The sequence below is a fragment of the Oenanthe melanoleuca genome, chromosome 27 (assembly GCF_029582105.1).
Source record: "Oenanthe melanoleuca isolate GR-GAL-2019-014 chromosome 27, OMel1.0, whole genome shotgun sequence".
Classification (NCBI taxonomy): Eukaryota; Metazoa; Chordata; class Aves; order Passeriformes; family Muscicapidae; genus Oenanthe; species Oenanthe melanoleuca.
Genome location: NC_079360.1, coordinates 1,021,534 through 1,124,017, shown reverse-complemented (window position 1 = coordinate 1,124,017; position 102,484 = coordinate 1,021,534). Strand labels below are relative to the sequence as shown.

The 102,484-nt window shown below is 59.6% G+C and overlaps 7 protein-coding genes across 10 annotated transcripts; 3 read left to right on the top strand and 4 right to left on the bottom strand.

The window, feature by feature from the left end:
- Nucleotides 1-21,377: 21,377 nt before the first annotated feature.
- Nucleotides 21,378-36,720, top strand: SMARCD2 (SWI/SNF related, matrix associated, actin dependent regulator of chromatin, subfamily d, member 2). The gene is made up of 13 exons (XM_056512224.1): nucleotides 21,378-21,659; nucleotides 28,415-28,602; nucleotides 31,012-31,054; nucleotides 31,504-31,626; nucleotides 31,960-32,079; nucleotides 32,427-32,522; nucleotides 33,247-33,348; nucleotides 33,851-34,012; nucleotides 34,198-34,295; nucleotides 34,788-34,923; nucleotides 35,019-35,141; nucleotides 35,545-35,646; nucleotides 35,733-36,720. The coding sequence occupies exons 1-13, from the start codon at nucleotides 21,504-21,506 to the stop codon at nucleotides 35,784-35,786; spliced, it is 1,503 nt and encodes a 500-aa protein (XP_056368199.1). The 5' UTR covers nucleotides 21,378-21,503; the 3' UTR covers nucleotides 35,787-36,720.
- On the bottom strand, nucleotides 36,243-40,489 carry PSMC5 (proteasome 26S subunit, ATPase 5). 2 transcript variants are annotated; one of them, XM_056512225.1, is made up of 13 exons: nucleotides 40,142-40,242; nucleotides 39,738-39,809; nucleotides 39,159-39,228; nucleotides 38,950-39,047; nucleotides 38,626-38,682; nucleotides 38,316-38,546; nucleotides 38,113-38,239; nucleotides 37,714-37,904; nucleotides 37,540-37,638; nucleotides 37,346-37,456; nucleotides 37,188-37,274; nucleotides 36,873-36,928; nucleotides 36,243-36,340 (listed from the first exon to the last, which is right to left on the bottom strand). In XM_056512225.1, exons 1-12 carry the CDS (start codon nucleotides 40,178-40,180, stop codon nucleotides 36,875-36,877), a joined length of 1,236 nt encoding a protein of 411 aa, XP_056368200.1. In that variant the 5' UTR covers nucleotides 40,181-40,242; the 3' UTR covers nucleotides 36,243-36,340; nucleotides 36,873-36,874. The 2 variants fall into 2 exon arrangements, with proteins under 2 accessions (XP_056368200.1, XP_056368201.1); XM_056512226.1 differs by lacking the exon at nucleotides 36,243-36,340 and having other exon boundaries at nucleotides 36,821-36,928; nucleotides 40,142-40,489.
- Nucleotides 40,490-40,507: 18 nt separating this feature from the next.
- On the top strand, nucleotides 40,508-48,639 carry FTSJ3 (FtsJ RNA 2'-O-methyltransferase 3). 2 transcript variants are annotated; one of them, XM_056512223.1, is made up of 22 exons: nucleotides 40,508-40,579; nucleotides 40,966-41,092; nucleotides 41,777-41,882; nucleotides 42,045-42,091; nucleotides 42,244-42,323; nucleotides 42,407-42,506; nucleotides 42,746-42,940; nucleotides 43,219-43,334; nucleotides 43,839-43,943; nucleotides 44,033-44,133; nucleotides 44,210-44,290; nucleotides 44,373-44,543; nucleotides 44,804-44,939; nucleotides 45,032-45,228; nucleotides 45,316-45,439; nucleotides 45,785-45,878; nucleotides 46,175-46,331; nucleotides 46,420-46,496; nucleotides 46,608-46,704; nucleotides 46,795-46,978; nucleotides 47,477-47,571; nucleotides 47,779-48,639. In XM_056512223.1, the coding sequence occupies exons 2-22, from the start codon at nucleotides 41,026-41,028 to the stop codon at nucleotides 47,966-47,968; spliced, it is 2,520 nt and encodes an 839-aa protein (XP_056368198.1). In that variant the 5' UTR covers nucleotides 40,508-40,579; nucleotides 40,966-41,025; the 3' UTR covers nucleotides 47,969-48,639. The 2 variants fall into 2 exon arrangements, with proteins under 2 accessions (XP_056368198.1, XP_056368197.1); XM_056512222.1 differs by having other exon boundaries at nucleotides 40,512-40,608.
- Nucleotide 48,640: 1 nt separating this feature from the next.
- Nucleotides 48,641-62,508, bottom strand: LOC130264193 (alpha-2-macroglobulin-like protein 1). Its single transcript, XM_056512220.1, has 36 exons — nucleotides 62,263-62,508; nucleotides 60,837-61,026; nucleotides 60,362-60,524; nucleotides 60,051-60,103; nucleotides 59,481-59,501; nucleotides 59,219-59,372; nucleotides 59,010-59,094; nucleotides 58,175-58,283; nucleotides 57,983-58,094; nucleotides 57,261-57,370; nucleotides 56,972-57,136; nucleotides 56,636-56,857; nucleotides 56,268-56,325; nucleotides 55,896-56,041; nucleotides 55,558-55,707; nucleotides 55,286-55,393; nucleotides 54,960-55,059; nucleotides 54,593-54,749; nucleotides 54,224-54,449; nucleotides 53,307-53,433; nucleotides 52,969-53,090; nucleotides 52,751-52,802; nucleotides 52,536-52,610; nucleotides 52,205-52,381; nucleotides 52,002-52,083; nucleotides 51,756-51,912; nucleotides 51,579-51,653; nucleotides 51,258-51,414; nucleotides 50,946-51,163; nucleotides 50,640-50,855; nucleotides 50,443-50,561; nucleotides 50,261-50,351; nucleotides 50,051-50,119; nucleotides 49,859-49,961; nucleotides 49,660-49,701; nucleotides 48,641-49,270 (listed from the first exon to the last, which is right to left on the bottom strand). The coding sequence occupies exons 1-36, from the start codon at nucleotides 62,445-62,447 to the stop codon at nucleotides 49,251-49,253; spliced, it is 4,416 nt and encodes a 1,471-aa protein (XP_056368195.1). The 5' UTR covers nucleotides 62,448-62,508; the 3' UTR covers nucleotides 48,641-49,250.
- Nucleotides 62,509-65,642: 3,134 nt separating this feature from the next.
- AGPAT1 (1-acylglycerol-3-phosphate O-acyltransferase 1) lies at nucleotides 65,643-73,655 on the bottom strand. Its single transcript, XM_056512315.1, has 6 exons — nucleotides 71,716-73,655; nucleotides 68,471-68,604; nucleotides 67,825-68,000; nucleotides 66,894-66,989; nucleotides 66,043-66,115; nucleotides 65,643-65,862 (listed from the first exon to the last, which is right to left on the bottom strand). Exons 1-6 carry the CDS (start codon nucleotides 71,895-71,897, stop codon nucleotides 65,651-65,653), a joined length of 873 nt encoding a protein of 290 aa, XP_056368290.1. The 5' UTR covers nucleotides 71,898-73,655; the 3' UTR covers nucleotides 65,643-65,650.
- Nucleotides 73,656-74,580: 925 nt separating this feature from the next.
- On the bottom strand, nucleotides 74,581-79,935 carry PRR29 (proline rich 29). Of its 2 annotated transcripts, none has more exons than XM_056512127.1 (6): nucleotides 79,779-79,935; nucleotides 78,680-78,794; nucleotides 76,448-76,569; nucleotides 75,813-75,946; nucleotides 75,051-75,118; nucleotides 74,581-74,919 (listed from the first exon to the last, which is right to left on the bottom strand). In XM_056512127.1, exons 1-6 carry the CDS (start codon nucleotides 79,851-79,853, stop codon nucleotides 74,888-74,890), a joined length of 546 nt encoding a protein of 181 aa, XP_056368102.1. In that variant the 5' UTR covers nucleotides 79,854-79,935; the 3' UTR covers nucleotides 74,581-74,887. The 2 variants fall into 2 exon arrangements, with proteins under 2 accessions (XP_056368102.1, XP_056368103.1); XM_056512128.1 differs by having other exon boundaries at nucleotides 74,816-74,919; nucleotides 75,813-75,937.
- Nucleotides 79,936-86,247: 6,312 nt separating this feature from the next.
- Nucleotides 86,248-97,452, top strand: LOC130264104 (vasoactive intestinal polypeptide receptor 1-like). The gene is made up of 13 exons (XM_056512106.1): nucleotides 86,248-86,434; nucleotides 88,828-88,942; nucleotides 91,566-91,673; nucleotides 92,504-92,613; nucleotides 93,781-93,878; nucleotides 94,291-94,423; nucleotides 95,280-95,433; nucleotides 95,884-95,944; nucleotides 96,199-96,265; nucleotides 96,369-96,460; nucleotides 96,620-96,749; nucleotides 97,011-97,052; nucleotides 97,206-97,452. Exons 1-13 carry the CDS (start codon nucleotides 86,315-86,317, stop codon nucleotides 97,296-97,298), a joined length of 1,323 nt encoding a protein of 440 aa, XP_056368081.1. The 5' UTR covers nucleotides 86,248-86,314; the 3' UTR covers nucleotides 97,299-97,452.
- The last annotated feature ends 5,032 nt before the right edge of the window (nucleotides 97,453-102,484 follow it).

Here is a 102,484-nt window from a genome sequence, read left to right as displayed (position 1 = left end):
CAAAAGATCCTTCCTGTCTCTTCTCTTGTCAGCCTTTCTTACATCCCAGTCCCAGTGGGAGCCTCTTCCAGGTCAGAATTCCCTCTGAACAAGGCCAGCCAGGCCTAAAGGATTCCTGTTAGGACATCATTGAGGGAGGTCTGGTGGTTTGGGATGTTTAATGTGGGGGAGTTGTTATCCAGGGCTGCCCAGGAATTCTGTGGGAAGCACCAGTGGGGTTTGTCCCCTGTCTGTGTCCCCTCAGGTCACACCAGGGCTGAGCTCAGCAGCTCTTCTTAATGAATATAATTAGCTTAAGGTGCTAATGAGGGAGTCTTTGCTGGGGACTCACTTCCAAGGCTGATGGGAATCTGGAGAATTCCCAAAGAAAGGAGGGGATGCTCTTCCTGCAGTGGAAACCCACACAAAACCTTCTCCTGGAAATACAAACCTCTGCAGTTCTCATTTCTTCCTGACCCCCAGCACAATTTCCAGGGAAGCAGTAACTGGAATAAGGTGATCCACAGATTATCCTCTGCTGCTTTTCCCATAAAATGCAGCTTAAATTCCACTTCTCCTGTGCTCCTGCTGAAATGAGGCCTCATCCTCAGCTCACAGCTCCCTAAAAACCCTTTCCCACTTATTTTTTACTGCCTTGAACATTTCCCTTGCTTTCCCTCACTTTATGTGATGCCACTAAAAATGCTGGAGAAGCACCCTCAGGGATAATCTCCTCTGCTGGAAAAGGTTGGGATGAATCCAGCAGGAGCTGCCTTGCCCTTCAGCTCTACTGGAATCACACCAGGGAATGGTTTAATCCCAAACTCCCTCCAAATTTAATGGATGAGGTCTCCAGCCCTCAGGCCATGGATGGGCTGGGCTGCAGCAAGCAGAGGATGGGAAAAAACGGCCCCAGGAGCCACAATTCCAGCTTTTCCTTCATGGAAACTTCCAGATCAGAACAGGTTTTCATAAGCTTGGGTTGGAAGAGCCTTAAGGATCATCCCAAAATTTGGGATCATTCCCTTGTGGCTCTCACAGTTCTCAGGAAACCCTGGAGGATGCAATAAAGGAACAACATCTTTCCCTCTGGGATTGTCCAAAAAGTCTGGGAGGAGCCCAGCAGAGATCCTGGGATCCAAAGGAATGGATGGTCCTGGGCTGTGCCCAGTCATGCCCTGGACACTTCCAGGCATGGGGCAGCCACAGCTGCTCTGGAATCTGTGCCAGAGAAATGATCCCACAGGAGGGAGGGACAGCCTGGAGTGGTGAAAGTGGGAGAGTAAAAGGAAGGGGCTGGGATTGGGTGGGATATTGGAAAGGAATTCCTGTCTGGGAGGGTGGGATGGGATGGGATGGGATGGAATTTCCAGAGCAGCTGGGGTTACCCCTGGATCTCTGGATGTGTCCAAGGCCAGGGCTGGGAGCATCCTGGGACACTGGGAGGTGTCTCTGCCCATGGCAGGGGTGGCACTGGATGAGCTTTCAGGTCCCTCCCAGCCCAAATAATTCTGGGATTTTCTGAACCCCATTCCCAGGCAAATTCTGCCTTTTGAGAACATTCCTTCTGTGTTCCAAACCTGCAATCCCACAACCACCACCTTCCACTCCCCACAGGGGGTTGTTCCAACCATCCCTGCAATTACCTTATAATAAAATAAAAACATAAAACATTTTAATCTCCCTCTAAGAACTCCAAGAAAGCTCATTCCAAAACATTCCCACCCCTTTCTTCTCCCTCTTTTTATTGACATGGCAGGAATAAAATCCACACTGGGTTGTTTAATTCGTTTATTATCAAACCAAACACAGAGTTTTTGCTCTTGGATCACTTTTTCCTTCAGGCAGGTTCATGCCAAGAGATAAAATCCTGCCAGCAGCTGCCTGGGATGCATTTTTCCAAGACCAAAGGAATATTAAGATGACAGGAAAGAGAGATTTTCTTTAAAGCAGAGTTGGGGCAGGAAGAGCAGAACCTGGGGTGATGTTCAGAGGCCCCAAACAGAGGAGTTCAAACAGAACCAGGCTGATTTTAAAGAGTTGCATCATTTTCTCTTTTACTTTATAAAGAAGAAAAAAAGCCTCTGCTCCCTTCAAAGGTGCTGCAGAACAGGGAGAGCCTCATTCCCACTTTAATTCCATTTAATTCCATGAATCCCATGTCCAGACTGCCCCAAGACCCAAAGTTCTGCCTCCAGAACTTGCTACAAAGCAGCTTATTCCAGGAATTCCACTGCCCCCTATTTCCTGGAACTGTTTAGGTTGGAAAACTCCTTTAAAGCCAAATCAAACCAGCCCCAGCACTGCCAAGGACACCACTGGTCCCTGTCCCAGGTACCACATGAATATTAAATCCCACCTGGAATGGGGATTCCAGCCCTACCCTGGGCAAGATTTCCCCATTCCATGGAGAAATTGTCCCTGGAATCCACCCTAAACCTGCCCTGGGGAGGTTTCCTCTTGTCCTGTCACTTATTCTGGGGAGAAAGATCCTGATCCACCCTGGATTCCCCTCCCAAAGTTTTATGGATTTGCTCCCAGTGGATGCTCAGCACAAACACGGAGTGTGTTTGGGGCAGAGCAATAAACAGAAGCAGCAGAGGGATAAAAGGCAGGAAAAGAGGAGTGAAAAGCTGGAACAGAGGATAATCTGCCTTCCCAGGATGCAGCTGAACCTGTGGGAATGTTTCTCCTTATCCAGTTCAGGCTTCCCTTGCATCTTCTGTTCAGAGCTGCTGAAATTCCAGGCCCAGAGCTTGGGGGAATTTATCCAACATTAAATACTGATGGGGAAAACGGCTCCTCCCAACCTGAGAAAGGATTTTCTTGGCAGTGGGTGATGGATGAATCCCAGGAGCAGGACAGGGCCAGAATCACTCTGCTCTGCAGGACACCAAAATTCTGGGGATTGGGAAAGAAAGGTCTGAAGAAACAATAAAATTCTCAATTTTTTGAGTCTGATTTCTGTTCTTCGCTTGGAATGGAGGAGAACAAAAGGAAGGAAGAGAAGTCTGTAAAAGATTTAAAAGCCAGCCAGAAGTGGCAACCCAGATTTTCCAGGAATCTTTGATAAAGAGCAGAAAGCTCTTCACAGAACCTTTCAGGAGTTTCTGTGGGAGATGATTCTGGTTCCAGGGAAAGTGATGCCAAGGGCTGAAAATCCTGGCAAAGCAGGGAGAGCTGAGGAGCTGAAAAGAGACAGAGCTGTGGTTCAGAGGTGAATTCAGCACTAGGAACCTGGGCAGGAAACCCAGGGCAGAGTTTGGGATATCCCTGGGTACCCCAAACCACAGCCCAGCATCCTGGGGTTCTCCAGCATTGGGGGGGACTCTGGAGATGGGACATTCCCTCTCCTGCTGCTCCACTTGGCAAAAGCACCTGAACATCCCTGGATCCAAGAGAAATCCTGCCCTGACCCCCCTGGGAGCTTCCTCACCAAGGAGAAAGAATTCCAGGATGGATTGGGTTGGGAAGGACCTTAAACCCACCCAGTGCCACCCCTGCCACGGCAGGGACACCTCCCACTGTCCCAGCTGCTCCCAGCCCTGCCCAGCCTGGCCTGGGACACTGCCAGGGATCCAGGGGCAGGAGCTGCTCTGGGCACCCTGTGCCAGCCCTGCCCACCCTGCCAGGAACAATTCCTGCCCAATATCCCACCCAGCCCTGCCCTGGGCACTGGGAGCCATTCCCTGTGTCCTGTCCCTCCATCCCTGTCCCCAGTCCCTCTCCAGCTCTCCTGGATCCCTTCAGGCCCTGGCAGGGGCTCTGAGCTCTCCCTGGAGCTTTTCTCCAGGTGAGCACCCCCAGCTCTCCCAGCTGTAAATCAGCACCGCAGGGAGCAAAAGGAGCTGGAATGAGCCTCCCCCAGAGCGGGCTGGGATGGCCGAGGCAGGGAAAGGAAGAACAGCGTGTTCACAGGAATGTCCCTCGGGTCACCGCGCTCCGAGCAAACCCTGTTAAATCACAGCCTCAGCAGCATCGGCACGTCCGTCCCTCCCCCGCTGGGGATCCTCCCGGGAATTCCCTCTGGGGATGCTCCTGGCAATTCCCGCAGTGGGATGCTCAGACAATTCCCTCTGGGATGCTCCCGACAATTCCCTCTGGGGATGTTCCCGACAATTCCCTCTGGGATGCTCCCGACAATTCCCTCTGGGATGCTCCCGACAATTCCCTCTGGGGATGTTCCTGACAATTCCCTCTGGGGATGCTCCTGGCAATTCCCGCAGTGGGATGCTCAGACAATTCCCTCTGGGGATGTTCCCGACAATTCCCTCTGGTATGCTCCCGACAATTCCCTCTGGGATGCTCCCGGCCGTTCCCGTGGCTCCTTACCCCCGGGGACAGGAGCGGCCCGGTCCCGCCCCGCTCCATCGGGCTGGCGCTGCGATCTGGCTGCGCTTTCAGCGGGAGCTGATCCCGCCGGAGCGGGAGGAGCGGAGCAGCCGCTCGCCGTGTCCCGCCCAACCCTCGGCTCCCATCCCGGAGGGAGAGCACCGCTGGATCCCTTCTCCCGGTGCTTCCGCCTGCAGGAAGGAGCTAGTCTGGTTTAAAGGGATTTGCAAAGGATTGGAGAGATCCTGGGAAAGGTTTTCTCAACTGATGAAAATAAATGTAGGGAAATAAATGTCCAAACATCCCTTCCCCCTCCAGTGTGCCCAGCTTTCATGCTGGATCCGTTCTGGATCTGTTTCCTGTTGTTTTCCATACAAATTGTCCCTTTGGGGGACAACCGTCTCCCGTTGTCCCCCTTTGGGTGTTTATGCCCCACCAGCCCTCTGTGCTGAATGTGTTCATTTCCTGATTGTTCCCTCATCCCAGGGTTTCACATCCTCACGGGGGGCACAAATCCCAGAATCCCAGAATGGGATGGAAGGGACCTTAAAGCTCACCCACTGCCATGGGCAGGGACAGCTTCCCCTGTCCCAGGGTGCTCCTGGGACACCTTTGGGACACCCCAGCACTGACATCAGCATCAAGAAACTTCCCCCCCTTTCATCCCTGCCATGATCCCACTGTCCCCACGGCCATCCCTGAATCCCTGCAGTGACATTTCCAGGGATTTGCACTTAGCCCAGATGAGCACTTGACTAAAATCAGGATCTATGAACATCTCCAGCCCCTAATTTACAATTCCATCAGAAATGTAATTAAGTTTGTCCAGCCTGATTTATTCCTAATAAATCTGAGTTCTGTTATGCTCCTGCTGCTCAGAGCCGTCAATATTTGCCCAGCAAATTTGCTGGGATTTGAACAAAGATTCCCAGGAAATCTTATCCATTATCTAATTACTAAACAATGCTAATCCAGGAGAGGAGTCAGTGAGCAGTGCTTGGTGTTTGCAGGGATTTCATTCTGCCTCCAATCCCTGCCTCTCCCTCCAGCTCCGTGGGAATGCTGGCAGGGAGGCTCTGGCTTGGTGCCTGAGCCAAGAAGGGAAGGAAAAATGGAAATGGAAATGGAAAAATGGGAAATCCTGAGGTGGAAGTGACCCACAAGGATGATCCAGTGCCTCTCCTGGCCCTGCACAGACACCATAACAATCCCAGCAGAGCATTGTCCAGATGTTCCTGGGCTTGGGTTGTGGCCATTCCCTGGGATCCACATGCCAGAGGCACCTTAGACCAATGTCCCCATGTCCTCGTGTCCCCTGTCCCTGTGTCCCTGTGTCCTCAAGTCCCTGTGTCCCTGTGTCCCCATGTCCCTTTGTCCCTGTATCCCCATGTCCCTTTGTCCCTGTGTCACTGTGTCCCCATGTCACTGTGTCCCCCTGTCCCTGTGTCCTCATGTCCCCCTGTCCCTGTGTCCCTGTGTCCTCATGTCCCCGTATCCCCTGTCCCTGTGTCCCCATGCCCCCCTGTCCCTGTGTCCCTGTGTCCTCATGTCCCCATGTCCCCTGTCCCTGTGTCCCCATGTCCCCCTGTTCCTGCATCCCCATGTCTCCATGTCTCTGTGTCCCCCTGTCCCCATGTCCCCCCCATGTCCCCGTGTCCCCATGGTCCATGGTTTCCTGGGGAATACAAGCAGAGGGGAATGTCCCCAGCTGTCCCCCCTGGCTCCTGCTGTCCCCTGGGGCTGTTGTGCTTTGGGGACATCCCAAGCCACCCTCACACCTTGTCCTGCCCAGGTCCTGCCCTGAGATCCCCTCTCCTGCTTGGACCAGGAGCATTCCTGCTCTTCTCCCTGCTGGATTCCAGCCCCTTTTAATGCTTGTGTTTTCCCTGGAAGGTAATTAACACCTCCCTGGAATTACTAAAGACTTGGGGACTCCAAACAGCCCCGAGCCCTTTTTGGGAGAGCACCAGGAAACCAGATTTCCCGTGGATCTGTGTCTGTTTTCTATCCCATATCCCACACTGGACTTTGATCCCACATCTTGCATTTCCAGGTTTTCTCCTGCACATCCAGAACTTTCAGGTCCCACCCAGAACATCCAGGTCCCTCCATCTCCTCCTCCACAAAGGATTCTCCTTGGGCCCCTCCTGCAACAGCAGAAGGTTCCCAGCTCCTCTGGAGATCGATTTCCCAGGAATTCAGCCCCATGGATGGCTCAAAGGCTTTTGTCCATGCAAACCATGACTCAATAACAGATTAAATAAATGTCACCCACGTCAGCACGTGGTGGGAGAGGAGGTGACAGGAGCCAGCTGCCCCCTTCACCTCTGCACAACCCTGATCACACCTTGGAATATCTCCAGGGAAACACAGGCAGGGATGGCTGGAAACAGAAATCAAGGCAAGGGAGGGTCAAAAATTAGGTTTTTGATGGGAGTTTGGCATTTCAGCAGGAGGAGAACATGCACAGAAACAGCTAAGAATAAGAATAAGAATAAGAATAAGAATAAGAATAAGAATAAGAATAAGAATAAGAATAAGAATAAGAATAAGAATAAGAATAAGAATAAGAATAAGAATAGGAATCCAATAACAAATCCAGGAGAAGGTTGTGATTCTTTGGAAGTTATTTCATTTCCTTTTCCAGATCAAAGCCCAGATTTCCTGGAGAAACCCTCTAGCTCCAGTCTGGTGCTGGCCAGAGGCTCCAGACATTCCAGCCTGGGATGGGAAGGAGATGCTGAGCCCAGCCTGGGATCAGGGGTGGCTCCAGATGGAGGGAACAAGGGACAGTCCCAGAGTCAGCCTGGAGAAGCAGCTCCAGGAGTGGGATTAAGTTGAAATGTTTCCTGTCCATAGAGTTAAATTGTAAAATTGTAATTTCCAAGTAATAAACGCGCAGCATGCCAATTTGAAGACTTGTATTGTTGGAAATCCCATTTGACAGCTCCTGGGTAAGGGAAATATATGTTGGATATTAGGAGAAAGTTTTCAGAGAAAGAATAATAAAGTACTGGAATGGTCTGCCCAGGGAGGTGGTGGATGGTGACTCTGGGTGCCATGGTCTAGTTGAGCTCTTGGGCTGGGTTGGTTGATGATCTTGGAGGTCTCTTCCAACCCAGGGATTCTGTGACAGCTCCAACAGCAAACAAAGATTGGCCCTAACAAACATCAACTCAACCAGCCTAAGCTCGTTAGAGAATACCTGTTATAAGTACATATTATATTATTGGCTTTTAGCAAATATTAAAATGAATGCTATATGTATAATGTTGGAAAACTTTGCTGTATGAATATAGTTTCTTTTAGTTTTGCTATTAACAAAATTTAAAAATAGTGCTATAAATATGTATTTCTTGGACTACAACATGGTGATGTAAAAAGCTTTTGCTCATGTAACCAATCCGGAGAATGGTAAAAAGGAAATCAGGAAATTTTTCACATTCTTGGATTATCCTATCTGGATGATCAGAATTCCAGGGAAAGAATTTATTGATCAAGGGTTGGGCAGCAGAACGGGAATGGCATGGTGCCACAAAAAAAAGTTGATTTACAGGCTGGGGGGAATGACTTTGAATAATGCATTAAAGTCTAAGAATATGCAACAGGTTGATGCATTGAATGAAGTGTTTTCAGAGTTAGGGTGTGCTCTTGGCTGAAGGCCCAGCACCTGGCCATTATAACCTTTTGCTTTATTATTTCTCTCTTATTAAACCTTTATAAATTTACCGGGAAAGTGAACCTGGTTGTCCCCAGCAGGAACCACGTGCCCGGGCACGACGCTGATAGGTCAGATTCAAACCCAAACAGGGCACGGCAGCCAATCCCTTTGAACATGAATGCACGCAGCTCATTGGCCAGTGAGCTGGGCGGGGCTAAGACATCAGCCAATCACGTGTGAGCACGGGGAATGGGGCCCCTATAAAAGGGGGTGCACAGCACTGGAGCTCTGCTGTTGCCGCAGGATCTTCAGAGTGTTTTGTGGAACGTCTGGTTCTGAAACTGGGACAGGATTATCCCACTGAGGGACCTGAGGATCCATCCCGGACAGGGAGGGGCTGAGGGAGCTGGGGGGGCTCAGCCTGCAGAAAAGGAGGCTCAGGGGGAACCTTGTGGCTCTGCACAGCTCCTGACAGGAGGGGCAGTGAGGGGGGTCGGGCTGTGCTCCAGGAACAGGGACAGGAGCAGAGGGAACAGCTCAGGCTGGGCAGGGCAGGCTCAGGGTGGGCACAGCAGGAATGTCCCCATGGAAAGGGTGGGCAGGGATTGGAACTGCCCAGGGAGGTTTGGATCCCATCCCTGGAGGGGGCACTGAGTGCTCTGGGCTGGGGACACGGTGGGGATCAGGCACAGCTTGGTGACCTTGGAGAGCTTTTCCAACCTCAGTGACTCTGGGATTTTGAGCTGCTCCACAAATGGAGCAAAATTCACATATTTTGAGGATCTGCCCCACAGCCCCTTCCTCATCCCCTGGAGCTGGTGATGGAGGATCTGGTCCCTGTCTGTTTTCACTGTTCTCCCCCTCCCATCCCTCCCCACTCCAATGAATTTAAAGGAGCATTTATATCCCAAAGTCCATGTTTACAATTTCTAATTGAGTTCCAATTATGGGCTGGGAAAGCAGCTGGAATTGAGCCTGTCTCCATAATTTATGGGCAGTGCAATCCCAGCCCAACAGATCCCTCTCGGGAAGAACAGGAACATTTGTCTCCAGAGCTCCAGCAGCAATTCCTCATGCTAATAGAGTCTGTGATCCCAGGGAAATAATCCTCCCCAGGGACAGCAGCATCCCAGGGGATACAGAGGACGGGAGCAGAAGACAACAGGCTGCAAAAACTTCTGGGATGCACCAGGATTGGAGCAGGAGGACGAGCAGGGACATCCAGGTCCCACCAGGAGAATGGGGAAAATCCTTGTCCTTCCCATGCTGACAGATCCCTCCTCTTCCTGAGTGCCCACGGAATATCTGAATTTAGGGATTGCTTTGTGTCCCTGTGACATTCCAGTTTTCTCCAGGCTGTCTCTCCAAGAGGAACCAGCCTAGCAGGGACTTGGACATGGGGCCTGGTGGCTTTTAGGACACCCCAAATTCAGATGTTCCCTGGCTGCCCTTTCTGGGCTGGATGAGCCCAGGTCTCCCAGCTCCTCCTGCAGAGTCCCAGGAGAGGAATTCCAAAGCCAGCAGATCTCGGGGACATTTTGGGAGTAGAAACCTTGTCCTGATGTGTCCCTGCACCACACCAATCCATGGCAGTTCCTCTGAGCATTCCCAGGTGAATCATCCCAGAATTCCAGAATGGGACACCAGGTGTCCAGTGCCACCCCTGCCATGGCAGGGACACCTCCCACTGCCCCAGGCTGCTCCAAACTCTGTCCAAGCCTGAACAATCCTGGAGATCCAGGGGCAGCCACAGCTGCTCTGACAACCTGGCCCAGGGCCTCCCCACCCTCAGCAGCCAGGACTATCCCAATATCCCATCTAAACCCTCAGTGTCTCCATTTGAAGGATATAATTTGTATTAAAAATACATTTTTGACTCAATAGGGCCCATGAGGAGCAGGATTCCCAAAAACATCCTCCCCACTCTCCTCCAATCTCTCCCCCCGGGCTGTGGCAGAGCAGCAGTGCTGGGACATCATCTCCATCTCCATCTTGATGACCTTGATTTTGCATGACAAGCTGCATATTAATTAATTAAAGAACAAGCCCAGCATTCCCTGGAAAGAGCCATTCTTTTAATCCTGACAGGTAATTACAGCAGCAGGAATGATAAATCTTCCTGGGCACTGTTTGTCTTTAGGAGAGGCTTTAATTATGGAGGTTTTAAATCTGGAGGAAGCTGGGGATGTGTCAGGGGATGAAGGAAGGCTCAGGACCACCTGGAGTGTGAGTCCCTCCCACTCCCCAAATCCATGGGAGAAATGCTGTGCTGAAGGAAGCAGGAGGGGTGGGAACAGACAAATAAAATCCACTGGAGAAATTCCTAACAGCAGGACTGGAAGTCACTGCCATCATCTGTCTCCTGGCAGGGTCTCAGAAGGGATCTCCCTTTATGGAGATAATGGGAAAATCCATATTTACAGGAAAGAGAAAAAGAAAACAGATATTCGCTGGAATTTCTGTGATATTTCTGTGAAATCACAGCATGATTTCTCATGTACTGCTGTGTCCTTAAAATATCCCACAGGAATTCCAGGTCCTCCCAGTGTCCTCCAGAGGGAGAGGAAACCTCCAGCTCACTCCAAAGTCTTGGACAAGGCGTAAATTTGGGGCTGTTTATCCATCTCCACAAAGCTGGAGGATCTCCACCAGCCCATCGGGGTCTGCAGGATCTCCACCAGCTGTGGATGGGGACCAGGTCCTGCTGTCCTTGCAGCCCACGGGGTCCCAAAATCCCAGGTGATTTTTTAAGCTGCCATGTCCAAGTTTTTCCTTGCTTGTCACATCCCCCTGCTCAGCTCTGAGAGGGGATTCACTCTGGGATAAATCCAAGTCACCAAAGCCCCAGGATCAGCCAGGAAAGGGCTTTGGCTCCGAGCTGGGCTGGGCAGAGCAGCTCCAGTGGGTTTGGGAGGGCTCCTGGTGAGGAGCCAAAGCACCACCAACACACAGAAAACATGGACATGTCCAATTAAAGGCTCATTGGCATTTTCTGATGAATATTTACCTGTCCCATCCCTGGAAGTGTCCAAGGCCAGGTTGGATGGGGCTTGGAGCAGCCTGGGATAGTGGGAGGTGTCCCAGTGGGTGGCACTGGCTGGGCTTTAAGTTCCCTTCCAACCTAAACAATTCCATGGCTCCAAAACCTGTTGAGCATTGCCCCTTCCAGAAAAATGCTAAATCCACAGAGATCCAATTCTCTCTCGTTTTCTTTTCCATCTTTGCAATGATCACACAGCAGGAAACGGGATCCTTCCCTCCGCGTGCTGCTGCGAGGAGGTTCCATGTGCCAGGACTCGCTGGAATTCCGAGCCCACCCCGAATCCAGACGGGAGGGGCTGCAGGATGGAGCAGGAGTCAGAGGATGCAGAAATAGCCCCTGGAAAACACCAGGGCTGTCCCATTCCCGACCTTCCAGGATCGCCAGTCTGGGATAAGCCAAGGCAGCCGGGACAGGAGGAGTCATTAGCAGGGCAATTAGCGCTCGCTCGGCGCTCATTAAGAGCAATCAATCAATCAATCAATCAAAGCCGAGGGGACATCAGAGCCAGGCCTCCCGCGGCGGGAGGCGACAGCCGGGACACTCAATTTAAAATTGGGATTAAACACAAGGATCTGGGGTCAGTGTGTGCCAGGGCCCCGAGTCTCCGGGAAGTGCTGGCGCAGGGATCAGGATCAGCAGCATCCCCGCTCCATCCGCGCTGCCGGGCGGGTTTGTCTCATATGGGGAAAAGCTGCATTCGGCTGCGGGGAAAGCGACTTTCCAGGCTGGCAGCACGTGGAATGGCAGAGTCATGGAATGGTTCGGTTGGAAGGGACATTAAAGATCACCCAGTTCCATGGGCGGGGACACCTTCCAGGGAGAGCCAGGCTGATGGAGTCAGACCCTCTGGAGCCCCTGCCTGGGGCTGGGCTCAGCCCTGCTGTGGATTCCTGCAGCTCGTTCCCACGGAGCGTTCTTCCCTGGTTACAAACCCTGGAAGCTGATTCCTGCTGGGTGCTGATTCCTGCTGGATGCTGATTCCTGCTGGGTTCTGAGCTCCCTCCCCTCCATGTGCTCCGTGGCAGTGAGGATCCCTCCCTTTGCTATCCACAATTTCCTGACACAGCAGTGAGACATCTCAGGAAAATCCGGAATTCCCTGCAGACCCCGGGAGGGTTTCCACATGGCCAAGACGAGCCCATCCTGACGTCCCCTGGGGCCATGTCCTGCCCTCGGATGTTGTCCCACCCAGGATGTGCCAAGGGGAGCATCCCTGGGTATTTCTCCTGAGTGATCCCCCTGGAGTTACTCCAGTGCTCTTGGAACAGAAACAAAGGATAAATCCAAGTTGTGAACCCTTTTAATCCCCCCCTGTCCCCCAGCACAGGGAGGACGGATGGGGTGTCACCATCCACAGGATGTCCCCATGAAACCCAGCTGGGGCTGAGCAAGGGACGAGCCACCAGCCACGGACACCCTGCGCCTTTGTCCCCAGCCTGGTGACCTCACCGAGATCTGAGTTTTCAGGGGGTTGTGGTGCCCATTTCACTGGGGGGTTCCCGAGGAGGAGGGGACAGCGGTGCTCCTGTGCAGGGACATTCCAGGGATATATAAGTACGGGAGTCTGGAGCTGGTGAGACATTGCCATGGAAACAGGAGCTCCAGCACCTGAGCAGCCCCGGAGGGGAACGTGGAGGGAACAGAGAGGGGCAGGAGAAGAGGGGAGATGCTCCAACCTCAGCCAGGAGGAGGAGGAGGGAGGAAAACCGGGAAGAGAGGAAGCAGAGGAGATGGGAGAGGGAGGAGACAGAGACACGGGGCCGCCTGCAGCTCCTGTGTGACTTCATGGCTGGGAAAGCCCCCGGGGCGTGGCTGTCCCTTAGGGAGGTGATGTCCCCACGCCCATCCCTGCAGAGCAGGTCACATCAGCCCAGCAGCACGTCCAGGGAAGGATGGATTGGGATGCAGGGACATCCTGGAGGAAGGTCAGGCCTGTCCCTGCCGTGAGGACAATCACACCAGGCAGACACATCCCAGGGGTTTGCAGTCTCCTGGTTCCCACCTTTCTCCTCATCCCGGGGATGTTCAACCTCAAGACCTTCCCAGCACCACTCCCATAAATCCTGTGGGAATGAAGCAGCTCCCAAACCCCAAGAAATCCCATCTCTTCCTTCAGATATGATGAACCTCTCCCTGCTGGAATCAACTCATTTCTCCCCCTATTCCCTCCCAGACACCTCTCTCCCCTTGCTCCTTATCCCAGTTCAGCTCTTCCAGGGAAGCACCCACTGGAATAAGAACACCTCCCAGTCTTCTTTTTCAGGTGCTGAACAGTTCAAACTCTTTCTTCCCCCCACCAGATCCTTTCTCCTTTCCCCCATCCCTAAAAGTAGAAAATAGAGGGATTTATTCTCCTTCTTCCCAAACTCTGATGCTTAAAAAGTTGTTTTTTATTCCTCACCTGCATGAAATTGTTCCCACAGGTGTTTGAGGGCTTGGAAAAGCAACAGCTTTATCATTTAAGCATTGAAGGATTTCAAATCCCTCAATTATCCCCAATTCTGAGTGGATTGAAGGAGCCAAGGAGCAGCAGCTCCATAACAATCAAGACAAAAGCAGCTTCCAAGTGTCTCTTTTATGTGGTTTTGTTCATGATCATGGCAGGGAGATAAATTCCAAAATTTATTCCCTCTAATCCAGGCAGGCAGCAATTGATGAGTTTTTAGGAGGGTGAAAATGGCCGTGGGATGTTCCAATGTTTATGGGCACTAAATTTGATTTATATGGAATTATCAGCACTGCCATTGGGAAGGGTCCAGGGTGCTTAATATGATTTGCATTGATGAGATTACTATCAATTAAAGCTGCCAGGTTTATGGAGCATAGCTGAGGCCTGGTTCCCACCAGCTCCTGATTCCCACTGGCTCCAGTCCCTGATTCCCACCGGTTCCATTCCCTGATTCCCACCGGTTCCAGTCCCTGATTCCCACCGGTTCCAGTCCCTGATTCCCACCGGTTCCAGTCCCTGATTCCCACCGGTTCCAGCCCCTGATTCCCACCGGTTCCAGTCCCTGATTCCCACCGGTTCCAGCCCCTGATTCCCATCAGTTCCATTCCCTGATTCCCATCAGTTCCATTCCCTGATTCCCACTGGCTCCATTCCCTGATTCCCAATGGCTCCAGTCCCTGATTCCCACTGGCTCCATTCCCTGATTCCCATCAGTTCCATTCCCTGATTCCCACTGGCTCCAGTCCCTGATTCCCACTGGCTCCAGTCCCTGATTCCCACTGGCTCCATTCCCTGATTCCCATCAGTTCCATTCCCTGATTCCCACTGGCTCCAGTCCCTGATTCCTAATGGCTCCATTCCCTGATTCCCACTGGCTCCAGTCCCTGATTCCCAATGGCTCCAGTCCCTGATTCCCAATGGCTCCAGTCCCTGATTCCCATCAGTTCCATTCCCTGATTCCCACTGGCTCCAGTCCCTGATTCCCAATGGCTCCAGTCCCTGATTCCCATCAGTTCCAGTCCCTGATTCCCAATGGCTCCAGTCCCTGATTCCCATCAGTTCCAGTCCCTGATTCCCAATGGCTCCAGTCCCTGATTCCCAATGGCTCCATTCCCTGATTCCCACCGGTTCCAGCCCCTGATTCCCATCAGTTCCATTCCCTGATTCCCATCAGTTCCATTCCCTGATTCCCATCAGTTCCATTCCCTGATTCCCATCAGTTCCAGTCCCTGATTCCCATCAGTTCCAGTCCCTGATTCCCACTGGCTCCAGTCCCTGATTCCCACCGGTTCCATTCCCTGATTCCCACCGGTTCCAGTCCCTGATTCCCACCGGTTCCAGTCCCTGATTCCCACCGGTTCCAGTCCCTGATTCCCACCGGTTCCAGTCCCTGATTCCCACCGGTTCCAGTCCCTGATTCCCACCGGTTCCAGTCCCTGATTCCCACCGGTTCCAGCCCCTGATTCCCATCAGTTCCATTCCCTGATTCCCATCAGTTCCATTCCCTGATTCCCACTGGCTCCATTCCCTGATTCCCAATGGCTCCAGTCCCTGATTCCCACCGGTTCCATTCCCTGATTCCCACCGGTTCCAGCCCCTGATTCCCACTGGCTCCATTCCCTGATTCCCACCGGTTCCAGCCCCTGATTCCCACTGGCTCCATTCGCTGATTCCCACCGGTTCCAGCCCCTGATTCCCACTGGCTCCATTCCCTGATTCCCACCGGTTCCATTCCCTGATTCCCACCGGTTCAATTCCCTGATTCCCATCAGTTCCATTCCCTGATTCCCACTGGCTCCATTCCCTGATTCCCACTGGCTCCACCCCTGGCAGGTGAAGGGGATTTTGCTGTACAGAGGTTTGACCTCAAACCCCACAAATCCTGAAGCGTTTGGATTTTTTCTGCTCCCGGCCCCAGAAGCCCCAGCTGTATTTGTGCTCCCCTCATTTAACGGGATGTAATTCCAGGGAAGGGCCCGGGATGGACACGGGCTCCATGGGGTGGGGCAGGGCAGTCTCGGGATGTGGCTGCTCCGCTCCGAGCCCGGGGAAGGGGCAGAAGGGGCTTTGTAGCTCCTGGTGCTCGTGGTGTTTCAGTGCCCTCTTGTGCCCAGATTTACAGAGGGGCTCAGCCAGGAATGCATCTCGGTGGTTTTGGGGAAAGGAAAGAAGCTTTTCCATCGGGACAGGCCCCCTAGTATGATCCTGAAACTCCTGAAGATATAAAACCCCACAGAAATTCGGTTTAAATGCTTTAAACACTGGGGGCTATGGGCCACGAAGGGTCCCCCATGGCTCGGAGGGAAGGGGGGACTTGGGGTGACTCCCAGTGACAGTCGGGGTGTGGGAGGAAGCAACAGGGCTGGAATTGGTGCCAGGGATGTGCCAGGACACCCCTGGCAGAGCGGGTGCAGCTTCCCGGCACAGGGTACCCAGGATTTGGGGCATTAGCAAGTGATTGAAGGTTCTGCTGCTGCTTCTTTGTCCTTCAAAACCTCTTGGCTCGGTTCTGTCCCGTGGTACAAACGTCACCCACCCTCCAAGCCCTGCTCTGTCCCCTGACCCAGGGGATGGAGGGGACGAGCAGGGGCTGCCCCCACTCTCCAGGCAACACAACCCGTCCCGAGCCCAGCACACACGGATGGACCTGGGGGCTCAGAGCCACCCTGGAGGTTTCTGGTGCCCAAGGACAGCCCTGTGGGGATTCAGGAGATTAATTCCCAACATCCCTTTGACTGTCCCTGACAGGAAAACCTTCCCTGCCCAGGGGAATAATTTAAAACCTGAGTTATCAAAGTTCTATTGTGTGCCTTGTGAGTCCCAGCTTGGACCAGCTGCAGCTGGGATAGACTGGGATAGGCAAGGGCTGGATGGAGATTGTGCAGCAGCCGGGCTGGGGATGGATGAAAAGCAGGGAATTTCATTCCCAAATGAGGAGCACACCAGCCCAGGTGAGGGGAGTGACATGCTCTGAACTTGGAATCTGGAAAATGGAATGGTTTGGGCTGGGAGAGCTTGAAACCCACCCAGTGCCACCCCTGCCATGGCAAGGACACCTCCCACTGTTCCCAGCCCCATCTAACCTGGCCTGGGACACTGCCAGGGATCCACAGCAGCCACTGTTGCTCTGGGAATTCCATCCCAGCCCCTCCCCACCTTCACAGGAATTCCTGCCCAATATCCCACCCAGCCCTGCCCTGGGCACTGGGAGCCATTCCCTGTGTCTGTCCCTCCATCCCTGTCCCCAGTCCCTCTCCTGGTTTCAGCTAAAGCTGCGGAGCCCTGAAATGTCAACGGGCACCACAAAGCCTCTTGTCCCACTGGGAGGGGACACTGTCCCTGGGGATGTCACCCCTCCAGAAGGGAAAACCAGGGGCTTGCCCATGGATTCATGGAGCTGTCCTGGAAGCAACAGAGTGATGGATGGGCAAGATCTCAGTGTGGAATGTCCCTCCCACACAAACTTCTCCACTGCTCAGGACCCAGAGCCATCTCCAGCCCTTTATCCCCCAGAGCCTCTCAATGCTTCTAATGCTTTCCTGGTGTAATGGGTTGGTGTTTGTGCATCACTTAATTAGTGGCTTGTCTGAAGTTTCTTCTGTCTTCACTCAGAGCCAGGATTAAAAAACACAAAGGAGATTAATTTTCTCATGTTCAGACTTGGTTGTTTATTCAATCTTATCTAAAGTACAGAGAGTTCAGCTACACTTCTAGCTAAAAGGGAGTTAAATGGAGGTGAACTTAGCATGTTACAACGTCTTTTAAAGCTAAACAGTCCAATAGAGAAATAACACTTATATTATTTACACTTTTGACCCAATAGCCAAACATCTGTGACCTGCAGTGCAGCACTAACTATCCAACCAGAAACTACTACCTGAAAGCATGAAGAAGAAGGAAAAAGAAGGAACAAAAAGGAGACACCACCCAAAATCCTCCATCTTTTTCCATACCTATCTCTATATTATAAAAACCTCAAATTTAAAATCCTTCATCATGTGAAATCACACATTTCTATTTAACTACACACCCATGATTTAAACTCCATCACTCAAATTTAGAAGCCCTCTCCAAGGCCTCAGGCCAAAAGCAGTGTTCTCCAGGGGGTCAGTGCCAGAAAGCACAGAAAGCTCAAAAACCCAGGTGTCTGGGATCCGGCATCCTGGGAGCCACTGGATCCTGCCAAGGCACTCAGCCCATGGAGAGACATCCAAGGCTTGTGCCCACCCAGCTGCCACGGACCCTGCAGAGCCCAGGCTGTGTGGGGGCTCTGCAGAGCCCTCAGTCCTCCCTCTGGAGCACAGCTCTGTCTGGAATCTCTGCAGCTGCCCTGGCCCACAGCTCAGGGCATCACCAAACAGCAAGATCCTGCTTTCCTCCTCCACCATCCGGGACAGTTTTCCAGCCCCAGGAGAGTTTTTGTGGAATAACCCCCTTCGGGGTGGCCACAGGCATGGATTTGAAATGACCTCAAAAGGGGAGATTTAAATTAAAAATACACACAGGCTGCTCCTGGTTTTCCACCTGGAGGGGAAGATTCCCTGGTCCCTGCAGACAGCCAGGAGCAAGCACCTTCCCAGGGAAGCACTGAGCCTCACCTCTGCTGATTCACAGGGTCTGGTTAATTGGGTTTCAGCCCAATGGTAGAGAAGAAGGCAGAGTAATCACCTTTAACCACCACAGAAATGATCCTTTAATCAGCATCCTCTAGGTGTATCCTGAGCTGGCACCTGATGGATGCTGGGAAAGTTCCTCATTTCCAGAGGAATTCCAGCAAAGCCATTCATTGCTGGGATCTGCACATCTTGGAAAGTGTCCCAGGAGGAGGAGGAGGCTGAAACCAGCACCTGAGGAAGGGGAGAGGCTGGAGCCTGGTGCTGCAGGGAGGGAAGATGGGAAGGAGGCTTTTTCCAAAGTGCCTGATGAGCCCTGGAAGTGGAGTGGAGCAGGGAGGTGCTGCAGGCAACACAGCAAAGACACCCCTGCTGAGGACTGGGAGAACTCCCCGAGGTGTTTTCCTGCTGGGAAAATGGAGCTGTGGTTCTTTGGGAAACTTTGCCCTGGGCAGGGGAATCTCCTGCTGGCAGCAGCGTTTTGGGGCAGGAAAACTGAGGAGAGAGGGAAGGAAGCAACTTCCTGAAGGTCATTCAGCCAAGCAGGGATGCAGGAGGACCAGTGTCCCGTGTCCCCATGGGCTTTCAGTGGGCTCAGGTAAGAAAATAGGAATGACAACAAAGCTGGAAAAGCACTAAAGCCCTAATCCTCCCAATCCCTGCCTGATTTCCCTGGAATCCCATCCCCTCTGCATCCCAGAAGGATGGCTGGGACCTGCCTGGAGAGAGAGAAATCAGGCTCAGCTCAAGCCTTGTCATTGCCCACCTGACTTCCAGTTTATTTTGCTTTGGAAGCATTGCTTCCATCTCCATAAAAGTGGGAAAAGGAGCTCTGGATCCTGGGAAAGGGAAGCAGTGCCCAGCACAGCCCTCTCTGAAGGAAGGAGGAAAATCATCTCAAGTGACTGAGGAGCAGAGCCCTGTGTGTCCTCCACAATATAAACCCTTGTCTCCATTGCTGTCTCACAGAGCCACCAGGAATGAGACTGGGATTGAGGGCTTGAGCCCTGTAAAGGAGGAAGGAGCCTTTTCCAACCTTTAACACGCAGGATTCTGCTCAGGGGGAGGTTTTCAGTGACACCCACCGTGAGGAGGCTCAGCTGTCCGTGCAGCTGGGCTGTGCCTGTGCCCTTTGCCTGGGATGTTGTGGTGAAGCCGCCAGGACTGAGGAACTTAAAGGGAATTTGGGGGATTTCGGGTTCCCCCGCCAGGACTGAGGGATTTAACGGGAATTTGGGGGATTTCGGGGTCCCCGCCAGGACTGAGGGATTTAACGGGAATTTGGGGATTTCGGGGTCCCCGCCAGGACTGAGGGATTTAACGGGAATTTAGGGATTTCGGGGTCCCCGCCAGGACTGAGGGATTTAACGGGAATTTGGGGGATTTCGGGGCTTTTTCTCCGTCTCGACCGTGGAGCGCGTCCTGCAGCGCCCCCTGGCGGCCGTACCGCGGGAGAGCCGGGACTAACGGGACGGCCGGGACTAACGGGAGGGGCGGGATCAACGGGACAGCCGGGACTAACGGGACGGCCGGGATCAACGGGACAGCCGAGATCAACGGGACAGACGGGATTAACGGGACGGCCGGGATTAACGGGACAGACGGGACTAACGGGACAGACGGGATTAACGGGACAGCCGGGACTAACGGGACAGACGGGATTAACGGGACAGACGGGATCAACGGGAGAGCCGGGATTAACGGGACAGCCGGGACCAAGGGGACAGCCGGGACTAACGGGATTCCAGAGACCACCGGAACAGCCGGGACCACCGGCACACCAAAGGCCCCCGGGACAGCCGGGACCAACGGGACAGCCGGGACCAACGGGACAGCCGGGATCAACTGGAGAGCCGGGACTAACGGGATTCCAGAGACCCCAGAGACCCGCCGGGGCTGCCGGGACCAACCGGACCCCTGGAACCATCGCGACCCCCGAGACACTCGCGACCTCCGCACCCACATCTGTGCCACACACAGCCCGTGCCACACACACACATCTGTGTCACTCCCACACCCGTGTCACTCCCACACCTGTGTCACACACACATCTGTGCCGCACACACACCTGTGTCACTCCCACACCCGTGTCACTCCCACACATCGGTGTCACTCCCACACCCGTGTCACTCCCACACCTGTGTCACACACACATCTGTGCCGCACACACACCCGTGTCACTCCCACACATCGGTGTCACTCCCACACCCATGTCACTCCCTCAGGTCACACACACGCCTGTATAAATGCACATGCACACACATCCACACATGTTCACACCTGCACACGCTCTAGAGCTGCACACACACAGGTGTTCACACTCACGCGTTTGTTTGCACACACACACAGGTGTTGATACACACAGACAGATGTTCACATGCACACATACACACGTGTACACACAGACAGGTGTTCACACGCACACAGGTGTACACACACACAGAGGTGTGAACACAAACACACGTGTTCACACACACACACAGGTGTACACATACACAGAGGTGTGAACACAAACACACAGGTGTTCATACACACACAGGTGTTCACACTCACGCGTTTATTTGCACACACACACAGGTGTTGATACACAGACAGGTGTTCACACACACACAGGTGTTCATACACACACACACAGGTTTTCATACACACACAGACAGGTGTTCACACACACACAGGTGTACACAAACACACAGGTGTTCACACACACACAGGTGTTCACACGCACACAGGTGTACACACACACAGAGGTGTGAACACAAACACACGTGTTCACACACACACACAGGTGTACACATACACAGAGGTGTGAACACAAACACACAGCTGTTCATACACACACACACACACACACACAGGTGTTCACACTCACGCGTTTATTTGCACACACACACAGGTGTTGATACACAGACAGGTGTTCACACACACACAGGTGTTCATACACACACACACAGGTTTTCATACACACACGGATGTTCACACACACACATCTGCACAAATGTGCACACACGTGTGCATCACATATACACGTCACACACGCCCGTGTACATCACATGCGTTGACGTCACGCACGCTACACACGCGCTGGGGGCGGAGCTACCAGGTGTATGTGGGACCTGGGCGTGGCACCGAGGGGGCGGGATGGGGGGCGGGGCTCTGTTCGGAGGGCGGAGCTCCATCCGGGGGCGGGGCTCTGTCCCGGGGGGTGGAGCTATCTTCGGGGGGCGGAGCTCTGTCCCGGGGGGCGGAGCTATCTCCGGGGGCGGAGCTCTGTCCCGGGGGCGGGGCTCTCTCCGGGGGGCGGGGCGCTGTCCGGGGGCGGCGGGCGCGGAGCTTTTCCCGTTCCCGTTCCGGCGCTGCCGCTCGGAGCCGCCGCCGGGGCCTGCTCGGCCCGTCCCGTCCGGTCCGGTCCGGTCCGCTGCTCCGGCCATGGCCGGGCGCGGCGCCTTCCCGCTCAGCCCGCTGCCCCCCGCCGCTGCCCCGCCGGCCCCGGGCCCCGGCACCGCCCTGCTGCGCGGCCCCAGCCCCGCGCCCGCCGCCGCCCCGGGCTACCGCGCCATGGGCCCGGCCGCCGCGCAGTACCAGGTGAGGCGCCCGGGGGGCGGGAGGGCGCGGGGGCACCCGGGCCCGGGCTGGGGCCGGCGGGGCCTGCCCGGGGCAGCGCGGCCGGGCCGGGACCCCCGTGGGCCGCTCTGCTGCGCTGTTTACTCGGGACACTTCCCCTTCCCCCGCTCCCACTTTGCGCCCTCAGAGCCCGGTGAAAGTTCGGCCGGGCCGTCCCCTCCCGCAGCGGGGGAGCCGGGCCCGGGCCGTGAGCCCGGTCCGTGTCCGCAGCCACCCCGTCCTTCCCGTCCTTCCCTTCCCCCCCGGGAGCACATCGTGTCCTTGGCAAAGGCGCAGGTAACGCGTGGTGTGCAGGTGTAGCCTCGGTGGAACTCGGAGTGTTCTCGGTGTGTCCTCCGGAAGGACGAGGGCTTGGCTCGTGGTGGGGAGGAGAGCAGGCGCTCGGTAATGTTGGGGAAAGTAAATCAAAACAACGAGCAGCCCTCAAAAAGCTCATGAAATCACTTATTCTTCAGCCTGGCGCCTTTTACAAGTAAATTCAGGAAGTAAGAACTGTGTTTGCACGGGCCTGGAGGGACAGACACAGGGAATGGCTCCCAGTGCCCAGGGCAAGGCTGGGTGGGATATTGGACAGGAATTGTTCCTGTGAGGGTGGGCAGGGCTGGCACAGGGTGCCCAGAGCAGCTCCTGCCCCTGGATCCCTGGCAGTGTCCCAGGCCAGGCTGGACAGGGCTGGGAGCAGCTGGGACAGTGGGAGGTGTCCCTGCCATGGCAGGGGTGGCACTTTTATATCCCTTTCAACCGAAACTATTCCATGTTTCTATGCTGTTCCAGCAGTAAGAAGTATATCCTGACACACATTCTGCTCCCCTTTGCACACCTGGCTTCTCAGTTCACTCCCAAGCTCATGCTGATTATTTTGGGAATGAGTTTTCAGGAGTAAAGCTCAGTTTTCCAGGCCGGCTGGAAATGGAGGAGCCCAGTTGTGCAACACATTCTCCTGGGCCACCACTGCCTCCTCCAGAGCTGTGCCTGATTTGCATGATTTAAAAGTCAGGAACTAAACCAAGCTCAGGGAAATTCTGGCTCCTTCACATAGGAGAAGGAAGTGAGTTCCTCCTGCAGCCTTCAAAATGCCAGAAAATGGTGTTGGAAGCTGAGCTGGCCGAGTGTGAGCCGCTGGTAACTCGAGGCGGCGGCACTGCCTGACCTCCCATGTGCAGGGTGCAAAATGCAGCTGGGAGCTGGAGCCGGAGCCAGCCGGGTAAACAGGCTGGCAGCTGCTGCTTCCCCCACGGCCGGGGCGGCAGGTGTGGGGAGCAGGGGGCCACGTCCGCGCCGTGCTGTGATGTCCCCGCGGTGGTGTGATGTCCCCATGTGATGTGGTGTCCCCACGGTGGTGTGATGTCCCCATGTGATGTCCCTGCAGTGATCTGATGTCTCCCTGTGATGTCCCCATGTGATGTCCCCATGGTGCTGTGATGTTCCCCTGTGATGTCCCCAACACAGCAGAATCCAGGCCCCGAGCTGGTGTTGAGTGGCTTCTCCCTGAGCCTGGGAGTGGAGAGGATCCAGAGGGTCTGCCCTTTGTTTTGCAATTCCCAGGCTGAGGAAAACAGCCCCTCCCATCCCTGCCACGGCCCCAGGGCTTGGTTCTGTCCCAGTTTTAGGAAGACCTTCGTTGTCTGGGCACCAGGAGACAGAAGAGGCCCTGGCCAGGCCAGCAAGGGCTTAGGGGCTCTAATCTCGGGATTATTAAACATATGCTCGTCCTTTGGACATCCTTGTGTGCCTGCTGGGGATTTCCTGGCAGCCCAGGCAGGGAGTCCAGGGGGCTCCTTTGGTGGGAGCTGATGTTTGCAGAGCAGCCAGGGGCCAGTGCCATGGCTGGAGCAGGAAGGAGAGGCCTTTTTCCACGAGCAGGAAGGTCAGGCATGGTGGGAGGTGTGGGCAGATCCCTCTCCCTGCCCCTGGAGCAGCCAGGATGCCCAGGCTGAGCCCCAGCACCATGTTCCATGGAAATTCAGCAGGAAGGAGCCTTCCTGTTTTTTCAGGTGCTGGTTTCCGGTTTAGGAGCTTTTCCCTCGAGTTTTGGGATTAACACCATGGCCTGGAGCAGCATGGATTTGTGTGGGATGAGACCTTGGAGTTAGCACTCTGGCCTTGCAGTTACCACCAGCTGATGCTTCCCTGGTGCAGAATTAGGTCTCCAGTAAGGAGATGTTATTGGGTGATGTTGGGAAGACAGAGCCTGGAGGCTGCTGCAGCCTGAGGACACTCTCACAGCTCTGTGATCCTGTCCCTGGGCAGATGGCAGTGGGAAGTCATGGAGAAATCCATGGAGGCAGCAGGACAGAGGAGCTGCAGAAGTGTGGAATGTTGTGCCAGGTGAAACTGGGGAGGCCTGGACATGCTGGAGAGGGTGTAGTGCAGGAGAAATGCACCCCTTTGGGAGCAGGGAGAGCAGTGTTCTGCTCATGGAGTGGTTGGGACTGGCTTGGAGGGGGCCAGGGGAGAACAGCCAGGGCTGGAGCTGCTCCAGAAAGCTGCTTGTGCTGGATAACCCCACCCTTCCCAAGGGAGAGGCTTTCCAAGGCAGGTTTCATCAGAGCCGGAGCCTGGAGCTGCTTCCAGCGCTGATCCAAAGCAGATGGACACTGTCCTTTGGAGCAGGGGGAGGAGGGCAGAGCAGAGCCCAGGCACGCTCTGCTGCTCCAGGGAAACGTGACAGGGCAGGGGGAGCAACAACAGCTCCAGGGCTGCTGCTCCCTCAGCTTCCCCAGGCCCTCCTGGGAGCCCGGGAAGGTTTGGCCCTGCAGGAGCAGCACAGGCAGGGTTTGGGCCAGGCCCATCTCTGCTCCTCCCCAGAGCCTCCTGCAGCTCCCAGGAGCAACCAACACCTTTGTTCCTTGTTCCTGCTGCTGTTCCTGCCCCTGTGGGGTCTGAATCGCTGTGACCTCTCCTTTCTGTGCCCTGAACACCCATGGCTCTGGCTGTGGGCTGTGGGCAGGCAGGGTTGTCCAGTCCCAGCTCTGCTGCTGCTGGAGACACTCCAGGATGTGTCCTGGGTCTGCTGGGGGCTGTGCCTGTGCTGTGCCATTCTCCCTTTGATTTACCACTTCCTCATGTCGGCTTTGCAGCTGAGATCTGGCTCCTGGAGCTCCTCCTGTTTCAAAGAGAGAACTTTTCCAAGTGTGGGGGAATCTGGGGGCTTGCAGGGAGCTGCAGCAGCAGCATCTCCATCCCAGCAGCACCTCCCAGCTGAAGGTCTGTGCCAGGCTCTCCCTGGCACCCTCCCAGGAGGGATTTGCTCACAGATAAGGAGGAACAAAGGGGAAAACCACCCTTTTATCGTGTATGGAGGGGCTCATCTGCTCCCAGTCCATTCAAAGCCCTGGGCAGCAGAGCTCTCCTGGAGCCCAACCCTTGTGGAACTGGAATCCAGTCTGAGCAGGGGCTGTTTCTGTATCCCGATGGGAAGTGCTGCTGCCTGGGCACGAGGGGAGGAACTTGCAGGAAGAGCTCTGGTGCTGGGCCAGGCTCTGCTCCAGAGCCCCGGGCGAGGATGGATGTGGCTCTGGCTCCCTGATTGCTGTCAGTGTGCAGAGCTGGATCCTGGAGCAGGACAGGACAGGTGTGGGGAGGAGCCTTCCTCTCTGGCTGGGGAGCTGCAGGGAAGAGCCAGGATCCTGGCAGGGACACGAAGAGGCTCTGGAGCTGTTTGCAGAATTCCTGCTTTGCCTCCAATTCTCTCTCCAGCCCAGCTTCTTCCTGCAGATTCATCCTGGGATTTATTGCTTCTCTTTTCTGCTACCAGCCCCCAATTTCTGGGCTGCCCTTCCTCAAGAAGAGGCCTTTGGCAGGCTCAGAGGCTCCTGCCATGCCAGCAAACATCCCTCAGGAATCCTTGCAGCCTCCCACTGGGTTTGGGTCGATTGTGAGCGGAGCTGCCCCAGGGCTGTGCAGTGACCTGGGCTGACCCCAGACTGCCCTGTCCCAGCTGAGTGCTGTCCTGCTCCCAGAGGCTCGGGGAGGGCTGGCTGGGATCCAGGCTGTTCCTCCCGCTGAGCTTGCAGGGTTTGCCCTTTGTCTGCCCCTCGGAGGGGAGGGGACGGGGCGGGCCGGCGGTGCCAAAGGGACAGGGGGTGCTGGGCAGGAATGAGCTCCTGCTTGCAGCTGGTCTAATCACATTTCCAGAGTTTAAACCCTCTGCATCCTGGGATTTCCAGGCTTTCCAAAAGGTGCTGGAGACAGGCTTCACCCCGGGACCATGGTGCTGCTTCCTGGCTTGGCTGGAGGTTTAGGCTGGGCTTGTGTGAGAAGGGTTTGGGAGCCTTTGGGGGCAAGTGTGCCCCAGGCACTGGTGACTGGTTGAGCCAAGAGGCTTCTCTGTTGCAAATTTGAAAATCCTGAGAGTAAACAGAGAGGAAAAATCCCTGTGGAGGGTTCTGCCCACCCCTAATTACTCACTCAGGCAATCTAGTGTGTGTCCTTGGTGGGCTGGAAGTCGCTCCCTGGGCAGCTGAGCTGTGGCTGATGGTTTCTCAGGTGGTTTGGGAGGTGATGGGGAAGTTAGTGACAAATCTGTGTATCCTTGTGCTGAACCTCCCCATGCCAGTGGAATTGTCTCGATGGAGCCCTGGAAAGAGCAACTGGACACACAAGAGACCTTGCCCAAGGATGTGGAGCTGTCAAAGATTCTCTGAAGCCTCCAAATCTCTCACTTCAGGGGTGGATCCGAAATGTGCTCCATGGAGAGGCAGAGGGATGGAGGAGAGGCCAAAGGACAGGAGCTGGGCATGGCTGGGTCAGCTCCAAGCGTGCTCTGACAGCACTCCCAGGGCAGCGAATGTCTCTGTAGCTGGGTGGAACCTCCCTGGCCTTCCAGGCACTGAAAAACATCCAGGGTTTCCCTGGGAGCCATTTCCTGCTCCTGGTGGCTCCAGGGAATGCAGGCTCTTCTTCCAGCCTGGGGTCTGCACTGAGCTGCTCTGGGGGCCCAGAATTTCAAATTAAAAGCTTCCCAGCTCCTTCTGGGGGTTTCTCTGCTGTCCAGAAGCCCTGGCAGGTGTCAGCACAGGTCTGGGTTCCACAGGGGTTCCTCAGCCCTGCTGGAGCTGAGCTGCAGAACATTTACTGTGTTTGTTGTGTTCCACAGGGTGTGGGTCCACCCAGCCCTGCCACAATGGATCTCTTGATAAACCCGAAGAAACTGGGTCCTGGCCTTGTGGTTTTGGCACAGAAGGGTGCTGCTGCCAGAGTCACGAGGAGTTGTGCAGATGGGGCTGAGCAGGAGGAGAGGAACATCTGGGAGCTGGGAGGAGGGAAAAGGAGCCTCCTGCCCTGGGGAAGGGCGGGTCAGAGCCCGGCTCGGGGCCTGTGTTGTGTTTGTTGTGTAATAGCTCAGCCTGGCCGGGGGGTTGAGCTTCAGTGCCGCGCTAATCCTGGGGCCCTGCTCTGCCCTGATCCTGCCCGCAGCACACTTCTCTCGGGCTCTGCCGCCGGCAGGGGCACCAGGAGCTGCCGAACCCTTTAGCAGCTTTTCGTGGGGTTTTTAGGGTTTTTCAGGCTGCAGCTCCATCACACCAACCCCTGCTACAGCTCGGAGCTGTGGAGGGCAGGCCGGCTGCATCTCCCTCTTGCATGCAGGGTTTGCTCCCAGACGTGTGCAGGGAATGAGGTGTTTCCTTGGCTCCCTGTCCTGCAGGGCTCCGGGGATGTCCTGGCACGTCAGGAGCCTGAGGCAGGGCAGAAATGTTGTTCTGCTGGCTCGGTGGCTCTCCCAGCCTCCCACCTTGGCAGGGGGAGCTGAGGATCAAAGGATCCCGGGCAGCTGCTGGCTCAGCCCCAAGGTGGAGCAGGGAGGAGCAGGAGGGGTGGCTCATGAGTCCTGGGGGGCTGGGGCTGATTGTCCCCAGGGGGACGAACTGGTGGCACCTGAGGCACCATTGGGTGCTGCCAGATCAGTGCTCAGATCAGTGCCAGCGCGGGGACCCCTCGGGGTTGTGTCGTGGCTCCCAAAATCCCTGTGAGTATCCCTGGAGGGGGAAGGACGGGAGCTCCTGCCTCCTCCATCCCTCACCTCCTTCCTGCCCGTGGGAGTGGGATTGCCCTGCTCCCCCCTCCCGTCCTGTGCTGCTTCCAGAGAGGAACCCACGAGGTCCCGGGCTGGGGACATTGCTGCCAGTGTCCTGGTGCTGCTGCAGCTGTGGGGTGGTGGCACAGGGCAGCTCCACAGCTGCCAGGCCAGGCTGCCCTGCACTCCATGGCTTCTGCTGCTCCTGCTTCCCCAGCGCTTCTGCTGCTGCAGCTCCTGCAGTGTGACCCCCGTGCCCCTGTTTTGTGGCACCGGGGGCAGTGTCACCGGGGGTGGTGTCATCAGGGGCGGTGGCACGGTGGCCAGGCGCTGTGTAACCCCTGTGTCCCTGTTTTGTGTCCCGGGGGCGGTGTCACCAGGGGCGGTGTCCCGGTGGCCAGGCGCTGTGTAACCCCCGTGTCCCTGTTTCGTGTCCCCGGGCGGTGGCACGGTGGCCAGGCGCCGTGTGACCCCTTGCCGTGTCCCTGTTTTGTGGCACGGTGGGTGGTGGCAATGGGGGCGGTGTCCCGGTGGCCAGGCGCCGTGTGACCCCTCCCGTGTCCCTGTTTTGTGTCCCAGGGGCGGTGTCCCGGTGGCCAGGCGCCGTGTGACCCCCTCCCGTGTCCCTGTTTTGTGTCCCAGGGGCGGTGTCCCGGTGGCCAGGCGCCGTGTGACCCCCTCCCGTGTCCGTGTTTTGCAGCAGCGGCCCGGGATGCCCCCCGGGGGCAGGATGCCCATGGCGGGGCTGCAGGTGGGGCCCCCGGGCGCGCCCCCGTACGGAGCCGCGTCCCCGCTGCGGCCCGGGCTGCCCCAGGCCATGATGGATCCCTTCAGGAAGCGCCTGCTGACCCCCCAGGCACAGCCGCCCATGGCCGCCCCCAGGAGAGGGTAAGGGCTCCGTGTCCCACCCGGGGCTTTCCGTGGGAGGAGGGAGGTCCTGCTGGGTCCTGCTGCACTTCCTGAAATCACGGAGTGGGGGGTGGACGGACCTTCAAACCCACCCAGTCCCACTGTCCCAGGGTGCTCCCAGCTCCTTGAGTGTTCCCAGGGCTGCCACACTGATCTGGCTGGCAGGAAGCTGCATCCCTGCTGCTCCAGGAATCCAGGCTGGGTTTCACCTCATGGTTTCCATCTGAACTGACCCAGCAGCTGCTTTGTTCAAACCAGGCACAGCAATTCAGTCCAAACAGGATCTTCTGCTGGGAAACTTCTCCAGAGCACAGGAGAGCTGTGTTTTGGAAATACCTCTATAAATAATATCTGATATAGATGGAGGTACCAATGAGATGTCACTGCAGATACAGAGCTGTAAAAACACGGATGTAATTCCACTCAGGACAGGATTCCAGGGCTGTTTCCAGTCAGTGTTTGACTCTCTTTAAAACCCCAAAGCTCCCCAGGTCCCCAGTCAAGTGTGTCTCAGGTGCCACAGCTCCTGTCCTGCTGCAGGGGAGGGCAGCAGGGCTTTCCTCCAGCCTGGCACCTGCCTGAGCAATGGGATGTTTTGGGATGGGGGCAGAGATCCCTCAGTTTGCAGCTTCCCCTCGCTCTGATCTCCACACCAGGAACCAAAGAGCCTCGTGGAGTCCCCAGCAGCAGCTCCTGGGGCTCTTCCTTGGCCTCCCAGGGACCTCTGGTAGCTCTGGCAGGCACAGATGTGGCTGGAAGTGTGGGATGGGGCTGGCAGATTTTAGGGATGCTCCCTGGAGCTGCATTCAGGGCAGGATTCTGTTTGGGCTCTGCCAGCAGCTCCTCACTGGTTCACAGCCCTGCTGATCCCTCTCTGGGGGGGCTCTGTGGTTCCTGCAGTCTCCAGGCAGGATCCTTTGGTGCTCATGGATTCTCAGGTCCCATTCCATTCCCTGGCAGCTCCTTTGGCTCCCTGATCCCTCCTGGGGCATCCCAGCACTGCACAGCAGGAGGGAGCTGGGGACTGGGGACAAGGAGCAGCCTGGACACAGGGACACCAGAGCCATCCAGGACTGGGGACTGGGGACAGAGAGCAGCCTGGCACCCCAGGGACACCAGAGCCATCCTGAGATGGGGACAGGGAGCAGCCTGGCACCCCCAGGGACACCAGAGCCATCCTGGGATGGGGACAGGGAGCAGCCTGGCACCCCAGGGACACCAGAGCCATCCAGGACTGGGGACTGGGGACAGAGAGCAGCCTGGCACCCCAGGGACACCAGAGCCATCCTGAGATGGGGACAGGGAGCAGCCTGGCACCCCCAGGGACACCAGAGCCATCCAGGACTGGGGACAGGGAGCAGCCTGGCACCCCCAGGGACACCAGAGCCATCCAGGACTGGGGACAGGGAGCAGCCTGACACCCCCAGGGACACCAGAGCCATCCTGGGATGGGGACAGGGAGCAGCCTGGCACCCCCAGGGACACCAGAGCCATCCTGGGATGGGGACAGGGAGCAGCCTGGTACCCTCAGGAACACCAGAGCCATCCCAGGCTGGGGACTGGGCTCAGGGATAAGCCAGGCTCAGCTGCTCCCAGCCAGTGGATCAGGGGATTAGGAGCTGCCAGCTGCTCTGGGGTGTCCAGACCCTGCAGGCAGGAGGGGTGGATGGGTCAGGAGTTGCTCCAAAGCAGGGCTCTGACCTCTCCTTGAGTGTTCTCCTGGACCATCCAGTGTCCCCCACACCCCTCCTGTGTGATCCTGCTGCTCCTGTGCAGCTGGAGATGGGAGTTCCCTGTGCTGCTGGACTCTGCCCCATCTCACATGCAGGAAATCAGGAGGGTGTTCCCTGTTGTGCCCAGGCTCAGCAGGAGCTCGCTGGGAGCTGGGATGGGCTCAGGGTGAAGGGGATCTGCAGTGGGCAGGGTTGAATCCAGCTGAGCTGGACTTTCCCACATTACAGCCCCACCACAGCAGGGTTTGGATTGAGCTGTGTTCAGGGGAGTTCTGGCAGTGGCTTTGGTTTGGAGCACTGGAGGAATGGGATGGCTGCTGCCAGAGAGGGAATTTGAGACTTCTGTCCTGCAGCCCTGCCTTTGCCTTGTTATCACCTTGCCTTGCTCCAGGATTTCCTGGATTTCCTTCCCTGGTGTCAGGCTCCAACATCCAACACCTTTTCCCCAGGAATGTCCTGAGTGGGAATGGACCCCCAGTCCCACCCCTGGCCCTGCACAGACCCCCCAACAGCCCCACCCTGGGAGCAATGTCCAATGGCTCCTGCAGCTCTGGCCATTCCCAGTGCCCAGCACCCTCTGGGGAAGAACCTTCCCCAGTATCCATCCCTGCAGTGGGATATCCCCTGGGAGCTGTAACTTTTCCCTGTTTCCCAGGGTGAAGAGGAGGAAGATGGCTGATAAGGTGTTGCCACAGAGGGTGAGTGTCACCTCAGGCCAGGGGACAGAGCTGGGCTGCTGCAGGGGATGGGGGTCCCCACAAAGGGAGGAACTCCCTGAGTTCCCTCCTGCCCACTGGGAGTTTCTGTTCAATCCCAAACCACCCTGGAATGTTTCTGTCTCTCCCTCTGGCATGGCAGGAGAGGGTTGTGGTGGGGTTGGACTCTGAGCAAGCAAGGAGCAGGACTGGGTGGGATGGAGATCTCAGGAGGTCCCTAAGAGTCCCTCTTGAGATTCCAGGGTTCCATTCCATGCTGGCAACAGCCACAGGCTCCAGGCTGGTTTGGGCAGACCAAACCTGCCCCTCTGCAGGGCTCCAGGCTGGGTTTAAAGTAAGAACTGAGTGCTGGACTTGTCAGCTGGTGTGTGCTGGGGCTGTGGGGGGCCCAGCCCGTGCCAGCAGAGCAGGAGTGACCCTTGGTGGTGCAGATCCGGGAGCTGGTGCCAGAGTCCCAGGCCTACATGGACCTGCTGGCCTTCGAGCGCAAGCTGGACCAGACCATTGCCCGCAAGAGGATGGAGATCCAGGAGGCCATCAAGAAACCCCTGACGGTGAGTGGGGGGCTGGGAGGGGCTGGAAGGCACGGATTCATACAATCAGGGGATTCATAAGGTTGGGAAAATCCTCTAAGGTCAGTAAGTCCAACCATCACTCTAAGCCGTGTCCCCAGGTGGAATATCCACACGTTTCTGGGACTCTTTTGGGGTGGAGGATTCCCCCTCTGCCCAGGGCAGCCCATTCCAATGTTTTACCCTTTCTGTGGATAAATTCTCCCTAATGCCCAATCTAAACTTCCCCTGAGGCCATTTCCTGTCACCCTGCCGTGGAGATGGTGCTGCAGTCCCCTCTCACTCTGCCCATCCTCTCTCTGTTCCCGTTCACAGCAAAAGCGGAAGCTCAGGATTTACATCTCCAACACCTTCACCCCAGCCAAGGAGGAGGGAGAGGGGGGAGAGCGTGTGGCCTCCTGGGAGCTCCGTGTGGAGGGGAAGCTGCTGGAGGATGTGAGCATCAGCAGGGGTGGAGGAGGAGCTCTGGTCCATCAACAGCATCCGGGAGGGAGGGAGGAGGAGCTGGTCTGTCAGGATCTAGGAGGGGTGGAGTGGTGGTGGTGGGAGGAGCTGGTCCATCGGGACCGGGAGGGATAAGTGATGGTGGGAGGAGCACTGGTCCATAACAGTCCAGGATGCATGAGGGAGCACTGGTCCATAAGGATCCAGGAGGGAAGGAGTGATGGTGGGAGGAGGAGCACTGGTCTATGAGGAGCATCCAGGAGGTGCTGGGAGCACTGGTGCTGTGCTGACAGTGCAGCTGGATTTGGGCTCAGGAATCTCTGCTGCCCTGTCTGCAGCCCAGCAAGCAGAAGAGGAAGTTCTCCTCCTTCTTCAAGAGCCTGGTGATCGAACTGGACAAGGAGCTGTACGGGCCAGACAATCACCTGGTGGAGGTGAGGTGGGAAGGGATCCCAGTGGGAAATGGGGGCATGGCCCTGCTGCACCCTCTGGATGCTCAGTCCTGACCCAGGGCCTGTCCTGCTGGGAGAGGGGCTGAGCAGGTTTTTGGGGCTGGGGGCAGTGCCAGGCCCTCCATGGGGACCATGCTCTCCTGCTTTCCCAGCCCAGCTCAAGTTTAGAGCTGAGCTCTGAGCCCTCAGCCCAGGCCCTGAGCTGTGCTGTGGGGGCAGGGATGTGGCTCCAGGGGCAGCCTGGCACAGGTGGGTCCCCATGATGCTGATGTGGGAAAAGAAGGATTTGCCCTCTGCCTGTCCCTGAGCTGCAGGGTCCCTGGGGGCTTTAAGCCATGCTTGGGAGAGGGATCAGATCTTTTTTGGGTGCTCCTGCCTAGAGCTCTCTGTGCTCTTGCCCTGGGAGAGGCTGAATCCCCTTCTGGGGGCTTTGGGAGCAGCTCTGGTGCACATTCCCTGCAGGATTGATCCAGAAGCTGTGGGAGCCCTGGAGCCCAAGCACCCAGGGCTGGAACTGCCCCAGCCCATCCCAGTGCTGGAGCACATCCCAGGATGGGATGGACTGGGAGGGCTCTGCTCTGGGATCAGGAGCTGCCAGGGCGTGCCCCAGGCTGTGTGGTTGTGCCAGAGCCTGGCAGGGCCCCAGCCCACTCTGCAGCACAGCCCTGCTGGCCTGGCCTGAGCAGTGTCCCCTTGTCCCTCGCAGTGGCACCGGATGCCCACGACCCAGGAGACCGACGGCTTCCAGGTGAAGCGTCCCGGGGATGTCAATGTCAAGTGCACCCTGCTGCTCATGCTGGACCACCAGGTGAGGCCTGGGGGCAGCCAGGGGTGGGGTGGGCTGGCTCAAGGGTTCTGGATGAGGGTTTGGGGCTGCAGGGGTTGAAAGGAGCGTGGGGAGCTCTGGGCAGGGAGCTACAGGGGCTGTGGGGAACACTCCTGAGGCCAGACTGATCCCCCCCACCCTTCTTTGGGCAGCAGGAGGAATTTCTCCATGGGAGTTAAGGGCTTGGATGAGGGTTTGGGGGATGCAGGGATCAAAAAGTGCACAGGGAGCTCTAGGCATGGAGCTGCAGTGACCCAGGGGCTGTGGGGGACACTCCAAGTGCCTCTTCTTTGGGCAGCAGGAGGAATTTCTTCATGAGAAGGGAGTTAAAAACTGGGACAGGCTGCTCAGAGTGGTGGAGTTCCTGTCCCTGAGCTGTCCCAGGAGCAGCTGGGCAGGCAGGCTACAGGATGGTGGTGGGGCAGAGGGTTTTTTTGGATGGGGAGGGGTTTTCCTTCCCAGCTGACCCTGGCTCTCCCCACAGCCCCCCCAGTACAAGCTGGACCCACGGCTGGCCCGGCTGCTGGGGGTGCACACCCAGACCAGGGCCAGCATCATGCAGGCCCTGTGGCTCTACATCAAACACAACAAACTGCAGGACAGCCACGAGAAGGAGTTCATCAACTGCAACCGCTACTTCCGCCAGGTGCCTGCACGTTCCCACCTCATCCCGCTGGGAGCAGCCTCTCCCTGCCCCCACGGCCCCTCCAGGCTCTGCTTCTGCCCCTTCCCTGGCTCTGGCTTGTACCACCAGCTTGGGGATGCCCCACCTGGCTGCACAGGTGAGGGGACACCCTGCCAGGGTGCCAAGGGCTCTGCTTTGCCCCCCAGATCTTCAACTGTGTCCGCATGCGCTTCTCGGAGATCCCCATGAAGCTGGCGGGGCTCCTGCAGCACCCAGACCCCATCATCATCAACCACACCATCAGGTGGGGCACAGCCTGGGCAGGGGCCCTGGGGGGCTCTGTGGGGTGGGCAGTGGGCTGGGCACTGTCCCCAGGGCTCTGTGGGGTGGGCAGTGGGCTGGGCAGTGTCCCCAGGACTGGGGGAGCTGCGGGAGATCTGTGGGGTGGGCAGTGGGCTGGGCACTGTCCCCAGGGCTGTGTGGGGTGGGCAGTGTCCCTGGGGCTGGGGGGCTCTGTGGGCTGGGCAGTGTCCCCAGGGCTGGGGGGCTCTGTGGGGTGGGCAGTGGGCTGGGCAGTGTCCCCAGGACTGAGGGGCTCCATGGGCCAGGCAATGTCCCCAGGGCTGGGGCCACAGGAGGCTTTGAGGTCTCCAGGCTGAAGGACCACCACAAGTCACCTGGGAGGGGAAGAAGCTCCAAATTTGAGGATTCTGGGGGCACTGGCCTTGCTGTTGGGGGTCCATCCCCACCACCAGCCAGGTCCAGCTCAGCAGATCTCCCCAACCCCATCCCCCAGTGTGGACCCCAATGACCAGAAGAAGACAGCCTGCTACGACATCGACGTGGAGGTGGACGATCCCCTCAAAGCCCAGATGAGCAATTTCCTGGCCTCCACCACCAACCAGCAGGAAATTGCCTCCCTGGATGCCAAGGTGGGAGGGGACACTGCCAGGGGACAGCCCTGCAGGTGGGGACAGCCGTGTCCTGTGGGGGGACACAGCTCCTCTGACCCCTGACACCTCCCCAGATCCACGAGACCATCGAGTCCATCAACCAGCTGAAGACACAGAGGGACTTCATGCTGAGCTTCAGCAACAACCCTCAGGACTTCATCCAGGAATGGATCAAATCCCAGAGGAGGGACCTCAAGGTAAAGGGGAACAATTGCTACGGAGGTTTAGGTTGGATATTGGGAAAAATTTCTTCATGGAAGGGATTTTCCAGCACTGGCACAGCTGCCCAGGGCAGTGGTGGAGTCCCCATCCTTGGAGGGGTTCACAACCACAGATGGGGCCCTTGGGGACAGGGTCAGTGCTGAATGTGGTGATGGTGTTGGGGTAAGGGTTCAAGGTCTTTTCCATCCTTAACAATTCCTCGATTCTGAAGCCCTGGGGCTGGGCTGGGTGAGGGGCTGGGAGGGTCTGGGTCCATCCTGGAGCTCAGGAAGGGTCTGGGTCCCTGGTGGAGCTCGGGAAGGCTCTGGGTCCATCCTGGAGCTCAGGAAGGATCTGGGTCCCTGGTGGAGCTCACTGCTGTGCCGTCCCTGGGCTCAGATCATCACGGACGTGATCGGGAACCCCGAGGAGGAGCGGCGCGCAGAGTTCTACCAGCAGCCCTGGGCGCAGGAGGCCGTGGGCAGACACATCTTTGCCAAGGTGAGCTGGGGGGTGGGATGGCAGTGCCGGACCCCTGGGACAGCGGCAGTGTCCCCGTCCCTCCCTGAGCGCCGCCGTGTCCCCAGGTCCAGCAGCGCCGGCAGGAACTGGAACAAGTGCTCGGGATCCGCCTCACCTAAGGCGGGCGGGGCCTCCCGCCGCCCGAGCCGGACGGTACCGACTGGAAGCCACAGCACTTGCACAAACCCGATGTGCCTGCAGGGCTGGGAGCCCCCCGCCCCCCGGGGCTCCCCCGGGCTCCCCGGGCCGAGCACGGCGGGGTCCCCGCTCCCCCCAGCCCCCGCAGCGCCTCCTCCGCTTTGCATCGCGCCTCTCCCCGCGCAGCCCCCGCGGGTTTCCCGCTCCCCTCCCGCTTCCAAAATTCCTCCGGGAGCCGGGAAGCGCTGCCCGTGCCCGGGGGAGGAGCTGCCAGCCCCACCCCGAGCCCAGCAGGCCCCGCCCTGCCCCTCTTCAACCAAAGTTCGTCATTCCAAACGCCAGCTCCCCTCGGCCCCCGACGTTTTGCACTATTTTTGTGAACAGGTTTTATATAAAAAAAAAAACCACGAAAAAAAAAAAAAAAGGCAGCGTTTTGTACAGTGGGTTTGTATTTGATTAGTTAATTAATATATTAATTGAGTTCCTCTACCTGCACTGGGCTCTGCAGGGTCTCGGGGAGGCTCCCAGGGCTGCTCTGGGGATATGGAACCGAGGGTTGGGGCTCAGTTTGTGACAATCAGTTTATTCCTTTCCCCGCTCCCGCTGTTTCACATAATTCCGTAATTAACCACTTGTCTTGACGAGGTTTGGCAGCAGAGGGGGTGGCTCTGCCCCAGGAGCCCGTGGGGGCACAGGGGCACCAAGAACTGGAGATGCTGGGGAGGAGGGAGGGGACCACGGGGACAGTGCCACCACTGCCACCCCCACTGAAGTGCCTTTGCCCCCCTGCAGGCTCCTGCAGTGGGGGCGGCGTTTACAGATTCCCAGGGTTGGGCTCAGGGGTGCCTGCTCTGCCTCTTGTGTAACCAGTTTTTGTCTACTTTGGATCTTTTCTAATAAAAGCAGTTAGCAGCAGCTCTGTGGGGTGTGTGCTGTGTCCTGCAGCTCTGGGGCTGTGCAGTGTCCTGCAGCCCCCACCCAATCCCCCATCAGTCCCCAACTCAGTGCACAGGCCTGGCCACAGCAGCTCTTTATTGACAGCACAGAGGAAACAGCTCTGGCCTCACCATTATTTCCACAGCTTCTTGATAGACATGTTCTTCTCACTGTCCTTCTGCATCACCTGGGGGGAGGGGACAGGGGTGGGTCCAATATTCAGCGCCCAAACTGGCTGTTAATTACCCCAAAAACACCCCAAGACCGAGTTTCAGCCCTGCACAGGGAGGGCTCAGCAGCTTCTGTGTCCAGCCAGGCCCTGTGCCCCAACAGCCTCCCCCATGTCACTCATATGGTGACAATCCTGTTTGTGCTCCTGGCAGACACCACCCAGGGCACTTTGTGCCCCTGTTACCCCCCACTGTCACCTCTCCCCTGGCACCCACCTTGGCCACGGCCATCTCAAAGTCCTCCTGTGTGACGTGCACCCTCCTCTCCCTCAGTGCATACATCCCTGCCTCTGTGCACACACCCTGAGGGGACAGGAGAGGAGCATCAGCCAGTGCCCCCACACCAGCCCCATCCCCCAGAGCCCCCAGCTCACCTTCACCTCGGCCCCCGAGGCCCCCGGCATCAGCTCCGCGATTTTCCGCAGGTTGATGCCCCGGGTCAGATTCATCTTCCGGGAGTGGATCTTGAGGATGTCCAGGCGGGCCTGGAGCAGGGGTACAGGGAGGGTTGGAGCCCAGGAATGGCTCCCAGGGAGAGGGCAGGGGCAGCTGGGGGTGGCTCTGGTACCTCCTCATTGGGAGGGGGAAACTCAATTTTCCTGTCGATGCGGCCAGGGCGCAGCAGGGCCGAGTCCAGGATGTCGATCCTGTTGGTGGCCATGATCACCTGCACAGGGGACAGCTGTCACCACCCCGGGCACCATGGGGCTGGCAGGACCCCAGGCAGGGCTGGCCCCTCTACCTTGATGTTCTTGGTGGCCTCGAAGCCGTCCAGCTGGTTGAGGAGCTCGAGCATGGTGCGCTGCACCTCGCTGTCCCCGCCTGAGCCGCCCTCCAGGCGGGACGAGCCGATGGAGTCGATCTCATCCATGAAAATGATGGAGGGCGCGTGTTCCCGGGCCATCACAAACAGCTCCCGCACCATGCGGGCCCCTGGGGGGCACAGGGCTCAGCCTGGCCCTGAGCCCACCCAGCCCCCAGAGCCAGGGGCAGCCCCTGCCCCCAGGGGCACAGGGCTCAGCCTGGCCCTGAGCCCACCCAGCCCTGAGGGCCCCCAGAGGCAGCCCCTGCCCCCCAGGGGCACAGGGCTCAGCCTGGCCCTGAGCCCACCCAGCCCCCAGAGCCAGCCCTGCCCCGTTACCTTCCCCAATGAACTTCTGCACCAGCTCGGAGCCAGAGACGCGGATGAAGGTGCAGTCAGTGTGATGGGCCACGGCTCTAGCCAGCAGGGTCTTCCCTGTGCCGGGGGGGCCGTAGAGCAGCACCCCCTGGAATGGCCACAGGGCACCTCAGAGCCTGCCTGGGGACAGGGACAGCCCAGGGACCCCCCAGAGCAGCACTTGCCTTGGGCTGGGCGATGCCCAGCGCCTCAAAGAGCTCCGGGTGCTTCACGGGCAGCTCAATGACCTCCTTGATCTCCTTGATCTGCTTGTCCAGGCCCCCAATCATCTCGTAGGTGGAGTCTGGCACCTTCTCCACCATCATGAGGGACACCAGCGGGTCCACCTTGTTGGGCAGGATCTTGTGCAGGGTGTAGCTGTCGTTGCGCAGGGCCACGCGGCAGTTGGGGGTCACCTGTGGGGACAGCACAGGGGGTGGGTGGATGGGTGTCCCTGCCAGCCCTGGGGACCCCCCGCAGCCCAGGGGCACTCACATCATTGATGTCGATGTTCTTGTCCACATCCACCACAAACTTCCCCTCTGGGTGCACCTGGAAAGCAGCAAATACCCCAGGCAGTTGTTACTCTGGGAATTCCCTGCTGAGGGACACCCACGTGGCCTGGGAGGAGCAGGAAGCAGCAGCTCCAATGCCACTGGACACCCCAGAGCAGCCCCAGGCCCAGCAGAGCCATCCCAAGGAACTCTGAGCAAGAAGCTCCCACCCCACATCCCTGAGCTGTCCCATCCCCTGTGGGGACACAGGGCAGTCCCCCAGCCCCCCCCAGCCCTGTCACCTGGGGGCAGCTCAGCCTCGTACCTTGACCAGCACCTTCTTCTTGTCCATGGCTCTCACCACCTCTCCCACGTAGGATCCCTGCTCCTGCAGCAGCTGCAGCTCCTCCCGCAGCAGCCGCACTGCCACAGGGACAGGGAGAGCTCAGCACCAGCCCCAGGGCCTGCAGCCCCCCAAGGCCAGCCCAGAGCCCCCAGCCCAGCCCCAGGTGACAGAGGAGCTCCAGGCCCTACCCTTGGCATTGAGCTCGTTCCTCTGCGCCTGCAGCCGCCGCAGGTTCTGGCTCTTCTCATTCACAATGAGCTGAAAGGGAAAGGATTTGCTGAGTGCCTTGGGATCACACACAGCCAGCACCAGGGCTGTTAGCAAGGAATCCTGGAATGCTTTGCATTGGAAAAGATGTTAAAGCTCATCTCACTCCGCCCCTCGCCATGGGCAGGGACACCTCTCATTATCCCAGGTGCTCCAAACCCCAGTGTCCAGCCAGGCCTGGGACACTGCCAGGGATCAGGGGCAGCCACAGCTGCTCTGGGCACTCTGAGCCAGGGCCCCCTGCCCTCCCAGGGAACAATTCCCTCAATATCCCACCCAACCCTGCCCTCTGGCAGCTGGGACAGGGACCTGGATGGGGACAGCACCTCAGCCAGGGGCAGCAGTGTCCCCAGCTCAGAGCACAGCGCCGCCCCGTGTGCCCAGGGCCTTCGGGAGGATCCTGCCTGCCCCCACCTCCGAGACAGGGGTAGCACACGGGCACAGCACACTGGCTGGAAGCACAGTAACACTGTGGCAGTGTCCCCTGCCGCTGTGCTCACCTGCAGCTCCTCGATCTTGGACAGGTAATACTGCCGGAGCCCCGAGCCGCCCTTCCCGTCGTCCATCTCCATCTGGGACAAGAGAGCTCAGCGGCCTCCGACACCCCCCTCACACCGAGCCGGGTCCTGGCTCCTCCTCCCATGCTCTGTTCCCAGTCTCTCATTCCCGCACCCTTCCCCACACCCAAAGCCGAGCCCTGCGCCCCCCGTGTCCCGCGCTCCCAGCGGTGCCGCAGCAGCCCCAGCTCCCTTCCCTGCGAGCCCCGATCCCGTCCCGCCGAGTCACGGCGCTACCAGGCCCCAGCAGCCTCGGCCGCAGCAGAGCCCGGGGCAGCACGGAGCGCCCCGAGTCCCTCCCGGAGCGCAGTCGGTCCATCCCCAGCGCGGTCCCGGCCCGCCCGCACCTGCTCGGGCCCGTCCAGCGCCATCTTCTCCGCCGGCATTGGGCCCCAACAGAGATGGCGGCCGCCGGCTTCCGCTGCCCGGCGCTAACCACTCGGCGTGATGGCGTCACTTCCTGTTCCCAAAAGCGCACCGCCCCGGGGATCACCCGTGTCGGGACTGCGCCGCCATCTTGGAAAGGTCACAGGTGATTTCTCCGTATTGGAAAGCACCCAAAGGAAAGGGCAGGGTTGTGATGTCCCACCGGACGGGCCCGTTATTGTTTTCCGCACCTCCGCGGGGACCCGGCCTTCTTCCGCCCGCAGGCTGCAGAGCAGGGAGTGCGCCACTCCTCCAATGGCGGCCAGAGCAGGAGGAAGCGGAAGCTGGGGGTTCGCGCGGGGCACGCCGGGAAGGCTGTGCGGGCACGCGGAGGGAGCGGGAGCAGGAGCAGGAGCAGGGTCTGGATCGGGATCGGGAGCGGGATCAAGTCGGTGTCCCGGGGCGGCGGCTCGGGCTGGAGAGGGGGGCACGGAGGTGTCAGGGCCGGGGGAATGTCGAGCCCGGGTGGTCGAAGGCTTCAGGGGAGAACAGCAGGGCCGAGATGCCCCTCGGGGCAGCGGGGTGCGGGTGGGCCTGAGGGGCGATGCTGGGACAGTGAAGGGGGCTCTGACTGGGCACTGGGCGGGCGTGAGGGAGGAACTGGAGGGGCACTGAGAGGGGTAACTGGAAGAGAGCTGAAGCGACACAGGGGCACTGGAGGGGACACTGACAGGACACTGAGGGAACCCTGAGGGAGGCCGGGGCTCCCCTGCAGAGCCGCCCCTCACTCCTGTTCCCCCCACAGCCCCAGGCCCTTGGCTGACTGCACATCCCAGTCCCCCCGAGGGGCCGCCCCGCCACCACCATGGGCAAGAAAAGCAAACTGGGCAAGAGCCGGCGGGACAAGTTCTACCACCTGGCCAAGGAGACGGGTGAGGGCCGTGCCTGGCGCTGGGTGATTTACCAAAATATGAGTATTGGTCTAATACCGATCGTCAGCTGTGACGGACAAAAGACTCTCTAACAGTTTAAAGTTAAAGTGTGTGTTTATTCACCACTGGGCAGTAGCATGAGGTAATCCTCTAATAAGCACTGCAGAATCACAGGCGATTACAAAATCTGTTTATTGATAAAGGATTCAAAGAAATGCGTATTCACAACGACAGCCCCTCCCATCCCCTGCTTCCTATGGCAATTAGCTTGAATAGCTATTAAGCATGCATGATTGACCTTTTAAATTAAGTCTGGGGTTGTTTTCGTGGTGAGAGGTCTTAAAAGGAGGAAGTAAGATGAGTCTTCCTCACCCTAAACTCATGACCTTTTCTATGACAATACAAATGATTTCTGGGGATAGTCCAGTTTTGCACACAATGGTTTCTGGTTGCATTGTGTGTTCCTTCAGTTCTGCTCACTAGTTTTGTCTTTTTTCATTGTAAGCACAGCTGAGCAAACATAAAATGACAATCAATTATTGAAGTTACAGATGACTACTCTTCTCTAACTTTTAATTATTTTCAGCAAGATAACTAAAATCTAGTTTTCTAAAATTAGTGTTTTGTGGGGATGGGGAGGGTTGAAGGTCCTGTCACCCCAATAACCCCCCCTGCCCCCCCCAGGCTTCCGCTCCCGCTCCTCCTTCAAGCTGCTGCAGCTCAATCGGAAATTCCAGTTCCTGCAGAAGGCCCGGGCGTTGCTGGACCTGTGTGCAGCTCCTGGCGGCTGGTGAGTGGGGACAGGCCACCCACAGTGCCACCAGCTGGCCTGGGAGTGTCCTGTGTGTTCCCTGTTGTGTCTCTGCTCTCCATCCCAAACCCTGAGAGCACAGTCCCAGGCTGAGAGCTCTCCTGGGATCCTTATGCAGCTTTGCTGCTCTTTTCTTCCCAGGCTTCAGGTGGCTTCCAAATTCATGCCAGTGTCCAGCCTGATCATTGGTGAGTGGCAAGAGCTGGGGACAGTCCCTAAATGTGACCAATGAAGAGGATCCTGGCCTGGGGATCCTGGGAGGAGGAGGGGCTGGGTGGGGAAGCCACTTGGGATGGGCTGGAGCCCCTTTTGAGAGGATTTGGTGTCTTTCTTCAACCAGGGGTGGACTTGGTGCCCATCAAACCCATTCCCAACGTGGTGACACTGCAGGAGGACATCACCACCGAGAAGTGCCGCCAGGTACTGTCCCTGTGCTGGCAGCGGGGTCCCAGGGGATGGTGTGGGGTCCTTGGTGAGGGACAATGGGTGTCCTTGTCCCACAGGCCCTGCGCAAGGAGCTGCAGACCTGGAAGGTGGACGTGGTGCTGAACGATGGAGCGCCCAACGTGGGAGCCAGCTGGGTGCACGACGCCTACTCCCAGGGTGGGACTGCTGGGGACATGGGGACAGGGACATCCCACTGCTCTTGGGGAGTTCCAGGCTGGTTTGGGTTGGGAGGGCCCTTGAAGAAGACGTTTTCCACTATCCCTGGTGCTCCGAGCTCCCTCCAACCTCACCTTGAGGATGAGGCAGCCACAGCTTCTCTGGGAAACCCATCCCAGCCCCTTTCCACCCTCCCAGGGAAGGGTCATTCCCTCACTCCCTTTTCTCTCCTGCTGCAGCCAACCTGACCCTCATGGCCCTGAAGCTGGCCTGTGAGTTCCTGTGCAAGGGTGGCTGGTTCATCACGAAGGTTTTCCGTTCCCGGGATTACCAGCCCCTCCTGTGGATCTTCCAGCAGTTCTTCCAGAAGGTCCAGGCCACCAAGCCCCAGGCCTCCCGCAATGAGTCTGCTGAGATCTTCGTGGTGTGCCAGGGTGAGCACCCAGGGGGACCTGGAGCAGCTGGGATGGGGCTGGGAAAACCTGCTGGTGGCTCTGATCCCTCCATCCCAGCAGGAATGGTTTTGATTCCTTCATTCTGGGAGGAATGGCTCTCATGGCTCTGATTCCTCCATCCCAGCAGGAATGGTTTTGATGGTTGTTATTCCTCCTGGGACAGTGGAATGACTCTGAGCCTTCTTTCCTCAGAAAAGTAGCTCTGAGTTCTCCATCTCAGAGGAATGTCTCTCATGGCTCTGATTCCTCCATCCCAGGTTATCAGGCTCCAGACAAAATCGACAGCAAGTTTTTTGACCCCAAATATGCCTTCAAGGATGTGGAGGTTCCCACTAAGTCTGTCAGTGAGCTGGTCAGCAAAAAGAAACCCAAGGTATGAGCAAGGCCAGACACAAATGGGACTGGGCCTAAAGAGATTGTGGTAATTAAAGGTATTCAGGAGAATGAAAGATTTTGGAATGGGAAGTGTTGGAAGAGCCAGTTTGGGGAAGGTTTGGAGCTTTACAGTCACTGAAATGGGGACTGTGAGGCTGGGGCTGGGGTAGTTAAACCCTACAGGGGTTGGGCATAGGGTTTGTGTCTGAGGTGGCTTTAGGACAGTAAGTCTGTGTCAGGTGGTGTCAGCTGAGCACAGAGCTGGCACAAGTCTGTCACTCTCAGCTCTTGTGTCTGAGGTGAGGTTGGGAGCTGCTGCTGGATTGGGGCTGGAATTGTCATTTGTCCTAGCTCAGGTTGAGTTTGGAAGTACAACCCACAGATACATTTGGGTGGCCAGTGCAGTAACACAGAAGTTGGGTGACCCTATCCACCCTTCAGGGCTGGTGGTATCTGCCTGTCTGTCCCCCACCCTGGCTGCCACAGCCCCTTTTACCCCCAGGCTGAAGGCTACGCTGAGGGTGACACCACCCTGTACCACCGCTTCACCCTCATGGACTTCCTCAAAGCTGCCAACCCTGTGGACTTCCTCTCCAAGGCCAATGAGGTGTGTGTCTGGAAGGACTCCCTGTCCCTGTCTTGTGGAAGGGAGGCTGGGATTTAAATTTCAATCTAAATCCCTTTCCCTTATGCCAGATCATACTGGGGGACGGGGAGCTGGAGAATCACAGCTCCACCACGGAGGAGCTGCGCCAGTGCTGCAGGGACATCCGAGTGCTGGGCCGCAAGGAGCTCAGGTGCAGGGGGACCCTGGGACAGCCACACCCCCCAGCTGGGCCTGCTGGCTGTCCCTAACAGCTGCCACCCCACCAGGGCTCTGCTGAACTGGAGGACAAAGCTGCGGCGCTTCCTGGCCAAGAAATTGAAGGAGCAGGCAAAGGAGTTGGATATCAAGTAAGACCAGAGAGCAGGGCTGTCCCTAGGCTGGGATGGGCTGTGCCCAGCACAGCTTCTCTGAGCTCCTTCCTTTTGGCAGCCTGAGCTCTGATGAGGAGGAGGAGGGCAGGGAGGAGGAGAAGAAGGAGAAGATGGAAGCGAAAGCTGCAGCTGCTGAGGAGGCAAAGAAGCAAGAGGAGGCAAAGGAGCAAGAGGAGGTGGAACTGGCCTTGGCAGAGATGAAAGCCAAGGAGCTGGCAGAGCTGAAGAGGTAGGAAGAGGAGGAGAGATGGGGCTGCAGCCATGCAGACAGAGGGTGACAGTGTCAGCCTGTTCCTCTGCTGGGGGGGGTTTGTTGGTTTTGGGTCCTTGGGCTCCTCTGCTCCTCCAAGCAACTGAAGCAGCTGTTCCTGGCTGTCCCAGCACTGGGGACCCCTCCTAGGGGATTAGCAGTGCTGTGGCAGGGACTGAGCCTCTGGGGTGTTTGTGTGGGTAGGAAACAGTGTGGCCTCACTCCTTTGCCTCCTCCAGGAAGAAGAAGAAGATCCTGAAGGAGCAGCGGAAGCAGCGGGAGCGCGTGGAGCTGAAGATGGACCTGCCGGGAGTGTCCATTGCTGACGATGGGGACACCAGCATGTTCTCCCTGCGCAGCATCCACAGGACCCCGGTGCGTGGGGGGCTGCCACGTGGGGGTGGGACGGGCCTGGCGTGTCACCTGTGTCACCTGTGTCAGCTGTGTGACTGTAACCTGTGCCACAGCTGCTGGATGAGCTGTCCCGGGGGGACATGGCCTCGGCCGACGCCCTGCTGGAGATCAGCCCTGGGGACGATGACATCTACGTGTCGGATCACGAGGAGGAGGACGACGTGTCCCTGGCCAGTGACCTGGACCCAGAGGAGCTGCTGGAGATCGAGGCCCGGCAGCGGCAGCTGGAGCGGGAGCAGCGGGGGAAGAGGTGGGGAGGGAGGGGGGTCCTGGGGCAGGGGCTGCTCCAGGAGCCAGCCAGGGCTGGGGACACTGATCCTGCTGCTCCCTGTCACAGGCCGAAGTTTAAGCAGAAGGAAGAGGAGGAGGAGGAGGGGCAGGAAGTGGAGAATCCCCTGCTGGTGCCCCTGGAGGAGAAGTCTGTGCTGGAGGAGCGACGGACCAGCCTGTGGTTTGGGAAGGTGAGTCCTGCTTGTGAGGCAGGAATGATGGAGCAGCCTCAGCCCAGCAACTTCCCAGGGCTGTCCTGGGCTGAGCCCCCCCCCTCCCTGGGGCTTACCCCCCTGTCTCTGGGGCTGATCCCCCCCCATCCCTAGGACTGACCCCCCCCATCCCTGGGGCTGACCCCCTTATTCCTGAGGCTGACCTCCCATCCCAAGGACTGACCCCCTTATCCCTGGGGCTGACCCCCTTATTCCTGAGGCTGACCTCCCATCCCAAGGACTGACCCCCTTATCCCTGGGGCTGACCCCCTTATTCCTGGGGCTGACCCCCCCCAGGACTGACCCCACTGTTGCCCATCCCAGGACGCCTTCGCTGGCATCGAGGATGATGCAGATGAGGAGCTGGAGCTGGGGCAGTCCCAGATGTTGGCTGAGAGGCAGCGTGAGGCTCAGAGAGGTGAGGGGTGCAGAGGGACAGTCCCACAGCCCAGTCTGGGGCACTGGGTCCAGCCACAATGGGGATGCTGCCCTGAGCAGCAGCATGGTATGGTTTGGGTTGGAAAGGACCTCAAAGAGCACGCAGTTCCAAACCTTGCCAGGGGCAGGAACACGTCCCACTAGACCAGAGACTGTTGCTAGGCTGTGTCACTAACGAGCTGTCATTAGGGCAGTGTTAATGAGCAGGATCTCTAGAGGAGCGTCTGTAGCAGCATCTGCCTTGGTTCTGTCTCACCTAGTGTTTCCCATTCCCAGACAAAACAACAAAGAAAGGGCAGAAAAAGAAGGAGGTGGCCCAGGAGGAGGAGGCTCCAGCCGAGCCCTCCCCTGAAGCAGTGAAGGTGGCTCCTGATGCCAGTGAAGCTCAGGAGGAGCAGAGCAGTGATGATGACAGCAGCAGTGAAGATGAGAGGTGAGGCCTGAGGGGGTCTGGGTGTCCTCCCGAGCTCCACAGTCCTGCAGACCTGAGGAACCCCAGCCCTGCCCACTCCTCTCCACAGGCCACTGGCACCGGTGGGGAGGAAGCGGGGCCGTGTCGAGCCCTGTGGCTTCGAGGTGGTGCCCATTGAGAAACCAGGTGAGTGGGGGGCCGTGGGGTGCCTCAGGAGGGACAGGGACAGACCATGGTCCCCAGGACTGCTCCCTGGCTTTGGGCTGCAGCCAGGCCAAGCTTACCCCTGTCCCACAGTGAAAAGAGTCCTGGATGCAGAGGGCCTGGCCCTGGGCTCTGTCATTGCCAGCTCCAAGAAGGCCCGGCGGGACCTCATCGATGACTCCTTCAACAGGTACTGGGCTGGGGGCTGCAGGGCTGGTTCCCCAGCAGGGACAGGTGCCCTGGGCCCCCATGTCCTGCTCACAGTCAGCTGGCACTCCAGGTACTCGTACAACGAGGAGGAGGGGGAGCTGCCCGAGTGGTTCACGGAGGAGGAGCGGCAGCACCGGCGCCGGCAGCTGCCCGTGGACAGGCAGACGGTGGAGGCCTATCGGCAGCGCTGGAAGGAGATCAACGCCCGCCCCATCAAGAAGGTGGCGGAGGCCAAGGCCCGCAAGAAGCGCAGGGTGAGTGGGAGTGGGCACCCCTGACTGCTCTCCCAGAGCCTCAGTTCTGCCTCTGACCCCTTCTCTCCTCCAATGCCATTGTCCCATCTCTGATACCTTATCCTTTTCTGGCATCCTGTCCCACCTCTGACCCCCTGTCCCTTCTCTGAACCCCCTGTCCCACCTCTGACCCCCCCATCCCTCTTCTGATTCCTCCATCCCTCCTCCAACCCCTGTCACACCTCTGACCCCTGTCCCACCTCTGACTGCCCCCTCTGATCCCCCATCCCTCCTCCAACCTCTGTCCCACCTCTGACCCCCCTGTCCCTCTTCTGATTCCCCCATCTCTCCTCTGACTCCTCTGTCCACTTCTGACCCCTGTCTCTCCTCTGATCCCCCATCCCTCCTCTAACCCCTGTCCTTCTTATCACCCCCTCTGTCCCTCTTCTGCTTCCTCCATTCCTCCTCTGACTCCTCTGTCCCTCCTCTGACCCCATGTTCCCCCTGGCTGCCCCCCAGATGCTGAAGAAGCTAGAGCAGATGAAGAAGAAGGCTGAGGCTGTGGTGAGCACCGTGGACATCTCGGAGCGGGAGAAGGTGGCCCAGCTGCGCCGGTGAGTAGCCAGGCCAGGGTCCAGCTCCTCCCTTTGTGGCTGGGCTGGCTGTGGGGCCGTGTCCCTGCAGCCACTGGGACAGATCTGTGTCCCAGCCAGGCTGATCCAGGGCTGGCAGAGCCAGAGGAGGGCTGGGATGTTGTCCCAACACTGGGTTTGGTTTTTGTCCCGCACAAACTCACTCTGACCTTTGTCCTTCTCCTGCAGCATCTACAAGAAGGCAGGGCTGGCCAAGGAGAAGCGGCAGGTCACCTACCTGGTGGCCAAGAAGGGCGTGGGGCCCCGGGTGCGGCGTCCCCCCGGCGTCAAGGGCCAGTTCAAGGTGGTGGACAGCCGCCTCAAGAAGGACGTGAGGGCTCAGAAGCGCAAAGAGCAGAAGAAAAAGCGCCACAAGTGAGGAGGGAGTGGCTCCATCCCCAGCAGGGGACTCAGCTCGGGGCACAGGGTTGGCACCTGTGCCCCACTGCCACCTCAGGAGCCCTGGGGACAGGGCTGAGGCCTGGCCACGCCTTGCTTAGTGTGTGCCTTGCTGTGACTGTGCCTCCTGCCCTCCCCTGGGGCACAGAGGGGTCACTTGTCCCCAGTGTTGTGGCTCTGGCCCCTGGCCACAGCTCCAGGTGTCACCAGGCTGCCTCTGCTGGGTGACTCCCCTGGGGAGATGGCTGCAGCATCCACATCAGCCCCAGCTGTCCCCAGGGAGGGTGTGGCTCTGGGGGACATCCCTGGGCCAGAGTTGTCACTGAGGTGCCTCTGCCCAGAGCAGCTGCTCAGGGACAGCAGAGTTGAACCCCAGTCTGAGACTGCCTGGGGCTGTGCCATGCACCTGGGTGAGGTGAGTGACCCGTGCTGGCACTGCTGTGTTCCCTTGTGCCATGTGACAGGTAGAGAGGGCACTGCTGGGTGTGTTCTGTACACCTGCTCATGCCTTAGGAGCCCTCCTGGCTCTGACAGGATTGACTCTCCTGACCTTCACCTCCTGCCCCAGGCCACAGCAGCCACCCTGTTCCTTCTGTCCCCATCCCCTTCTGGGCTGGGACCCTCAAGGAAAAGAAAGACCAAGAGTAACAAGTGGTTGACTATATGGCTTTATTTAGACCAGGGGCTGGGGTCCACCAGGCCCTAGCTTCTCTCCAAGAGGCACCTGACTGGTTTGTGCTGGGATTGTAGAGTGTCCCCAAGTCCCTCGTGGTGACACTGGCACTGTGTCAGTGCTGGGGAGGGGGCTGGGGTGGCACTGTGGGTCCCAGGGGTGAGGGGTGGTGGGGGCCTGCCAGGAAAGCTCTGGCAGGAAGGGGGAGGGGGGAGCTCTGGGTCCCCTTCAGGTGCTGTGGGAAGGGGAGAGGCCAGAGCTGGCACCCCAGAGGCCCCCTGCAGGGGTGGCAGGAGGTGGCCCAGGGGTGTCCCTGTGAAGGTCCCACTGTGGCTGCTCAGCCAAGTCCGTCATGTGGCAGGGCTGGAGAAGCTGTGTGTGTCCGTGGGCCTGCAGGAGCCCCTTGGCTGCAGATCCTTGCTGAGGGGCCTTGCTGGGGGCCAGTGGTGCTGGGAGGGTCTCTGGGCCACCTCCTGCCCCCGTGGAGGGTCAGGACCATGGCCAGGGTGGGAGCAGAGACCCTCAGGCATCCCTGTCCTTGGTGGCCACAGGAGCTGGGGCAGGATGGGCTGCTAGGCTCCAGGCTGAGTTAGACGTTTTCCTTCTCCTCTTCAGGATGGAATATGGGGCTGCTGTGAGGGGAGAGTCCCCACAACCCCCCACCACCACCCATGTTTGCCCCTGACCTCTGCTGAGCCCCCTCCCTTGGAGCTTAGTGCCCCATCCTCTGTGTGACCCCAAACCCCCATAGAGGAGCACCCCCATGGATGTGGGGAGCTGAGTCCCCTCAAAGAGGCACAGCCCCTCCTGTACTCCCCACCTGGACACCTGGGCCCTCCCTGACCTCTGCCCCCAAGCCCTGGCCAGCAAATCCCCAGCATTCGGGGCAGGACTTTGGGATGGGCTCCTCTGTCCCCACTCCCTGCCCTCCAGGGTGGGTGTGTCCCCATCAGGGTCCCGAGGCTGGGTGACCCCTGCCTGGCAGGCTCAGCCCCTACCTGAGCTGGGGGGTGCAGTGTAGGCCACATCCACACGGTCACCTGCAAGGAGAAGGGTGGTGACCGTGGGCGGGGAGGAGCTGCTCCCTTAACGAGCCAAAGCTCATCAGTGGGAGCTGGGAGCTCAGCCAGACCCCACTGAGCCCCTGGGGCTGCAGGGGTGCCAGCAGGGCCGGGGGACACCGCCCTGCAGGCTCACCTGTCTCATAGTAGTCGTACAGGGACACGGTAGCTGGCTGCAGGTTGCTCACCAGGAAGTCTTGCTGGGCTCGGAAGGAAAAGGTCTCCTCCTCCTTGCTCAGCTGTGGAGACAGCCCAGAGGGGAGGTGCAGCCACTCACCATGGGGAAACCCCCCACATCCCAGGGCTCCTGCTCCTGTCCCCATCTCACCTGCTCCAGGTAAATGGTCACCTGGTCGGGCTGCACCTCCACCTTCTTCACCAGGTTCTGCCTCTTCAGCTGCAGGGACACAGCTCAGGAAGGGCCACAGCTGCTCCATGGGTGCCCAGCCCCCCAAGCAGGTGTCCCTCCGTGTCCCACAGCCCCCAGGCCTGGGACCTGTGGGATGGGGTATTCCAGAGGTGTCAGGGGGCTCCTCACCTCCACCACGGATTTCTTGTCCGGGCTGTAGCCCGATGGCAGCTTGGCCTCGATGACAACCATGTTGGTGGCAGGACGCTCCCCGCTGTACCTGCAAGTGCAGAGCCCCAGGGTGGCCTTGGGGATTCCCTTGCCCCTGGCTGCTCCTGTCCTCCCCAAACCCGGGCCAGCCCCAGTCCTACCGTGCCCAGAGCCGCAGCAGGAACTGGGGGCTCTGTGTGCCCGCCAGCGGCTCCGCCTCCACCCGCAGCTCAAACACCCTCGTGCTGGGAGGGGGGGGCACGTTGTAGCGCAGGGTCACCTGGGGGGGACAGCACAGGGTGAGGCCAGTGAGGGGACAGGGACAGGGTCAAGGACAGGGGGCCCAGGCTGTGCCCACCTGTGCCAGGGCACAGCCCTGCCCGCGGGTTTGCAGCCTGTAGGTGCCCGGCAGCTCGGCCAGGGCCGCCCGCTGCAGCACCAGCCGGTTGCTGCTGTCCAGCACAAAGTCCTGCGCTGTCCCCGTGGGCGATGTCACCGTCACTGTGAAGTCCCCGTCGTTGCCATAGGTCAGGGCAGCGTATTTGGCCAGGGCTTGCAGAGCCACCACGGTGTCCTGTGCACAGGGACAGCGCCAGGGTCACCCCTGAGAGCGGCTCCCAGGAGGGGCCGGTCTGGAGCAGCCCCTGGAGCCCAGGGCCGGTACCTGCGTGGAGGCAAAGCCCCCGTAGGGGTTCTGCTGCTTGCAGAGCCAGTGGGCGATCCGGGACGCCGTCCCCAGGTCAGCAGGGGACACGGAGGGCTGGGACAGGTAGGCCAGCAGAACATAGGCTGTCATCTCCACCTCGGCCGGTGCAGCCGCGGCCCAGGACAGCTCCGAGGGCTTCTGAGCCTTCCCCTTCCTCTGCCAGTAGAGCTGCCCCTCTGGGGGAGGGGGGCAGCAGCTCAGCCCCTGCTGCAGGCTGGGCTGGGCCCCTTGCAGAGGTGGCAGTGCCCACATGCCCCTGCCTGGCCGCACCTGTGCTGACGCTGTGCTGGGCCAGGCGCTGCAGCTGTTCCTGCTGCTGCTCCCGCAGCCCCGCCAGCCCGAACACGTAGGCGAGCAGGGCTTGTGTGTAGTGGTTGTCCGTGGGAGAAGCCTCCAGGCACTTCAGGGCTGAGCTCACTGCCGGCTCCTGGCGTGGCAGCGGAGTCAGGAGCCAGCCCTGAGTCTCACTCAGAGACCCCAGTGCTGCCCAGCACGACCAGCTGTGCCCAGTCTGGGCTGTGAGGTGGCCTGGAATGGCCAATCCTGTCCCCACACCACCAGTCCCTGTGGGGAGGAAGGGTCCATCCTCACCAGCGTGGGTAGCCCCAGCTCCAGCATCGCTGCCGTCACATACGCCGAGAGTGAGAGCTCATCCGAGACACCGCCCTGCAGGGGGACAGCAGGACCCGGGTCCGGCTGGGCTGTGACACCAGGGACACCCCACTGCCCAGAGCACACTGTGGGTCCCCACCCCAGCCCCTGCCCCACCTGCAGGGCATTGTTGAAGAGTTTGCCCGTGCTGCGGAAGCAGCCGCTCTGCCTCTGGTGCTGCCGCAGCCAGCGCAGCGCGTCCGTGATGTGCCGCTCCTCGATGGCCACGTAGGCTCGGGCCTGCCCGAAGGACTTGAGGACAAACGCTGTCAGCCTGGAGCCAGGGAGGCATCAGAGGGCTGAGGGTCAGCACTGGGGCTCCCTGGGTGGCAGGAGGGGTGCTGGGAGCTGCAGAGCCCTCACCAGGTATTGCCCCTGCGGTCACTCTTGCCAAAGGCACTGTAGGAGCCGTCATCGTGTTTGTACAGCAGCTCCCGCTGGTACCCTGCAGGAGGACATGGGGCAGAGCACTGTTTCTGTGCCCAGGGGACCCCAGAGAGCCAGGTGGAGTAGGGAGGGGGCTGTGGGACAGTGGTGTCCCTCCTGGGGGGCAGGGTGGCACTGACCGCTCTGCAGGAAGCCCTGTGCCTTGGCGCGGATGTCCGGCAGCAGCTGCCCCGTCTTCTCCAGGTACTGCTGGATGTAGATGTTGGGGGCAAAGCGAACCATGTTCTGCTCCCCACAGCCATAGGGCATGGCCAGGAGGCTGTCCAGGTTCTGCAGGGCATTGCCCAGGATGTCACCTGTCCCAGGGGGACACATCATCAGCTGTGCCCCTGCCACCAGCACCCGTGTCCCCCGTGTCAGCTCCGGGTGTTCCCATGTCCTGCTGAGCCTGGGGACCTCTGCACCCAGCCTGTCCCCCGAGTCCCCAGGCCACCCCAGCCTGTCCCTTACCCATCACAGTGACGTGGGCTCTCTGGGAGCTCTCCAGGATGTTTGGAGGAATCTCCAAGGAGACTTCTTCAGCACCTGTGGGGATAGAGGGCCATGACAGTGGGAATGCCCAGCTCTTCCCGGCCAGTCCCATGGCAGCCTCACCCACCCCATTCCTGCCCAGGCACCCTGGCCTTTGGCTCCTCTCGGCTGGTGGCCTGTGTAACCAGTCTTACCTTCCTGGCAGAGCAGGGAGCTGTGAGCCTTCTCCACCAGGATCCCCCCGGACTGTGAGGAAGCAGCACCAGAGTCAGTCAGGAGGAGGGACCTGCCTGTCCTCCTGTCCCCTGGGTCAGCCTGGCTTCATGTCTGGGTGCTCTCCCACTGGCCCTCAAGGGCTGTTTGCACCCTGCTCCCAAATCCATCCCATTTTCCTCTTCCACAACCCTCTGACCTGCACCAGCAGGGGCTTTATCACAGTGTCCACACGGCCCTGGGCTGGTACCAGGGGCAGCTCATTGCCACAGGGCTCGGTGGAGCTGAGGGCCTCGGTGCTCACGGTGATGTTCACCTCTCCTGCAGGTGCAAACACAGCCCTCAGTCCCCAGGGAGCCCCCAAACCTGAGCACAGCCCCCCAGGCTTGGGGGTGGGTTGGGGGTCCCCAGGAAGGGTGGGAGTGGAGTAAGGGAGAACTGCCCAGGTGCCCTGGCATTCCTGCCCTCCCTGCCCACCCTGCCCCATCCCCTGAGAGGGTCCCCAGGCAGCAGGGTGGGGTGGTGGCAGCTCTGTACCCAGGCTGGTGGCTCGCACGCCCCACTGGAAGGTCTTGGCTTCGTCTGCACAGACACAGCCCCTGTAGGAGTCCCCTGTGCCTGGTGACACCTCCAGCTCTGCCGACTCTGCCAGTGTCACCTGAACCTGCAGGGCATGGCCACGGCTGCATCAGAGCCCACCGCCAGGGCACCTACCTGGGCCTCACCTGCACCTGCCAGAGCACGGGCACAGCCCCATCAGCCCCTGCCACAGCCCGGGGTCCCTGCCCCTGCCACAGCCCAGGGTCTCCTCTCCATCAGCCCCTGCCACACCCCAGGGTCCCTGCCCCTGTCACACCCCAGGGTCCCCTCTCCATCAGCCCCTGTCCCACCCCGGGTCCCCGCTCCATCAGCCCCTGCCACACCCCGGGGTCCCTGCCACAGCCCAGAGTCCCTGCCCTGTCCCACCCCAGGGTCCCTGCCCTGTCCCACCCCGGGTCCCCGCTCCATCAGCCCCTGCCACACCCCGGGGTCCCTGCCCCTGTCTCACCCCAGGGTCCCCTCTCCATCAGCCCCTGCCACACCCCAGAGTCCCTGCCCCTGTCCCACCCTGGGTCCCCGCTCCATCAGCCCCTGCCACACCCCGGGATCCCTGCCCCTGCCACAGCCCAGGGTCCCTGCCTTGTCCCACCCCGGGTCCCCGCTCCATCAGCCCCTGCCACACCCCGGGGTCCCTGCCCTGTCCCACCCCGGGGTCCCCGCTCCATCAGCCCCTGTCCCACCCCAGGGTCCCTGCCCTGTCCCACCCCGGGTCCCCGCTCCATCAGCCCCTGCCACAGCCCAGGGTCCCTGCCCCTGCCACACCCCAGGGTCCCCTCTCCATCAGCCCCTGTCCCACCCCGGGTCCCCGCTCCATCAGCCCCTGCCACCCCCGGGTCCCGCCCGGCCCCGCTCACCCTCAGGCACTGGCGCAGGTAGTTGAAGACGGTGGCCCTGAGGGTGAAGGTCTCGTGGCGCACCACGGCGTAGGGCAGCGCCAGCTCCACGAAGAAGGGCTGGAAGGCCGTGAGGGTGACAGCAGGGGACAGCCCCAGGCCCTGCGGGGCCGTGCAGAACATCCCAGCCTCCCACTCCGTGATGGCATCGGGCACTGTCACCGTCACCTCGGCAGAGCCGCCCTCCCTGCGGCACGGAGAACGTCGTGAGGCCACCACCGTGGCTGGTGGCATCGCCTGGGTGGCACCGCTGGGACACTGCTGGTGCCATCCCACAGGGAGAAGGAGTCATGAGGTCCCCAACTCCCTTCCCTTGGGAACTCCTCTCACCCCACAGGGACCAGGTCCCACAGCCACGTCTCTGGGAAATACACCCGGGGTGCTGGGGGCTCTTCCCTGCCCTCGATGCCTGGGAAGTCTCGGTTGGACTCTCCCACAAGTCTTGGGATAATATTGCTTTCCACCATGTTGGGTAGTGCCACTGCTCCTGAAAAACGCAGAACAGAACTTAGGGGGCTCAGGTCTCAGCTGGACCTTGCCTGCAGCCAGCACAAGGGTGACCAAGATCCTTTCCCATCCTCTTCCATCCTCTTTGATGCCAAGGGTATTTTCTGGATGGCTCCAAGTGCCCTGAGGACAGAGCAGCCAGGACTGGCCACCAGCTCTTTGCTCTTTTCAGCACAAGGGCTGTGCTCACCTCCAGGGCCTGCCATTCCAACAATGGGGTACATGGACATGGACATGGGCATGCAGTCCTCCCTGGTCTTGGCATTGGTGAAGAGCTTCAGTGCTGCATCCTGTGAAAAAGCAGAGGTTGTCCACCTCCCACAGCCAGCAGAAGGAATATCCCCATTCCAGCAGTGAGTAGTCCCAGAGCTTCAGAAAACAAGTGGAGAAGGAGCCTGGGCTTGGCAGGAAAGGGGAGTCCTTTGCCACAAGTGTGGCTTCCCCAGCACTTGGGAGGAGCATGGGTGGCTCCTGGATGGGGAAGAACCAGGAGGACCAGGCAGGCAGGGGCTTCACCTGGAATAACTTGTAGGTTTCCAGCTTGGTGTCTCTCCAGTAAAAGTAGCAGGATGGTTCGTCCTGGATGCTGTGGGGGTAGTTGAATTCGGGTAGTGTTTTGTAGACCTGGGAATAAAGATGTGCAAAAACCTCATTTTCAGAGCACAGGGCTCTGCCCGGGAGCCACCACAGCACTGGGTCCATGTGAAGGACATGAGCCAGTGTCATCCCACCCCCAGCCAGGCTGCTCCTGGGGCTGCAGGGGGACCCCAGGCAGGGCCAGCACTCACAGCCTCAGCGTTGAGCTCAGCCTCGGGCTTCAGGAGCAGCACGCTGCGATCCACAGCTCGCACAGCGCACAGCGAGCCCGGGGCAGCCCCCAGCTGCAGCCTCAGCGCCGCCCCAGGCAGGGCCCTGGCCTCTGAAAACGCCATCTTCACCTGCACAGGGACATCAGGGGACAGGGCAGAGGGCAGGCACCTCCTGTGGAGGGGCTGGACCGAGCCACAGGTAGGGAGGGCTCTTCTCAGAGGGTTTGGGGATCAGGGAGTGGGGTGAGAGACTGTGATGCACCTGGAGCAGGATGGGTCCCAAGGCAGGCAGCCATGGACACCCCAGTTCCTCTCACCTGGTTGGGGAAGCACTTGGCCACGTGGAGCTCGGTGCTGTCAGCCACCATCTCGCCGTTGGGCAGCACCACGTAGACCAGAAGCCTGGCCATGGGCGCCAGCTCCAGCCCGATGGGCAGCTCCAGGGAGAGGGAGACTCTCTGTCCTGGGCCATGGAAAGCAGGGAGGTGTTACCCAGAGAAACTGCAGCTGCTCCAGCCCTGGGAGTGTCCAAGGCCGGGTTGGACAGAGCTTGGAGCACCCTGGGAGAGTGAAAGGTGTCCCTGCCCAGGATGGGCTTGGAGGCCCCTTCTAACCCAACCCTTCCATGGTTCTGTGAGGAGCAGCACAGGGAGCAGAGCCCTGCACAGCCCCTCTGCCATGGGACATACCAGGCTCTGCAGTGACCTCTTTCCTGAAGATGCTGGTAATGGTCCCCTTGGCCAGGACCTGCAGAGGAGGGGGTGAGAACAAAACAGATGCTGAGTGTGGAATCCAAGTCCCCTGATGGAGGACAGACCCACCATGAGAGTTCTGGGATGATTTTTAACCATGCTCAGTCTCCAGCTCCCCATCTCCCGTGGGGGTGCCGGCCCAACAGTGGCAGCAGCCACCTCCTCTGACAGGTCCCTGTGTCTTCAGGACAGGTTGTTCATTGTCCTGTCCCTGGGGACACCACCATGAACATCTGTGGAGATGTGACCTGTCCCACACAACCGCCCCAATTCCTGCTGCCCTCCCTCCCTGGGCCAGGGCTCACCATGAAAACCAGATCCAGGTTCTTTGGCTCACTGCCTAAAGCCTCCTTGCCAAAGATGGAATCCAGGTGGAGCAGCTGGGGCTGGCCGCAGGGCAGCTCCCCCTCCGGGTCACGGATGTGCAGGAAGCTGCCGCTCTTCGACGAGTAGGGCACGACTGTCAGAAAGGCCACTCGGGAGGCTGCTGAGCCCTCCAGGCTCTCAGCTGTCCTGTTGACTTCAGCCTGAGGTGGGAATCAGGGGCTGAATCCACCCAGCAGCCCCCAAGGCCGCTCCAAGGCATCCACTGGAGGAAGCAGCTCCAGGACCTGCGAGGGGGACACGGGTGGGGCACTGACCCGCAAGGAGACTCTGCCTCTCCAGCCAGAGGCATCCAGCTGGAAGGAGGCTCTCCCTGAGCTGTCTGTCACAAAGCTGTGTATCTTCTGTTCTCCCTTGTTCATGACCAAGAGCAGGACCTGCTTCTGGGGCAGCCCAGAGCTGCCAGCTCGCTGCACCCGGACCTGTGCCAGGAGGGAAGGGGAGATGGGGCTGCAGCCATGGCAGAACAGGGCAGGGGGTGGGCAGGACCAGGCTGGGAGCAGCAGGGGCAGGTGAGCCCTGCAGGGAGGGGGGACCCTCCATTACCGTGCCGGTGTAGGGGAGGCCGGGCTTGTAGACATGGTCGGGCTTCTCAAAGGTGACTGTGACTATTTCGGGCAAAACCTTGCAGCTCTTGGTGCTCTTCATCTCCAGCCCTGAGGAGAGAGAGTGAGGAGCTCAGGGAGTTGCAGGGACACAAGGCACAGCTTAGCTCCAGCCAGTGACCCTGTCCCCAGGCAGAGAAGGTCCCTGGGCATTTGGGTTTCTATCTGCAGCTCCAGCATGGTTTGCATCTCCTACAAGAGCAGCAGAAGTCCTGTGGAATATTTCACATCTAAAATTGGGGTGCAGCTGGGGGCAGACACTTCAGAAAAGACTTCACCAAAGCAGCATCACGAGGGGCTGCTGTGCACAGAGACCAGCCCAGCTGTCCCTCCTCTCCAGCCAGGCCAGGCACTCCTGGTGTGACGAGGTGGTGAGTATGGGATGAGCTGGGAGGCAAAGCTGCCCTGCCAGCCTGGGTGAACCCAACCACTCTGCACTGCCAGGACTCAGCTCCCAGCTCTGCAGAGCTGCTGGATTTTGGAAAGGTGTTTGTCCCTTTCCTCTGCTTGGAATTGGCAGTCTTGTCAGGCTGACCTGACTCACACCCCATCCAAACTCCAACCCTGCATGTGCACCCCGAAATCCCAGCGGTGCTTTTGGGTGTTCCTGGAGAAGGTCAATCCCTTGGGGGCACGTAGGGATGGCCACACCCCCACTCCCACCTGTCCCATCCTCCACCAGCAATGCCTCCACTTCAAGTTCCTCCCTCAACTGCAAGGTGGTCTCAAAGTCAGCCAAGGAAACCTCTGTGGACAAGCAGCCGTTCTTCCCTGTCTGGAGGGAAGATCAGCCCTGTCAGCAGCATTCCCAGGAAGGAGCCATGCCAGTGACACCCCAGTCCCAGCCACACTCACCTGCCCAGTGACCTGGGTGCAGGTCTTCCTCCTCCGGTAAGGCGAGAGCTGCTGGCTGAAGCACAGGCCAGCCTGGACCTTCCCCTGCACAGGCTTCCCGTAGGTGTAGCTGTGTGGGGACAGTGGAGAGCCAGGGGGCTCACCCTGCCAGATCCCCCCGTTCCCAGATCCCCCCATCCCTCCCATTCCCTGTTCCCTGTTCCCAGATCCACCCCGTTCCCTGTTCCCAGATCCCCCCATTCCCTGTTCCCAGATCCCTCCCTCCCCCCTGTTCTCTGTTCCCAAATCTCCCCATCCCCCCGTTCCCCGTTCCCTGTTCCCTGATCCTCCCATTCCCCATTCCCTGTTCCCAGATCTCCCCCGTTCCCTGTTCCCTGATCCTCCCATTCCCTCATCCCCCCCTTCCCTGTTCCCAGATCCCCCCGTTCCCCGTTCCCAGATCCCCCCATTCCCCATTCCCAGATTCCCCCATTCCCCCATTCCCTGTTCCCAGATCCCCCCATTCCCCCATTCCCCGTTCCCCGATCCCCCATTCCCCATTCCCCCCATTCCCTGTTCCCAGATCCCCCCATTCCCCGTTCCCAGATCCCCCATTCCCCATTCCCCCATTCCCCGTTCCCCGTTCCCCATTCCCCGTTCCCCGCTCCCCGTTCCCCGTTCCCCGTTCCCCGATCCCCCCGTTCCCCGTTCCCCGATCCCCGTTCCCCGTTCCCCGATCCCCCCTCCCCGTTCCCCGTTCCCCGTTCCCCGTTCCCAGATCCCCCCATCCCTCCATTCCCCGTTCCCAGATCCCCGTTCCCCGTTCCCCGTTCCCCGTTCCCCGTTCCCAGCTCACCGCCCACAGATCCGCACAGGGACTGTCTCGTCCTTCTCCCGCAGCGCGCTGGGCAGATGAATGATCACCTCGAACTTGGGCAGCACTGGTGGGCAGGCACAAGGACACAGGGTGGTCACTCCCAGGACGGTGACAACATCTCCTGGGTGGCTGGAGGGGGTCAAGAGCTGCTGCCCGTGGTGGGATCCCACTTCCCGGTCCCCGTGTACCGTATTCCTCCACGCTGAAGGAACGGCTCTTCCCCTCCACGCTGATGGTGTAGGTGCCCAGGGCCGGCTCCGAGGCCAGCGGGAGGGACAAATCCACGATTCCCTGCCGAGGCGTCACCTCCCGCCACTGCGCGATGCGGTTCCCGCTGGGATCCTGCGCAGGGACGGCGGGATCAGCGCCCGGGCAGCCCGGCAAACACCCCCGGCCGTGTCCTGTGCCCCCTCTCCCAGCCCACCCCGCTCCTGCGTGTCCCAAACTGACCTTCAGGAACACCAGGGGCAGCTGGAAGGCAAAGAGAGGATGGTCAGAGGAGTAATTCCATTCCTTGGGGTCTCACCAGGGATGGGGCACAGATCATTTCTGTGGGATGCTGTGAACTTCCCAGCCCTCAAGATGCTTTGGGATGGATTTTGAACCTGGCTCTAGCAGGGATGAGCCGAGGGCACTGCCAGCAGGGCACAGAGAGGTGGCATCACTAGGAAGTGCCTTAGGAAGGGTCTAGAACCCTTTAATCTGGGAACATCCTGCACTTCCAGTGGTTGCTCAGGGGTGCCAGAGGCTGAGCCTGCCGGTGTTCCTGGTGTCTGACGGATACCAGCACATTCCCCACCCACTCACCAGGGCTGCATCCCCAGCTGGGAGCTGGTGCGGGCACATTCCCGTGCCACACGTGCCCTCTGCTTTCTCCTTCCTGATCCGGCTGCAGCCCTGGGCAAACCTGCCCCGGGGCAGCTCCCTGGGCAGCATTCCCAAGGGAAAGGTGACTCCCACACCTCTCCCACGGCTGCAGGGAGCCTTGCTCACCTCCCCATCTCCCAGCCCTGCTCTCACCTTCTGGTTGCTGGGGGTCAGGTCTTTATCCAAAGAGACGACTCGGAACTTCACTGGGAAAGGAAACCGAGCTGGAGGAGCGGCTCCATGTGCAGGGAGGGGAATTCCCCATGGGAAGGTGGATGGAAATCCACCCTGAGCCCTCACTGCCCCTCCAGCAGCACGGCCTCCAGCGAGCCCTGGCACTGCCCTGTGCCAGCGCTGGGCATTCCAGGGCATCCCAGGATAATCCCTCCCGTTCCCAGGCAGTGCAGGAGCAAGGCTGGGCCTCTCCCCCAGCAGGGCAGGGTGGTCCCTCCTGCCCCCCTCACCTTCCTGCCCAGGCTTGTAGACAGCCTTGTCTGTCTGGATGAAGATCCCGGGGCTCAGAGCTCTCAGCATCACATTCCTCGACTGGGAGACATTCAGGGAATCTCCTTGGATCGAGACGTGCAGGGCCACGATTTCCTCCTTCCCTTTGGCCGGGGCTGGAGCCTGCAGGGGGAGCAGCAGGCTCAGGGTGAGCTCAAGGACAGTGCCCGGCCTCCCTCTGGGTGACCAGGGCACTGCCCACCCCAGGAGCCCCTTCCCGAGCTGGGCAGGGCCCCCCACACCCTGCAGGTTGCAAACAGCATCCCCCCAGCCACGGGGAGCTGGAGGAGCTCTGTAGTGTGACTAAAGGGTGAGATGGGGAAGCCACATCTGCTCCCAGTCCTGTGTGGAGCTGATGGAAATGACCTGGAGACCGCTCAGGGCCCCCCCTCCCTGCTCCCAGCTGGTTTGGGGTGACATTGGGGTGACACTCACAGGGAAGGTGACGTTCAGGTGCAGATGAGGCTCCAGGACCTCTGTGGTCAGCAGGGTGGTGGGTGGGGTGCTGCTGTCCCCCTGCAGCTGGACACGGAGCTGGACAGGCCCCTGGAGGTCACTGAGGTGCACCCAGAGCGTGGCAGGGTGTGGGTGGTACAGCACGGCCGGGGACAGCACCACGTAGCTCCTGGCAGGGACAAGGGGCAGCAGAGCCCTGGGGTGAGGCACATCCAGCATGGAGAGCTGGAAAATCCCCTGGGAGCACAGGAACCCCCCAGCTCCCCTCTCTGCTGCTGGGCTGCCCTTGGCTCCTCAGCTCAGAGGCACCAGGGCCATGTCCTCAGTGTTCCTGGGCAGAGAGACCCCAGCCTGAGCACTCCCACCCTGGGCAGCAATCAGGGCACGGGAGGGACTGAGTCCCACCAGGGATTGAATCCCACCAGGAATTGCAAGAGATCCAAGGTTAAACCATCCCAATAAGTACAGGAGGGATTGAAACCCAGCAGGAACTGCAAGGGAACCAAGGCTAAACCACCCCAATAAGCACAGGAGGGATTGAATCCCACCAGGAACTGCAAGGGAACTGAAGTTAAACCACCCCAATAAGCACAGGATGGATAGAATCCCACCAGGAATTGCAAGAGATCCAAGGTTAAACCATCCCAATAAGCACAGGAGGGGTTGAATCCCGCCAGGGATTGAATCCCACCAGGAATTGCAAGGGATCTGAAGTTAAACCACCCCAATAAGCACAGGAGGGATTGAATCCCACCAGGGATTGAATCCCACCAGGAATTGCAAGGGATCTGAAGTTAAACCATCCCAATAAGTACAGGAGGGATTGAATCCCAGCAGGAATTGCAAGGGAACTGAAGTTAAACCACCCCAATAAGCACAGGAGGGATTGAATCCCAGCAGGAATTGCAAGGGAGCCAAGGTTAAACCACCCCAATAAGCACAGAAGGGGTTGAATCCCACCAGGAACTGCAAGGGAACTGAAGTTAAACCACCCCAATAAGCACAGGATGGATAGAATCCCACCGGGGATTGAATCCCACCAGGAATTGCAAGGGAGCCAAGGTCAAACCACCCCAATAAGCACAGGAGGGATTGAGTCCCACCAGGGATTGAATCCCAGCAGGAATTTCAAGGGATCTGAAGTTAAACCATCCCAATAAGCACAGGAGGGATTGAATCCCGCCAGGAATTGCAAGGGAGCCGAAGTTAAACCACCCCAATAAGCACAGGAGGGGTTGAATCCCACCAGGGGATTGAATCCCACCAGGAATTTCAAGGGAGCCAAGGTCAAACCACCCCAATAAGCACAGGAGGGATTGAGTCCCACCAGGGATTGAATCCCAGCAGGAATTTCAAGGGAGCCGAGGTTGAAGCCATCCCAGCAGGCACAGGTGGACACACTTACGGTGCTCCAGAGGCCCCGGCTGAGAGGAGCAGGAGGGTGAAGAGGATGGGCAGGGCTGGGGACATCGTGTCTTCAGCTGGGTGTGGGTGCTGGGAACAGCCACTGCCTCCTCCTGCAGGTCTTGGGTCACTCTGGATCTGTGTCTGATCTGCTGCAGATGCTGAAATGGGATCCTTGTGTCCCATCCACTGGGGAAAGCGGGGCTGGCAGAGGAGCCCTGGGCTCCTGCAGATAAAGTCCAGGCAATGTTTGCCCTCTGCCCACAGCTTCCTGGGGTCAAGGATCCCAGGGATTTTTGCAATATTGGGAAAGGTCCCTGGAGCTTCAATTTTGGGCAGGAGCCACCTCCACACAGGTTTATGGGAAATGATTTCAGGAGGCAGCAGGAACACATGGAAAGTGAAAATAGGGAGCATAACATGAGGAGTGGCTGGCAGCTGGGGGTGATTTCTCAGAAAGGGAAAATTTACAGGATTTCAAATTTGAGTTTGGACTGATCACAAGTCCCAGGCTGGCTTTTTGCCCAGTTTTCTCATTTCATCCAATCTGGACAGAGGAACAGGATGGTGCTGGGATGTGGCATCTCTCCATCTGCTCCCATTCCACACGTAGGACACTGGCCAGGGCAGGGCTGAGCTGCTTCCCTCTGTCCTGGTGGGGATTTGGGGCAGTTGAGGAGCTCCATGACAGCCACAGGGTGTCCTGAGCACATCCCCTGCTCTGGGGCCTTGCAGCTCCTTTCCATGGAACCATGGAGTCACAGACTGGTTGGGTTGGAAGGGACCTTAAAGCACTTCCACCCCTGCCATGGCAGGGACACCTTCACTGTCCCAGGCTCCTCCAGGCCCTGTCCAGCCTGGCCTGGGACACTGCCAGGGTGGGGCAGCCACAGCTGCTCTGGGAATCTGTGCCAGGGCCTCCCAGGCAGCCATGGATGGGGCTGAGCTTTCCTGTGGGATCTCAGGGCTCTGTCCCCACACCTGCACAGCTCAGGTTTTGCTGGGCACAGCTCCCTTGGAGCCCCCTGGAGCAGCCCCACAGGCTGTGGGTGCCTGGAGGGGCTGGACCTGCCATCCCCAAGGACACGAGGCAGGGTGTGGGTGGGGGTCAGTGCCCTGCCAGACATCCCAGCGTGGCTGGATGGGACAGGGAGATCATGGCTCCCCCAGCAGTGCCAAGGCCACCACTGACCCCTGTCCCCAGGTGCCACATTCACACAGATGTGAAATCCTTCCTGGAATGGGGACTCCACCACAGCCCTGGGCAGCTGTGCCAGGGCTGGGCAACCAAACAGCTGGCAGGGCAGTCTTGGGGGACCAGAAAAAGCAAGTTGTTCCCAGAGCCCCCATTCCAAGGATTTTTCTTCTCCTCAACCACTGAGAGTGGAAAATCCAGGGAGGGCTCTGGCTGGGCCCTGGCCCTCCAGGCAGGACAAGGTTTTGTGCAGAGCAGCTGTGGCTGCCCCTGGATCCCTGGCAGTGTCCCAGGCCAGGCTGGACAGGGCTGGAGCAGCTGGGACAGTGGGAGGTGTCCCTGCCCATGGCAGAACTGGATGGGCTTTAAGGTCCTTCCCACCCAAACCATCCCATGGTTCTATTGCTGCTTCACACCCAAACCCAAACTTTGGGCAGTCCAACCACCCCCAAGGTGGTGGGAGTGTGTGAGACTGAGAGCCTGTGCCACAGGGTGGGAATCCTGGGAAGCAGGAAAGGATTAAAGGGCTTTTCTGTGCCGTGGCACCTTCCTGTGCCCTTGGCCATGTCCATGTGGCAGCTCTGGATCCCGAGGGCTGTTCCTCGTGGGAAGCTTCTTTGCTGGTTGGTGTCAGATGATTGCAACAGATTTGAAGGATTTCCTCCATAATCCAGCCACTCCTGAGAGCAGGAATGATGCCAAACTGGAGTTCTGTGCCCATGGTTTGCACATTCCATCCCAGGACGGGAGGGGAAGCCTTGCCCACCCTGCTCCCCACAAGGGGACAGCCACACCCTGCCCTGTCCCTGCCCTGCTGCCACCCTGGGGTGCTGGCACAGGAGCTGCTCAGCTGGGAAAGAGCCAGGAGATCCCAAATCCCTGCCTGGCTGCAGGGAGCCATCCAGCAGATAGATACAGAGGTGCCTCCAGGCAGAACTGTGTCCAGGGGGGCATAATCCAGGTATTGCTGGGAATTTGAGGCTTCAGTGGATGCTCTTCTTGTGCATTTAGTGATGGAGGGAGAGCTCTACCTCAGGGGCAGAGCCAGAGCAGTGTACCCCTCACCCTGCCACATGCTTCTCACACCATTCCTGGAGAAGCCACGGGCAGGGATGGAGTCTCCCTGAGGAGATGGATCCCCCTCCTCAGCCCCCTCAGCACAGCCAGGACTCAGCACCAGCTCCAGACTCTTTAATGTCCCCCCTTGGCTCACAGCTCAGCACCAAGGATGCTGTTCCCCCCCAGCAACCTCCCCTGGGCCTCGTGTGCCCCCCAGGCCACACATTCTGGGCCCCTCCCCAGGGCTGGCTGCACCCAAACAGCATTTCCAGCTTGTAGCAGCCTCTGCAAGGGGAATCCATGGGGGAACCCAACAGTCAGGGAAAATGGGGCTGGGAACCCCCAACCCTGCCTGGAGTGTCCCTGCCCTGCCCAGTGAGCAGGCAGGAGCCATCCAGGGGCACAGGGACAGCTCAGGGACACGGGGACATCCAGGGACACAGGGACAGTTCCAGGGGCACAGGGACAGCTCAGGGACACAGGGACATCCAGGGACACAGGAACAGCTCCAGGGGCACAGGGACAGCTCAGGGACACAGGGACACAGGGACACAGGGACACAGGGACAGTTCCATGGGCACAGAGACAGCTCAGGGACACAGGGACATCCAGGGACACAGGGACAGCTCCAGGGGCACAGGGACAGTTCCAGGGGCACAGGGACAGTTCCATGGGCACAGGGACAGGGCACAGGGACACAGGGACACAGGGACACAGGGACACAGGGACACAGGGACACAGAGACACAGGGACAGCCCCAGGGACACAGGGACAGCCCCAGGGGCACAGGGACAGCTCAGGGACACAGGGACAGCTCAGGGACACAGGGACAGCCCCAGGGACACAGGGACAGGGCACAGGGACAGCTCAGGGGCACGGACACAGCCCCTGGTCTGACGGAGGGATGCACAGTCACAATGAGGGTTTTATGGGGCACCTTGCTCTGTTTTGGGGGGCACCTTGCTCTGTTTTGGGGGGCACCTTGCTCTGTTTTGGCGTGCTGCCTGGTCCCCATCCTGCCCTGCTCTGCTCCCCTCAGGGCACCGTCCTGCCGGGGCGGTGGCAGGGCTGCAGGACACTGCTCAGGGGACAAGGGACACCGCCCTGGTGTCCCCGGGGGACTCGCTCCCTCTGCCTATTGGCTGCTCCCCTGGCCCTGGGGGCTGCCCCTGTCCTTCCCCGGCCCCAGCAGAGGCTGCTCCGTGTCCTGGTCCCCGTGGTCACCCGTGGACATCCCGGCCAGGGCCTCAGCCATGGCCTGGCGGACGCTCTCGGTCAGTTCAGGCACATCCTCTGGGCTCAGGCCCCGCGTTTCCACCCTGGGGAGGACTTGGATGGTGCAGGTCCCTGGGAGAGGAGGGAAAAGCCAGGGATGTGTTAGAGGATCCCACCAGGAATCAGGTATTCCCTGAGCATCTCCCACCCAGCTGCATCCCCACCCCTCAGTGTCCCACAGACTCCTCCCAGGTGCCTCATCTCCAGCCCCAGCCCTGCCCTCTGCCATGGGAATCCCTGCCCATCCCCTACCGGAGGTGAATCTCTTCTCCTTGGAGCTGAAGAAGTCCCAGTATGGAGAGATCACAATGGGGACAATGGGAACCTGCAGGACACAGAGGGTCAGGGGGGTCCCCCAGACAGAGCCCTCCCCAGGCAGGACTCCTGCTCCTGCCTGTCCCTCCATGATGCTGCCCAGCACCATGTCCAACCCTGGGGACAAAACCCCTCATCCCTGGGGACCAAACCCCTCCATCCTCGGGGACCCAACCTCCCCAATCCCTGGGGACCAAACCCCACCATCCCTGGGGGACCAAATCCCCTCAATCCTTGGGGACCCAACCCCCCCCTTCCCTGGGAACCAAACCTCCCCTATCCCTAGGGGCCAAACCCCCCAACCCAGGGGATCAAAGCCCCCCATCCTCAGGGACCCAACCCCCCCATCCCCAGGGACCAAAACCCCCCATCCCTGGAAAACAAACTCCTGCAGTCCCTGGGCACCAAACCCCCCCAATCCCTGGGGACCAAACCCCCCCATCTTGGGGACCCAATCTCCCCAATCCCTGGGGACCAAACCCCACCATCCCTGGAGACCAAATCCCCTCAATCCTTGGGGATCAAACACTTTCATCCCTGGGGACCCAACCCCCTCCATCCCCAGGGACCAAACCCCCCATCCCTGGGAACCAAACCTCCCCTGTCCCTAGGGACTGAACCCCCCCATCCCCGGGGATCCAACCCCCTCATCCCTGGGGTCCAAACCCCCCATGCCAGGGTTCACACCCACCCTGCTCCTATCCAGGGTGAGCCAAAGGGGAGAGAATAATTCTGGAAAAGGCCTCCAAGACCACGGAGTCCAACCTCTGGCCACAAGGGTGCCGTACCTGGGCCTGCACGGCCAGGTGGAAAGCGCCGCGCTTGAAGGGCAGCATGGACTTGCCCGGGTTCCTGGTGCCTTCCGGGAACACCCACACGCGGAGCTGCAGGACAAGGGACAGGGGTGAGCCCGGAGCTGAGCCAGCCCAGCCCTGCCCACCCGCACAGCAGGGCTGTTGGAGAAGATGAAACTGAGGAATCTTGCAAATATGAATGCTCAGATTCTGGGAATTGTTGGGAAAGGTAAAACAGGAAAGCCCTTGTTACTGAATTACCATAAACACAATAGGATGGCCCACTGAAGCTAATCCACTCTTGTCAAACAATGCTCCGGGCCAGAGAGCCACTCCAAAGGTCACAAAAGACTTATCAGGGTCCAAAATTAAATCTTAGAGTTTAGAATGTCACACGCTATGCTAATATAAGGATTCATATAGGCTGCATGCAAATGCTATAGAATTTGTATTTTGTACTAGATTGGTTCTTAGGGATCAGAATATTCATGATGGAAGTGGATTTACTGTGTTACAAATGGGAAATCGCTCTCTTTCTCTTCTTCCTCTTCTTCCTCTCTTTACTCTTTTCTTCTTTCCTTCTCCCACTTCTCCTCTCCTCTTCCATTACCCCAATACCCTTTTATCCCATTACTCTCTCTTCCTCCCCTTGCTCCCCTTAACTCTAATACCTCTTTCTCTTCTTCTCCTCTTTTTCTTCCCCTCTTTACCTTCTTTACTCTCTCTCTACCCTCCCCCTTCTCTCTTTCTCTCCCCCCTTTTATCTCTTTAACCTGCATGTGGCTGTGCCGGGCAGCTCCTTGCAGACTCTCCTATAATAAACTGCAGCTGGAGCTTTCAGCATTTACAGAGCGCTAGAGCCTTGTTGCACCGTGCACCCTGACCCACAGAATCCCGGGTGTCCCGCACAGGGTGCCCCGCTCACGTTGTCCCGCCGCAGGGCGCGGGCGGCGCGGGCGATGACCTGGATGGCCGCGTCCCGGCGGTGCCGGTCGATGAAGATGGTGCCGCTGAGCCAGCACGCCCAGCCCACCGTGCCCAGGTACAGCAGCTCCCGCTTGGCGATGGGCACGCAGCGCTCGGGAATCACCTCCACCATTCCTGGGGCACAGACAAGGTCTGCTCACCCTCCCAGCCCCGTGGGACTGGCAGCAGAGAAACCACCTGCCTTGATACCGAACCCCCAGCTGGGACAGAGTTATCAGGAATAAATTTCGCAGCTCAGCCAGCCTTGAGAGGTGATAACTGCAGAGAGGAGCTCTCTGGAGTGGCCAAATGACATCAGTGCACAAATTAATTAATCATTTATACCCTAACATATGACCAGGCTTTTTTTTTAGTTTTGATTTAAAGGACTTTAAGCTGTCCCCAATCCCAGGACCACCCTGTGGCATCACCTCCTGTTGTCCCTCCTCTCCCTGCAGCACAGCCCTGTCCCAAAAGCTCTCCTGGTCCATTCCCACCACACATCCCTGCCCTAATCCCAGCGCTGACTCCCCAAAGCGATCCTGGTGCCCCTGGAGCCCCCAGAGGTGCCGAGGATCCCCCGCCCCGCCCTGCCCCGCACGCACCCATGAGGTCGAGGGAAGCCTGGTGGTTGCAGACGATCACGAAGGGTCCCTGCAGCTGCAGCTGCTCGGAGCCCCTCACCCGCATCCTGATGCCGTAGAAGCGCTTGAGGGGCAGGAGAGCAGCGCGCAGGAGCCTGCAGGAGATGAGATAAGGGGCGAGATAAGGGGCGAGATAAGGGGCGAGATAAGGGACACGGGCGGGGCTGCACCGGCCTGGGCTGGGCTGCTCTGCTGGACCCGGGCTCAGGGGTGCTTGGATTTCTCACACACTTGCAGCCTGTGAGGCTCAGAACTCACTTGGTTCTCACCTGAGCCGGGCCTGGCTCCTGGCTCAGAGCAGAGGGAGCTGCTGGGGAGGGAAAGTGGCCAGCGCGGGGCGGTGGGAGTGAAAAAAACAGGATTTTGATGGCCAGGGATGATGGGAAAGGAAAAGAGAAATTGGGGGACAGCGATGGGGATGGGGATGGGGATGGGGGATGGGTGGGGATGGGGATGGGGATGGGGATGGGGATGGGGATGGGGATGGGGATGGGGACGGGGATGGGGACAGGGAGGGGGATGGGGACGGGGACGGGATGGGGATGGGGATGGGGAGGGGGATGGGGAGGGGGAGGGGGAGGGGGATGGGATCTTCACATCCCAACCAGGACAAACTGTCTCTGCCCAGGTGAGCCTACTCAGGCTGGAAATGTGGATGGAAATCCAGATCCCAGACTCCCAAAGCCAGAGGCGGATCCCGGCCGAGAGGAGCCGAGCTGGGGATGGGTGAGCACAGGGGATGGATGGCAGAGGGACAGGGATGTGGGTGACCCCAGGCACTGCCCCTGCACAGCTTTGTGCTGCAGGGGGAGGGGAAAACCAGCCCGGATAGAATCCTTAGGGGAATCACAAATTGCTCCACCGGACCTGCAGTGTCGGGAAGGGATGGATCTGAGCGGAAAAGTGGAGTCACATCCCGAGAGGGCTGCACAGCAAGGGGAATATCAGGATGGCAGCGACGGGAGACGCTCAGTATGAGAATAATGAGAGGAATGGAGGGAGAAGGGAGCACCAGGGATTCCAGCAGCCATGGAGATAAAATCCTGGGACACGTCAGTGTTGGAATGGGGCACAGAGGGTCTGTGCCAGGGTCCCCACATCTGTCACTGTCACCAGCGGCGGGGAAGGGCCCAGCACCAGGCAGGGCTGAGAAGGGAGAAGGAGGCACAGGGTCTGTGGCATCGCCCCCATCCCTCGGGAGCCGCAGGCTCGGAGATCCCTGAGGATCCGAGGAGAAGCAGTGCCCCAAAGCCAGGACTAATGACAGGGCAGCGCTCCGAGCCGCAGGCTCTGGATCCGGAGCAGAGGGAGCTGGCGTGCTGCGCGGGCACGGAGCTGTCGGTGGGACAGATAAGGCAGCGCCGATAAGGCGGCGAGTCAGCGCCTCCCTTCGCGGGAATCCCGCAAGATCGGCCTGGGAGCAGCCCTGGATGCGGCGGGAGCCGGAATTCCAGCCGGGAAGGGGCCGGGAGAGCCGGCAGCAGCGCTGGGATGGGAGCCGAACCTGGCTGGGAACCGAACCTGCCTGGGAGCCGAACCCGGCTGGGAACCGAACCTGCCTGGGAACCGAACCTGGCTGGGAGCCGAACCTGCCTGGGAGCCGAACCTGGCTGGGAACCGAACCTGCCTGGGAGCCGAACCCGGCTGGGAACCGAACCTGCCTGGGAGCCGAACCTGGCTGGGAACCGAACCTGCCTGGGAACCGAACCTGGCTGGGAACCGAACCTGCCTGGGAGCCGAACCTGGCTGGGAACCGAACCTGCCTGGGAACCGAACCTGGCTGGGAACCGAACCCGGCTGGGAACCGAACCCGGCTGGGAACCGAACCTGGCTGGGAACCGATCCTGGGCTGGGAACCGAACCTGGCTGGGACACCGAATCTGGGCTGGGAACCGAACCTGGCTGGGACACCGAATCTGGGCTGGGAACCGAACCTGGCTGGGACACCGAATCTGGGCTGGGACACCGAACTCTGATCGGGAACACCGAACCCGGCTGGGACACCGAACTCTGATCGGGAACACCGAACCGCTGACTGATAACACCAAACCTCTGACTGGGAACTCCGAACCTGACTGATAATACCGAACCTCCAACTGGTAACACCAAACCTGACTGGGAACACTGAACCTCTGATTGATAACACCGAACCTGATTGATAACATCAAACCTGATTGATAACACCGAACCTGACCGGGAACACGGAACCCCTGACCACGCTCCCAGCACGGGCCGGGTTCCATCCGCACAAATCCTCAGTAAATTTCTCAAGCTGGGGTATTTCCCCTGAGACATAATTACATCCCTTCTGGTGTGCTCATCCTGCCCAGGAATCCAGCAACGGGATTGCAACACCCTGAGAGCACCCAGACCTTCCTCCGGTGTTGCACAGCGATGTTATCTCATGATGTTATCTCCCTGCTTCCGCCCTCGGGAGCGCGAGTCGGGACACGGCTCTGATCAGGACATGGCTGTGATCAGGACGCAGATGTGATCAGGGCATGGCTGTGATGGGGATGGGACTGTGATCAGGGCATGGCTCTGATCAGGACATGGATGTGACGGGGATAGGGCTGTGCCCCTGACAGTTGATGGCACCAAGACATCCCAAAACCATAAAAATTTGGAATAGTTTGGGTTAGAAGGGACTGTAAACCCACCCAGTATCACCCCCAGCCATGGGCAGGAACACCTCCTGCTACCCCAGGTCACTCCAAGGCCCATCCAACCTGGCCTGGGACACTTCCAGGGATGGGGCAGCCATGGAATAATCTGTGCCAGGGGCTCTCCACCCTCAATCCCTCTGCCAAAGTGCTGTTCCTGGGTCTCCCACAGGCAAAACCAGAGCCAGGGACACAGCACTAGGGGAGTATTTGCCCTTGCCCTGATGGTACCTCCAAGCCCCCCTGTCACCCACCCAAGTGATGACCCCAGCATTGCTATGACCAGGAATGATCCCTTTTATGTTGTTTCATCCCTCAGGGACGACAAATCCCAACTCCAGCACGGCCTGATGCTCCCTGGGCACAGCCAGCACATCTCACACCACGAGATGCACTTCACTGTCCCACGGATGTGACCAAAGCCCCCACCGTGGCCCCAGGGCTCCATCCAGGACAGAACAGAGCCTATGGCCACAAACCACAGGATTTCCTCCACCCAAGCCAAGCCCCAGCCAGCCCTCCCCATGCCCAGCCCACACTCACTTCATGTTCTCCACGGAGCGGCCCCGGAGGGCGGCCAGGGGGGACAGCAGGGTGGCCAAGGCCACGATCCAGCAGTTGAAAAAGGCCACCTTGCAGAGGTACTGGAAGGGGGGGCTGCACCTGTAGAGCAGCAGCGCTGCCAGGGGCAGGAGCAGCAGCCCGGGGAGCAGCAGCCCGTCCATGGCTGCCCCGGCTCAGCCCGCCAGGACAGCCGGCAGTGGCCGCGCTGCAGGAGCGTGCCAGGTAATCCGATCCGCGTGGGAGGCTGGGGCTGGCCCAGGGCAAGGCTCAGAGTGCATCCCATCCCTGGGGATGGAGTGGCGCGGGACACCCACCCAAGGGTGGAGAGTGGCCATGAGTCACACGGGGACCCTGAGTCACACGAGATGTCACCTCTGGCAGGGCCCTCCTGGGCTATTAAAAGCCATTGCAGTGACTCCAGATTGATAAGGGCAGATCTGCTGCTCACAACAGTGTCCCTGTCCTGGGAATCTCTCCTGGCCCTGGGAAAGGGAGTCTCAGCTGGTGGGGACAGCAGGAGCTGCTCCTGGTCCGTGGCCATCACCCCAGCCAGGCTGGTCACAGTCACCCGAGGCACCCAAACCTCGCCCTGCAGAGCATCAGATTATTGGAAGACATCTCCCACCTGGGATGAGAGCAGCAATGTGGCACCAGTGCTCCCCACCCCTGCTCAGTTTGGGCAGCAGGAGTCCCTCTGCCCTTCCCCTCCCAGGGCTCAGCATCTGTCCCAGGGTCCCCAGAGTGCCTGGGGGCTGAGATCTGCCACCCCCCGCTGCCAGCCCAGGCTGCAGGAGCTGCCAGCCCTTGGCCCAGTTGGCAGCCAGGGGCTGTGTTGCAGGAGGTGTTTTCATGAGTGCAATTAGCACAGGCTGTAATTAACATCTCCTCCTGCTCTGGTGCCTTGCACCGGGCACACAGGATCCAGGCCAGTCCCCTGGAAAATCCTGGAACGAAGTCCTCGTCACAGCAGGGACACCGGGCCAGTGTCAGCCCCCAGCAGCCCAGATCAGGAGCCACAGAATTCCAGGATGGTTTGGGTGGGAAGGACATGAAAGCCCATCCAGTGCCACCCCCTGCCATGGGCAGGGTCACCCCTCTGGTGGCTCCAGCCCAGCCTGGGACACCTGCAGGGATGGGGAAAGGAGGGACATCCCTGCGCTGCTGCCCAGCGCCATCGCGTCACACCTGGAGCAGCGAGATCCCCTCCTGCCTCCCCATAACAACCCCAGCAGGGTCTCTGGGGGTCTCCCAGCCCCCCCAGGCCACTCCTGGGGAGGTGCCACATCTGCTGGGACCATCCCAGCCCTCCTGCCCCTCACCTGGCAGGAGCTGCCCCCAGCCCAGCATCCCTGCACCACTGTCCCTGCTGTGCCCAGGGCTGCTCTGCTCCTCCACCCACGCCTTCCCCTGTCCCCTGGAGGTGACAGAGATGTCCCCTGGAGGTGACAGAGATGTCCCCAGGCTCTGGCCATGCTGGAGGGTGCCCCAGTTTGACCAGTAACCCGGTGTTGCGTCCACCAGGGGTGTTGCAATGCCCATTGCTCCACCCTCCCATTCCTCTCATTATTCTCATATTAAAGCAAAGATTGGGTCACATCTGGAGCCCACCCTTCCTGTCCAGCCCACTCCAGGTGACTCCTCACCTCCTCCTTCCCGTTCTGCGTCCATGTGGGAACCTTTGGGCACCAGCCTGGTCTCCCACCAAACCCAGCTCTGCTTTTGGATGCCTCCTTCAGTCCCTCCCGGCTGGAGGAGCTGGACCTTCCTACTGGAATCCAACCTGATCCTCCTGCTCCACATTTGGGAGCTTTTCCAGGAGCCATGCTGGGGAGGATCTGCCCATTCCAGAGCACAGGGAAGGTAAATCCTGCCTTCCACTGGGCAGAGGAGAGGCAGGGCAGTCCAGGGAGGGGGTTTAAGGTGCCCCTCTGCATGCTCCAGGGAAAAGCCTGGAACATCCCCAGGGCACAGCAGGCACCCCTCCGTGGGGCTGGGGAGGTGGCACGGGCAGGGCACAGCTCCCAGCACACAGAAGCCTTCACTCCCCACTTCCTCCTGCTTCCTGGGGAGCAGAGGGGCCGCTGAATCCTGGGAAACTCCTGGTTCCATGGTTCCATGATTTCCCTCTTTCAGGCTGCTCTCCCAGCCACGTCCCCACCGAGATCCGGCTCTGCCTGTGCTCAGCCAGGACATCCCACTCTGGAGCTTCCAGCAGCAGCCCCAGCACCCCCTGGGCCCCCCAGCACCCCCTGAGCCCCCCAGCACCCCCTGATCCCCACAGCTCCGACAGACCCCCCAGCACCCCCACAGCTCTGACAGACCCCCCCTGACCCCCACAGCTGTGACAGACCCCCCTGACCCCCTGAACCCCCCTCAGCTCTGACAGACCCCCCAGCACCCCCTGACCCCCCACAGCTCTGACAGACCCCCCTGAACCCCCCTCAGCTCTGACAGACCCCCCCGACCCCCACAGCTGTGACAGACCCCCCCCAGCACCCCCTGAGCCCCCCAGCACCCCCTGATCCCCACAGCTCTGACAGATCCCCCAGCACCCCCGACCCCCCCACAGCTCTGACAGACCCCCCCTGACCCCCACAGCTCTGACAGACCCCCCAGCACCCCCTGAACCCCCCTCAGCTCTGACAGACCCCCCTGACCCCTACAGCTGTGACAGACCCCCCCCAGCACCCCCTGACCCCCACAGCTCTGACAGAGCCCCCCCCATCAGCCCCCCCAGGCTCTGATAACCCCCCCATCGCCCCCCGAGCACCCCAGCCCCCCCAGGCACTGACAGACCCCCCTCCCCCACCCCCGAGAGAGCCCCTCAGGCACGGAGCCACCAGCCCGTGTAATTACAGACGCTTAATTAGAGCGAGCAGGGCGCTCTCTGAACAAAGACAATTAATTACAGGCGATGCTGCACGGAGAGCTGGAGGCGCTAATGAAGGCTGGGACCACCTGGGCTGGGGACATCCCCCTGTCCCCACCGGGGGACACAGCACAGCCTGTGCCACCCCAGCTGGGCTCGGGGTGTCACTGGGACTGGTGACAGGGCTGTGACACCTCTGCTCTGGGGGGCCACAGGGGGAAACCACCCCAAAAGGAGCGTGGGAATCGTGGAGCATCCATGCGGGATCCTCGGGGGCAGAGCTCAGAGCCCCCGCTCCTCCGCGCTGTAGAACTCTGCGGGGACAAGGGGGTGACAAGGGGGTGACAAGGGGGTGACAGGGACCGAGCCCCGGACGGACGCAGGGAGCTCGAGGGACAGCTGTCCCCGTGGGGCCGTGGGGACAGGGTCCCCCGGGGGTCCTTACCCGCGGCCGGGGGCACCCCGGGTCCCACGGTGCCGGTGGCGCTGGGGGGCGGCGGGGGGGGCACAGCTCTGCGGAGGGGAGGGACAGGTCAGGGGGTCGGAGCTGGCCCTGGGGGCGCGGCTGCGGCTGGAGGGGCTGGCACGGGGTGGGTGGCACAGGGGGGTGGCACACGGAGGGTGGCACAGGGGGGTGGCACAGGGGGGTGGCACACTGAGGGTGGCACACCGAGGTGGCACATGGGGGCTGGCACACTGAGCTGGCACACGGGGGCTGGCACACGGGGGGTGGCACACGGGGGGTGGCACACGGGGGGTGGCACAGGGGGGTGGCACACGGGGGGTGGCACACGGGGGGTGGCACAGGGGGGTGGCACAGGGGGGTGGCACACGAGGGGTGGCACACGGGGGGTGGCACACGGGGGTGGCACACCGAGGTGGCACACGGGGGGTGGCACACGAGGGGCTGGCACACGGGGGTGGCACACCGAGGTGGCACATGGGGGGTGGCACACGAGGGGTGGCACACGAGGGGCTGGCACACCGAGGTGGCACATGAGGGGTGGCACACAGAGCTGGCACACAGAGCTGGCACACGGGGGTGGCACACCGAGCTGGCACATGGGGGGTGGCACATGGGGGGTGGCACACGAGGGGTGGCACACGAGGGGCTGGCACACGGGGGTGGCACACCGAGGTGGCACTTGAGGGGTGGCACACAGAGCTGGCACACAGAGCTGGCTCCGAGCCCCACCCCGACGCTCACCGCTCGTCCCCGGGCGAGGAGCGCAGGAGCCGCACCGGGACCGGGCGGGGCGCGGGCCAGGGCACGTAGTGATGGTGGAAAACCACGGGCTCCGCTTCTTCCTCTTCCTCCTCTTCCTCCTCTCCCTCCTGGCCCTGCGGGCGGGGCAGGGCTGGGCCGGGCTCCGGGCATCGCTCCGGGGCAGCAGCCCCGCAGGGGGACCAGAGCCCTCTGACCTGCCCGGCCGGGGGTGCCAGCTGGCAGCGAGCTCAGCACTGCCACAGCCCGGCCCCAAAGGCAGCATTGTTCCCCACCAGGAGATGAAATGTTTCATATGGTTTTGGCTCGAGGTGGGTTTTTAAATGGCAGCCCCTGCAGAGCCTTTCCTGCCTGGGCTGTGCTTCCAGAGGGTCTTGGCTCTGCCCAGCTGGGCTCAAGCTCTGCCCAAGGGCCTGGGCTGGCAGAGCTGGGGCTCAAACCACCACAGAGAGCAGCAGAACCCCAAAGGGCTGCTCTGAGCGGGGCTGGGACCGCCCAGGGCTGCACCCAGAGGTTCCCAAAGCTGGATGTGGGGGTCCTGCTCTCCTCAGCAGCCCTGGGAAGGTCCCTCTGCCCCTCTCTGGCCCCTCTGCCCACCCAGCCCCCCTGAGCCTCACCTGGGCAGGGGCTGGGGCTGGGGCTGGCCCCACACCGAGGGGCATCAGAGCTGCCATGGCCAGGCCGTGCATCAGCAGCTGGTGCATTTGGGAGGTTTGAATCAGCATCAGCTCCATCAAATCTGCCAGAGAATCGGAGATTCTGCGTCAGGGAGCAGATGGAGGGCAGAGGAGCACAGCCTGGGGTGAGTGCCTGGGGTGGGGCGGCCCCAAGGCTCCTCCCTGTTCCCAAGCAGTGGGAGCAAAGCCAGACTTCCCCCAGCCCCGTTTGGAAGCCCTGTGTGGTGTTTGAAAATTATTTTGCTTGGCTAAAACTTGAAAATTGCCATATTTGAGCCTTTTCTTCCTTGTAAATGTGACTGAGCATGTGGGCTGGCTCACAAGGGGTGATTACTGGGGCTGGAGACTTTCCACCCGTTCTGGGGAGAATTTGCCCAGCCCTGGAAGTGCTCAGAGGCTTGGGCAGCCCCTGCCCTGGCACCAGCTGGCAGAGGCAGCGTCCTTGGGGTGGCCCAGCACAGCAGGGTCAGCTCTGCTCTGTGCTCAGGGGCTCAGGAGCTGGGGCTGCACCTGGGGGTGACCCCAGGGTCCCCATCCCCCTCCTGGGAGCTGGATCCAGGTGAGCAGCAGGGTGGGGGTGCTCAGTGCCTCCTCAGCCCCTGCCTGGCTCCACACAAGGAGCTGGGCCCAGGGCAGTGCTCCTGCTCCCCTGGCTGCAGGGCCACACTGGGGGTGGCTGCTGAGGCCAATCCAAACAGAGGAAGCCCCAAATCTGCCTCTGCATCCCCAAAAAACATTCCCATTTTCTGCAGGTGTGAAATTCCCATAGAAAATTCCCATAAACCTGCTGGACTCCCCTCAGATCCTGCTGGCTTCATCCACCCAGAGACTGCCCTGGATCCCTGGGAGTGTCCCAGGCCAGGCTGGACAGGGTTTGGAGGAGTCTGGGACAGTGGGAGGTGTCCCTGCCATGGCAGGGGTGGCACTGGGTGAGCTTTAATGTCCCTTCCAGTCCAAACCATTCTGGGATACTCTGGCTCCACGACCTGGAGTAAAAATGGGTTTGGACTACCCCATTCCCCATGTGCCAGGTCCCCAAAGCTCCAGAGGTGCCAGGCTGGGCTCCCAGGACACCAGAGCTGGCTGTCCCTCCAGTCAGGGGCATCCCAGCACATCCTGGGGCTCTGCAAGCAGGATCCAGGAGCAGGGAGCACCCAGGAATTGAACAGGGTGGGACAGAGTGGGAGTTCTGAATGGATCCCACCGATCCCACGGGGCCCAGGCTGGGTCTCTTTTCTTTCCCCACTGATTTTCAGCATCCTTTTTGCTCTCCAGGTTTTTAAGGACAGCTCCACCTTCTCCCTCCCAACAGCACAAGTGACATTGCCCGTGGCATGTCCCCAGTGGTCTCAGCCCCCTGTCCCTGCTGTCCCCAGTGACCACAGCCCCCTGTCCCTCCTGTCCCAGTGGTCACAGCCCCCTGTCCCTCCTGTCCCCAGTGACCACAGCCCCCTGTCCCTGCTGTCCCAGTGGTCACAGCCCCTTGTCCCTCCTGTCCCCGGTGGTCACAGCCCCCTGTCCCTGCTGTCCCAGTGGTCACAGCCCCCTGTCCCTCCTGTCCCCGGTGGTCACAGCCCCCTGTCCCTGCTGTCCCAGTGGTCCCAGCCCCCTGTCCCTCCTGTCCCAGTGGTCACAGCCCCTGTCCCTCCTGTCCCCGGTGGTCACAGCCCCCTGTCCCTGCTGTCCCAGTGGTCCCAGCCCCCTGTCCCTGCTGTCCCGGTGACAGTGCCCCCCTGTCCCTGCTGTCCCGGTGACAGTGGCCCCCTGGCCCTGCTGCCTGCCCCCCAGCCCGGATTGCTGCAGCCTGGGGACACAAGGTTGGGTCCAGCCCCTCTGGACAGTGGCACAGCCCGGGTTCCAATCCCACCCAATCCCACCTCGCAGTTCCAAGGAGCCCATGGCGTCCTGGCTTTCCCTGGGGATGCCTGCAGGAAATGGGGTTTTGGAGAACGAAAACTGGTGAATTAAAAAAAAAAACCAAAAAACAAAACAGCCCCAAACTGTTCCCCGGGAGCCCCATGGAGACCCTCAAAAATCGCACCCCGGGGGTCCGAACATCCATCCGAGGCCGGGATGGACACTCGTGGGTGCGGCTCAGCCCCGCTGCCTCTCACCCTGGAAAAGGCTGGGAAGGAGCGGGATCAAGCCGGGCCCAGCGCTGCCCGCACGCACCTCCCCGCACGGGCGGTGTCCCGGGAGCGGCCCCGGGCCCCGGGAGCTGCTGCACGATCAGCACCGGCGGCCGGGACACCGCGGCGGCTCCGGGCGGCGATCCCGCGGCGAGGAGCTGCGGGGCACGGAAAGGGATCGGGCATTAACGGGTTAATGCGGCTCCTGGCAGCGGGGCAGCGGGGGACAGAGGAGACAGGAGGGGATAGAGGGGACAGGAGGGGATAGAGGGGATAGAGGGGACAAGAGGGGACAGAGAGGACAAGAGGGGACAGGAGGGGACAGGAGGGGACAGAGGGGACAGAGGGAACAGGAGGGGATAGAGGGGACAGGAGGGGATAGAGAGGGGACAGAGGGGACAGGAAGGGATAGAGGGGACAGAGGGGACAAGAGGGGACAGAGGGGACAGAGGGGACAGGAGGGGACAGAGGGGACAGGAAGGGACGGAGAGGACAGGAGGGGATAGAGGGGACAGGAGGGGATAGAGGGGACGGGGGCAACAGAGGGGACAGAGGGGACAGGAGGGGACAGGAGGGACAGAAGGGACAGGAGGGGACAGGAAGGACAGAGGGGATAGAGAGGACAGGAGGGGACAGGAGGGACTGAGGGGACGCGGGGGGGACAGAGAGGACAGGAGGGGATAGAGGGGACAGGAGGGGACAGAGGGGACAGGAGGGGATAGAGGGGACAGAGGGGACAGGAGGGGATAGAGGGGACAGGGGGGACAGAGGGGACAGGGCTGGTGGCAGGCGGGAGGGGGACAGTGATGGTGGCAGGAGAGAGGGGACACGGCTGGTGGCAGGCGGGAGGGGGACAGGGCTGGTGGCAGGAGGAGCCGGTGGCCCGGGGGCAGCAGGACGGGAGCCCTGCAGAAGGGAATGGACGCTCTCCCCTGGCGTTTCCAGGGACATCGCGCTCCCATCCCGGTGACTTCCAGCCCTGCAGAGTGCCCAGCTCGGGGGACACGTCCCTGTGCAGGGGTTGCCCTTCGGGGTCCGCAGAACCCCCGCTGCCCACCCAAACCCCGACCCCAACCTCTGTCCTCCCGCCCCACCCCATCTCCACCCTGACCCCAAAAGCGGAGGCAGAGCTCCGGGCTCACCCTGCGTGGGACAAGGACGGTCCCTGCTGGGGGGTCCCCGAGCCCGCGGGGGTCCCCGGCCGCCGCCCCCTCCATGGCTGCGAGGGGAGCCGGGATCGTCTCCGGGGCTCCGGCAAACAAACCCTGCCCGGAGGGAGGCCCGGCCGCGCCAGGAATGTCCCCGGGCTGGTTTTCCCGGCAGGAAATCCCCGGGAAAGCTCCTGGGGGACCGGGCTGGGGTGCTCGTGTGTCCCCACGGCGCTGGGCCGTGTCCCCGACCCTGTGTGTCGTGGTGAGGGGGATGAAAGGAGCTGTTCGTGGGATCTGAGCCTCATTTGGGAATGGGAGAGACGGAGGATTAATGAAATCTGCCCAAAATTGGGGGTGGGACCCCCAAAGTCCTCCTTCAAATTTGGGTGGCAACCCCAAACTTCAATTCTCAACTAGAATTGGGTTTGGGAACCACAGAAATCTCCTCAAAATCTCCCCAGAACTGGGGATGGGACACCCAAACTCTCCCCAGAATTAGGGATGGAACCCCCAGAAATTCCTGTAAAATTTGGGATGGGATCCTTAAACATCTCCTCTAATACTGGAGGATGGGACTCCTAGAAAGCCCCAAAAGCCTCCCCAAGATTGGGGATAGGACCCCTAAAATCTCCCCATTGTTGGGGATGGGACCACCAGAGATCCCCCCAAAATATGGGTTGGGACCCTCAGAAGTCTCTCCAAAACTGGGGATGGTCCCCAGGGTATCACTGAGCCCCAGTGCCACCCGAGGGCTTGTCCCCAGGATGTCACAGCCTCGGTGTCACCCCAGGGTTTGTCCCCAGGATGTCACAGCCTCGGTGCCACCTGGGGTCCCCGGGGTGTCCATGTCACCGTGCCGGGTCCCAGGGGCTGTGTCCCAACCCCTGCATTCCCGTAGAAACCTGGGAAGGAGCAGGGAGTGCTGGCAGCAGAGCCTGGCTCCAGACTGCTGCTGGAACCTCCCCAAAATTTGGGATGAGACCCTCAGAAACCGCCCACCCCCAAATTTGAGATAGGAACCAGAGAACCCTCCTCAAAATCTCCACAAAATTGGAACGGGAACCAAAGGTCTTCCCTAAAATTTGGGTAGTAGACCCCCCAAAAGTCTTCCCAAAATTTGGAGTAGGAACGACAGACATTCCCCCCCTCCCAAAATCACCCCAATGTTTGGGATGGGAGCCCCAGAGAGCCCTGCCACGGGTCCTGCCCAGGATATTCCCAAGGGGATTTGTGCCCAGCAGAGAGCTCATCCCAGGAAATCCTGGGAATGGGGAGTCTGCACGAAACGTTGAATTCCAGCAAAATCCACTCAGCGCCCCCAGAGACCCCAAGGCCAGCCCGGCTCAGGCACTTCCCCCCATCCCCCATCCCAAGCCGCTCCTCGGGGAGATTTCCATGGATGTCACATCCCGGATCTGCCGTGCCCGCTGCAGAGCTGGGAGCTTTTCCCAGGGTTTTATCCCGCAGCCAGCTCTTCTCAGGAACAGATCTCTCCCAGAACTCTCGTTCTGCCCCAGAAAGGCACAGGACACCCCCCCAGATCCTCCCCCCGGGCTCCGAGCCTGGCTGCCCCAGCCCTTGGCTCCAGTCCGGGCTATTTTCTGCTTGATTGGATTTTTCTCTGTGTTCCTAATTTTCCCGACCCCCTCTGGATTGCTTTTCTGCCTTTTGTTATAATTCTAAATTCCCATTATTTGCCCATTTAATTACTGTGCTGCTTCCTGCCTGTTTTGGCAGAGCCCGGCTGGGCTGATCCCGATCTTATCTTCCCTTAGGAGGGATTCAAGCACCGGGTGAGGGTGAGGAGACTCAGGGAGCCTCGTGCCGGGGTGGGACATGAAGGGTGACAGGGACCTGCTCAGAATGTCCTCAACCCCCCATGGCAGCCTGAGCCCCTCTGGGGATCATTACTGAGAGAGGAGAAGGAGAAGAGAAGGAGAAGGAGAAGGAGAAGGAGAAGGAGAAGGAGAAGGAGAAGGAGAAGGAGAAGGAGAAGGAGAAGGAGAAGGAGAAGGAGAAGGAGAAGGAGAAGGAGAAGGAGAAGGGAAGGAGAAGGAGAAGGAGAAGGAGAAGGAGAAGGAGAAGGAGAAGGAGAAGGAGAAGGAGAAGGAGAAGGAGAAGGAGAAGGAGAAAGAAGGAGAAGGAGAAAAGGGAATTTGGGAAGTTTTCTTGAGCCAAAGCAAGCACAAGTGTGTTGTGCAGCAGGGCAGAGATCAGGCTGGGCTCAGCTCTGGGCTGTGCCTGGCTCCAGCTTGTCCTCTGTCCTTTTTCAGTTCCCCCAGAACATCCCATCAGCCCAACTCCTAAACCTCTTCAAAGCTCAGGGTCAGAGAATTAGGGCTGGGCAGAGCAGGGAGGGGACAGTCCCAGGGCAGGAGCACTCCTGGCCCCTTGGAGGAGCAGGAGGATGAGCAGGAGGATCCCTGGCCAGAGGGGCCAGAGGGCAGGGCAGGAGCTGGCCAGGACAGCAGAGCCTGGGGACAGGGAAGTGCCAGTGTTGAGGCAGGTGGGGTGGGACAAAGGCAGCTGTGGCTGTGCTGCCCCAGGACACTGCCAGGGTCACCTTCCCTCAGTAGGAATGATGTCCCAGCTGGAGGTGCCACCTCTGCTGACCCCCCTCATCTGACTCCCCCACACTGGGAGAGGGGACAGCCCTGGACTGGTTTGTGTTCCCACCTTGGTGGGGACACACAAAACATCCACTGGGAAAACCCAGGACGGGTCCAAGAAAACCAGGAGAGATCAGAGGATCCTCCAGCTCGGAGGGGATGGATCCCACCAGAGGAATCAGTGGCTGTTCCCTGGAAGAGCCACCCAGTGCCAAGGACACCCTGAGGATGGCCAGCAGAGGATTTGCTCCCTTTGGAAGCTCTGGAGCCCCTCTCTTACAGCAACTCTGAGATTTCTTCTGGAAACCCTCAAAAACTCTCCCCTACACGCAGCCCTGGGCCAGGCTCTCAGCTCCAGCCCTGCTCAGGCACAGGGTGAGTTCCAGGAGCTGGGCTTTGCACAGGAATTTTGCTTTTCAGGACCAGGGCCTTGGAATGGGGTCGGTCCCTGGGGACCAGGAGGGACTGGGACCTTCTGCCCCCCTTGGGCCATGTGGGCCTGGAGTGGGATCAGTGGGATCCAGCCCCTCTGTGCAGGGCATCAACCAGCTCTGGCAGAATGACAGAGCAGAGGCAGGCAGGGCACGGGGCAGGTCAGACCGGGAAGGTGAGGAATGGAGCCCTGAGCTGCCCTGGAGGCGACAGCACATCCCTTGTGCCACTTCCCAGGAGACCGAGCAGAGCCAGAGAGATTCCCAGAGTGAGGAAACCCCGGCAGGATCAGCAGCCTTGCCCAAGACTCGGGAGATGAAGAAAGCACCGCTGAGGCAACACATCCCCCCAGCTGCTGTCTGCAGGGGCTCCAAAAACCAGTCCCAGGGCAGTTTGTCACTGCACACGGGGACAAAGCCGAGCTCTGGGGTGGCAGTGTGTGTCCCCTGGGCTGCCCACAGCACATCCAGGCCCTCAGGACACACCTCTGGGGACACTCTCTGTGTCAGGAACTGTGAATATGGCTTTAAGCTCCTCGTTTTGAACCACAACTACAAAAAATCCCCTTTGCCTTTCCAGGAGGTCTCACGCTGCCAGCGCTTTGCTCTTCATCGCCCCCAAGCTGTCACTTAGCCATCGAGGACTCCTCTTCCTCCTCATTTCCCTTCCCAGGCTTGTTTCCTCGCACGGAGCCCAAAATCCAGGGAGAGGCGGCTGGGGCGGGGCGGGGACCCCACCTGGCTACATCCCTGGTGGGATGGAGGCAGCACAGTCGGTGATCCCTAAATGAGCGTTTGTCACCTGCAGGAAGAGTCCTGTCAGTGACTTCCTTTGCTTTGGAAACGGCTGAATCATCCCGAATTCCAGGCGGGATCTCTGGGAACGCCCGTGGCTCCGGGGCAGCCTCTGGGGACATTCCCTGGGGCCTCGGCGGGGACACAATCGCCTTTCCCTCCGTGCTGCCACACCAGAGCCGTGTGCCCGAGGCAAATCCTCCTGTCCTGTCCTGTCCTGTCCCCTCCACCTGCCATCACTGTCACTGTCACATGAATGGGCACCGCCCCGTGCGGGACCCGCTGTGCGACCCCAGAGCTGCGTTCGGGTCTGGGATTTGCAATCCAGAGAGTTTCTCCTCATTTCTTTTCCTCTTGGCCCTGCCAAAGGGGACAATGGCCCAGGGCCAGCGGGGCTGGGCAGGTGACCCCGCTCCGGGGAGGAGGTGAGGCCACCACCGCCTGTGCCAGCTCCTCCTGTGCAGGAAGATCGGGAGCAGCTCGGGAATGCTGGGGTGGGAATCACCGAGGGACCCCCGGGGCTCTGCATCCTCCTGGAAAGGGGAGGGGGCTTCCCATCCCACAGCCGTGCTTCCCCGATTTCCTCTGCCTTCCCAGCCAGCCAGCCTGGGGACAAAGCCCGCAGCCCGTTTGCCACGGATGGCACCAAACTGGCCTCGTGGGGACACCCAAAATCGGCCTTGTGGGGACACCTGGGGCACCCCCCATCCCCCAAAGCAGCCCTCATGGGGCGGTGCCAAGGGGGGCGCGGGGTTCTTCCAGCAGGGATGGTTTAATTCGGGCTTTAGGCTCCATCCCGAGTGTTTATGGGAAATTAAACTGCTGGAAAATTAAATTGTTAATATGGGTGGTTCCATTTCAGATGCTAATGAGGCCCGGCCTCGGCAGCTTTGGTGTCAGCATAACCCCGGGCTCAGCCTTTGACTCCTCATTGCGGCATTCGAGGGCTCGGAATTATTGCGGACCCGGTTCGTCCATCTGCGTTCTTTAGGGTGATCTCATTTACAGAGAGCTTCTCAATGAGACCCCTCCGAAACTGGGGATGGGACCCCCCAGAGACTCCCCAAATACTGGGAATGGGACCCCTAAACATCTCCCCTAATATTGGGGATGGGATCCCCAGAAACCCCCAAAAGGCTCTCCAAAATTTGGGATGGGACCCACAGAGACCCGCCCCCCAAACACTGAGGATGGGATCTCTAAATTCTCCACTAAAGTTTGGGTGGGAATCCCAGAGATCCACAAAATTTTCCCCAAAAATGGGGGTGGGAACCAGAGAAATTCCCTCATAATCTCCCCAAAAGTGGGGATGGGATCCCTAAAGTCTCCCCACAATTGGGGGTCCCATTATTAAAATAATTGAAATGGTGACGTTTGGCCCCCTTGCTGAGGGGGCTGGGGCTTTCTAGCGGGGAGAATTGGATAAATACATTTATTTTACATACCCATAATACGTATTTATATCTATTTTATACATATTTCTATATTTACAGATACAGAACTTTATTTTTTTTCTGTAAGAAGAGCCTAGGTAATGCTTGGGGGTCTGGATCCAAGGGCAGCCCCATCCTTGGGGGAGATCCAGGAACGCAGCTCCAGGTGTTCCCTGCTCTGTGTCCATCCCAGGTTGTGCCTGGGGTTCCGCCAAACCTTCCCTGCTCTGCTCTGGCTCCAAGGTGACACCATCCGGCACACACCAAAACACCAAAATCGCGACCCCAGACCCAGGGCTGGGCCGAGCTGGGGTCAGTTTGCAGCAATGGGGAATATTGGGGAGGGGTTCGGGGGTTCCCGGGGAGGAGAGGCAGGATGGGGCCGGGGGACAGGGCAGGGACAGCACTGCGGGTCACCCTGGGGCAGGGCGGGGGGGAGCGCCCCTGTCCCCCCGCGTGTCCCCCCGCGTGTCCCCCGCGGGCACGGGTGCGACCCTCGGCACCCCCGCCCCATCCCGGCTGCGCCCCCTTCCCACAGCCTTCCTCCAGCCCGGGCAGGGCTCGGTGTCCCCGCTCTGCACCCCCTGGGCCCGGCTGGGGGGTGCTGGGGGGCAGCGCCAGCCTGGGGTCCCCCCGAGCTGCTCCATCCAAGCGCAGGCACAGAGAGCTCCGTGCGAGGGCAGCGGCAGCGGGGAGGAGCCTGCGGAGCGGAGCGGGGACAGCGGGCTGGAGAGACAGAGCAGCGGCGCGGGGACTGCCACGGGGACAGGGACAGGGACGGAGGGACAGGGACAGGGACAGGGACAGGGACAGGGGGACAGAGGGACAGGGACAGGGACAGGGACAGGGGGACGGAGACAGAGGGACAGAGGGACAGGGACAGGGACAGGGACAGGGACAGGGACAGAGGGACGGAGACAGGGACAGGCATAGGCACAGGGGGACAGGGACAGAGGGACAGAGGGACAGAGGGACAGAGGGACAGAGGGACAGAGGGACAGAGGGACAGGGACAAGGGAGAGGCGCAGGGACAGGGGCAGGGGACAGCCACAGCCGGGGACAGGGAAAGGAACAGGGACAGCCACAGGGACAGGGGACAGCCACAGCGGGGGGACACGGGACAGGGACAGGGGACAGACACCCTGCGGGACCGGGAGCCGCTGCAAGGAAGGGTCCTGAGGGACACGGGGCAGGACAGGGCTGGAAGGGCAGAGGGGAGAGGGCAGGAAGGTGCTGGGGCACCCCCGCAGCCCCGGGTCATGAAGGAGGAGCTGGGCTGTCCCCAACCCCTCGGGGACTCACTGGGGGTCCCTGGGGGACGCTGGCAGCTGCCCCGGCCCCGCTCGCTGCTGCTCCTGCTGCTCCTCCCCACGCTTCAGGTGAGTGACCCTGGGGACAACGCGGGGACGGGGTGGGGGGCGCGGGCGGTCCCCCCATGCCAGCCACCCCAAGGCCCGGGAGCAGTGAAGGATCCTCCTCCCATCCCATCCCATCCCATCCCATCCCATCCCATCCCATCCCATCCCATCCCATCCCATCCCATCCCATCCCATCCCATCCCATCCCATCCCATCCCATCCCATCCCATCCCATCCCATCCCATCCCATCCCCATCTGTTGTGCTCCCGGCCCAGGGGATGCCCTGCAATGTCCCCTTGGGGACTTTCCCAGAGCTCCTGGGGACAATGTGGTGACAAGGGTGGTGCTGGGACCCCGCAGGGCTGGGCAGCGCTCAGGGACCCCCAGGTCCCACAGGGTCGAGTCCCAGGGATGATCCCTCGGGAACGGATCCTCCATCCCACATCAGCCAGCATCCTGCACCCCTTGGAGGGGCCCTGAACTCCCTGGGCAGCATCCACAGGCACAGGGAATGGGATTGCTGAGGGGTACAGGGGACAAGGACAACCGTGGGAATGGCAGAGCCATGGGAATGGCACTGCGGGAATGGGGGGGACGTGGGGGGATTGTGCTGCCAGAGGGATTGAACTGGTCAGGCTGCTCTGGGGAAAAGGGAAAGGGAAAGGGAAAGGGAAAGGGAAAGGGAAAGGAAAAGGAAAAGGAAAAGGAAAAGGAAAAGGAAAAGGAAAAGGAAAAGGAAAAGGAAAAGGAAAAGGAAAAGGAAAAGGAAAAGGAAAAGGAAAAGGAAGCTGGGCTGTGGGAGCACTGGAAACTTGGAGGGTTTTAGAGCCTGGTAGCATCAGGCCCTTTCCAGGGGGAAACTGAGGCATAGCTGAATTCCCTGCTCTGCTGGGAGCTCGGAAGGGAACACACACATTTGCTGTTCCTGCTGCAGCATCCTGGCCCTGCTGCCATAAATAACAAACCAAACCCAGCAGCCCTGCAGCTAAAAAAGGATAGGAGAAACCCCTCTGCCCATCCATGTCTTCCATCACTGGCAGGATGGAGGAGGAGAACTCCTGTGCCTTCCTGGTGCTGTGCTCAGAGCCAGGCTGCAAATTCCCTTGAAATCTTGTGTTCAGCAGGAACAGGAAACAAAATCTCCCGGGGGAGGCGAAGGAACCCTGAGGAGTGGCTGCATGGCCAGGCCAGGGCAGGGCAGGGATCAGCCAGGGGATGCTCCAATGTCCCACACTTTCCTCTGTTGGGAAGTTCATGGATCCACCCTCATCCCTCTTTTCTCCAGCTTGTACACGTCTGGCCCCTCACCTGAAACAATCAGCAATCCATCCCAGGTCTGGGTCCCAGGTCCCTGTCCCAGACAGCCCTGAACACAGACACTGCAGGGATGCTTGGGAATGGGCAGGGATACGTGGGAGAGGACATGGATGGGTGTTTGGGAATGGCCATGGATGCTTGGGAATAGGCACAGACACGTGGGAATGGATGTTTGGGAATGGGGGTCTGGGAATGGGTGTGTGGGAATGGGTGTGTGGGAATAATGGGTGTTTGGGAATGGGTGTTTGGGAATGGGTGTTTGGGAATGAGTGTTTGGGAATGGGGGTCTGGGAATGGGGGTTTGGGAATGAGTGTTTGGGAATGGGGGTCTGGGAATGGGGGTTTGGGAATGGGGGTTTGGGAATGGGTGTGTGGGAATAATGGGTGTGTGTGAATGGGTGTTTGGGAATGGGGGTTTGGGAATGGGTGTGTGGGAATGGGTGTGTGGGAATAATGGGTGTTTGGGAATGGGTGTTTGGGAATGAGTGTTTGGGAATGGGTGTGTGGGAATAATGGGTGTGTGGGAATGGGGGTTTGGGAATGGGTGTTTGGGAATGGGTGTGTGGGAATGGGTGTTTGGGAATGGGTGTTTGGGAATGGGGGTTTGGGAATGGGGGTTTGGGAATGGGTGTGTGGAAATGGGGGTTTGGGAATGGCTGTTTGGGAATGGGTGTTTAGGAATGGATGTTTGGGAATGGGTGTTTGGGAATAGATGTTTGGGAATGGGTGTGTGGGAATGGACAGGCAAAGGTCCTGGCCTGCTCTCAGTTCAGCCTCACCACCTGGTTCTCCAGCTGGAAATTGAGGAATCAATTCCCAAAGCAGGGATTCCCAGACAATCCAGTCCACCACAGCTCTCACATTTTTGGGATCTGGACACTCTCCCTGGTGTTCCATCAGCTCTGCTGGCACATCCCAGAGCTGGGGCTGTGGGGTTTGCTGTGCCCACGGGGACAGTGGGAGGTGTCCGTGCCCGTGGCAGGGGGAGAACGGGATGGGCTTGGCAGTCCCTCCAGCTCCACGATTCCATTTCCACAACTGATGAGCCAGTTCCACAACCCCACGTTGTGCTGCCTGCCCTTTCCCCCGTGCCAAGGTGCGAGGGACTCACCGCGAGTGCTCCGCGGTCCTGCAGCTGCAGCAGCGAGAGGCGGAGTGTCTGCAGAGGATCCGCAGCGAGAGCCGGAGCCCCGCCCTGCCCGGGCAGCGGGGTGAGCCTGGGCTGGGAGCAGCTCCCGGGGCACGGGAGGGATTCCTGAGGGTCCCTGGAGGGTGATCCATGGCAGGGCATGCAGAGCACGCGTGGATGTGGGAAAGGGATTTCCGGGCAAAGGGAGAGCAGCACCAAGGCAAAGGGCAAGGAGAACCCCTGGAGAACCCCAGAAATGCTGTTGGAATGGGACAGAGGGGATTGAGGGACACAAACAACAGTGGGAACTCACTCCTGGTGGATTTAGAGAATCCTGGAATGGTTGGGATTGGGAGGGACCTTAAACCCACCCAGGGCCACGGTCAGGGACAGCTCCCACTGTCCCAGCTGCTCCCAGCCCTGTCCAGCCTTGGGCACTGCCTGGGATCCAGGGGAAGCCACATATCCTCTGGGAATTCCACCCCAGCCCTCCCCACCCTGCCAGGAACAATTCCTGCCCAAAATCCCACCCAGCCCTGCCCTGGGCACTGGGAGCCATTCCCTGTGTCTGTCCCTCCATCCCTGTCCCCAGTCCCTCTCCAGCTCTCCTGGATCCCTTCAGGCCCTGGAGGGGCTCTGAGGTTTCTCCAGAGCCTTCTCACCCCCCAGACAGGGATTCATGGATTATGGCAGTGCTGGATTGCTCCTGGCAGAGCCCCCTTGATTCACCAGTGCCAGGGCTGTGGCCACCAGCATTAGGGTCACTCTGTGGTGCCACCATCTCACATCTGCTCCCCTTCCTAATTCAGTAAATTTTACTGCCAAACATTTTTGGAGGAACTCAATTTTCCCATATCTGGGATTTTAAACAAATTAACTGCTTGAAAAACCAATTTTCAAGTGCTGCTTTTGGACATCCTTTTTTAAATTGCATCTCAGTTTCCATCCAAAAGTGGAATGGCCCAAATCCTGGGCAAAAATTGTCGCCGGGAGAATAAGGAATGTGTCATTCCAAGGGTTTCATCTCATAGCAGTGGAAAAATTAAGCAATAAATGCATATGAAGGTGCATAATTGCATAAGTAATTCTGCAGAGATGTCATTTATCCTTCAGCTTAGCAGGGAAAAGCCAAATTGATTGGAAAAGGTGCATTTTGCAACCTGAATTGTGCCAGCCAAGGGGAAGGAATCTCACTCCAGAAAAATATCTGAGAAGCAGGAATGCATAATTAAAATCTGGATTTAATCCTGGGGCTCCTGCTGCCCCCTGTTCATCTGAGCTGCATTCATCCCTTTCCCTGTTTGCACATGAGGAGCGTGACTCAAGGACAGCTCAGATCCCATGGACAGGGTGGGAGAGTTCTGGAATCTCCTTATTCCTTCCCAATATCCCACCCAGCCCTGCCCTGGGCAGTGGGAGCCATTCCCTGTGTCTGTCCCTCCATCCCTGTCCCCAGTCCCTCTCCAGCTCTCCTGGATCCCTTCAGGGCCTGGCAGGGGCTCTGAGCTCTCCTGGAGCTTCTCCTCCCCAGCTCTCCCAGCCTTTCCTCATGACAGAGCTCTTCCATTCCCTGCACCATTTCCATGGCATCCTCTGCACTACGGGGGCTACAAATTCCAGAGGAGGCCCTGGGGGATGCTCCAAAGGCTCCTCTGGAGCCAGGCTGGGAGAGCTGGGGGTGCTCACCTGGAGAAAAGCTCCAGGGAGAGCTCAGAGCCCCTGCCAGGGCCTGAAGGGATCCAGGAGAGCTGGAGAGGGACTGGGGACAGGGATGGAGGGACAGACACAGGGAATGGCTCCCAGTGCCCAGGGCAGGGCTGGGTGGGATATTGGGCAGGAATTGTTCCTGGCAGGGTGGGCAGGGCTGGCACAGGGTGCCCAGAGCAGCTCCTGCCCCTGGATCCCTGGCAGTGTCCCAGGCCAGGCTGGGCAGGGCTGGGAGCAGCTGGGACAGAGGGAGGTGTCCCTGCCATGGCAGGGGTGGCACTGGAGGGACTTTTATGTCCCTTCCAACCCAAACCATTCCAGGATTCTCTGCTTCCACGACCCCAAGAAATGAAGTGAGTGCTCTCAGTGATGATCCCAGTTCTGTGCTCATTTCCCTGATCGTCCAGAGCAAAAATCAAGCTCCCCTTTGGCATTGTGGATGCAAATCCCTCCTGCCTGGACTGACAGCCCCAGGCTGAAATCAGAGGCAACTCATCAGACTCCAATTCCACATTTCCTGGCTGGGAATGGACGTGGCTCTAGGTGACTCATGTGGATCTGCAAGGTTAATGATGGAGCAGTGCTGGGACAGGAGCTGGGCTGGAATGGGATGTCCTTCCTCCAAATTCCTCCAGGCCTGGGCCTGCCCAGCCGTGCTCATTCCCAGGAACATTGGAGGATGATTTAAACAGGAATTCAGTGCTGGATGGGGAAGCAGAAGTTGTTTAAGCTGATCACTCACAGCAAGAATTGCATGACTTCCTCCTGTCCTTGGGGACAATCCCGAGCTGAGCCTCCAGGTGCAAAAATCCAGCATAAATCTGGGTTATTTTAGGAGCTAGGGGCAAATGCCAGCCCGGGGTATTCCCACAGGGAATGTCTGGTGCAGTCCCAGGAACTCGCAGGTCCCAGAGGATGTTCAGGGGCAGGATGCTCCCGGTTCCTGGTGGATCCCGCACGTCCCCTCCCGGTGTCACCGCTGTCCCCTCCCTCCCCAGGCTGCCCCACGGACTGGGACGGGCTCAGCTGCTGGCCCGCCCTGCCCCTCGGCCAGTCGCGAGCTGTCGCCTGTCCCGACATCCTGAACGTCTTCAAGAAGTCCGAAGGTCTGAATGCAGCGGGGATCGCTCACCCATGGACCAGCCAGCCCCTGTGCCGCCCTGCCCTTCCCCTGCCCGCACGTCCTTGGTGCATCGCAGTCCAACAGGGGACAGGAAAAGCAGAGATTCGGGGAGCTGCCACAGCAGGACCCAAATCCTTTCATCCTTCCGTGGGTGGAGCCCTTGGGGACCTCATCCTCCCTCCTGGTGACACCAGGACAGTCCCATTGCTTCTCCTTTCCCCCACATTTCCCCCAGTGCCCCAGGCTGTCTCCATCCCTCTTGGAGGGCTGGGATGGAGAGCTCCCACCGGAGCATTCCAGCATTTCTGCAGTGCTGAGACTTTCTCAGATAGGAGCAGTTTGGGAAACTGGGGAAATATTTGCTTTGGGGCAACAAACATGGGAAATGTTTGCTTTGGGGCAACAAACATGGGAAGTGTTTGCTTTGGGGCAACAAACATGGGAAGTGTTTGCTTTGGGGCAGGAGCAGGAGAGGCTCGACGGAGCCCTCATGGGGTGAATGAGCACGTTCACAGCCTTCATTCCCAATTCCCTTCTGCTGGAGGGATCTGTGCCCAAAGTTTTCCTGGCCAGCTGCAGGCATGGGGCCAGAGTGGGGGATGGGGTAACAATGGGATCTGGGAGGGAGTGATGGGGCCTGGGAGGGAAGGGGCAGTGATGGGACCCAGCAGGAGCAATGGGATCTGGGAGGGAAGGCACAGCCAGGCCAAAGGGTTCCACATTGCTGTCCCTGCCTATGCCAGGCTGGGCACTTTGGGGGGGCCATCAGAGGTGACACCCACGGCTCCCCTGAGGTCCCTCCTTGTCGTGCAGGGCTGATCCAGAGGAACTGCACTGAGTGGGGCTGGAGCCTCCCCAGCCCCCCCTACCACAGCTCCTGCCAGCTGGAGACCCTCAGCAGCAACAACGACACCGAGGCCAAGGCACGTGGGACCCCTGGGCTGTGGGGAGCTGTCCCATGTCCCATGTCCTGTGTCCCATGTGCATTGCCCCATGTCCCATATCCCATGTCCCATGTCCCATGTCCTGTGTCCCATGTCCATTGTCCCATGTCCCATGTCCCATGTCCCATGTCCCATATCCCATGTCCTGTGTCCCATGTGCATTGCCCCATGTCCCATATCCCATGTCCCATGTCTCATGTCCCATGTCCCATGTCCCATGTCCCATATCCCATGTCCCATGTCCCATGTCCTGTGTCCCATGTCCATTTTCCCATGTCCCATATCCCATGTCCCATGTCTCATGTCCCATGTCCATTGTCCCATGTCCCATATCCCATGTCCCATATCCCATGTCTCATGTCCCATATCCCATATCCCATGTCTCATGTCCCATGTCTCATGTCCCATGTCCTGTGTCCCATGTCCATTGTCCCATGTCCCATATCCCATGTCCCATGTCCCATGTCCCATCTCCCATGTCTCATGTCCCATGTCCCATGTCCCATGTCCCATGTCCCATGTCTCATGTCCCATATCCCATATCCCATATCCCATATCCCATGTCCCATGTCCCATGTCCCATATCCCATGTCTCATGTCCCATGTCTCATGTCCCATGTCTCATGTCCCATGTCCCATGTCCCATATCCCATGTCTCATGTCCCATGTCCCTTGTCCCATGTCCCATATCCTGTGTCTCATGTCCCGTGTCCCATGTCTCATGTCCCGTGTCCCATGTCCCATGTCCCTTGTCCCATGTCCCGTGTCCCGTGTCCCATGTCCCATATCCATGTCCCATGTCCCATATCCCACGTCTCATGTCCCATGTCCCATATCCCGTGTCTCATATCCCATATCCCATGTCTCATGTCCCATGTCCCTTGTCCCATGTCCCGTGTCCCATGTCCCATGTCTCATGTCCCATGTCCCGTGTCCCATGTCCCATATCCCATATCCCATGTCTCATGTCCCATGTCCCATGTCCCGTGTCCCATGTCCCATGTCTCCCTTCCCCACACTGCCCACAGAGCCATGGAGATGCTCCCAGGGTTTTCCCATCCTTGGAGGGGAGGGGCTGTCGCTGCTTGTCCCGCACCAGCAGTTCCCGGTCCCTGTCCCCTCACCCTGCTGTGCTGTCCCTTCCAGAGGAGCCATTTTGTCACCATGAAGGTGCTCTACACCTGTGGCTACTCCACGTCACTGGCAGCGCTGCTCCTGGCCATCGGCATCTTCTCCTGCTTCAGGTAGGGCTGGGAGTTCCCTGGGCTGCAGGGACATGGGATAAATCCCAGCAGGGATTCTCTGGCCTGTGCCCTCCTGCAGCAGCCAGGACCCATCCCTGCCACCAGGAAAACTGGGAGGACAGGAGAGGAATGGCAGTGCTGTCCTTCCCTGGTGGCCCTCTCGAGTTCTGGTTTGCAGATCTCCCTGTACTGCAGATCTGGGCTCTCCAGAGGTTTCTGGAATGTTCCCTTGTCCCTGAGCAGCCTCAAGCACAGCACAACCCTGCTGTGTCTGATTTTAGAGCAGGAAAGCTTCTCCAGGTCTTTGTGACCATCACCAGCAGTGATCCATGGCTGGGCTCCAGCCAGGGAAGGAGACACCGGAGCACCTTCTCTGCCCTGTTTGGGCCCAGCCCATCTCTCCCTCCTGCAGGAAGCTGCACTGCACCAGGAATTCCATCCACATCCATTTCTTCACCTCCTTCATTCTCCGGGGCACGGCCGTGTTCATCAAGGACAGCGTCCTCTTCTCGGACGAGTCCATCGACCACTGCACCATGTCCACGGTAAATCCCAAATCCCAGCCCGGGAATGGGGCAGGGACAGCCACAGGGGCTCCTTGGGAAGGGCCTGGGGGACCCAGGGTGGATTTATCACTGCAAAGAGGAGAGAGAGAGGCTGTGAGATGGAGGAAATTCTGTCGTGGGTGGCCTTGGGGAGGTTCAGCATTTCTGCGTTTCCCTCTGTGCAGTTCTGTCCTCAAAACTGCCACTGGCCTCGGCTGAGTGTCCCCAGTGGTGTCCCCAGTGGGGCTAAAGCTCAGCACAGCCCCACCAGCACCAGGTACTGCTCAGGTTTAAGGTTTTCAATGAAAGCAGGAACCCCTGAGTGAAGATACAACACTGGGAACACCACGGACACAACCACAGGGTTTTTATAAAGGCCCTACAAAACCAGCCCATGGTCACCTCCTCATGGAGCAGAACCTGGTGCAGGTGATGTGAGGGACTGGGGCAGGGTCCCTGGGGCTGCACTGAAGGGTCATCACTGAAAGGTCATCACAGGAGACCTCAAGAGATTGGATGGGGAGGGTGACAACCCCCTGTGCCCCCAGGAGAGGGTGTGATACACCCTGAGCTGGGTGTTAACAACCCCCTGTGCCCCCAGGACAGGGTGTGATACACCCTGAGCTGGGGGTGACAACCCCCTGTGCCCCAGGACAGGGTGTGATACACCCTGAGCTGGGTGTTAACAACCCCCTGTGCCCCCAGGACAGGATGTGATACACCCTGAGCTGGGGGTGACAACCCCCTGTGCCCCCAGGACAGGATGTGATGCACCCTGAGCTGGGTGTTAACAACCCCCTGTGCCCCCAGGACACTGGGCCGTGCACCCTGAGCTGTCCCCCTCCTCCCCTGGCAGGTGACCTGCAAAGCAGCCATCACCTTCTTCCAGTACTCAGTGCTGGCCAACTTCTACTGGCTGCTGGTGGAGGGGCTGTACCTGCAGACACTGCTGCTGCTCACCTTCACCTGCGACAGGAGCTACACCTGGGGCTACATCCTCGTGGGCTGGGGTGAGCCTGGGACATCCCAGACAGCCACGGGCAGGAACCACCTGGGAATGGCCTGATCTGAGACCCACCTGAGGTCCCCAGGGCTGCTCCCAGCATGTCCCCACCCCAACATCTCCTGCAGGTGGGCACCCAGCTGCTCCTGCCAGAGCCCAGAGCTGCTGGGGAAGCTGGCCTGATCCAGGACAGGCCCTCCCTTCTCACACCCACCCAGGGCTGGGAATGCCCATCCCATGGCAGGATGCAGGGCCAGGAGGGTGGCCAGGAGGTGACACGGGCACAGCACCATCAGTGGGCTCCATTTCCTTTTCCCTGAGAGAAGGATGTGTCACCTTCCTGCCACATCCACAACTGAGCTCAACACATGTTTCTGGGGACAAGGCACAGAGGGGAGGCACAGGGGCTTCCCAGAGCACTGGAGGGACCATCCTTGTGGGTGTCCTGTCCTTGCAGGTGTGCCCATGGTCACAGTCGGGGTGTGGGTGCTCACCAGGCTGCACTACGATGACCACGGGTAAGAGCAGCTGTCCCTTGGCCTTCTCCAGGCCACCCCAGCCACGTGTCCCAGCCCAAGTCCTGGGAAATGAACCTTTGCCATGGGATGATCAGGAGGGGAGGACTGGGCAAGCACTTCATTTAAATGTTATTTCTGTTTCCTGGTGGGTCCCGAGGCAAGAGGGGTCAGGGGGCTGGCCATAGAAATTGCAGGGGGACAGCTGGGCCACACGGGTGCCAGTGGGTGCCAGAGCCACCTCTCCTGTCCCACAGGTGCTGGGATGACTACTCCAGCCTGTACTGGTGGGTGATCAAGGCTCCCATCCTCCTGGCCATATTTGTGAGTGTGTTCCCTGAGAGTTCTCAAAAGTCCCACCCTGCCACATGGCCAGGGCACCCAGCCAGGGGCCATGCAGAGCCTCACACGTGCCTTCCCGGGCCAGGTGAACTTCCTCATCTTCCTCAACGTCACCAGGATGCTGGCACAGAAGATCCGGTGCCCAGAGCTCAGCCAAACCCACAGGCAGCAGTACCTGTGAGTGTGTGCTGTGCCCACCCCGGGGGCTGCCCCTTGGAGCAGCACAGAGAACAGTCCTGGAGCCTCCCAGACCTTTCACTGAGAGCCTCCCTGGGGCTAAGAGCAGGATTCTGGGGAGGTCTCGTGGAGCAGCCAGGCCCCTCTGACTCCCCACAGGAGGCTGACCAAGTCCACGCTGCTGCTCATCCCCCTCTTCGGGGTGCACTACGTGGTGTTCGCGCTCTTCCCCGAGCACGTGGGCGTGGGCGCCCGCCTCTACTTCGAGCTGGTTCTCGGCTCCTACCAGGTGAGATGGGCAGGGAAAGTCCCCCTGGCCCCACCCCAGTCCCAGCAGGAGCCCCTGGGATGTGGGGCTTTGGCCTCTTTAGGGAGAGGGTGCCCCAAACACCTGGGCAGGGCACAAGGGCTGGGCCTGGAGAACCTGGCAGTGACTGCTCTGCCCTGGGGGGCTCAGAGGCGTGGGAGGAGGAAAAGGATGGGAGAAGATGAGCACAGAGGGGTCCAGCCCCTTCCTCTGGCTGAAAATTGCTCTTCCTGTCCACTCCAGGGCTTCCTGGTGGCTCTGCTCTACTGTTTCCTCAACGGGGAGGTGAGTGTGTGTCCCCACCCCACCTGGGCACACCCTGAGGGTGCCCCAAAGCCACACATGGGACAGTTCCTCCACCCCCTGCCCTCCCCAGTCCCCTCCCTTGGGTGCTGCTGGTGTCCCTGGGTGCCAGCACTGCCCGTGGGGTTGGTGCAGGTCCAGGCTGAGATCAGGAGGAGCTGGGGCAAGTGGCAAAGGTCCATGGAGAGCAACGTCTTCAACCTGGCCACCCAGGACTTCACGGCGTGACCAGGACAGCATTCCAGGGAGGTGGTGCTGCTGAGGAGCAGCTCCATGGCTGCAGTCCCAGAAAGACCCAACCCCCTGATTTTGGGGGTTCTGGGTCTCACACCCTCAGAGGATGGTGAGAACAACCATGGGAGAGGCTCTGCCTGCTCAGGGCTGGTGGATCTTGTGCCCTGTGCTGGCACCTCCCCACGGAGCTCTCACTGCTTTGGGGCAGAGTTTCAGGTGAAGGGGAGGGAAGTTCATTTTTCTGCCTGAAACTGGGAAGGAAACACAAAAATCCTTTGCCAAAGGACAGCTGATGATTGTTGTTTGAAGGAAAACGAGCGGCTCCTGTACTGAAGGGATTCACTGATGGATATTTTCCCCCTTCCTTGGTTTACAAAATCATTTCCCTCCTGGGAAGATTCCTCAACACAGCCAGGAGCCTCCCTGGGATGGAGGAAGGACACAGAGAAAGGCAAAACCCCAAACAAGAGTTTTCCCAGCTTCTACAAGGGACCCCCAATGGCCTCAGGACCCAGCTCCTCCCCAGTTCCCAAATTCCCTTTCTCCTGTGTCAGTTGATTCAACTGGGGATGTTCCCTTGCCAGGAAAGTTCTCCCAGTCCTTTGCACTGAGGAATGGGACTCACCTGGCTTCTCTGGGGATCCTTTTTCCAGGGATAGGAAGGGTTTTGGCAATAAAATCTCATTCTCATGCCCAGCCTCACTTTTCAGAGGGTTGGTTTGTTCCACAAACCTGGAGAATTTGGGACTGGGGGTGCTGCAGGATGAAAATCCTGCCCATGATGGAATGCCCAGGCAATCTCTGCTTTTCCCCTGCCTGGTGAAGCTCACAGAGAGGAGATGAAGGAGGAAGCTGAGGAAGGGCTCAAGGTGGGGGCACCACAAGCTGTCCCAGAGATCCAGGGGTGACCTGTTCCCTCTGCACCACCCCACAGCCTGTTCCACCTCCATGAACATCCTTCATCCTCCCAGACTGAGCTCCTGCCCTGACAAACAGGAGTCAGAGGGGCCCCAAATACCCTTTTTTCAAACTCCCTGGCCTCTCCCATGCTCCTGAGTCCAGAGCCACCCGATCCCAGCCTCACTTCTCACTCTGCCTGGGTTGTCATTTCTCTGTGGTGCCACGTGTCCTTCCCTAAATAAATCCCACTTGCTGGCCCCTGTCCAGACTGCAGGATCTCCAGAGATCCCATCTGGGAAGGCACTGAGAGGGAAACAGCCCCAGAGCTGATTTGAGGTGAGATGGGAGGTGTTCCATTAAAACCCCCAGAGCCAGCACATCCTGAATCACCAGGATCCCTCCAGAGGAGCTCGGGAGCTGCCAAATAAATCCCTGTCTGCAGCCAGGAAGGGACCAGAGATGAACAGAATCCCTCTCCATCATTAGTGAGGATGGAATGATTGGCAGGGATGAGACAGCAGCAGATTGAGCCGGGACTGGGGATGCTCACTGGGAACATCTTTTCCATAAAACTTTGAAAAATTCTGGATTTGCACCTATTTCCAGCTGCAAATGGGTTTTCAGGGGGATAAACGACCCCAAATGACCTCTGGGGTTTGCTGGGCTTTGAACCCCATGGGCTTCCTTCAGGACAGGAGCCCGGTGTGGGTCCAGGAGGGGACGGGGTATTGCCCTCAGCCTGCACCAAAGGTTTTCCAAAGGCTCCCAGCATGGACCACGTCCTGCAGCTGCAAAAGATAATGAAAAGGGATCTTAAAGTGATGAAAGAGACCTTAAAGCTCACGGGCAGGGACACCTTTCACTGTCCAGGGTGCTCCAAGCCCCAGTGCCCAGCCTGGCCTTGGACACTGCCAGGGATCCAGGGGCAGCCACAGCTGCTGTGGGCACCCTGTGCCAGAGCCCCCCACACTCACAGGCAGGAATTTCTTCCAAAGATCCACATGATCTGGGAGGATTTTTCCAACCTAAATGATCCTGGGTCTGTGTTTGGGAAGGCTGAGCCCAGGCAGAGCAGGGTCAGGTTTCCTTCACCCCTTCTCCAGCACGGCCAGAACCTGGCATCCTCCTCACCCCTGTCCCAGTGCTGTGTGTCCCTGCCACAGCCTGGCATCCTCCTCACCCCTGTCCCAGTGCTGCGTGTCCCTGCAGGGCTGGAGTGTCACAGCCTGGCATCCTCCTCACCCCTGTCCCCAGTGCTGTGTGTCCCTGCAGGGCCGGAGCGCCTGGAGCCGGAGGGTGGCACTGCGGCCCCTCCACAGCTCCGCGGTGGCAGCGCTGGAGCGCGGGGCACAGTGGGGACACCCTGGGGTGACAGCGGCCACTGACCACGGGGCACAGTGGGGACACCCCGGGGTGACAGCGGCCACTGACCACGGGGCACAGCGGGGACACCCTGAGGTGACAGCGGCCACTGACCACGGGGCACAGTGGGGACACCCCGGGGTGACAGATGCCACCGAGCCCGGCTCCGAGAGTCCCAGCGAGTGACACTGCTCTGGCCGCTCGGGAAGAGCTGGGACAGCCCGGCAGCTCCGGCCACGAGCGGGTTAATCCCGATGGGAAGGGGAATAGCGCCGAGGGCTGGCAGTGCAGCGCCCGATGCTGCTCTCCGTGCCTGCATTCCCCATCCTCCGGAGCTGCCAGGACCTCCTGCCTGTGCTTCCATCTGCTCCTTCATCCCGCTCCGGGACGGGCCCGGCTCTGCAGCGCGGGGAATTCCCGTGTCCCAGCACGCAGAGAGTTCCCAGCTCCGGCTCTGCCCAGCCCTGCCGGCACAGGGACCAGCAGAGCCCCGGGGACACTGCCAGTCCCATGGCAGGGACAGTGCTGGCAGTGCAGGAGAGCTGGAGAGGGACTGGGGACAGGGATGGAGGGACAGACACAGGGAATGGCTCCCAGTGCCCAGGGCAGGGCTGGGTGGGATATTGGGCAGGAATTGTTCCTGGCAGGGTGGGCAGGGCTGGCACAGGGTGCCCAGAGCAGCTCGTGCCCCTGGATCCCTGGCAGTGTCCCAGGCCAGGCTGGACAGGGCTGGGAGCAGCTGGGACAGTGGGAGGTGTCCCTGGATGGGCTTTAAGGTCCCTTCTATCCCAAACCATTCCATGATTCTGTGATCCCATCACAACCCAGGGCACCTCAAACACCCCAGGGTCCCTGAGGCCAAGCAGGGCCCTAATTTGGAAACCCAAGGACACATTTTTCCTCCCAGATCAGTGCTGTCAGTCAGTTCCTCTGGATGCCCCAAGCTCCCATTCCTATTGGGATTTACTTGGTTTTCCAGACAGAAAGAACTGTGCCCCTGTGCCCTGCTGGGGACCCTCGGTGTTCCCACATCCCACAGGGCAGGAGACACATCCCAGGGCTCCCAGCCTCACTCCAGGCCTGCTCTTGGTCTGGGAAAAGCAAAAATGGACCTGTGCAGCTTGCAATGTCTTCCTGTGGTGACAAGGCTCGGCTTGGGGCAGCTGCTGAGAGCCACCAAACATCCTCTAAATTCCCTGCTCTGACCAACAGAGCAAGTGGAAAATCCCTGCAGCCACAGCAGGAGGATGTCCCTGTTCCTGTTCCTGTTCCTGTTCCTGTCCCAGTCCCTGTCCCTGACCCTGACCCTGACCCTGACCCTGACCCTGTCCCTGTCCCTGTCCCTGTCCCTGTCCCCTGTCTCTGTCTCTATCCCTGTCCCCTGTCCCCTGTCCCTGTCCCCTGTCCCTGTCCCCTGTCCCTGTCCCTGTCTCTGTCTCTGTCACTGCTGTCCCCACCAGCCAAACCCACTGATCCTGGGATGCCCAGGGAATGCTCCCTGCCCCTGGCCTGTGGCTGTTGTTCTGCTGCTGAGCTCCCAGTGGGCTCCCAGTGCCAGCCCTGCCTGTAGCCATTCCTGGGAGCTGATCTGGGCTCTTACCTCTCTCCTTGCCTGGGCTTTATCCCCTCTGAGTCTGCTCAGGGCTCCAAGCCAGCCAGAAGAGCCCTGGTTTTTACTTGAAGAGATCCCAGTTATGCCTGCCAAAGCACACCTTTGGCATCCCCTGCATGGAGCTCATCCTGCACCGGTTCTCCCTGGAGAGTGAAATGCTTCCTGCTCTGCCTTATTCCCACAGCCTCACACAGGAAAGGAAAACCATGGAGTCAGAAGCAGAATCGATCCAGGGAACTTCACATCCCAGCTCCCTGGTGTCAGGGCTGCAGGCCTGGCCGTGGATGTGTTGATTGTGGAGGATCCTGGAGAGGACAGACAGGGCTGAGGGGCTGGGCAGGGAAGGGAAGGGGATTCCCATGGGATTCCAGGCTGGGAAAGGCAGGGGCTGAAGCTCCACTGAAGCCACCTCAACCCTGGGAAGTTTCTCCAGGATGTTTTAGGACTGGAAAAGCAGAAATTATTCACCGGAGCAGTGGTTTTGGGGAGGTGATGAATCCCTCTGGTCCAGCTGAGTGCTGGGGTGGCTGTTCCACAGCCCTGAGCACTCCAAAAGGGGTGGCCCTGCAAGCTGGGGCCCTCCACCCTCTCCTCCTGGCCATCGGTGCACCCTGAGCACCCCACGGACCCCAAAAGTGCCTGGGTTTGGCAGGAAGTGCAAAAGGGGGGACAGCCCCACAGCAAATCTCCCTTCCTGTGTCACCCCAGAGGCAGGACAGGGACAGAGCCATTGGATGCTCCTGGGATGTTCTGGTGCGAGAGAGTGGGCAGTGGGGACAACAAAGTGACAGACACCCCTCGTTTGCCAGCAAGGGGAGGAGGGTGGCTGCTTCTGGCTGCTGAACAATGGGAATGACACTCCCAAGGAACCAGGGCTCGGGGACAGCGCTGGCAGCGGCGGTGGCACCGAGTGCCCCCCCGCCCTCGCAGTTGTCCCGCTGCTCTTTCCAGTCGCCTGTCACTGCCGGGAGGCGCTGCCCCTCCCCTGCACCTCCCCGCATCCCATGGGGGCCAAAGCCGGCCCGGAGCCACCTCCACACCTGGGACACTCTGCTGTGCCCGGGCAGGGGGGTCCCCGCGGGCAGGAGCTGGGGCTGGGGGCGATGGGGGCCATGGGGTAGATGGGGCAGTGGGGGCTATGGGGGCCATGGGGGCCATGGGGGATATGGGGGCGATAGGGGATATGGGGGTGATGGTGGCCATGGGGGCAATGGGGGCCGTGGGGGCAATGGGGGCCGTGGGGGCCATGGGGGATATGGGGGCGATGGGGGATATGGGGGATATGGGGGCGATGGGGGATATGGGG

Excerpts from the sequence above, each read along its gene's own strand:
- FTSJ3 (XM_056512223.1), top strand. The coding sequence starts at position 41,026 with ATGGGCAAGAAAAGCAAACTGGGCAAGAGCCGGCGGGACAAGTTCTAC. Across the intron at positions 42,941-43,218 it reads GATCTTCGTGGTGTGCCAGG|GTTATCAGGCTCCAGACAAA; the intron begins GTGAGCACCCAG and ends CCTCCATCCCAG. Across the intron at positions 44,544-44,803 it reads GAGCTGGCAGAGCTGAAGAG|GAAGAAGAAGAAGATCCTGA; the intron begins GTAGGAAGAGGA and ends TGCCTCCTCCAG.
- PSMC5 (XM_056512226.1), bottom strand. The coding sequence starts at position 40,180 with ATGCCGGCGGAGAAGATGGCGCTGGACGGGCCCGAGCAG. Across the intron at positions 39,229-39,737 it reads CCAAGATCGAGGAGCTGCAG|CTCATTGTGAATGAGAAGAG; the intron begins GTGAGCACAGCG and ends TTTCCCTTTCAG. Across the intron at positions 37,639-37,713 it reads AGGCCACCAAGAACATCAAG|GTGATCATGGCCACCAACAG; the intron begins GTAGAGGGGCCA and ends TCCCCTGTGCAG.
- AGPAT1 (XM_056512315.1), bottom strand. The coding sequence starts at position 71,897 with ATGGACGGGCTGCTGCTCCCCGGGCTGCTGCTCCTGCCCCTGGCAGCG. Across the intron at positions 66,990-67,824 it reads GCGCCCTGCGGCGGGACAAC|CTCCGCGTGTGGGTGTTCCC; the intron begins GTGAGCGGGGCA and ends CTTGTCCTGCAG. Across the intron at positions 66,116-66,893 it reads ACCTGGCCGTGCAGGCCCAG|GTTCCCATTGTCCCCATTGT; the intron begins GTACGGCACCCT and ends TGTGTCCTGCAG.
- LOC130264104 (XM_056512106.1), top strand. The coding sequence starts at position 86,315 with ATGAAGGAGGAGCTGGGCTGTCCCCAACCCCTCGGGGACTCACTGGGG. Across the intron at positions 88,943-91,565 it reads CGCCCTGCCCGGGCAGCGGG|GCTGCCCCACGGACTGGGAC; the intron begins GTGAGCCTGGGC and ends CTCCCTCCCCAG. Across the intron at positions 94,424-95,279 it reads ACCACTGCACCATGTCCACG|GTGACCTGCAAAGCAGCCAT; the intron begins GTAAATCCCAAA and ends CTCCCCTGGCAG.
- PRR29 (XM_056512127.1), bottom strand. The coding sequence starts at position 79,853 with ATGGAGGGGGCGGCGGCCGGGGACCCCCGCGGGCTCGGGGACCCCCCA. Across the intron at positions 76,570-78,679 it reads GACACCGCCCGTGCGGGGAG|ATTTGATGGAGCTGATGCTG; the intron begins GTGCGTGCGGGC and ends ATTCTCTGGCAG. Across the intron at positions 75,119-75,812 it reads TCCTCGCCCGGGGACGAGCG|AGCTGTGCCCCCCCCGCCGC; the intron begins GTGAGCGTCGGG and ends TCCCCTCCGCAG.
- LOC130264193 (XM_056512220.1), bottom strand. The coding sequence starts at position 62,447 with ATGGGACACAAGGATCCCATTTCAGCATCTGCAGCAGATCAGACACAG. Across the intron at positions 54,450-54,592 it reads TGGGACCTGGTCCCTGTGGG|GGAGGGCGGCTCTGCCGAGG; the intron begins GTGAGAGGAGTT and ends TCCGTGCCGCAG. Across the intron at positions 51,164-51,257 it reads CCAGCACAGCGTCAGCACAG|AGGGGCAGCTCTACTGGCAG; the intron begins GTGCGGCCAGGC and ends CCCCTCCCCCAG.
- SMARCD2 (XM_056512224.1), top strand. The coding sequence starts at position 21,504 with ATGGCCGGGCGCGGCGCCTTCCCGCTCAGCCCGCTGCCCCCCGCCGCT. Across the intron at positions 32,523-33,246 it reads CAGACAATCACCTGGTGGAG|TGGCACCGGATGCCCACGAC; the intron begins GTGAGGTGGGAA and ends TGTCCCTCGCAG. Across the intron at positions 33,349-33,850 it reads TGCTCATGCTGGACCACCAG|CCCCCCCAGTACAAGCTGGA; the intron begins GTGAGGCCTGGG and ends CTCTCCCCACAG.